General features: G+C 37.4%; 2 protein-coding genes across 6 annotated transcripts; one reads left to right on the top strand and one right to left on the bottom strand.

The window, feature by feature from the left end:
- Positions 1–84,462: 84,462 nt before the first annotated feature.
- Positions 84,463–106,392, bottom strand: LOC149808197 (transmembrane protein 53-like). 3 transcript variants are annotated; one of them, XM_089974586.1, is made up of 2 exons: positions 106,177–106,392; positions 84,463–93,973 (listed from the first exon to the last, which is right to left on the bottom strand). In XM_089974586.1, exons 1-2 carry the CDS (start codon positions 106,362–106,364, stop codon positions 93,286–93,288), a joined length of 876 nt encoding a protein of 291 aa, XP_089830712.1. In that variant the 5' UTR covers positions 106,365–106,392; the 3' UTR covers positions 84,463–93,285. The 3 variants fall into 3 exon arrangements, with proteins under 3 accessions (XP_089830712.1, XP_089830729.1, XP_089830721.1); XM_089974603.1 differs by lacking the exon at positions 106,177–106,392 and adding an exon at positions 99,965–101,017; XM_089974595.1 differs by lacking the exon at positions 106,177–106,392 and adding an exon at positions 98,441–98,547.
- A 148-nt stretch (positions 106,393–106,540) lies between these two features.
- On the top strand, positions 106,541–141,550 carry LOC149808196 (armadillo-like helical domain containing protein 1). Of its 3 annotated transcripts, none has more exons than XM_089974574.1 (13): positions 106,541–107,038; positions 107,523–107,591; positions 108,033–108,199; positions 111,646–111,842; positions 113,620–113,704; positions 118,679–118,798; positions 125,929–126,001; positions 127,321–127,366; positions 129,903–129,986; positions 131,610–131,687; positions 133,107–133,188; positions 139,276–139,307; positions 141,150–141,550. In XM_089974574.1, exons 1-12 carry the CDS (start codon positions 106,779–106,781, stop codon positions 139,278–139,280), a joined length of 1,266 nt encoding a protein of 421 aa, XP_089830700.1. In that variant the 5' UTR covers positions 106,541–106,778; the 3' UTR covers positions 139,281–139,307; positions 141,150–141,550. The 3 variants fall into 3 exon arrangements, with proteins under 3 accessions (XP_089830700.1, XP_089830682.1, XP_089830691.1); XM_089974556.1 differs by lacking the exon at positions 139,276–139,307 and adding an exon at positions 135,027–135,044; XM_089974565.1 differs by lacking the exon at positions 139,276–139,307.
- Positions 141,551–144,179: the final 2,629 nt, after the last annotated feature.

Here is a 144,179-nt window from a genome sequence, read left to right as displayed (position 1 = left end):
TATCATTATTAGAAGGTGCGCGTGTGTACCACCACATCGGTCCTATTTTCAAGGTGAAGGATATGACCTAACATTTGTTTTCAATAATAATTTCTATTCCACTCAATAGCCTTAGAACCATTATGGCTCCGTATTTTAACTGCTCCCTGGTACTTTCCATTCCACTCAATAACTTCATACGTGTTCGAGATTAAGGGAAAAGCAATATCTGTTTAAGATTAAGGGATAAAACAATATCTGTGTGAGATTAAGAGATAAAGCAATCTCTGTTCGAGATTAAGGGATCAAGCAATGCATGATACACATCATTAGAAGGTGTGTTGCCTACCACACTGGAGGATAAAATCCTCAAAGTCAATGTTACGCTTTAATATTTTTTTACTTTTCATCATGCTTTCTATTCCAGTCTACAACTGCAGGGCTGTTAATGATAAGAAGTTAAAATTTGTATAACTGTATGTCCTCATTAGAATGTGTTTCGTGTAGCAAATGTGTTGTCTTATCATCAAGATAATGGTCATTTATAAATATTTTACGTTTACAAACCCACATTTCTTTCCGCTCTATTTACCGTCCTTTTCAGATTAAGAGATGAAACGTTGTATACATCATTACGTCAGTAGTGAATAGGGATAGTATAGGGTCTATGGGACTTATCATTAAAAACACCCCTGGGACAATATAGGGTCTATGTAAATTTAACATGGACAAAAATCGTGGGACAAGATAGGGTCTATGGGAATTAACATGGCCAAAAACCCATGGGACTGTATAGGGTCTATGTAAATTTAACATGGACAAAAACCCCTGGGACTGTATAGGGTCTATGTAAAATTGAAACAGGGAGGGTCTCTATTTTTTTAAAATAAAAAACCAAAATAAAAAAGGGGTAGGCAATTGAAAGGCTATCTCTTTTCGAGAAATATGGCTGGCCCTGAAAAGGGTCTTTGGGTTTCTTCTAACACTTCCACTTCTTCAACCATCTTCTCACTTTTGTCACTATTCCTGTCTTCTTTTTCTTCTTTTCCGGCATCCAGTCAGGATGACCTAGAGCTCTAAACTTTTCCTGAACTTTTATCCAATTCTCATTCAACCTCTCAAACTCTGCCTGTTTCTTCTTGTTTTCCACATCTTTTCTTTCTTCCCTCCATTTCACTTTAATCTTCTCTACTTCTTCCTCCATTACTTTTCTCATCAGATCTTCCCCTTTCTTCACCTTTTCCAATCCCCATTTTACATTTCTCCACTCTGTCCAATACAATATTTTTTCTAGGAAGCACCGGACTTGGATGACATTATCCAGTGCTTCCTTCAAACTTCCCACTCTGAAGTAAGGTGGGTTAATGAAGCCTCTTGACTTATTGACTTCTTCTTCAATCATCCCTGCTATGATATCTCTTGCTGTCTTTAGGCCTTGAACTTGACTCGTTGCAAAGTCTTTCATATCTCCATGCCTCCACTCCTCTTCTATTCTTCCTAAAACATATTCTACATCCATTATCCAGAAATAGATGTCTCTCAGTAGACTGAATAGAACTGATACTTGAGTCAGTTTGTCTCAGTTATTCCGTAGAATGGTTCCAACGACGAACATGGTGGGTTCTTATAGTGAAAGCGCGGACGTGATGGAAAACATCCCCTTAAAACATAGAATTGATCTTACCTAGATCATAACCAAAAACAACAACGCGCGGACGTGAAGGAAAACATCCCCCTACTTTCTCATTTCATATAATAAAAACCCTAACTATACTCTTCACATACGCTAAGAAACAATAAATAAACCCATAATCTACTATTCACACAAACATACCTGAGCTCTTATAAACACTAACACACCAACACATACACTCTCACTATCAATAAAGAGTTAGTGTTTATTTTCACACTACTCTACCTACACACATTGGCAAATTAATAGTTATTTCTTTTCTAGAGTATTGGGTAGCCCTGAAAAGGGCTGTTGATTTTTTTTCAACTCCAGATGCACCTATCTAATGGTTGCACCTTCCTGGCCTGGCACCACACACACATCTTCGACTCCAGTCTCCTTGCCAATTCACCCTTGTTGCTGTAAGCGCAGAGGCGGGTTGAGTGCCTTCACTATTCCAATCTTCTGTCTCTGGAATAGTGAAGACTTCCCTTTCTCTTCTTCTATTTCTTATTCTAGGATGAATAGGCATCCTTGACTCCTGTTGTAAATGTGGTGCAGCTACAGGTTGGCGAGATGTTCTTGCCTTAGGTGTCACCTTGCACACAGGGTTCATCATAGGGTGGCACCTGATCTCTCTCTTTCTTTCCTCCTCTTCTTTCAGTTTTCTCTCTTCCTCCTCCTGTTTTATCCTGGCTTCTTCCACAAGAGCCTCCGCAGCCAGCTCGTTCAGGAGGCATCTGGCATATTCCAGGTGCATCTGGAGTTCAAAAAGTTTTTCAAGTCTGCTACTCATTTTTATTGTTGATCAATCAACAAGGGTAGCTAGACTGCCGAGCGAGTTTCAATTTATACTGAAAGCGCGGACGTGATGGAAAACATCCCCTTAAAACATAAAATTGATCTTACCTAGATCATAACCAAAAACAACAACGCGCGGACCTAAAAGAAACACTCACTCACTTTTTTATGCTACCCATCACTATTTTAAATTTTTTTATAAATCACTTCAATAGACTATCCACATACGCAAAGCAATTCAATCTAACTCCAAATATACACCTCTAACAGCCAAAAAAACAAACATCATTTTAATCTACTATCCATACCAACTTATGTGAGCACTTACAAACACTAACACACAAACACATACCCTCACAATTTTTTATAAAAGAGTTAGTGTTTATTTTCACACTACTCTACCTACTCACATTGGCAAATTGATCGTTATTTCTTTTCTAGAGTATTGGGTAGCCCTGAAAAGGGCTGTTTTTTTTGTTTGCTATGGCATTCTTTTTTTAGTTTCTAAGAATGCGATGTCCTTTGAGGATAGACTTTCTGGCGATAGGTCTGCTTCTTCGGAAAGAGAAGAAGAACTCTTTGGTGTCGATACGGCAATCGACAAAGCCTCTGTCAGCTTCAGGTTGTTGCTGCTGTTGCTGCTGTTGCTGCTGTCTCTGAAGTCTGTACTTCTCTGTCCATTCTTCTTTCTCCCTGTTCATTTCTTCTCTGAAGAGCTCTTCTATCAGGTCTTCAGTGATTTTTAACATTCTCACATTCTCTATTTCTTCTGGCTTCGGTATCAGACTGTGTCTGACCCTATGCAAATTCACGTAGGCTTCGTTGAGCTTAGCTAGTTTGGAGCACATCTTCTTAGGAGGATGAGTCGACAATGTATGGTTAGACTGGAAACAACCCCGGTTCTTAAAGTCAAAGCGCGGACGTGAAGGAAAACATCCCCCACACGGTTTTCTAGTCGCAACGTTCAGTGAGTGTCATGAGAGGGATAGTAAGAAATGAAAGAGCATCAATCCAACATTCTTATAGCTAAACAAACTACAAAGGCATTTTTTCAAAACACAACATTTTTTATTCAAAAATCACTTAACACTAAACAACAACATTTCTAACATATTTTTAACAATAATCCAACACTATAACATCAAACAATTTTTTCAAAACATCAAACATTTTTCTTCAAATACAGTCTACTTTAAACAGGGCTGACAACGTTGTGAATGAAATTGTGATTTCCACTTTTGGAAATCATTAGGCCATTGATGGACACTACGTTTCCTAGCTTGAGACAAAAGATAAGCATAATGGTCACAAAACCATCGATCTACTTTCACATCGTTTCTAGCAGAAGAACGAGGATCAAAATGAGTCACTAAATGTTCTAAGGAATAGCCCAGGCTGCGATGATGCAGAAAATACACACAGTACTGTCCACACACCAAGGAATCTGTGCCTTGTAATTTCACGTTATTGAATCGGGTGGTTTGAGCATTTCTTCTCATAAAGTCGATGATATCGTCTTCCAAAGGGGGCAATCCGTACGAATCGAAATATTCCACACAGCCTTCTTGAGGAAAGTAAACGGCTACCCAGTGGGTTCCTGGGAGATGACTGTCGTCCGTGTTGATCACGTAAGCTTGATGGTCTTTAGGTTTGCGATGAGGAAGTTCATCTTTAGCACAGACGACAGGATTCCAAGAAGCCGTATACGAACTGTGGTTCAAAAGGTAATAAAGTTCCCAGGTATCCATTGTTTTGTGTGTTGTTTTCTTCTTCACAGGTAATAATACGTTGTCAATTCGATCCTGACTTTTTGCTTGAAAATGTCTGACGAATAAACGGTTATTCGTTCTGTTTCCTCACTCTGATTCAGGAGAGCTTCGATACGATGGATCTCTTGAGTGGTTAATGGTGGACAAGAATGTTCACGCAAGTCTTTATACCACTGGTGCAACACGTCTTTGTTCGAGATGAGACTCCAAGCTTCGTCCAGATACTCGTTCAATTTTTCTTCTTGACTCAACATCAGGCATTTATCGTGTTGAATTTGACTGGGATGATCGTTTTGACATCCATAACAATTTTTCTTGATCAATTCCGTCATTTTGTCGACCAAGTGTTTGGCAAAACAGCAGACTAAATGGGCTTCTTGTTCTGGCCATCTTGACTTCATTATGATATCTTCTTCGTCTTTGTCTTGGGATTCTTCTTTTTCCACGGTCTCCTTACATTCCATGTCCAAAGTTTCTCCACTAGGTAAAGAGGGATAACAGTCTTCCATGGTTTCTAGTAGTCTAGAATGACTTCTCTCAAACTGTTGATTTCTATCGTATTGTCAAATTCTGCATACAGGATGACGTTCAACGTTGGATCAGCAGGGTCTCGGTTTGCAAACTGAATTTCCACACGAATCTGGCCTGATTTTATAGGGTGGAAATGTCCCTCGTCGCTGCCTTGGTCTGGAGTGAAATCGAAAGCCCACAAAGCATAACCTCCTGCATAATCGTCGTACGTAATCCCGTGACTGGTGTTGGTCCCTAACTGTCCCGTGGCTTCGTACAGGGACAAGTACGATCTCAAGTAATTGTTCTGGGCAAAGTTAGGCTCAAAGGGTCGGGTACGCAAGGTCTTGCCGTCGCGACTGACTTCGATTTTGGACACGCTAGAGTGTCGAAACTCAAAAGGATTTTCGTTGTGAAGTCCATTGAAAGCTGAATTCCTGACGATACCAACGATCAAACGTTTGGGTAACTGCCCTTGGAACAGATGATCTTCGATCATGGATCGCTGTCCAACAGGAATGGTGAACGTTTTCACTTCTACGCGTCGTATCGCATACTTGGCGGTCGTTCTGCTCAACGTCTGACTGATGTCGTTACCTACTTTAGGTAACACTTCTACGCGACGCACGTAGAGCCTGGCTTCTTGAATGATGGTTTTGTAAGTGGCATCATTAGCCATCAAATGGAAAGCAGCACTACTGCGATTCAGTCTCAGGCGGATATCCACTCTGTTCAGCAAATACTTTTCTTGTAACCACATGTCCAAATGCAAACGATCCATCAGTTCTAAACTTCGCCCTTGCAGAATTTTAGTTCTACGTGTGTTAAACCCCACATTGTGAGGATTGTCATCTTCTGTCAGGGCTGTGTCGTTAAACGTGTTTGCACCGGCCGTGTCAGGTTTCCATACCACGCAAGCATCCAGATGAGTGTTCTTGGCTTCTTTTCCGTACGTCAAGAGATTTTCCAAGTAGGCACGATACGGGTAAGTATCCATGCTGCTGCTGACCAGTTTGTTATTCAAGTACAAGTCCACTTCGCTGAACAAGGAATGCATGAAATTGTTGACGGGCGCTACCCTATCATTGGCTCCAGGATTGGTGTTGTCAGTTTTGATCACTTTGACTTTCAAATACAGGTAACTGCTATTCAGATCGATGTAATCTTCGGGTTGTCCTTTGATTTCGAACTCGATAGGAGCGGAATCCGTCAAAGAGAAGACGGGATGAAATTCCACCCACTGGGATTCTTGCATCGTCATCATGGTGGGGGGCATGGCAAACATATCCAGTTCCGTCTTGGAACAAGCACATGACTCTCGGTGCATCATTTTTTTCTGTGTCTCAATAATCGAAAACGTCTAAGTCTCGAACGGTTCTTCTTTTCTTGGCTTTTCTCGCTTGAAGTCTGGTGAAAGGGTGTTTTCTTCGTCGTCTCTTTCTGCCTTGTCCTTGCTGAATGCCTGACTCGGTAGCGTGCAGGGCATTTATACGTGTGTCTCGTCGGCCCAAAATGTCTTTACCCGTTTGCAGCAAGACATTTTTGCCTGCCCTCATGAAGGCTTCTTTAGGGTTTTGTTTGTCGATGATGACATTTTGGAGAAATTCTTTGCCTTGCGTCAGTCCCGCATCTTTCAAGGCGTGCAATCCGCGTGTCACCATCGGTTTCAACACCGGGGCCACCGAACGAAAGGCCGATTTAATATGTCTCCTAAACCGTGTCCTCGCTGTCGAGCAACCCCTTGGTACACTGGATACATGACTTACTTACGAGTCGTGAGAGAACCGTTTTCGAAAATGGAGTTTCACCGTGACTTTTCCGTTGGTGAATGAAATATTTTGTCCCAAATCTCCTTTTATAGTAATGTTGACCGTGTCCAAATACGACTTGCTGACAGGTAAATAATGAGGATGGACAAATTCGCGGTCGACGTGGTAAGTGTTTCCACCTTCCTCGTCAGCGTTCGCGGCAGAATCCACTTTGAAAGGAATGACACGCAGTAACGGTACGGAGGTGTGTCCCACCACGTTATACTCCACCACATCGGAGTACACGAACATCAAATTCAGTCCTTGGTTCAGTTCTACTGGGGTACGAAATAACTTGCTAAAAGACTCGTTGTCGTAAACGATGGGTAATTCGTTGTTCTTGAGTATGGTCATTCTCATGTTCATGTCTCCGACCAACATGTCAAACAATTCAGGACAAAATAAAATGGACATGATTTTACTCCGCTCAAATTTCATCGAGAAGCGACGAGCTACTTTGTGGTACTCCATGGTGACATTTTTGTTGACATGCTCCAAAACTTTCCCAAACACGCCATTAAACTTGGCAGCTATGGTGTTGACCAAATGTTGACCACTAAAATAATAACCTGGGGGAATGAAAAAGTGGTAGGTCCACTTTTGAGTTTTCTCATTATAGGTTTTATTGTCATATATGACTTTCTTATTCAACTCCTGTTGCAATGGCTCGTCATGAACTTCCACATGAAAAAAATTTTGATTGGGAAGGACATTGAGGACTTGGGTTGGGTGAATGATTTCCACTAAAGCCACTTCCCAATGGGCTTCGTGATCTAAGGGGATGGCTTGAGGTAATTTGGCCGTGTAACAGCACAACGTGTTGTGGGGAAACACCTCCATGGAACTGTCACTGGGTAAGGTTAAGTAAAATTGGTTTTGGTGACTCATAATTCCAGAGTTCTGTGGCTGTCCGAGGGGATATTACTGGACGTCAGAGGCGTGTCTCCGCCCAAAATGGGGTTGTTGTTGTGGTTGGACTGGTGACTGGCACTGGCACTGGACACGAGGTTCCCGTGGTTCCCGTTGGAAGAGAATTTCAGGGAGGGATTAGGAAGCAGGTAACCGATGCAACTGCTCAATAAAATGGTCCACAATTGTTTGTCTCCTTGTTGCAGACTCAAATTGGCAATGGCTGCCCCGATGACACAATACACCACGAAGATTTGGCAGAAAAAGACGATTTGCGTTTTAGGCACACGTTCTCCACACCACACCCACAAGGGTTGTTTTTGTAAATCTTGCACAGAAGAACTGGGTGAAGGAGGAGTGGTCGACGTAGCTGCGTCTGCTGTGTGAAAGGGCATGATGGTCACTTCTTTTTATAGTCGATGACTTGCGAAGCGTCGATCCAAGAATCGAAACTGGGTGGATATCCTTTCCAACGTACTTTGACTTCTTTGACACGTCGTTTGCCCACTTTACGGGTTCTGCGTTCGAGAATGCTTTCGATGTCGTACACGTCGTCTTCTTTTTTGGTGACACGTTGTAACTCGGGTAAATAAAACGTTCCTTTGAGCACTTCTCCGTTCATGTCTTCCAATTTATAGACGGCAGGATGACGACCATGCACTCGTCCAGTGACGCGAAACAATTCGGTCGCCCAGTTAGGTAAGTAACCTTTGTCGAAAGTGCGTTTGGTTTTGCCAATGCGCACCCAATCTCCTACGGTCAACTCTCCACTTTTCTTGGGGACAGCCCTCGTCGGGGACGTACCGAACAGACGCTCAAACACCAGCACTTCGTTGTCGGGAGTCACGTCTTGTGGGGCACGTCCGATGCTTCGATGGTAAGATTGGTTGTACGCTTGCACCAGGTGTGGTAAGATGTCGATGTACTTCAGAGTGTGGTGATGCGTAAAATATTTCCACATGCGTTCTTTCAAAGTACGTCGAAAACGTTCCACGATGCTGGCTTTGGTTTCGGGATTCTCGGTGGTAAAAAAAATGAATGTCACGTTTCTTTAATTCTTTTTGGAAAGCTTGGTTCAGAAATTCGGTGCCTTTGTCCGTTTGCCATCGAAGAGGGTGACGACCGCTTTGTTTCAACACCCGTTGTAAGGCTCGCACTAACTCGCTGCTCGATTTGGAAGTCAAGGGCACGACCCAGGCAAATTTGGAAAAGACGTCGATGACACAAAACAAATATTTGTAGCCACGATTGTAGCTGGCCAAATGAGAGACATCGGCTAAATCGGCTTGCCATTGATGATCGATGCCTTCCACTCGGGTGCGACTTCTGGCAAACTTGCGTCGAATGGGTTTGTGTAAAGTGTAGGTAGCTTGTTCTTGTAACCATCGTTGCACTTGAGGTAAACGGAGACTTTTCAGTCGAGTTTTGGGAGCACGATACAATTTTTGAACTCCTGCGTAACCTGCAGGATGGGAGGGATCGTAGTAAATGCTGGCTAAGACTTTTTCCATTTTTTTTTTTTTTTTGGTGTGTTAATAAGTCACCCACTCTTCGGTGATGCTACTTTGGGTGGGACGAAAGGGTGGTTTGGAAACGGATTTACGTGTCCGATGGGCTACGGGAGTAGAAGTCGAAGGTAGTGGTGGAGGTGGAGGTGGTAATGGAATGGCTTTGGTCTTCTTTTCTTTTTTCACTTCTGGTTTCCCTTCTTTCTTTTTCACTTCTGTCGAAGGAGGCGTGGACATCATCTTTTTAACCCAAGCTTTCATTTCTTCTCGTTGGGGTGTGGGGGACGGGGTCAACAAGGATGCTGCAATCTTACTCGAAATGGGATCTGCTGACGGTGTTTGAAACACTTCTCGCATCTCTTCTTCCTCAGGTCTTCGTGGGGTAGCATCTCTGGTGACCCCTGGGGATGGTAGTAGTGGTGGTGGTGGTAGTGATGATGGAGCTGGACTTTTCATCAAGGTCTTAAAATCTTTCAGAGTGGGTAGAGCTGTTTCGTCTAAAGCTTTCTAGTGAAAGAGTTGCAGTCGTTGCAAGAGTTGACCGTACTTTTGCGATTTTTCTGTTTCGGACAAATCTTGGCGATCCATCAAGGACTGCAATTCGTGTTGTAACTGGGACATCTCGCTCAAATTGGGATTGGGAGGTAAATGCGGGGTGCGTTGTTCTTGCCATCGATGGTATTCCATCCATCGTTTGTAAGGCACTAAAGCTAGTTTTCGTCCTTCCATGGGGTTGTCAGGGGTCGATTCTGAGATCTTGGGACTTTCGAAGGCCTTTTTATCTTGCTCCCACTAGTCCTCCCAACATGGTTCCCAAGACTCCTTTCAGTATGGGGCCTAACAAGAGAGGCAAAATGCCTCCACGTTGGACCAACATCTTCTTTTTTTGACGAATGGGAATTTTCTTTTGAACCATTTTCCGAAGAACGTGACGATGTTTGCCTAAGCATTGTTTCTGGTGTTTGGACAAAGGGATCGTGCCTTTCAGAACGTTCAAACAACATTCGCACACGGTATCGATGACCTCTTTGGAGGCCGTTTGAATGAGTTTTTTTCGTAGGGGTGGAGAAGCTTTGGACAGGACAGATAACAGGTCCCCATGTTTGGCTAAACGTGGTGGCAGTCCTTTCCTTTTCTTTCCTTGGGGTTTTTGGAGGGTGACATCTTTGAGTCTTTAGGAGCACCAAAAAACACTGATACCCTACTCGGTCACAGGCCTTTTTTATACTGGAACGCGTCGCCACTGATTGTCTTTACGGCGTATCAGTTTGAGGACAGGCATGACACGTCGTGCAGGGGTACGTAACGGACTAAATCGAGCCAGTTCTTGCTTGGACAAATCCAGTAAACTTTGTAACATGCCCGATCTTTCATTGACTTTGATTTTGGGAGAAGGTAATTTGTGAGCAGCAGCCACTGCCGCTAAATTGGAAGGTCCTGCCACTGGGGAAGTTCTTTTGGGGGTCATTAACGGAGAAGTTCTTGGTGTGATCAACGTCTCCAAGTACTCTTCAGTTCCTGGTGACATCAACGGAGAAGTGGATAAACGTGAGGCTGCCAGAGACGCAGTCACCGCTGTGGCAGGTCGTGGTTTGCGAGTGTAAGGTTGCGTCCTGGCCGAAGTGCCTCTCTTGCGACTAGTTTTCTTCTGTGGACTTTTCTTTTTCTGAGGACTTTTTCTCTGTTTCTTTTTCTGGGGGCTTCTTTTCTTTTTTCGGGGTGGTGTCTGGTAAGAGGAGGGTCCTGCCACTGGAGAAGTTATTCTTCTTGGGGACCTGGTCTTTTTCTTCTTGGGGCTTCGTTGAACTTTTGTCTTGGGGATAACTTTGGGGGCATTAGGATCCCATCTTAAGAGTGAGCGAATGATGACCCCTCCTAGAGTACCGCTCCCTCCAGGTTTCAAAATGATTTGTTTTTTGGTTTGAGTGTCGATGCGGGGATCGGCCAGTTGGACCAAAGCGACTTTGTTTCGATCGAAAAAGCGTTTGGTTTGATGAGGAATCTGAATGATTCCTTGGAGTAATTGACGTGCTGTCACCGTGAACCATCGTAAGACTTCTTTGAGACTAGCTTCTAAGACACGAGCTCGTGTTTGTGGATCTTTTTCTCGACTGATGCCATACAAGGCACGAATCAATTTGACGGGAAGATGCGACTGAAGGGACGTCATGTTCACACTGTGTGAGAAAGACGAAAAAGGGTCTGAGGTTTTTATAGATTTTTTTCATGGGGAGTGAAATGAAGTCGAGGACGGAGACGTGTACAGGACAGGCCCTCCGTCTTGGCACCAGTGGTGAAACAAGTGAGTACGAAATCGCAAATCCTCGGGGGTCGTAGGTTTCAAATCGACGAGTAAATAGGCGTGTGGCGTTTGAGTGGCATCGTCGTACGCCTGAGTCAGCCAAGGCGTTCCTAACTGTTTGGCTAAGACTTGCACTTGCGATTTATCTCGAGGGCTTTTAAACAAGACCACGTAATGTGCATTGAGACTGATGGTGCGATGGGCTTTACTTTGTTGAAACAAATTTTGGGTGATGTAAACGACACTGGCATTACGGTGATGCCCTTTGCGCGTGAACCACAATTTAATTTCTTCTTTGTCTTCTCCTAACATGTCGTCGAAAATGACCAAATGGGTTTGACGGGAGTCAGAGACGATGCCGTCGTCTTCTTTAGGAATGCCTTCCACAAACACGATGGAATCGCCTTGACTTTCTCGCAAGAGGCTGTACGCCGATTGCCACTCTTTGTAACACCACACGATCCGTTGAGGGGGTCGATCGATCAAATGATGTTTATGTTCGATCAAACGTTTGACGAATTCGGTTTTGCCTGAACCGCTAGGTCCAGCAATGAGCATGTTAAAGGGATGGCGAAGATACAAAGCCTCCCAACTGGCACGATCTAAGTGTTCGTCGATGACTTTGACAGTAGAGGAAGAGGGAGCAGAGACAGTAGAGGTAGCCATGGTGTGAGGAATGTCACTTATGACACGAAAAACAAACAAGACAAGAGTTTATATACTTTTTCAGAACACGTTTATTGAATGTTTTTTTCAAACATGAATACGAAAGACAAAAATACATAAAAGTCAAAGGCTTAAGTACAAGGATAAAATGCACATGATAACGATGAACGTGGAATAAACACAAGTGTCTGTACAACATGTTTTGGGTAATGTTCTAACCAGTTCTATAGTAGGGGGTAAGGTCACACAAGTGTCCTTCCGAAAGGGTCTTTCAGGTCTGTCCACGACAGTCCTGTCCTGAGTGACGGGTTCTTCTGGCACCGTCACTAACACGGGTTGAAAAGTAACTTTTTTCCTTGAACAACTCTCGTGCATACTGGGCCACTTCTTGGGTCCAAGCCTCAAAACCCCATTCTTTCCAGGCACGGACATCTGCCCAATGGGGATGTAAGTCACAAGCTACACACACATCGTCATACACGTCTTGGGTAGCTAAAAGTTGACGAATCTTTTTGTCCTGTTGAGGTCGAGAAGTATCCAGATGAAACCGCAAGGCTTTGAGCAAAAGGAGTTTTTCGTGACCATTTAAGGCCATTGAGGTGGTAAGTATTGATCGTAAAGAGTCCACAAAGAATCGGCTGGTAAACGAAATCCCAGAAAACAAGTCACTAAGACACACACCACTTGTCGTCCCAAATTGAATGGATAAAATTCTTGTAATAATTGATGGTAATGATCCACGGTTTGAATATGGTCATTGAGTACCTTCCACGGAATCTGTTGAATGATATGTGACATAATCCGTGGCATGGCAACTTGATTTTATAGTGTCTTTGTTTCGGAAGCAATACAGCTCTCGGTAAATCCTTTCTCTCAACTCCTCAGGCAAGCCCGAAATGTTCTCTTGTAAAGTATCCATAAGTATATACACTGTTTTTGGAATCGTTGGGTGGTGGCCAATAGCCTCGTTTACCTTTGTGCCTAATGTAATATCCACTCATAATCAGTCTTCTTGTACTTTGGAACATAGCATAATTTAAAAACGGACGAATCGCTTTGAGTTTGCGTTTCACTTGTATTTTGATCAGTTCTCGGTAAATGCGTTCTCTCAACTCCACAGGCAAAGCACGAATGTTCTCTAGCAAAGTATCCATGAATAGGTCATACTAAATCCTCTTTGGTCTGACACAAGAAATGTACTCTTTGCACAAACATGGTTTTACTTCAGTGTCGAATTTAAATCGTTGAGTCACTAATCTACACATTACAATTCGTTCAGAAGTTTCCTCTTTCACTAAGTTGACATTGCGTTCAAGATGTTGGTAATTCGTTAACTCTTCCTCTGGAATTCGATGCAGTACGTTTACAATGATGTAGGTAGAATCGTCCATACCAAACCAATCCTTTTTAAAACTAGAGGATCGTTCATCAATGTCTGTCCAATGGAACACTTTCAATTGAATCAATCCTTGTATAGCCTTCAGGTACCAGTGGTTCAAACACCGGTGACGTAACGGATGCAATTGTTCTTTACGTTTCACTTGTATTTTAACTAGTTCTCGATAAATGCGTTCTCTCAACTCCACAGGCAAAGCACGAATGTTCTCTTGTAAAGTATCCATGAACAGATTATTATGGTAAGAAGTTACTTCAATGTCTCGGTCCCACTAAGGGTAAGTAATGACAATTCGGTGACCATCGAGCATGTTCTACGTAGGCCGAATCTTGCGGTTCCCAGTGGTGAAGTGACACACCGCAACTGAAGCACTTGACTTTATCTCCTTCGCCCAAGTAGAAAAATCCGGCTCTGGCTAATTCTTCGGGGGTCGGTCCTCCCAGATACTTAGGCCATTTTCCTTTGAACGATTGAAGACGATTTTCAAAGTCGCAGTATTCCGACAAACGCACAGGGAACGAATATTCGTCTTTCACAGGTTCGTTTCGATGAGGGTTGAGTGACATGGGTAGGAGTTTGCTCAGGGCTGGATGACATCCGTAGGGGGGTAGACGTGAAGGTGAACATTCCCCTTTAAAACGAAACCCAGTAAAATGTCCAAGAGGACGAGCGGCATCACTTTCGCATCCCACAGGTTTGACACGCACAGCATCACTTTCCATGATAGGGGTAGGGACACTAAAGTTCCCATGATGCTTTACGGCATCGCTCAGGTCACAAGGTACAGCATCGTATCCATCGCAAGGCTCACAATCGCATTCCACTTCTGAAACCTCACACTTGAATTGTGCCTTTCTAAACAACTTGTTTTGTGTTTCTCTGAAAGTATTCATCTTGTTTGCTCGGTCTTGGTAGTCACAATGAACTATCGATCTTGACCATAGCCCCTTTTTATACTAGTCGCAATGCAGTCTCCAGCTTGTACATCTTTCCTTTTTTACGTTTTTTATGTCCTGTTCTGGAAGGTACCGTCTCTAAGGTACCGTCAACATTGTACCGTAGTGTGATGGGTGGAAAGGCCATAGAAAGGTAAGGGCAATGCGGAGACCATCGAGTATGTTCCAGAATAGCTGAATCTTTATAGATACATAGATCCATTCGTAACTTCAGTCCGCAAGCGAAACACTGTACCTCGTATCCCAATCCTGACTCAGGTCCCAAGTAGACAAATCCTGTTCTAGCTAAAACATGCGAAGAAGGTAATCCTTCCCTATCCGTAGGCCATTTTTGAAACGTGTCCAATCGACGGGCACAATCACAATAGTCAGGTAAGAAGACTGGAAAATGGTAGGGTTTGAACTTGGAGTTCTCATCGGGTTTCTCACTCGATTCTTGCTGTGGCGAAGTCATCTTTCTGGTGGGTGACTATCCTCTTACAACCAATGTTTTATACCAACGTGTCCATACGGTAAGGTGAAATGATTGGGAAGTCGAACTCGCTTCTGGTACACGATTTGATAGACTTTTTCCAAGGACCGACTGACGATGTGGTGAGTGGGTAAACGTACAATCTTGTTCGGTTGGTGAGTGGTCACTTTAAAGTTTCCATCCTCTCCCGATTGCAAGGCTTCTTTCAATACCCCAAAGTTGACCACTCGACTGGTACGATAATTCAGAGTCAGTCCTTTCACTTTGCACGTCGTGTGCACTTCTCCTTGTTTGTCCCGGTATTCGTAGCCGTAATTTTTGGGACCGCCACTGACGAAACTTAGAATCTTGTCGTCGGGATGCTCGTCTGTCCAGGCTCCTAAACGGTCTCCTTCGATGTTAGGGTGATGTTGAATCGGGTGATGGATGTAAATGCAACTGTCCGTGTCAAAGTACAGGACGCGTTCTTCTAACAGTTCTAAAGCTTCGTACAATTTTAAACGAGCATGGGCTGTCACGTAAGCCGCATTGATGACATTTCCAAAAGGGTCGTCTTGTACAAAGTCCAGATCTTCTTCGTAATTACCAAGATTAAATTCTCTCGAACGACGTCCACGTGTTTCATGTATTTGGTTTTGTCGTGAATCATCTGGAAGTAGCGGGAAGGTTCTGTCAAATATTCCGTCTTGGGTAAACACGGTCGTTGTGCCATTTTACCCCACAAGCAATTTAACATCACTTTGGCAAACGATCGCCTGCCTTCGTTTTTCTCGATGTGGTCTAAAGTGATGCCTTCTTGTTCGTAGTATTTCTCTTTGAATTTTATTTGGTCTTCGGGAGTGTGACACCAGGAAGGATAGCCGCTGGCTTTTTGCTTCAGTTTCAAAAAGGCATCCACGTAGTCGGCGAAAATGCCTTTCTGAGTAGGGTCACCCTTGCGGTATTGTTGTGTCTTGGGAAAGTGGCAAATTTCGTACACTTCTAACAGTCGGTATCCCATGTCCAGAGCTTTGAACAATTCTACGCTGACCCAAGTTCCCGTCAAGGCCCGTTCTTCCTGGCTGTGATGACAAGGCTGGTCTTGGTTGCACGTTTCGGCACAAGTACGGCACAAGGGAAACATCAGTTTGCCTTGACAATGGTGAGGTAAGACGGGATGGTATAGGTTCGTGGGAGGCAAAACTTTACACTTGATCAAGCCTTCGTATTGTCGAATGTTTTTCAGGTCAATGTGTTCCGTCAGCAATTGCGGGTGCCCTACAGGAAAGCAACAATATTTGCACACGTAGGGATACAGCGAACACACGTCCAAGTATTTGATTTCTTCTCCTTTCTCTTCGTCGGCTTGGTACAGCAAACAGGTGGCATTGGTCCTTCCTCCGTACAAACTATCCCTCGGGTTCAGCGGGTCCATGAACTGGTAACTTTCCATGAGGCGTTTAAACTCGGGATCGGTTTTCATACGGTGATCGTACTCGTGTTCCCACATTTCCACCACTTGGTATCCTTACTGTTCTAACTTTAGGCGTCGCTGACAAGTGTCCTGGTACAAGTCTTCCATGGTTCGTTGCAAAAACTGATTTTTAGTGCTACGATCAGGGTAACAGACGGGACATCCGTGAAATAAGCAACCGTTAAACTCGTACACGATCTTGGGGTTTTCTAAGTCCCAGTCATCGACCGAATACGTTCCGATGGTCTTTTCGCCCCCTCCGTTGCGGGCATGCTGAATCCACTTGTCATCCTTGTCGCACAAGTAATGTAACCAACGTAGGGCTTTGACCGAGTATTGACGTTTGACAAAGTGGGTCGTTTGAGGACTGATGACAGCCACGGTCTTTTCAGGCATGAATCGTTGTCGATACACTAAGGAACACGCTTTGGCAATGGTGCAAGCTTCTTTCAAAGGATCGACCCCTCCGTGTTCCATGAACAGTTCTCGAAATTTTCCACAGCAACGCCGTAAAATGTCCACGTCGGAACGACAATACTTTAGCATTTCTTCCTGAAAGTCGAAAGGGTCCGAGGCGTGAGCCTGGTACCAAGCGTAGAAAGCTTCTCGTTGTTCGGTATGCATGTTGTCGGGGTCGTAATAGTGAGCCTCAGGTAAATGGGGTAGAACGGCGTGTTGATTGGCTTCCGTATTGAAAAAGTGTGGAAAGTACCCTTTAGCCATTTCTGTCATTCCAAACGTTTTAGGCATTCGACTCAAAGGCATGGCTAAATAGCTCATCGAATCTTTAAACTGTACTTGTCCCACTTGCATGAAAATGATTTTGGCTCCGTTCAAAGTCACTTTAGGACGCTCGGTGCCTTGTTCCGTATAGTACCTCAAAAGAAACTGTCCATCGTATCCGGAGAAATTGTGAACCATCACCGTGGCATGACGATGACAATCTCCGTAACGTTCGATGTCCTCTTGGCTCCACGTCTTGTCGACGGGGTCTAAGACCCATTGGGCAAAATCGACTAACGTGTTCGGTCCCCGAAAGATTTTTTCACGCCCTCCAGGAATCTTGCTGCAGTGAGGGCAATGACTGAAGATAGGTTCTTGAATGCACTTCTCACACGCTCGATGAGCCACGCATAAATTAGGAATGTGAATGCCAGTCTCTTGCATGCATTCGAAATCGAAAAAGATGAAATTGCCTTTCTTCTTGTGACCGTCCTCTTTCTCTGGTGGGGGTTGGTATTTTTGCACGTAACATTGGTGTTCCCAGTCCACGATGTGGTGACAAATGTGACATTTTTTCTTTCCTCGACATACGTGTGCCTTGGCAGCATTGGTACATATGACTTGTTCACACGTAGGGCACAATCTCAGGAGTTGACAAGCACATTTCTTCTGTGAACCTTGCGTTTTCAGATGTTGTTGGTAACAGGTAGGGCTGACAAACGTGCGCAGACAAGTTGAACAAGGCACTGGTTCTTCGCTCAGACAGGGTGAAGAGGCCAAACATCCTGTGCATTTCAATCCACAATGCTTGTGTTGCTCTCGATTATTATAACCATGGTCACATTTCTCACAGTAATAACCGTATCCCAGGAATCCGGTGATACTGGTAATGGTATCGAAATGGTCATCGTGATGATAAACATGAATGTATTTTCCATCCTTAAAATCTTGCCCTCGAAACAACAGAGACCCGCGCACTTCTTGAGGGTGCACTTTCAAGGTGTATCGTGGAGCTAGGGCATCTTGCAATTTTTGCATCTCAGGAATGCCACAGGGTGTGTCTTTGGACAAGCCAGCTTGTCGTAACAGGAGTTCTGCTTCACTTCGTTGTTTGGCTCGGTCCGATTGTCGAATGTTCTTCCAGTCTCTTTTCCATTCTACCGTGTCGTTCTTGTTGGCATAGGTTCGTCCCACCACGATGGCACGGGCTAAACACATCTGGTCATGAGGATTGTGAATTTGGACAAGGCTACGCTTAATGCTGCGAAGGTCGTTCACCAATAACATCTTTTTGCGTCCGGTCCCTTGAGGAGGAGAGACGTGGGTCATGTCCAATGTGGCTTTTCCATCGGTGATGTCAAACTGGTCATTAGATTGTTGCACGTGTTGAATCTTGTCCATGACTTTGGAAGCGGTCAATTCTGCAGGGGTGCTAAACTCGATCCAAACAGGGGATTTCAAACCGTCGTGTTGTATGGAAAGTCTCAAGCGATCGTCTTCTTTGGGTTGACATTGTCGCTTGAGTGCAGTGAGCAGAGAATCCCACACTCCGGTGATGAACCCTTCTGCTTTCTCTAACGGTACTTCGGACTTGAAATCTTTAAACTTCACCGTGTATTTGTAAGCCGTGGTTCTAAATTTTCTAGAGGAGCGCTTTTCTGTCTCTCGAATGGAATAGTAATTTTCAGGGTTGACTAAGGGTGGTGAACTTGGTTTAGAGGTTTAAAATTCTGGTTCACTCATGTCCTCTTCAAAATCACTGGCATGAATTTGTGCCAAGACTTCAGCCCTGGTTCGAGGCGATAGATCACGTTTCTGCCTCTTACTTTCTTCTTCTTTCTTCTCGAATGAATTAGATCGTTTCATCTTGAAAGCAAAAAGTCAAATGACTCAAGTTCAAACACCATGAGCTTCTTTATAGTCATAGCAGACCAGCGTATATAAAAGGGTGTGTGTCTTGTCCTTTCACTATTCATTTCACTCTCAAGCCGAGCACAACGATGGAAGAGACTAACCAGATGGAACGTTTCGTCAGAGCTTTGCGAGGGGTCATTAGAAAATTCTCTTCAGACCAGCCTACGGACTACTCTCCTTCCTTTAGAGATAAAAGTCAAGATACTTGCTATATCTGTCAGAAGAAAGGGCATTGGTCTTCAGAGTGTCCAGACCGTCAAAAAAGAACAAAAACAGGGACTAAAAAAGACAAAAGTCAAGATACCTGTTATTATTGTAAAGAAAAAGGACATTGGTCTCCAGATTGCCCAAAAAAGAAACAAGAGGAGTCAGAAGAAAAGAGGGATTCTTCAGAAGAAGAGAGGGATTCTTCGGAAGAAAAGAGGGATTCTTTAGAGGAAGAAGAGGAAGAAAAAAGACAATTCTATTTACAAGAGGCAAAGAAACAGGAGAAGAAGAAAAGAAGAAGGGAAGAAAATGAGGAAAAGACGGTGAAGAAATTCAAAAAACAGAGAGACTAAACAAGGAGAAAGAAGAAGTCAATGAACTTTTTATTAAAGTGTTATGTTGTGAATTGTGAATTGGATTGTAAAAAATGGATAAAAGAATAAATGAATGATATAAGGTAAGTGTCTTTTAGTTTTGATTTTAAAATAAGAACGTACACTCACGCACTCATACACAGACACGTACTATAAGGTAAAATGGGTGGGTTTTTTTGAGTTATTGGCAAATTGAAATTGTATTTCTTTTCGAGAAATGTGGGTGGCCCTGAAAAGGGCCTTTTTCTCTTTATGATGTAGGGGTGAGTTTAAGCAATCAACTTTAACTGCCTTATGCCTTTGCCACGGCCAAGGCCTACTTCTGGACTGCGTAATGTTGATGATGATGATAATGATTGGGTTGAAATCACTAAGGGTGGTACGGTAGGCTTAGTCACAGGGTTGACGTGTTTAGCTCGGGAAGGTCGTATTCTCTTCGGTCGTGATAAAGAAGTCTGATACATTTGTTTCAGACTTCTTAACTCCGCTAAAATGTCCAACAGTACCGTGACCGTTTGATTTTCACCCTCTTGTTTCTTTGCTGCTACTTCTTCTTGCTGTTGTTGCTATTGTTTTTTTCTTACCTCTTCTTCTTGTTGCTGTTGCTGTAGGAGAAAAGCCTGTTCCGCTTCCTTTTGTCGTTGTATAAATTTCTCCAATTCTTCTTTCTGTCTCTGTCTAAAATTCTCCACTTGCGGTAATGAAGAAGGTAACGAAGGTTCCGGAACAAATTCTTGCGAGGAGAGAAAATCCACAAAGTCCCAATTCACCTCTTCTGAAAGTAAGTCCGGGTTCCCTTGGGCGGTCTCCGCTGCTGGTGCACCCCATTGGATCGTTTTCTGAGTTTCCGTCATGTTGAATCACTGTCGCATAGATTGACTGCACACAAGCGCTAGCAAATCTATATTGACTACGTGACGTCACAGACTGCTCTCTTCGGATTGGATGCGGCTGGCTGAATTTTGTAACGCGTGTTCGGATTGGTGAATGAACTCAATCCGTTTCAATCCTACCTCTGCCTATAAATAAGCGCAGTTAACTGCATTGATTCACCTGTTCTCGGAGCCTCAAGATGTGGACCGACGTTCAATCTTCAACCCTTGTGTCAACAATGATGTTCAGGACGGACATGCTCATGTATGTCCGGTCCAAGTGGACTGTTGTTGATAGGACAGATACAAGTCTATGGATGAGGAGAGTTTATATAGAAAGACAAGGATGTCTCAAGAGGGTACTTGTGTATGGACCGGCAGTTAGAAGGAGTTTAAGAAGAAGAAGACGTAACAGATGCCATCTATGTTAATATTAATATTAACATAAACCCAAAGGCCCTTTTCAGGGCCAGCCATATATCTCGAAAAGAGATAGCCTTTCAATTGCCTACCCCTTTTTTATTTTGTTTTTTATTTTTATTTTTTTTTTTTTAAAAATAGAGACTCTCCCTGTTTCAATTTTACATAGACCCTATACAGTCCCAGGGGTTTTTGTCCATGTTAAATTTACATAGACCCTATACAGTCCCATGGGTTTTTGGCCATGTTAATTCCCATAGACCCTATATTGTCCCACGATTTTTGTCCATGTTAAATTTACATAGACCCTATATTGTCCCAGGGGTGTTTTTAATGATAAGTCCCATAGACCCTATACTATCCCTATTCACTACTTACGTCGTATAACATAGTAGGTGTTCTATTTTCAAAGTCAATGCCATGGGTCAATATTTGTATTTTCCGTCATGATTTCCTTTTCATTTAATAACATTAAAATCATTTGCGATTGACGGATGAAACTAGCAACAGAGAGGGTGAACAGAGCACCTGCTGAAAGGTCCATTTTCTACGAAAAATTAAAATAAAATGTCAATAACGTCAAACCGAAGCCTCTAACTGACCAAGAGTTTCTCTAACTGGGTTAGATTATTTTGTTACTTTATCTTTGTCGTTTGTGTTTTTCAAAATTTTTAAAGTTTTGTTTACCCATCGTGATACTTATTTGTGGTCGCACCCTCTCTGCTGCTGTATTGTTTGAGTAATTAAATCATTATTATATTAATAATGGACTCTTATACTGCTAGATTAGCTTGAGAAAGATTAGAAGCAATAAAGAAATTTCTTCAAGTCCGTGATTCTGCCAGACGAAAACTGCTAGAACGTCAAGAATCTCAAGCTGAATTTACAGAAAGTACAGAATAATTATTAAAACCTATTACAAGGGTTACTGAAAGAGTTGCATAGCTACTAGAAGGTCTTCTTCCCGCGTTAAAACAAACAGCTGTGCAAACTGAAACGATAGCAAGAAGACCTAAACAAGCAGAATTTTTTTTTTAAAGATATTTCAGATGGAATAGATGCTGCTCAGCCTATTAACGTAGACCATGCTCATCGTATTGACGTAAAAAAAAGTACTTGAAGATATTGACGTAAAAAAGTACTTGAAGATATTGACCAAAGCTCGTATTAAAAGGATGAAATGGAGGGTGATATATCAAAACAAGAAAGAGTTTATGCAATTGATAAATGTATCGATGATGGTATTCTCCACATAAGGAATATTAAAGAGGTAGATTTACATATGTTTGCCGTGGATAGTTATAATGATAGAAAAGTATTATTGAAACCTGCGTACTTTAATAACGATGGAAAATGTGAACGACTAGAGATTCTGATTCGAGGAAGACGAGCCGGTAAAAATTCAACACAAATAATTAATGAAGCAGCTGATATTTGTCGAAGATTATTTACACGCGGTATTATGGATATTAATGTGTATCGGTCTCTCATTGATGAAATCGTTGTAAATTCGCGATTACCAACATACAAAGGGCTTTACTGAGATGGACTGTATGTTGTTGTTCAGGGTCTATTTAGAAGGATATCCCCAAAAGCAATTGCGATTGCAAAGCAACTGGGAATGAAAGCTATTGACGTTGTTCGTGATAAAGGTATTGGTGCTGCTGGTATTGTTGCTATTAAAGCATTCTCAGCAATCAAGAATAGACAGTACGATTAATACGACGAAAACCTCAGCCAGTAAAATTACCCAGCACCGAAGTTACGCATGCAAATGTTAGTAAAATAATAAATAAAGCTGCAAATCAAAAACTAGCAGAGTTGGCTGGTGAAGCAGAACAAAATATAACTGCTAGTCTGATAGCAGAAAGTGATATTCGTGTTAGACGATGACAATTATAATAAAGATATTCAAACGTTCATCTGATCCAGCATTTGACATAGATGCGCCAGTTCAAGGATGAATCTGTACGCGATTATCAGTATTATTCTTATGAAGCACGACAACCAGATCAGCGTGGACGAATCAAACTTCAAGTTCAGGATACAAGCAGATAGTTCCTACCCGCTGAAGCAATTATTGAAGTAGAAGGAGAAATTCTGAAAAGAGATGTTACAGTATACAGCAATGATGTTAAATTTGGTTTTGTTAATAATGGTGTCATGGCGTTGTTTGGCAGTGCTTTATACATTATCAATGGAAGAAATATTTAATCAATTCCAAACGATGTTGACGTTGCACAACAGTAATTGACCTTACGCAAGAAGGTAGATGGTTCCGCCTACCGAACACGAGACTTGACAACGTCTTCACCTCCGACAAACATTCTGTGAAAATGGCGGGCGTGATAACATTAAAAGATAAACCAGACGATATTGGTGAGCAATATTTGCCATATGAAACAACATTGAGACAAAGACAGAAAGCGAGAGCATTTATCCATCGCTTGAACTTCTCTAAGTTACGTCGGTATGCGGAGAACTCGCCCCCACGTATCTGGAGAAGTCGCCCCAATCGGTTGGAGAAGTCATTCCAAAACTTGTCATCCAAATAACCTTTTTATAACAAAATTAAGTCATCTTTTACGTGATTCATATTTATATTTTATATATACGCGATCACAAAAGAGATATTAACTAAATCAAATCAATATCAGAGTAATATTTAAGGACTAAATTAAGTCTATATATAATCTAATGAATGACGACAGTATAGTGATTAAAAAGGATGATAAGTCAAACACTGTTATTATTGTGAATCAAGATGATTATGTTAAAGAAGTTGAACGTCAATTAGAAATTAAATTAAAAAAATTTAACATGCATTAATGAGATGGCTAAAAATAATGATTCGGTATGCGAGGAATTTGATACTTTCCCTCTTAACATACGTGCACCTCAAAAATAATTCCGTATAGGAGGAATTTGATACTTTCCCTCTTAACATACGTACACCTCAATTCTACATATTACCCAAAACTCATACAAATCCTGACCATAATTTACTTTTAAATTTTCCAGGACGACCCATTATATCATGTCCAAATTTATTGACAGTGTTTTACAACCTTTAATGAAATCACTTCATACATTAAAGGTAGAACTACTTTCATTAAAGGTTCGAGTCTAAGATTCAGCCAATTGGGCATGTGAGAAAGCTTGCCAGTAGCTTCTCGTGGGTCGGCGGTTCTTTCCGGGGTTTTCCGGGTTCTTCCTCCACCATTAATACTGGCCGCCATGTATAGCCTATCGTGCTGAAAAATGGCGTTAAACCCCACAACAACAACAACAACAACAACTTTCATTAAAAAGTCGAAGTCTATTCTATATCTATCTGATAATTTCAATCATGGTATCATTAGATGTAACATCACTATATACCAACATTCCGCATGCAGATTGTATTGAAGCGTGCAAATATTTTCTTGATAACAATCCTAATAATAGCACACTATCTAGCAAAGATATTTGTAAAATAATAAAAACTTATCTTGGAAAATAATTAATTTCAATTTAATAATACGAATTACAGATAATGGGTATTAATATGGCTCCTATATACTCTTCCATTTCATGGGTAAATTAGAAAAGGATTTTATTCAAAACGAAAAGTTTAATCCATCTCTTTGGTTCAGATTTTTAGATGACATATTTATGATCTGGAAGCATTCAACTGAAGAAGTGAACAAAATTATTGATCGCCTAAATCATTTTCACCCGACGATTAAATTTACTTATACTGCATCTAGTACGCATGTTTCATTTTTAGATGTAAATGTAATAAAAAAATATTGAAAACACTATCTATACAAATAATATTAAAATGCTAATGATTTGAAGAGCAGAGCAAAAGGGACAGATAAAACTTATTTTTCGTTAAGTACAGAAGCGGAGTTGATCAAATGGAAAAGTTGAAAAATTACAAATTTTTAGATGACATATTTATGATCTGGAAGCATTCAACTGAAGAAGTGAACAAAATTATTGATCGCCTAAATCATTTTCACCCGACGATTAAATTTACTTATACTGCATCTAGTACGCATGTTTCATTTTTAGATATAAATGTAATAAAAAAATATTGAAAACACTATCTATACAAATAATATTAAAATGCATCTAATGATTTGAAGAGCAGAGCAAAAGGGACAGATAAAACTTATTTTTCGTTAAGTACAGAAGCGGAGTTGATCAAACGGAAAAGTTGAAAAATTACAAATTTTACAAATTTAATAAGTTATTAAGTTGAAGAAAAACAACAATAAATAAAGCCTTAACCATGTGGCTATATCTCAGAATTACTATATATGATCTTTGGGGCGACTTCTCCAGGCGAAGTGGGGCGACTTCTCCGAACCGTTGCGAAATTAGTAAATATACAATAGCCGAGTCGATATCGACAGAAGCAGCATATCGGAGGAAAATGGCGGAGGTAAACAGTGCCTGGAGGTGTGTATAATAGCGCTCGCTGATTGATCAATCGAGCGGAATGATTGACAACTGGCGATAGGTCAATTGGCCTTGCTCGGTATAGTGATGATTACACAAGATCAGCTGGTCCGTCGATGATGTTTGCAAAAGATACCACTCATCATCCCGAGTACGTAGGGAAGTTGTGGGTAATGTAAGAAACGCTGCAGGATGTGCAGAAACACCTGCAATAATATCAGTTAATACAACTTACAATTTAGGATTTGCAATACGTTGATTAATGCTAAAAGATAATCGCAGATTTTCATGTGAAATTCCACTATTCCACATCTTTGGATTTTGCAGAAATACTAGAAAGGTTATCTTTGAGGCGAAACATACAGTTGTATTTGTAATAAAATCAACTGATGATGATAAGATTTGGCATGTTGTAGGAGTTGATGATAATGGAAAAGTAATACTGACAACACTTTCGCTGTGGATGTCAATAATGATTCCAACGATTGCTGAAGTAGAAAACTACTTACTTTTATGAATTCAGGTGGTAAATCATTATTATCATGGCTAACAAGGACTACAGATGGTGTTCGAAGTAATGTAAATGGTTGATTTATATGGCATATAGCATCACAGCAAGGTGTTTCTGAACCACGACATATCTATTGCTTTACAAAGAGCTGGACGACTAAACTCACAAATACATAGTCATATGATATTTGACAAACTCGTTGTCTTTAAAATCTCTTTAAGAATAAATGGACATCAAGAACCATCCGAAGATGTATTATTAAATGTTGATCTAAATCATGAAGCACGTGCTTATCATCGTTAAATGACACTTATGGGACGTGATGAAATTATAGATACTGGTTTAAAAATATCACAATTAGATTTTACAAATTTGTATCTGATTTATTACTTTTCACTAGAACATTTAGATTTAGTTAGACAATATGTCGTTGATATTCATTTTCGAGCTTGTGTGAATAAAGGGACTTATGGGACGTGATGAAATTATAGATCCTGGTTTACAAATATCACAATTAGATTTTACAAATTTATATCTGATTTATTACTTTTCACAGGAACATTTAGATTTAGTTAGACAATATGTCGTTGATATTCATTTTCGAGCTTGTGTGAATAAAGGAGCTATTCCAGAGTATAGAGCAATTGCTGTTATACTTAGCGAAAAAAACAATGTTACTTGTAGGTGTTGGTGGGCGAATTAGTCTGAGCTTCTTCTGGCCCTTGTCACCCCATTTTTCGTATTTGGATATTTATGTTGGGGTGTAGGGTCAGAGTCCATTCCCTTTCGAAAAGATGGAATTTGCATACACCATTTGGTGTCGGCATAGGTTAGCCGCCTACTAGCCGAACGAATGAGACATTGACGCTCCAGTAGAAAACATGTATTTAAATCACTCGTGATATTCTGACATATCATCATGATAGTTTCGGTCTGACTCCTCGTCAGATAAAAAGCTTCAATCGAAATCAGCAAAAAGCTGTGGAACAAAAATATCACTAAAAAAGATCAGCTCACAGGTGTTCAAAATATACATTGTCAGAACGTCAACTCAGACATTAAAATAATGCCAAACAATCAAAAACCGATGTTAGACTTAGTGTTTCTGACAGTGCATTTAAACACTCAATTAAAACGGGTGGTATATTTCCACTTCTTGCAGTTATACCAGCTTTAATAGCCGCTGAAGCCCCAGCTGTTGCAAAAGCAGCTGCACTTGGTGCTGTTGGAACTGCTGCTGCTGGAATGGCATTAAAGCAACAGGACAAGGAATAAAAACTTCTAAAAAAGGGAAGGTGTCTAAGATTACAAGAAACCCCTGATTGGTAAGGTTACGGTCTGAGACTTCCAGGGACACTTTGCTGATTCTTCCTATGTCCAATTTTGATTTACTCTATCCTGCTAAAAAAAACAGATATAAATAATTTTAGAGGTGTTTTTATGCGTGACAAATTACCAAAACAACCAAACAATATTGAAACCGACATCATTGTATAGCCCCTCATCTTTAGAAGCTCTAAGCGCTTTGCAATATTAGACAACAAATATAACATTAAAAAACAATGATATTATTACAAAAAAACAAAAACCACGAAATTTTAATTTAAAAAAACATAAACAACATGCTAAAAATATTTAAGGTGGGGAACTTTATTAGGTCTTAAAGTTTGTTCTTGCCGTCGAAATAAGTGAGTTTTAAGAGCACTCTTGAATGGGATCACTGTTTTTGTGTCTAAGTTCAGTAGGCAATTCATTCCACGTTGCTGGGCCCTGGTATGCAAAAGAACGCTGTTCATATGACTTCATTTTCGTAGTGGGAATAATGAGTATATGATTCTCAGAAGAGGAGCATACTTATCTTGCTGGTGTGAACACATGGGTGAGGTCGGATAGGTATTTTGGACTACAGTCCGACAGTGAAACGTAGCACAGAGAACAAATTCTATGTTTGATTCTGGATCGAATGGATAGCCAGTGTAGGGTACAGAGCAGCGAGGAGGTGTGCTCTGATTGTGGTACTCTAAATATGATCCAAGCAGCTGTGTTTTGAACTTTTTGAACTTTCTGGAGTAGATATTGAGATCAACCAGACAGAATTGAGTTACAATAGCCCAGTCTTGAAAGTACTAATGAACACACAAGTGTTTTAGTGGCATCAACGGAACCGACGGAATACTCTTGAAAATATAAGTAAACAGGTTAGTGATGAAATATCTGAATTATTAAACTTGCAAATGTAGATGCAAACGAAGTGGCTATATTTGAAGATAAGCAAGGAAAATTAAAAACAAGTAATCTTTCAGTAACAGATAGTATCGTTAAAATTAATGGAGTAACTGAAAATAGCATATCTGTGTTTGGTAGTAATGGAAAAATTAAGCCTGGTGTTATTATGTCAACGATATTAGATAACATTCATGGTCGAGTACAAAAATCTGGTGATACAATGACTGGCAATCTCAATATGGCTAGTAATACCATTGCTTATTTGAGAAAACCATTAATAGACGATGAAGCTGCAACGAAAAGATACGTGGACAATAGAAACCTTCAAGTGATGAACTCGTTACTTTCAGTTAATGATATAATAACCACATTTAAATCTGATTATTCTACTCATGTGAATACATTTTTGAATTATCGCAAACTAATAAATGAAACTATTGATGAGTTCTATGAAAACCCATCATTTGTTGGTATTGAACTCTCCGAAATATTAAAAAACCCACTGTCAGTACAGTGTATACAGTAGCGTCTGGACAAGCATTATGGTCACCACTTAATAAATCCATCAAACATCGCGCTGAGGTTACCGGTATATACAGTTCTCAGTACTTGGAGTTACGACAGTTACATTTTTAGATCTCTCTGTTATACAGAAATATATGTATTTTAACCTGACTTAGCCAAAGGCAAAAATATATACAATATATGATTATTTTAATATCACGTGTTTTGGAAAATGGAAAATAAATCCACGCCGTTTTCATTATAATGGCCATTTGTAGGAATCCAGCATAGGTAATTTCATAATTTCTGAACCTTATATCAGTAAGGTTAGAACATAGCGTAGTGCTAGCGTGTTGGATTCTCATATTTGAGGTCCGGCGTTCCAATGCCGTGACTGACAACTGTCGACGGTGGCGATATTTCGCAATGTTTCATTAAACACCGTGGGGTCAATCCCAAGCTCGAACTTCAACAGAAAAAGTAACCCTCCCACCATATCACCACATGTATGCACTCTCCCGGGGTTGATATATAAATAACTACTGCATTACAACAAGCGAAATAACTACTTAATTACTTTACTGGAGAGAGAGCTTGGCATGACATAGTTATTTCCCTTTAACAATACTGAAAAGTTAATTTTTGTTTATCTTTCTTCGAAAAAGCAGATCTGGTAATATTATCTGCGACACATTTTACTGAACGTGAGTTAATATCAAACTATTTTTCAGCTGTATTCATTGACTGAACTATTATATCTTCGCCAGTTTCTGTATTTACATACTTAATATTTTTTTCAATTTTTGAATGTTTTCCGGTTGTTCCAAATTTGCTGTTTTGACTTTATGTAACAGCTCGTAAATTATTTAAAGAATCGTTTTTCTTATCTGAATCAATATGATCGATCATAAGACCCTTCTCGATTAATCCGTTGAAACACTCGTGTACGAATTTATGGCAGGAATAATGTTTATTCCCCGTAGTATTCCACATGATAGAAATCGTTAGTGACATTACCAACTGTGTTTTTTGTTTATTCGACAGTTCCTGATTACACCATCTCGAGATACCTCATAATTCTCAATGATAGGATGTTTTACAAATTATTTTTGCTCCATTTTATATAATAATATTATTTGTCTAAATGATTATTTTGAAAATCTGGCGAGATAATCTTCAGCGCTTTTTATGACTTTGTCATTATTATCAGTGTTTTTTTTTTAAATGATCTTTTCAGCTCTCCGTATTTTTTGCTACCACACTGCACACACAACTGCGTTTTTCCTCTAATCCCAACACCACAATTCAAACAGGGTTTAGGTCCTAAACTCCTTCTCCGTACACTTTGTAAGTTAAGTCCACATCATTCGTTTACGCAAGCTTTGTTACTTTGATTTATAGAACCTATCATAAGTCATTTGCATTTATTCTTTTTTTGAATAATTATATAGATAATTATGTTTCAATTTAAATATATATTTGCCTTAATTATAATATGGAAGAATTTGAGAGATTATCCGCATTTAAGATTAAACTTTGTTAATGTAGATTCAATCTTGATAAAAACAACCCCTGGTCCACGAATAGGAGCTCTGGCTGATCCGACTGAAAGTGTTGAAAGTGTTCGTGACGCCAAGAAAGAATTTCGCGACGATGGTGCATCTCATATGTGGTCAACATTTAGAATCATACGCAATAAAAGTCATCGATGCTACAATGAACGACCAATGAAATAGTTCGACTAGTGGAAATGGTTTAACGGATTAAAGACGACAAATAATAAATGACTGAGCAGAAAATAGTTATTTAAAAATACCGGAGCGTCCATCGAAGACGTTGCTGAGCTAGGAAAGAAATTAAAATTTCAGTAATGGTAAAAACGATAACAAGGGAGATTTTATACGAATTGAAATATAAATTGAAAGGAGATTCGATTGAAATTATTCATCATAATGCGCATGCGTATAGGTCTTGATAAAATCTCTGGCTGAGAGACTGATATAATAATGAATTACATAATACAGCAGCAGAGAGGGTGCGACCACAAATAAGTGTCACGGTGAGTAAACAAAAACACACAATTTGAAAAACACAAACGACAAAGATAAAGTTGTTGTTGTGGGGTTTAACGCCATTTTGCAGCACATGATAGGCTATACATGGCGGCCAGTATTAATGGTGGAGGAAAAACCAGAGAAAACTCCGGAAAGAACCACCGACCCACGAGAAGCTACTGGCAAGCTTTCTCACATACCCACATTGGCTCAATCTTAGACTCGAACCGTCGCAGACAGGTGAGATGGCAGTGATCCGTAACGAAGAGCGCTTTAGACCACTCGGGGCCCCACAAAGATAAAGTAAAAAAAATTAACCAACCAAATTAGAGAGACTAATGGTTTTTGTTAGCGGTTTCGGTTTAACGTTATTGACTTCTTTGTATTTTTCTTAATTTTTCGTAGAAAGCTTTATTTTTTAAAAATGGACCTTCCGGCAAGTTGTCTGTTCACCCTTTCTGCTGCTAAACTTGTTATATATTTTTAAACCACATTTGGGAAACCATTTTCATGGTAAAGGTTACAGTCCAGTAATTTAGGTCTCGGTAGCCTACATTCTATAACTTTTGTGTTGTTAAAAATAAATGGCGAAAGTTAATACATTCTCTCTTGAACATGTACTGGATTCCACGTTCGAGTCCGTATCTTCAGTGTCAGGGTCACTGGCCTACATTTTACGATAGCTTTTGTTTTGTTTTATATACACAAGCTGTTTGAATGAATCATGATACGATACACTTGCATTTTTCTGTTTGACGATATGTCTTGTGGGTTTTTTTCAGGGTCTGAATCTGATACATTTCTTTGTATACTTCTACTCTAATGTCCTTAGAGACAGAGAGATGTAACTTTGTTATTTTCCATGCCAGCCTAGTAATTCTACAGCTGTCACATGTCACGTCCCGACTTCTTCATTGATTAATTATCTCACCACAGTAAGCACGAGACAACTATTTGCTACGTTTGCTTATTTTCATTGGGTGCAGTTAAATGTAGAATTGGGAGAATATTGACTAAATGTTGCTAGCTGGAACGGATTTGGGATGAACGGCTTTAAACCTTGCACAAATAATGCCAACCACCATCAGCAGAGAAAAAGTTTGAATAAATAAAATCTTCTCCAAAACCGCCCAATACGATTTGAATTTTTTTTGGGTGGGGTGGGGAAATAGAAAGCACCCTGAAGTTTACATTGCTAGAACTGTACGTTTAATCAGCACAATAAATTTGCAGCCGTGCATGGGAAATAACCTATGATACAGACTACTCAGAAGCACGGGTTCGGGGTTTTACAGAGTTGCCCCCCCCCCCATTAAGATTTTCGGAAATAAGCTTGAGAATGAACAAAATAATGCATCATAGCAATTAAACAATGCAATTGAAAGCTCAAAAATATTTTAACAACATTAAAACATAACCAGTAACTTGCTTAGAAAACAACCGAGTGTGTAAAGTCTAAAACATAAAAGAAAAGAAAAAGAAAACAACACAGACACATTATACAAAGAAAGCTAAAAAAAAATTCTCGCATGGAAAACAATATCGGCCACGCAGTGCACATAATACTTTTTATGTAAAATTCTATGCATGCAGAGATAAGGCCGTACTCTATTTTTTATATACCATTTTGTTTTTGTCTTTTCACAAACATCAGTAGTAAAGGGGGTCACTCAGTGGGAATCGAACACTGGGTGGTGTCATGGGATTTATAGGGTCAAAACGTTTTATAGGGTGAAATGTACTTGTAGGGACAACGGTTTGGTAAGGGCAAAAAGACATACAGAAACAAACAAATACACATTCAAACACACATAAATGTTCTAAAGAAAGACACACATAGAACAAAGACTCGAAAAAAGAAAAGTCTATTGTATGGGTTCACAACATTTATTTAAGTATATACATGGACTTTCTGGCCCGTGCTTTGGTCTAAGTACTATCTATTTAATACATAAACATCTGAACATGAAACAAACCTATTTACGAGTTATTTAATTCTTGGTTCTGTTAAACTACTGTTTAAAAGGAATTTCACGCCTTTCTAAAATCACTTCATATGCAATGTATTTACATTAAATGTTCATTTATAAGAAAAAGCTAAAACAAAACAAGTAACAACCAATCAAATAAGACAAAGTTCATGTTTCTCTCTGTATCAGTCACACACGTTGTTTAAAATCTGGTCAGCTACCATTTGTGTCCCATCGTAGATGAAATTCCTTTTCTCTCATCGTCTGCACGACTGTATATTCAAATTTTGCAAATTTCTACAAAATCAATACTAAAATTGTTGTGTTTCACAATCTTTTGTATTACGTTGCAAAGAAAAATGATCGCTGTCATACATATAATCTGAATTGAAAATATTTTCCAGAGTACCGTATCATAAAGTTAAGACATTACAATTTCTTCCAAGGACCAAAGCAGTTCCTGAGAAGATGTTTTATTCTTTCCAATTTCTCATTAAATAAATTAATCCCATTTCTTAGGATCATCATAAAATGGCGATCTCTCCAGCGAAATATATACAAATATAGAACAATATGATACTATTTTGCTATTAAATTAGAAGAAATATGCATCACAATACAATCTTGCACATCATTGCATATGCATGACCGTAAACCCTCTTCTGCTATATGTGTCTTGCCAAATAGGGTAACACCTTAAAAGTTCCTGCCGAGATTTTTCCTTGGTATGCACAAAGCTAAAAGCCACGTTATCTCTCCAAAAAATTCGAACAACTGCATCCTACATACCCCATGTTTCGCAAAAATTACAATGTCGAAACGCATTCTGTAAGGAGCAAAGTCAAGGCAATATTTATAATTCTGAAGTCCATCGATTGTCCAGCGCAATAATGAAACGCATTTATTATAGAAAACGTCATTAATTACACTACAGCGGTCTTGACCTGGTCCCTAATTTTGTTACTAACTGGTTACATTAGCTCCATCCATAACTCACCTGGCGTATTGATCAACCATATGCCTAGTGTTCGTGGTAAGATCCTCCGCTCTTATATTAGTACCGTACCTGCTGAACAAACTTCCTCCTTCTCCCATTTATAAAAGTAAACCGATCCTCCGAGAATCAATTTTTATGTCTGAATGTCGCGAATTCATCCCTTTTCTTGTCCTTCGTCATAATCTATATATAAAAAAAAATATTTTATCTCGTCTCGTATGCGCGGAGTGCAATCTTCTGACACGTGTTCGCTCTAGTTACCGAGTGCTTTTCGTGCCGCTTGTAGAACACGGTCTCTGTCTTTATACAAGGTAAACAAGGCTATGTTTGGTGAATAGCCCGTTTTCTGCGTGCTTTGGTATTTAGACGTCAGCCTTCGTGCCCTATTGATTGGGTTAGTTAGCAAATCTTCGATATGAAGGGTGTCCTGTAGGAATGTTTTGACTTTTTCTCATATAATCTTATCCTTCGCTAGGAGAGTCGGATAATTCGTGAAAAATATGATTATTTCTTGTAGATTATTGTCCCACTTTGTCCATCTTTTTTCATTTGCTTTATCTGCGGGAGGTCTCTGGTTCGAAACCCGGCCGAGTCATACCAAAGACATTTAAAAATGGTAATAACAACTGAATCGCTAGGTACTCAGCATTAAGAGTTCAGTGCTGGGACTTGTCGGCCTGGTGACAGGATGTGACATCATGCTACAAGTCTGCGGCGTGATGCCCCAGTGCTAGACATCACTATAAACTGTCACACTGCAGACATCATAGCGATATGACTGAAATTGTTTTAAAGTTACGTTAACAATCCAACACACACACACACACACACACACACAGAGCTTTGCTTTACCCGATTCCCCAATTTCAAAGTTTGCTCAGAGACGTTCTCTATTATTCTGCATTAGATCATGGGAAGCATCATTAAATGTCCTGGTTTTTTCCGTGCAATTTTTGTTCTTAGTTTTCATCTCTGCTAAAATACTTTTTAGAACACAGTTAATATCCATTGAAGAATCTGGATGATGTGTGGTTGTAGGGTTCTCCACCCCGATTATGCTTTGCCCCATGGCCAGGGGTTTGCTCTACCAAGATGCGCACCAATCACAACAAACACACTGCAAGCAAAACTTTTCAAGCAGTCAAATAGCCGTTCCTCCTACCATTAACACTTGAATCTTCATATCTACCTTTCTTGGTTGTACAAACGTGCAAAATCTATCTCGCCACTGTTCATTGTTTACACTCACTCATTTCTCGGTCTTTTTTAGAGAGACCTCTGTTACATCTCAATCAAAATGTATTTATATCCTATGCTGTATTTTTCAAAAGAAAGCATATCAACAATTTCCTTTCTCACTGGTGATCCACGTGACTAGAAAGCTCTTTTAAAGGGAGACATTTTCCTTGCTTGCTTATGTAATAAGTAGGTAGAATGGTCAGTCAGTCATTTATAAATTCATCGTATTTTATTTCCCATTTGTCCGTTTAATTTCCTCTCACAATTGACTGATATTTATGTAATTAACTCGACTTTCAGGATCGCACAAAAGATATCTTAAATGCAGTTTGCTGCCTTGATCTGCCTTGATCTGCATAACATCCGACATCGGTCATTACAAAAGATTTAAGAAATCATCCAGCAAATATTTTATCCTTGATAATTTGTCTTTAAGTGTTTATCAGCCAACAGAACCTTCATCTGCACCAGGTACTGGTATTTTTATAAATGTACAAAGTTTCTTGAAAATCTTTTCAAATGAATAAAGGATTTCAGATTGATGCAAAATTTGCCAATCCTAATGTTGATTCTAAAACACCTTATACACCGAATTACCGTGCGCTTCTTTAAATACAATGTCGTTCTCCTTAAATTATGCCACGGTTTTCATTCATTCGTTGTCTATTATCATTGTTAAGTATACTAGATCTGCAATGACAGAGGTTTGCCATACTACGGGTATACCGCTTTACCACGATATTTGTCCGTTTGTACGTACCACGGCACTGTTTCGCTCTACCTTTACGTCCGTAGTTTCCGTCAGTAAGGAAAGAACGGAAATTCCAGAGGAATCTTGTAACTACTTAAAGGATATTAACATCGTGTTTTCGGTATTTATGACAAAACAATTCAACAAATTCATTTTTTGGACAAAACGGTTGTATCTGTCCAAAATTAATGGTGAATATTATTAATAAAATTGTATTACATCCAATTTAATCTTACATGGCTAGTCTGGCACCTGATACAGATGTTCATTCTGTGATACTGTATTGCACAACTAAAATTTCCGTATCGCACACCCAGCGTGAAACTACTCTTACAACTTGTAATATTTAAAGAATAGTCTACTTATGAACTATCTGGAATGAATTATTACTGTACATTTTAAACTATTCAAAAATGTCAACACACGTTTGTAATTTTGAAAAACAGTCATATTGGATGGAAGTAGCGCTTTTGCCGCAGGGGATAATGGTGGAGTACATAAGTAGAGAATGGTAGTTTATGAGTATTTCAGGGTATCTACGGCAGAGAAATTAGAGTTTGTTGGGGTTGACAACACTATTTTGGACAAAAAGGCTTGCCAATGAGTTCTCTTATAAAGATGGTGTGCAACGTGACACCAAACATGATAGAAAGGGGAAAACAAGTTCTTTGCCGCTTAAATCTTGTATTGAAAGTTTAAAGGTTCTAGACAAGAGGGTCATAATTCAGTACTTCTAAGTTTAAAGAAAATTTTACCCCTATATGATTAGACATTTAAATGGTTTTCGCCAGGTTATTTTAATATAACCGAATGGTTCCTACTTTGAGTCAGATACCCAATAGTTAACCACACAGCTATAGACAGGTGATTAATGAAAACAGCAACTGCGGATGCAGCATTTTGATCTTCAAACGAGTTTGCTAATTGCCACAAAATACTGAATTCTGGGCGCAATGACCTTAACAAAAGGTCTAAGATTTTGGGCACAAAATTTGAACCTTGCAACCACTTGATCTCGTTCCAATCTACAGCACTGATGACACAAATGAATCGACAATCTCAGTAATATAGAAAATCAAAATCACATAAAAATCATTTAAGTTTAAAAAAATATGGTCTGCGGAATTTGTTTATATACACTTCATATTCTTAAAAGTAAATATTAATAAACTGAAAAGAATGTGTGGCTAAAAAGAGGATATGCAATAAATACAAAACCATGTAAGTGCTCTGGGTCTGGGGAAAAGATGCTCTTTTGATACGGCGTAAAGTCAAATGGAATATTGTGCAAAATATTCCAGATGATTCCAACTTTCGGAAAAATATTTTTTTTTATATTTTTTTTTAACCAACACGTGACAAGATTTAGTTAATTACTATCGTATGTGAATGTGTTAAGTATATGTATTCCCTTTTAACCTTCATTCCCAGTTACTTTGCAATCAGTATTGCTTTTGGGGCTATCCTTCTAAATAGACCCTGAACAACATCACTAAAGTCCATCTCAGTAAAGCCCTTTGTATGTTGGTAATCGCGAGTTTACCACCCTGACCATTACAGGTCCACGTTGAGCATTATGTATGATCATCTTATTTTCTTCTCATTGTATCTAATTACATACCCTCAGTCACTGTGATAATCATCAACAATTTCATCAATGAGGGACCGATAAACAATGATGTCCATATCTCCTGTAAATAATCTCTGACAAATAGCGGCTGCTTCATTAATGATTTCTGAGGAATTATTGCCGGCCCGTCTTCCAACGATTAAAATCTCTGGTCGTTCAACGTCGGAGAGAACATTATTTGGATAAAGTTTATCAGACTCATTATGTTTTTCTCCACTGCCAGTGGCAAGACCTTTTCCGGACTTTTTGCCTGGTTGTTGTAATACTGGCTGTCTGTGGTTGTTGTAATACTGTCTGTGGTTGTTGTAATACTGGCTGTGGTAACCGTGGTTGTTGTAATACTGGCTGTTGTTGCTGTAACTGTGCAAGATATTTATTTATTTTATTATCAAATACAATAACTATTATATCATTACTTCGGACCTGTTCAACTCTGTGGTCTATGCAAATTATCCATTTGTAACAGGCTTCACGACTTACAACATCATTAATGTACTTGAGTTTCAAAATCTTTTTTCATCATCAAAACTTTTCACGGCAAACGCAGATTATTCTACGCTGCCAATTTTTTTTCTTTTTAAATGCTGGTAATACTATTTTCGGCAAATTGTTCATTCACTTCAGTTTTCTGTCCTGCTTGTACAGGGTTTGGATCCGGTTTTGTTTCTGGTATAAGATCCCTTATATCGGCTACTTCAGAACGAAGCTGGTCAAAATAGTCAAGTATTTCTTATGTCTGTGGTTGATAAGTAGCACCAGCTATTTCACCTGGACGATCTCTTAGAATCTTTTTTGTTTTCTTAGTTCTTTCTGCTGTTTTTCCAGTTGCTTTAGCGGTTTGCTCCTATATGGGAAGAAGACCCACTGTGGCTTTCGTAACTGGTTTAAATAATTATCCTGCGCCTTCTGTAAATTCCACCGGAGACTCCTGACGCTCTTGTAATTCTTGTTTGACAGAATCACGGACTGGAAGATATTTTTTATTTGCATCTAGTCGCTGTCGAGCTAGTTTATTTGTTTTAGATTTTATGGGTAGCGTATTATTAACAATGATTTAATTACGCCATCTGAGCGTTACCTTTTTTTTTGACACAAAAAATAATCCGGTTAGAGGTCTCGACGCTTGTATTTTTGATCCGTCGTAGGAAGCTTTTTCAGTCTGAATTTCTGGTCTGTTCACCCTCCTTAGTTTAGCGTTATTGATGCTTGTATTTTTTTCAAACGTCGTAGGAAGCTTTATTTCGGTCTTATAGTCTGGTCTGTTCACCCTCCCTACTTTAGCGTTATTGACGCTTGCATTTTTTCACCTGTCGTAGAAAGCTTTATTTCGATCTGAAATTCTGGTCTGTTCACCCTCTCTGCTGCTATTGTTAGTTCATTTTGAGGCTTGTATAAGTGCTGATTAGTGGTCAGAGTATATGGCTGTATGTATATGATATACTCTGTTGAACTATCTGTCGAAATAGAAAAATATGAGGCAAACTAGGTCAAAGGGAAATAACTACATCAAATCTCCTACGGCGATAAAATTTACAAACAAAAACGATAATCTCTGCCAAATAAGTATTAAAAAATGTTCACTTTAATTCCTAACCAAACATTTATTTTACAAAATATCATTGTTAACAGCCTTACTATATTCAATGCCACAAAAATAATGCCCCCCCCCCCGTACCATTACACTAAATCTTTAAAAACAATGTCCAGGTAAAAATTCTCAGCAATAGTTTTTTCTTGACGCTATTGCAATAAAAGTAAATTATAACAAACATCACATATTTATTTATTTATTTCTTATTTCATCCTTAAAATTGGAACATAAAGTGTACTTTGGTTTCAACATCTCGTGGGTCAGAGAAAACGGTAACCCTATTAAGTGTATGACAAGAAAGTTCAAATGAAATAAATAGAACAAGCAACTTATATAAAGTTCTTATCTTTGCAGTGTTATAGCTTACATGGACAGGATAGTTGACGAGTGCCAAGTGTTTACGATATTTAAATACAAAGCGGAAGAGGAAGTGCCTAAATCCGTAAACACCTTCACAAGCTATCTGCTCAGCTCACAGGCATCACGTGTCTGCACAGCTCACAGGTACCACGTGCGTTAATCGGGGTCATATGCTAGATTGTTTCGGTTTCGGTTTCATTTAATATATATATATATATATATATATATATATATATATATATATATATATATATATATATATATATATATATATATATATATATATATATATATATATCAGTGTATCCCCCAGGGGTGTAAAATTGAGGGTACAAAAAAACCCTTTGGTGTCAAAACTGGGGGTCAAATAAAAATTGTGGGAGTCAAAAATGTACTGACACATTTTCATACGACTCATACTTTTTCAGCTTGAAATAGGATATTGCAACTTGCACTACTCTCTCTCTCTCTAAACATACAAATACACCAACATGCACAATTAACAAACACATGCATTGTCCATTCAAAGAATAATTTTATTAGTTCATTTTTCTTTTAAAGTCGCACTTTTAACAGTCTTCTCAACACTATTATAGCCCAACACATTACGTATAAGCCAATACAAAAAGCCAAATAAATCTTTTGAACCAAATGGGCGTTAATTTACTGCCTTTAATCAAATGTGTTCTATCATAGGTTTCATCTTACTTCGTCCAAGAACACATTTATCCAAATATCAAGGAGGATACTAATTCATCTTCTTTCTAATAAGTTACTCTTGAACTTTAAGATCTTTTTTTTATTGCAGTAAAAGTTAAAAACCAACAAAATCTGCAATGACCCGCTGACTTTGTAATCCAAATAACGCATTTGTCTCTGCAAGTTTACTAATTTCTATGTTGTGAAATAATGTCTTAGGTTATAATGTGTTTTCCAGATATCTTACGGCGAACGAGGGCCTATTTTTAAAAATTCTAAAATCCTGTCACGAAAGGATTATTCACTTTGCAATCTTTGCAATCACGCCATCAGAAGTCACACCGGTAATCATAATGAATATTCCAGTCAAGGGAATAATTTTCTCCATTTTTCATTAAAGTTAGATCCACGGTTACTCTTTTGTGTTCTGCTTCTTTCACTTTCTTCGCTAATGCTTTTTAGTGCATGACGTTTTAATCTGGCGATTACTTTCTAGTGCAACGAGCCTGGATGTTAAATATCTAGAACAGCTTGCTGAGCTCGATGAAAATCGCGAGAAGCTCACGAGATTAGGGAAGCTACTCCGTCACAACATTGCCTATGCTAGTCTGGTTCATTGTTTTTTATATTCCCTGCGTTGCACTTTGCTGTACGAATAGAGGAGAGCAAGGCAGGGAGCAAACAAAGCTAGGAACCAGTCAATACCTATACGCGAAGTATATACGTTGCCATCCATCGTCCAATGCATTGGGTATTAAATAAATCATGATCATATTATGAAAATCCTTTGCGTCAAAAAAACGCACGGTAACAAAATGTGTGCGTCAATTTTCTACAGCGTGCGTCCCTGACGCACAAATGTGCGTAAAGGGAAACACTGTCAGTATATATATATATATATGCATGTGCGAAATACAGGTATCTGGTTCAAATACTGATGGAGAAACACGATTAGATCATCAGAACTGTGTTAATCTGTTAGACATTGTGATAATAACAGAACATAAAGCAGGCGCAGTCTGCTTAATATCAGTAAATTGAACTACCTTTGTCAGATGCCTAATAAGAATGTATATAAATGATTCCTGAAAGTCGGCAATTCTCAACCAAGCGTAAGATGCACACGTACTCCAAGCCTACGATGCAATGCACTTGTACTCCATACTGCCTCTCGCCCCCCCCCCGACACACATTTAAATGTATATTGTGTATACCTGACTGATGTAAAGCACTTGTGAAAGAATTTCATAATTACTAAAGTAGTGTTTAACATTTATTGAGTCTTATAATTTAATTATATTTTATTTCGATTAAAATAACAATACCTTCCACATTACATGCTTCTAAAACTATTTTATTAAGCACGTGATACAAAGAGAGAAAAAAATGAATTAGATTGAATTTAAATTAAAGAATTTTCACGAATCGGACCTAGAACCCTTATGATGGAATTCACGTGAAATAATTATACGCAAAGTCTCTGATCTGTAGCACCGTATAGTGACCGTGTAGTCACTGTGTGTGTGAATTATAAAGCGAACCTATGATACGGGACTGGATTTAGGGGTATTCGTAGTGTAGTCACCATATAGTCACTGTGTAGTCACCGTGTAGTCACTGTGTCTGTGAATTATGAAGCGAAACTATGATACGGGACTGGATGTTCGTAGAGTTCAACATAACTCCTTTTCCAGTAAAAGTATTACGCTTTGCATTTAAAATAAAAGAGAAAAGTGGCAATGATAAGCAAAACAAACCACACCAGTTTTAAACTCGAACACATGAGATAAATTCTATTCTGATACAATGACAATAGAATGCGAATGTCGGAAAAAATCGAACACTTCCTGTCTTCTCTCATTCTCTTCCACCCCCACCCCCCGGAAAGTGTACCTGAATGGGATGGGTAATAAGTTAAGTCAGGAAGAAACACAAGAAGTTTAGATTTGAAAATTAATCAACAACATCCGAATGTGTAGCATAATTGATCAACAAATACAGACATTATTTATCTTTCAATTCCGGTTTCTTTCTTTCGTTCTGAGAGAGAGAGAGAGAGAGAGAGAGAGAGAGAGAGTTAAATGTTCTTAAAATATATTCAGAGACTGCTTCTCTTAAAATGATGTTGGAGCTACCTTACGCTTATGGGGGCTCTGTGTGTGTGTGTGTGTGTGTGTGTGTGTGTTCGTCATTGCATTTTTAGAACTTTGCACAAATTTTAGGCATACTCGTTATGAGTAGTGAATGGGGCCACCCTAGCGACCATGGGAATTAGCATTACAGAACCCCTTGGGTCACTCTAGCGACAAGGGAAATTTAACATGGAGAAAAACCCTGGGCCACTCTAGCGACAAGGGGAATTTAACATGGAGAAAACCCCTGGGCCACTTTAGCGACAATGGGAAATTAACATGGGAATATATTTTGGGCCTGTTGAGCGACAAGGGAAATTGAACATGGCAATAAATCGTGGGCCTGTTTAGCGACAAGGGGAATTGAACAAGGGAATAGAGTTTGGGCCTGTCTAGGGACAAGGGAAATTTAACATGGGGAATAGATCGTGGGACTGTCTAGGGACAACGGGAAATTTAACATTACGGAAACCCCTGGGGGATATAGCCTCAAGGGAATTTAACATGGGAAAAAGTCTTGGGCAACTCTAGCCTCAAGGGGAATTTAACATATGGAAATTGAACATGGTGGGTCTGTATAGCGTCAAGGGGAATTGAACATGGTCGGACTGTCTAGGAACAATGGTGGTCGAGGGTCAAACACAACAGAGATAGAGACATACATACACTAGCACAAGCGTGAGATTTATATATAAAGCATTACCAAGACCTGAAATCTTGCTGTGGTGTTCAAAAATTTGCATAATTGTAATGATGCTATAAATAGCTATAATCACGGAAATGCTCAACGACAAAATGGATGTGACTAAAAGTAACGCTAAAATGACGAAATTGTCCCAGAATTTAAAAGAAAATAAACATATCCCCGAAAATTAAGTTACAATGGTTTAGACTAAAATGAATAAAATTAGTAACTACTTACAATAGCAACTTGTGTGACGATCGTGGATAAATACCTATGTATCTATAACCAGCTGAAATTCATATGAAATCCCACTATCTATTTATACCTCCAACTTGTGGGTTATTCCTTTGGAAAATCCCACTATCTTTTTATAGCCTCAGCTTGAGTGACGTTCCTGTTTATGAACTCTAGTACATATGTATAGCTACAACCTGTGGAAATCCCCCAGTCCATATTTATAGTCTTAAAATTTCCGGCGTCAGTGACGTCACTGTACTGGAAATTAGGGGATAAATGGCAACAGTGTTGCAAGTGGCTGACCTGAATACGCGCTACTGTAGGTAGGTAGGTAGAATGTATTTGATAGGGATAAAGGGAGTTTTATAGGGACAAACAGAGACCAATGCACACACACACACACACACACACACACACACACACACACACACACAACAGAGGGAAGAAGAAAAAACAAACCCAAAATATACTATTGACACAGGGAAGAGGAAAAAACCAACAAATATACTATCCAGACGTTCTTACACTAACACACACACACACACACACAGAGATCGAAGAATAAAACCAAAATTAAATTATACTATCCATACAAACGTACGCTAACGCTTACAAATCCCAAATATACTATCCATACAAACGTACGCGAACGCATACAAACCCCAAATATACTATCCATACAAACGTACGCGAACGCATACAAACCCCAAATATGCTATCCACACAACGTCGCTAACTCATACAAATCCCAAATATACTATCCACACAACGTCACTAACGCGTACAAACCCCAAATATACTATCCACACAAACGTACGCTTACGCATAAAAACCCCAAATATACTATCCACACAACGGCGCTAACGCATACAAACCCCAAATATACTATCCACACAATGTCACTAACGCGTACAAACCCCAAATATACTATCCACACAACGTCGCTAACGCATACAAACCCCAAATATACTATCCACACAATGTCACTAACGCGTACAAACCCCAAATATACTATCCACACAAACGTACGCGAACGCATAAAAACACCAAATATACTATCCACACAACGTCGCTAACTCATACAAACCCCAAATATACTATCCACACAACGTCGCTAACGCATAAAAACCCCAAATATACTATCCACACTCGGCACTCGGGAGGAAGAAGAATAAAAACAACCAAATATACGATCTACACAACGTGCGCGAACACACACACACACACACACACGCGCACACCACAGAGAGAAGAAGAAGAAAACCATTATACACTATCCACACGGAGTGAAGAAATAACCCTTTATATATACTATCAACAGAGAGTGAAGAAAATAACCCATTATATTCCATCAACACTGAGTGAAGAAGAAAAAGTTTTTTGAAAGCACCTAAGCCCTCACCTGCAATGACCAACTCTGCCAAACACCTACACCCCACCCCCAACACTACAAAACCCATTTAACTCGTTATTTTATGGCATCAGTGTGTGATTTAGGAAACATCAAGACACAAAATGATGGATGAATAGACTGACTATTGTTTACCGACTTGCATGCCTAAAGAGCGTGCGTGAAGGAAAACATCCTTCCATTTCAATTCTAACTAAAACATAATCCAGAGGGATAGAGAGAGGTGAAAGAGCACAATTTCATAAAGTGTGAGTAAAACAAAACACGCCATCCTTATTATACAATGTCAAGACCAAGAGATACTTACGTTTTCTTTCTGGTATATTCTCTTTAGAAGGTAGTATGAAATTTCACATCAGGGCCAACGCATCGGCTCACATTGTCAATTTTTCCATTTCCATGTCTTCACTGGCACAAGTTCTTCCTCATCTTCAATTTCTTCTTCTTCTGAATCCCTCTTCTCTTTTTCGTCTTGTTTCTGTTTCTTCTCTTTTCTCTTAGGGCACTCTGAATCCCAGTGTCCTTTCTCCTGACAACGATATTAGGTATCTTGACTTTTGTCTCTCTTTCTTAGACGAAGCAGGTATTCTGGAGACAAATACCCATTTACCTTTGCAGATATAGCATACTTCATCAGCACTTACACACTTTCGTATGATTCTCATCAAATCAACGACCAAAAGAGTAAGTTTGTTTGCCACTTTCGCCTGTGAATTATGCTTTCGTATGACTTTTAGCATATATTTGACCAGCAGGTCGATCTGTGCTGACTCTTCCATCTTCTTGATCGTTTGAGAGTGGAATGAATACTCTGACGCTAAGACACTCTCCTTATATACAGGGACCTGCTGCGTATGAAACCTAGTCAAATGTAATTTTGCAATAAGATGAAACGATTTCATTGAGAAATGACGTGGCGTGTCGCCTCACACAAGACCTGAAGTGTTAGCTCAGATCCGTGTCAGCGATTTCGAAGACGACATAACTGAGCTTTAATCAATGCTCTCCATTTATGCCACAAAACCACGAGTCCTGATTCACGGCAAAAGAAATTTCGTTCGGTCAATAAAAAATAGTATCACATCTGAGAAACGCAAAAACGAACTTCCAGAAAACTGAGAACGACGGCTTACACCTACAACGTGAAATGTATGAGTTCAAGTAGTGCGTAAAACTTAGTCAAATTAAATTTTTATAGTCAAGACGAAACGATCTCTTTTCGAAGAAGAAAGCAGACACCAAGCGACAATGGCGATTAGTGTCACACAACACTTTTCAAAATGTGTATTATTAGAGGTTTATTCTAGCGATCTGCACGGCTAAATTAAATGATGATGTATTTTGCAATAAGACGGACACAATTTCCATGGGATCGCCCATGGTACCATTGTTCGTGCATTAGTTTAATTTTTTTAAATATTTTTTTATATAAATCGCCTATAGGATAGACCCAGTAAAGCATGGACATTCTCGTCACTGTGTGAATAGCTACTCAAGTCAATTCGAAGTGAACGCGGTAAGAAAATAAGTATAGCCAATGAAATGGCTTACAACGGGTGATGCATTGTTTTGTTCTAGGACTGTGTGGCATAATAATCCCTACGCTCTTGCATTGTTACCATTACAGTGCAGACAGACTGGAATGTGAACTTACAAGCCCTCTTTGTGTATTGTACCATTTCTTCTTACCACATCAAAATACTGAGCGTCACAGCATTGGTTCGCGTTTTCAAGCTGACCATTTTTTTATATCTTACTTAAACATTTTAACATAAACACTCACACTCACATCGGTAGAGTCAGAACAGACGTGTTACAGTATTGAGGGGCACGTTATCTTTTTTTTCTTCAAACTAATAAATTTGGGGTTTGTATGAAGTAAAGAACCGAAAGTACAGTGAACCTCAAGGATGATGACCCAATCTGTCTATTGATGCGTGTATTTACTTAAGAAGAATTATGACCTCTAAAACACAAAGAGATACGGCAAGCATGATTAGAATGAACACAACGAAGTTTTCCTTCACGCCCGTGTAATTTAGAGTTTCAATCCTCTTTCAAGACAAACTTGGTCTCCTTTTGTAGGGCTTGAAATAAAAAAAAAAACTGAAAAATCTTAAGCACTTTGCTATAGATAATTTCATCAACAGACTAAACAACATAAATACCGTTACAACACTAGAAAGCCTTAAATCTTCTATCAAAAAGAAATGCATCAAAAAATTAAAGATTAACAATAACTAACCAATGAAACCGAATTTAACAAAGGCAATGACATGTGAAGAAATGTCTCTCACTTTGGAAAGGTAGGCGAATGTAATCTGTCATGCGCCATCAACTTGAAAAAAAAAAAACTATAAACAGAGAGAAATCTGAATTCAAAATTCAGTTGTTTTTTTTTTTTTTTTTTCAAAATTGTTTCGTTTCTTTTTTCTTTTTTGGAACAAATCTAAGCACTAATATAGAGTGGAAAAGGGAAAATGCACATAAAAGCTTTGATATTTCTGAAAAAATGAGGGGATATTCCTAATGTTCATAATCACCTATATATGCTTGGACTTGTCTGTGACTTATCCACAAAACAAGATGTACATATTTCTGGTCAAGCTGCAAGTGTGTGCGTGTTTTGGAAAATGGTAAAAATTGAATATACAATTTTCTCGTGACACTTATAAAGTGAAGAGTCTGTGCAAGTGTCAAAAGCCAAAGTCATATAAGTTTTGTATTTTGTACGGCTTGTAAAGATTTCCACTTTAGAAAATGTGAAGTATCACAAGTTATTATCACAAACAGAAGTGGAACATAGGGGCTTGCAAGAAAGAAAATAACCCAGACAGTTGGTGTCATCAAGAGTGCTAGAGACGGTACCCGAACTTGCTTGCTTGCTTACTTGAATTAAAGTGATTTTCGCTCCAGTGGAGCATGTATCACTGGTTCAATCACGCACCGCGTGATTTTTAATTACTCCTGGGGAAGGAAAGAGAGCCTCATCCCCCAGGCTTTTATGTACTCACAGACTACTTTTAAATTTATCCACTCAGGTGTAGGACTAACTAGTCCTTAACAACCTGACGGAAAGGCTTTAAACATGAGTGGGAATAGTCTCACCACACACTCATTTTTCTTAGTTGGTTCGAAATGCCTCAGGTGTCAACCCAAGCAGTATGTAAAGCCCGCTACGATTGGTCGGTAGCGATAACGTCACATTAGGACACATGGGTGTGTGGCAGGTGGAAATCGTTCCACATTCTGCCACGTGTACGATGTCCGAGCGTGGTAAAGGAGGTGTAAAGGTGCTCAGCAAGCCAGCGATGGATGTTAAGTACTCCCCAAAACGCCAGCCCGTACTTATTTCAAATCAAGTAAGCAAGCAAGCAAGTTCGGGTACCGTCTCTAGCACTCTTGATGACACCAACTGTCTGGGTTATTTTCTTTCTTGCAAGCCCCTATGTTCCACTTCTGTTTGTGATAATAACTTGTGATACTTCACATTTTCTAAAGTGGAAATCTTTACAAGCCGTACAAAATACAAAACTAATATGACTTTGGCTTTTGACACTTGCACAGACTCTTCACTTTATAAGTGTCACGAGAAAATTGTATATTCAATTTTTACCATTTTCCAAAACACGCACACACTTGCAGCTTGACCAGAAATATGTACATCTTGTTTTGTGGATAAGTCACAGACAAGTCCAAGCATATATAGGTGATTATGAACATTAGGAATATCCCCTCATTTTTTCAGAAATATCAAAGCTTTTATGTGCATTTTCCCTTTTCCACTCTATATTAGTGCTTAGATTTGTTCCAAAAAAGAAAAAAGAAACGAAACAATTTTGAAAAAAAAAAAAAAAAACAACTGAATTTTGAATTCAGATTTCTCTCTGTTTATAGTTTTTTTTTTCAAGTTGACGGCGCATGACAGATTACATTCGCCTACCTTTCCAAAGTGAGAGACATTTCTTCACATGTCATTGCCTTTGTTAAATTCGGTTTCATTGGTTAGTTATTGTTAATCTTTAATTTTTTGATGCATTTCTTTTTGATAGAAGATTTAAGGCTTTCTAGTGTTGTAACGGTATTTATGTTGTTTAGTCTGTTGATGAAATTATCTATAGCAAAGTGCTTAAGATTTTTCAGTTTTTTTTTTTATTTCAAGCCCTACAAAAGGAGACCAAGTTTGTCTTGAAAGAGGATTGAAACTCTAAATTACACGGGTGTGAAGGAAAACTTCGTTGTGTTCATTCTAATCATGCTTGCCGTATCTCTTTGTGTTTTAGAGGTCATAATTCTTCTTAAGTAAATACACGCATCAATAGACAGATTGGGTCATCATCCTTGAGGTTCACTGTACTTTCGGTTCTTTACTTCATACAAACCCCAAATTTATTAGTTTGAAGAAAAAAAGATAACATGCCCCTCAATACTGTAACACGTCTGTTCTGACTCTACCGATGTGAGTGTGAGTGTTTATGTTAAAATGTTTAAGTAAGATATAAAAAAATGGTCAGCTTGAAAACGCGAACCAATGCTGTGACGCTCAGTATTTTGATGTGGTAAGAAGAAATGGTACAACACACAAAGAGGGCTTGTAAGTTCACATTCCAGTCTGTCTGCACTGTAATGGTAACAATGCAAGAGCGTAGGGATTATTATGCCACACAGTCCTAGAACAAAACAATGCATCACCCGTTGTAAGCCATTTCATTGGCTATACTTATTTTCTTACCGCGTTCACTTCGAATTGACTTGAGTAGCTATTCACACAGTGACGAGAATGTCCATGCTTTACTGGGTCTATCCTATAGGCGATTTATATAAAAAAATATTTAAAAAAATTAAACTAATGCACGAACAATGGTACCATGGGCGATCCCATGGAAATTGTGTCCGTCTTATTGCAAAATACATCATCATTTAATTTAGCCGTGCAGATCGCTAGAATAAACCTCTAATAATACACATTTTGAAAAGTGTTGTGTGACACTAATCGCCATTGTCGCTTGGTGTCTGCTTTCTTCTTCGAAAAGAGATCGTTTCGTCTTGACTATAAAAATTTAATTTGACTAAGTTTTACGCACTACTTGAACTCATACATTTCACGTTGTAGGTGTAAGCCGTCGTTCTCAGTTTTCTGGAAGTTCGTTTTTGCGTTTCTCAGATGTGATACTATTTTTTATTGACCGAACGAAATTTCTTTTGCCGTGAATCAGGACTCGTGGTTTTGTGGCATAAATGGAGAGCATTGATTAAAGCTCAGTTATGTCGTCTTCGAAATCGCTGACACGGATCTGAGCTAACACTTCAGGTCTTGTGTGAGGCGACACGCCACGTCATTTCTCAATGAAATCGTTTCATCTTATTGCAAAATTACATTTGACTAGGTTTCATACGCAGCAGGTCCCTGTATATAAGGAGAGTGTCTTAGCGTCAGAGTATTCATTCCACTCTCAAACGATCAAGAAGATGGAAGAGTCAGCACAGATCAGTAGTGAATGGGGCCAACCTAGCGTCAATGGGAATTAGCATTACAGCCCCCCCCCCCCGGCCACTCTAGCGTCAAGGGAAAATTAACATGGAGAAAAATCGTGGGCCACTCCAGCGTCAAGGGGAATTTAACATGGGAATAAATCGTGGGCCACTCTAGCTTCAAGGGAAATTGAATATGGAGAAAAAAATCGTGGGACTGTCTAGCGTCAAGGGAAATTGAATATGGGATTTTTTTATTTTTTTTTTTTAAAAATAAAAAAAAATTTAAAAAAAGGGGTAGGCAATTGAAAGTCATTCTCTTTTCGAGAAATATGGGTGGCCCTGAAAAGGGCCTTTGGGTTTATGTTAATGTATCCATTAACATAAAGGGCATCTGCGGCATCTTCTTGTCCTCAAGCTGCGTCTTACTCGAGTGGCATAAATCAGTGTCCTCTTGAGGCAACCTTGTCTTTCTACGTACACTCTTCGTATCCACAGACTGGTGTCTGACTTGTCGACAACGGTCCACTTGGACCGGACATACATGAGCATGTCCGTCCTAAACATCACTGAAGACACAAGGGTGGATGATTCGACTGTGGTCCACATCTTGAAGCGACGAGAACAGGTGAATCAATGCAGTGAACTGTGCTTATTTATAGGTAGAGGAAGGATTGAAACGGATTGAGTTCATTCACCAATCCGAACACGCGTTACAAAATTCAGTCAGCCCGCATCCACTCCGAAGAGAGCAGTCTGTGACGTCACGTGGTCTATATAGATTCGCTAGCGCTTGTGTACAGTCAATCTATGGGACAGTGATTCAACATGACGAAAACTCAGAAAACGATCCATTGGGGTTCACCAGCAGGGGAGACTGCCCAAGGGAACCCGGACTTACTTTCAGAAGAGGTGAATTGGGATTTTGTGGATTTTCTTACCTCGCAAGAATTTGTTCCGGAACCTTCGTTACCTTCTTCATTACCGCAAGTGGAGAATTTTAGACAGAGACAGAAAGAAGAATTGGAGAAATTTATACAACGACAAAACGAAGCGGAACAAGCTTTTCTCCTACAACATCAGCAGCAAGAAGAAGAGGTAAGAAAAAAACAACAACAACAGCAAGAAGTAGTAGCAGCAAAGAAACAAGAGGGTGAAAATCAAACGGTTACGGTACTGTTGGACATTTTAGCGGAGTTAAGAAGTCTGAAACAAATGTATCAGACTTCTTTATTACGACCGAAGAGAATACGACCTTCCCGAGCTAAACACGTTAACCCTGTGACTAAGCCAACCATACCACCCTTAGTGATTTCAACCCAATCATCAACATTACGCAGTCCAGAAGTAGGCCTTGGCCGTGGCAAAGGCTTAAGGCAGTTAAAGTTGATTGCTTAAATTCACCCCTACACCAAAAAAGGCCCTTATCAGGGCCACCCACATTTCTCGAAAAGAGATAGCCTTTCAATTTGCCAATAACTAAAAAAAAAAACAACCCATTTTACCCCCATAGTACATGTCTTTGTATGAGTGCGTGAGTGTACGTTCTTATTTTAAAATCAAAACTCAAAGACACTTACCTTATATAATTAATTTATTCTTTTATCCATTGTTACAATCCAATTCACAATTCACAACAGAACACTTTAATATAAAGTTCATTGACTTCTTCTTTCTCCTTTTTAAGTCACTCTGTTTTTTGAATTTCTTCACCGTCTTTTCCTCTTCTTCCTCCTCACTTTCTTCCCTTCTTCTTTTCTTCTCCTGTTTCTTTTTCTTTGCCTCTTGTAAATAAAATTGTCTTCTTTCTTCCTCTGAAGAATCCCTCTCTTCCTCTGAAGAATCCCTCTCTTCTTCTGAAGAATTCCTCTTTTCTTCTGACTCCTCTTGTTTCTTTTTTGGGCAATCTGGAGACCAATGTCCTTTTTCTTGACAATAATAACAGTTATCTTGACTTTTGTCTTTTTTAGCTCCTTTTTTTCTTTTTTGACGGTCTGGACACTCTGAAGACCAATGCCCTTTCTTCTGACAGATATAGCAAGTATCTTGACTTTTATCTCGAAAGGAAGGAGAGTAGTCCGTCGGCTGGTCTGAAGAGAATTTTCTAATGACCCCTCGCAAAGCTCTGACGAAACGTTCGATTTGGCTAGTCTCTTCCATCGTTGTGCTCGGCTTGAGAGTGAAATGAATAGTGAAAGGACAAGACACACACCCTTTTATATACGCTGGTCTGCCATGACTATAAATTAGTCTATGGTGTTTAAACTTGAGTCATTTGACGTTTTGCACTCAAGATGAAACGATCCTATTCATTCGAGAAGAAAGAAGAAGAAGAAGAAAGTAAGAGGCAGAAACGTGATCTATCGCCTCGTACCAGAGCTGAAGTCTTGGCACAAATTCATGCCAGTGATTTTGAAGAGGACATGAGTGAACCAGAATTTGAACCCTCTAAACCAAGTTCACCACCCTTAGTCAACCCTGAAAAATTATATTCCATTCGAGAGACGGAAAAGCGCTCCTCTAGAAAATTTAGAACCGCGGCTTACAAATACACAGTGAAGTTTAAAGATTTCAAGGCTGAAGTACCGTTAGAGAAAGCAGAAGTGTTCATCACTGGGGTGTGGGATTCTTTGCTCACTGCACTCAAGCGACAATGTCAACCCAAAGAAGACGATCGCTTGAGACTTTCCATACAACACGACGGTTTGAAATCCCCTGTTTGGATCGAGTTTAGCACCCCTGCAGAATTGACCGCTTCCAAAGTCATGGACAAGATTCAACACGTGCAACAATCTAATGACCAGTTTGACATCACCGATGGAAAAGCCACACTGGACATGACCCACGTCTCTCCTCCTCAAGGGACTGGACGCAAAAAGATGTTATTGGTGGACGACCTTCGCAACACCAAAACAAGTCTCGTCCGAATTAACAACCCTCAAGACCAAATGTGTTTAGCCCGTGCCATCGTGGTGGGACGAACCTATGCCAACAAGAACGATACGGTAGAATGGAAAAGAGCCTGGAAAACTATTCAACAATCGGACCGAGCCAAACAACGAAACGAAGCAGAACTCTTGTTGCAACAAGCTGGCCTGTCCAAAGATACACCCTGTGGCATTCCTGAAATGCAAAAATTGCAAGATGCCCTAGCTCCACGATACACCTTGAAAGTGCACCCTCAAGACATGTGCGGACCTCTGTTGTTTCGAGGCCAAGATTTTAAGGACGGAAAATACATTCATGTTTATCATCACGATGACCATTTCGATACCATTACCACTATCACCGGATTCGTGGGATACAGATATTACTGTGAGAAATGTGACCGTGGTTATAATAATCGAGAGCAACACAAACATTGTGGATCGAAATGCTCAGGATGTTTGGCCTCTCCACCCTGTCTGAGCGAAGGACCAGTGCCTTGTTCAACTTGTCTGCGCACGTTTGTCAGCCCTACCTGTTACCAACAACATCTGAAGACGCAAGGTTCACAGCAGAAATGTGCTTGTCAACTCCTGAGATTGTGCCCTACGTGTAGACAAGGCATACGTACCAATAGTACCAAGGCACACGTATGTTCAGGAAAAAAAAATGTCACATTTGTCACCACATCGTGGACTTGGAACACCAATGCTACGTGCAAAAATACCAACCCCAACCAGAGAAAGAGGACGGTCACAAGAAGAAAGGCAATTTCATCTTTTTCGATTTCGAATGCATGCAAGAGACCGGCATTCACATTCCTAATTTCTGCGTGGCTCATCGAGCGTGCGAGAAGTGCATTCAAGAACCTATCTTCAGTCATTGCCCTCACTGCAGCAAGATTCCTGGAGGGCGTGAAAAAATCTTTCGGGGACCGAACACGTTAGCCGATTTTGCACAATGGGTCTTAGACCCCATCGACAAGACGTGGAGCCAAGAGGACATCGAACGTTACGGAGATTGTCATCGTCATGCCACGGTGATGGCTCACAATTTCTCCGGATACGATGGACAGTTTCTTTTGAGGTACTATACGGAACAAGGCACCGAACGTCCTAAAGTGACTTTGAACGGAACCAAAATCATTTTCATGCAAGTGGGACAAGTACAGTTTAAAGATTCGATGAGCTACTTGGCCATGCCTTTGAGTCGAATGCCTAAAACGTTTGGAATGACAGAAATGGCTAAAGGGTACTTTCCACACTTTTTCAATACGGAAGCCAATCAACACGCCGTTCTACCCCATTTACCTGAGGCTCACTATTACGACCCCGACAACATGCGTACCGAACAACGAGAAGCTTTCTACGCTTGGTACCAGGCTCACGCCTCGGATCCTTTCGACTTTCAGGAAGAAATGCTAAAGTATTGTCGTTCCGACGTGGACATTTTACGGCGTTGCTGTGGAAAATTTCGAGAACTGTTCATGGAACACGGAGGGATCGATCCTTTGAAAGAAGCTTGCACCATTGCCAAAGCGTGTTCCTTAGTGTATCGACAACGATTCATGCCTGAAAACACCGTGGCTGTCATCAGCCCTCAAACGACCAACTTTGTCAAACGTCAATATTCTGTCAAAGCCCTACGTTGGTTACATTACTTGTGCGACAAGGAAGACAAATGGATTCAGCATGCCCGCAACGGAGGGGGTGAAAAGACCATCGGAACGTATTCGGTCGATGGCTGAGACTTAGAAAACCCCAAGATCGCGTACGAGTTTAACGGTTGCTTATTTCACGGATGTCCCGTCTGCTACCCTGACCGTGGCACTAAAAATCAGTTTTTACCACGAACCATGGAAGACTTGTACCAGGACACTTGTCAGCGGCGCCTAAAGTTGGAACAGGAAGGATACCAGTTGGTGGAAATGTGGGAACACGAGTACCATCACCGTATGAAAACCGATCCCGAGTTTAAACGCCTTGTGGAAAGTTACCAGTTCATGGACCCACTGAACCCGAGGGATAGTTTGTACGGAGGAAGGACCAATGCCACCTGTTTGCTGTACCAAGCCGACGAAGAGAAAGGAGAAGAAATCAAATACTTGGACGTGTGTTCGTTGTATCCCTACGTGTGCAAATATTGTCGCTTTCCTGTAGGGCACCCGCAATTGTTAACGGAACACATCGACCTGAAAAACATTCAACAGTACGAAGGCTTGATCAAGTGTAAAGTTTTGCCGCCCACGGACTTGTACCATCCCGTGTTACCTCACCATTGTCAAGGCAAACTGATGTTTCCATTGTGCCGTACTTGTGCCGAAACGTGCAACCAAGACCAACCTTGTCAGCACACCCACGAAGAACCTGCCTTGACGGGAACCTGGGTCAGCGTAGAATTGTTCAAAGCTCTGGACATGGGATACCAACTGTTAGAAGTGTACGAAATTTGCCACTTTCCCAAGACACAACAATACCACAAGGGTGATCCCAGTCAGAAAGGCATTTTCGCCGACTACGTGGATGCCTTTTTGAAACTGAAACAAGAAGCCAGCGGCTATCCGTCCTGGTGTCACACTCCCGAAGACCAAATATAATTCAAAGAGAAATACTATGAACAAGAAGGCATCACTTTAGACCACATCGAGAAAAACGAAGGCAGGCGATCGTTTGCCAAAGTGATGTTAAATTGCTTGTGGGGTAAAATGGCACAACGTCTGTGTTTACCCAAGACGGAATATTAGACAGAACCTTCCCGCTACTTCCAGATGATTCACGACAAAACCAAATACATGAAACACGTGGACGTCGTTCGCGAGGATTTGATCTTGGTCAATTACGAAGAAAATCTGGACTTTGTACAAGACGACCCTTTTGGAAATGTCATCATTGCGGCTTACGTGACAGCCCATGCTCCCTTAAAATTGTACGAAGCTTTAGAACTGTTAGGGGAACGCGTCCTGTACTTTGACACGGACAGTTGCATTTACATCCATCACCCGAGTCAACAGCACCCTGACATCGAAGGAGACCGTTTAGGAGCCTGGACAGACGAGCATCCCGACGACAAGATTCTAAGTTTCGTCAGTGGCGGTCCCAAAAATTATGGCTACGAATACCGGGACAAACAAGGAGAAGTGTACACGACGTGCAAAGTGAAAGGACTGACTCTGAATCATCGTACCAGTCGAGTGGTGAACTTTGGGGTATTGAAAGAAGCCTTGCAATCGGGAGAGGATGGAAACTTTAAAGTGACCACCTACCAACCGAACAAGATTGTACGTTTACCCACTCACCACATCGTCAGTCGACCCTTGGAAAAAGTCTATCAAATCGTGTACCAGAAGCGAGTTCGACTTCCCAATCATTTCACCTTACCGTATGGACACGTCGGTATTGGTCTCTATATAAAAAGGAACCCTAGGCAAGATCGATAGTTCATTGGGACTACCAAGACCGAGGGAACAAGATGAATACTTTCAGAGAAACACAAAACAAGTTGTTTAGAAAGGCACAATTCAAGTGTGAGGCCTCTGAAGTGGAATGCGATTGTGAGCCTTGCGATGGGTACGATGCTGTACGTTGTGACCTTAGCGATTCCGTAAAGCATCATGGGAACTTTAGTGTCAGTACCCCTATTATGGAAAGGGATGCTGTGCGTGTCAAACCTGAGGGATGCGAAAGTGATGCCGCTCGTCCTCTTGGACATTTTACTGGGTTTCGTTTTAAAGCGGAATGTTCACCTTCACGTCTACCCCCCTACGGATGTCATCCAGCCCTGAGCAAACTCCTGTTCATGTCACCCAACCCTCATCGAAACGAATCTGTGAAAGACGAATATTCGTTTCCTGTGCGTTTGTCGGAATACTGCGACTTTGAAAATCGTCTTCAATCGTTCAAAGGAAAATGGCCTAAGTATCTGGGAGGACCGACCCCCGAAGAATTAGCCAGAGCCGGATTTTTCTACTTGGGCGAAGGAGATAAAGTCAAGTGCTTCAGTTGCGGTGTGTCACTTCATTACTGGGAGCCGCAAGATTCGGCCTACGTAGAACATGCTCGATGGTCACCGAATTGTCATTACTTACCCTTAGTGGGACCGAGACATTGAAGTAACTTACCATAATCTGTTCATGGATACTTTACAAGAGAACATTCGTGCTTTGCCTGTGGAGTTGAGAGAACGCATTTACCGAGAGCTGGTCAAAATACAAGTGAAACGTAAAGAACAACTGCATCCGTTACGTCACCGGTGTTTGAACCACTGGTACCTGAAGGCTATACAAGGACTGTTTCAATTGAAAGTGTTCCATTGGACAGACATTGATCAACGATCCCCTAGTTTTAAAAAGGATTGGTTTGTTATGGACGATTCTATCTACTACATCATTGTAAATTTACTGCATCGAATTCCAGAGGAAGAGTTAACGAATTACCAACATCTTGAACACAATGTCAACTTAGTGAAAGAGGAAACTTCTGAACGAATTGTAATGTGTAAATTAGTGACTAAACGATTTAAATTCGACACTGAAGTAAAACCATGTCTGTGCAAAGAGTACATTTCTTGTGTCAGACCAAAGCGGATTTAGTATGACCTATTCATGGATACTTTGCTAGAGAACATTCGTGCTTTGCCTGTGGAGTTGAGAGAACGCATTTACCGAGAACTGATCAAAATACAAGTGAAACGCAAACGCAAAGTTATTGAACCGTTTTTAAATTATGCTCTGTTCCAAAGTATACGAAGACTGATTATGAGTGGATATTACATTGGGCACAAAGGTAAACGAGGCTATTGGCCACCACCCAAGGATTCCAAAAACAGTGTATATACTTATGGATACTTTACAAGAGAACATTTTGGGCTTGTCTGAGGAGTTGAGAGAAAGGATTTACCGAGAGCTGGTCAAAATACAAGTGAAACGTAAAGAACGATTGCATCCGTTACGTCACTAGATCTTTAACCACTGGTACCTGAATGGTATAAGAGGACTGATTCGTCAGAAATTGTTTCAGTGGTCAGACCTTGTTAGTGAGTTAGTGAATGAACGAAATGTTCATCATTTTGGTTACTTCGAGATTCACCTAGAACAACGCATTGAGGAAGACGAGTTAAAGGATTACCAACATATGTTACATGGAATCTACTTAGTGGAAGAGAAAACTTCTAATCGAAGTTTGAACTGTAGGTTACAGTATTCTAGATTTCCTTCTGGAGAACGAAGAAGTCTGGGTAGAATGTACGTGTATTGCTTCCGAAATAAAGAGAGTACAAAAACAGGAATCCATGCCACGGCTTATGTCACAAGTGATTGAACAGATTCCGTGGAAGTAACTCAATGACCATATTCAAACCGTGGATCATTACCATCGATTATTACAAGAACTGTATCCATTCAATTTGGGTCGACAAGTGGTGTGTGTCTTAGTGACTTGTTTTCTGGGATTTCGTTTACTAGCCGATTCCTTGTGGACTCTTTACGATCAGTACTTACCACCCAATGGCCTTAAATGGTCACGAAAAACTCCTTTTGCTCAAAGCCTTGCGGTTTCATCTGGATACTTCTCGACCTCAACAGGAAAAAAAGATTCGTCAACTTTTAGCTACCGAAGACGTGTATGACGATGTGTGTGTAGCTTGTGACTTACACCCTCATTGGACAGATGTTCGTGACTGGAAAAAGGGGGGTTTTGAGGCTTGGACCCAAGAAGTGGCCCAGTATGCACAAGAGTTGTTCAAGGAAAAAAGTTACTTTTCAACCTGTGTTAGTGACAGTGCCAGAAGAACCCGTCACCGAGAACAACCACTCGCTTCAGGACAGGACTGTCATGGACATTCCTGAAAGGTCATTCCGGGAGGACACTTGTGTGACAATACCTCATGTAGAGACTGTAAGAACATTACACACTGTCCCTAGGACATCTTGGTTACCCAAAACATGTTGTACAGAGACTTGTTTATATTCCACTTTGATCGTTTTGATGTGTTTTTTATTCCTGTACATCACTATTTTGGTTTTATGTATTTTTGTTTTTCGTGTTGTTCATATTTGAAACATTGAATAAATGTGTTCTGAAAAAAGTATATAAACTCTCGTCTTGTTTGTTTTCGTGTCACAAGTGACATTTCTCACACTATGGCTACATCTGTTGTCTCTGCTCCCTCTTCCTCTACTGTCAAAGTCATCGACGAACACTTAGATCGTGCCAGTTGGGAGGCTTTGTATCTTCGCCATCCCTTTAACATGCTCATTGCTGGACCTAGCGGTTCAGGCATAACCGAATTCGTCAAACGTTTGATCGAACATAAACATCATTTGATTGATCGGCCACGTCAACGGATCGTGTGGTGTTACAAAGAGTGGCAATCGGCGTACAGCCTCTTGCGAGAAAGTCAAGGCGATTCCATCGTGTTTGTGGAAGGCATTCCTAAAGAAGACGGCGCATCGTCTCTGACTCCCGTCTAACCCATTTGGTCATTTTTGACGACATGTTAGGAGAAGACGAAGAAGAAATTAAACTGTGGTTCACGCGCAAAGGGCATCACCGTAATGCCAGTGTCGTTTACATCACCCAAAATTTGTTTCAACAAAGTAAAGCCCATCGCACCATCAGTTTTAATGCGCATTACGTGGTCTTGTTTAAAAGCCCTCGAGATAAATCGCAAGTGCAAGTCTTAGCCAAACAGTTAGGAACGCCTTGGCTGACTCAGGCGTACGACGATGCCACTCAAACGCCACACGCCTATTTACTCGTCGATTTGAAACCTACGAACCCCGAGGATTTGCGATTTCGTACCCACTTGTTTCACCACTGGTGCCAAGACGGAGGGCCTGTCCTGTACACGTCTCCGTCCTCGATTTAATTTCACTCCACAAAAAAAATCTATAAAAACCTCAGACCCTTTTCGTCTGTCTCACACACAGTGTGAACATGACGTCCCTTCAGTCGCATCTTCCCGTCAAATTTATTCGTGCCTTGTATGGCATCAGTCGAGAAAAAAATCCACAAATACGAGCTCGTGTCTTAGAAGCTAGTCTCAAAGAAGTCTTACGATGGTTCACGGTGACGGCACGTCAAATACTCCAAGGAATCATTCAGATTCCTCATCAAACCAAACGCTTTTTCGATCGAAACAAAGTCGCTTTGGTCCAACTGGCCGATCGCCGCATCGACACTCAAACCAAAAAACAAATCATTTTGAAACCTGGAGGGAGCGGTACTCTAGGAGGGGTCATCATTCGCTCTTACTTAAGATGGGATCCTAATGCCCCCAAAGTTATCCCCAAGAAAAAAGTCCAACGAAGCCCCAAGAAGAAAAAGAAAAAGACCAGGTCCCCAAGGAGAAAAACTTCTCCAGTGGCGGGACCCTCCTCTGACCAGACACCACCCCGGAAAAAGAAAAGAAGCCCCCCGAAAAAGAAACAGAGAAAAAGTCCCCAGAAAAAGAAAAGCCCACAGAAGAAAACTAGTCGCAAGAGAGGTACTTCTTCTTCGGCCAGGACGCAACCTTGCACTCGCAAACCACGACCTGCCACGGCGGTGACTGCGTCTCCGGCAGCCTCACGTTCATCCACTTCTCCATTAATGACACCAAGAACTGAAGAGTACTTGGAGACGTTGATCACACCAAGAACCTCTCCGTTGATGACCCCAAAAAGAACTTTCCCAGTCGCAGGACCCTCCAATTTAGTGGCAGTGGCTGCTGCTCACAAAGTACCTTCTCCCAAAATCAAAGTCCAAGAAAGATCGGGCATGTTACAAAGTTTACTGGATTTGTCCAAGCAAGAACTGGCTCGATTTAGTTCGTTGCTTACCCCTCCACGACGTGTCATGCCTGTCCTCAAATTGATACGACGTAAAGACAATCAGTGGCGACGCGTTCCAGTATAAAAAAGGTGTGTGACCAAGTAGGGTATCAGTGTTTTTTGGTGCTCCTGAAGACTCAAAGATGTCACCCTCCAGAAACCCCAAGGAAAGAAAAGAAAAGGACTACCACCACGTTTAGTCAAACATGGGGACATGTTATCTGTCCTGTCCAAAGCTTCTCCACCTCTACGAAAAAAACTCATTCAATCGGCCTCCAAAGAGGTCATCAATACCGTGTGCGAATGTTGTTTGAACGTCTTGAAAGGCACGATCCCTTTGTCCAAACACCAGAAACAATGATTAAGCAAGCATCAAGTTCTTCGCCAAATGGTTCAAAAGAAAATTCCCATTTGTCAAAAGAAGAAGATGTTGGTTCAACGTGGAGGCATTTTACCCCTATTGTTAGGTCCCTTACTGAAAGGAGTCTTGGGAACCATGTTGGGAGGACTGGTGGGAGCAAGATAAAAAGGCCCTCTGAAGTCCCAAGATCTCAGAATCGACCCCTGACAACCCCATGGAAGGACGAAAACTAGCTTTAGTGCCTTGCAAACGATGGATGGAATACCATCGGTGGCAAGAACAACGCACCCCGCATTTACCTCCCAATCCCAATTTGAGCGAGATGTCCCAGTTACAACACGAATTGCAGTCCTTGATGGATCGCCAAGATTTGTCCGAAACAGAAAAATCGCAAAAGTACGGTCAACTCTTGCAACGACTGCAACTCTTTCACCAGAAAGCTTTAGACGAAACAGCTCTTCCCACTCTGAAAGATTTTAAGACCTTGATGAAAAGTCCAGCACCATCATCATTACCACCACCACCACCACCACCACCACTACTACCATCTTCAGGGGTCACCAGAGATGCTACCCTGAGGAAGAAGAGATGCGAGAAGTGTTTCAAACACCGTCAGTAGCTCCCATTTCGAGTAAGATTGCAGCATCCTTGTTGACCCTGTCCCCCACACCCCAACGAGAAGAAATGAAAGCTTGGGTTAAAAAGATGATGTCCACTCCTCCTTCGACAGAAGTGAAAAAGAAAGAAGGGAAACCAGAAGTGAAAAAAGAAAAGAAAACCAAAGCCATTCCATTGCCACCTCCACCATCACTACCTTCGACTTCTACTCCCGTAGCCCATCGGACACGTAAATCCGTTTCCAAACCACCCTTTCGACCCACCCAAAGTAGCATCACCGAAGAGTGGGTGACTTATTAACACACCAACCAACACAAAAAAATAAAAATGGAAAAAGTCTTAGCCAGCATTTACTACGATCCTTCGCATCCTGAAGGTTACGCAGGAGTTCAAAAATTGTATCGTGCTGCCAAAACTCGACTGAAAAGTCTCCGTTTACCTCAAGTGCAACGATGGTTACAAGAACAGGCTACCTACACTTTACACAAACCCATTCGACGCAAGTTTGCCAGAAGTCGCACCCGAGTGGAAGGCATCGATCATCAATGGCAAGCCGATTTAGCCGATGTCTCTCATTTGGACAGCTACAATCGTGGCTACAAATATTTGTTTTGTGTCATCGACGTCTTTTCCAAATTTGCCTGGGTCGTGCCCTTGACTTCCAAATCCTGCAGCGAGTTAGTGCGAGCCCTGCAACGGGTGTTGAAACAAAGCGGTCGTCACCCTCTTCGATGGCAAACGGACAAAGGCACCGAATTTCTGAACCAAGCTTTCCAAAAAGAATTAAAGAAACGTGACATTCATTTTTTTACCACCGAGAATCCCGAAACCAAAGCCAGCATCGTGGAATGTTTTCAACGCACTTTGAAAGAACGCATGTGGAAATATTTTACGCATCACCACACTCTGAAGTACATCGACATCTTACCGCACCTGGTGCAAGCGTACAACCAATCTTACCATCGAAGCATCGGACGTGCCCCGCAAGAAGTGACTCCCGAGAACGAAGTGCTGGTGTTTGAGCGTCTGTTTGGTACGTCCCGGACGAGGGCTGTCCCCAAGAAAAGTGGAGTGTTGGCCGTAGGAGATTGGGTGCGCATTGGCAAAATCAAACGCACTTTCGACAAAGGTTACTTACCTAACTGGACGACCGAATTGTTTCGCGTCACCGGACGAGTGCATGGCCGTCATCCTGCCGTCTATAAATTGGAAGACATGAACGGAGAAGTGCTCAAAAGAACGTTTTATTTGCCCGAGTTACAACGTGTCACCAAAAAAGAAGACGACGTGTACGACATCGAAAGCATTCTCGAACGCAGAACCCGTAAAGTGGGCAAACGACGTGTCAAGGAAGTCAAAGTATGTTGGAAAGGATATCCACCCAGTTTTGATTCTTGGATCGACGCTTCGCAAGTCATCGACTATAAAAAGAAGTGACCATCATGCCTTTTCACACAGACGCAGCTACGTCGACCACTGCTTCACCTAGTTCTTCTGTGCAAGATTTACAAAAACAACCTTTGTGGGTGTGGTGTGGAGAACGTGTGCCTAAGACGCAAATCGTCTTTTTCTGCCAAATCTTCGTGGTGTATTGTGTCATCGGGGCATCCATTGCCAATTTGAGTTTGCAACAAGGAGACAAACAATTGTGGACCATTTTATTGAGCAGTTGCATCGGTCACCTGCTTCCCAATCCCTCCCTGAAATTCTCCTCGAACGGGAACCACGGGAACCTTGTGTCCAGAGCCAGTGCCAGTCACCACTCCAATAACAACAACAACAACCCCATTTTGGGCGGAGACACGCCTGTGACGTCCAGTAACCCCTCGGACAGCCACAGAACTCTGGAATTATGAGTCACCAAAACCAATTTTACTTAACCTTACCCAGTGACAGTTCCATGGAGGTGTTTCCCCACAACACGTTGTGCTCTTACACGGCCAAATTACCTCAAGCCATCCCCTTAGATCACGAAGCCCATTGGGAAGTGGCTTTAGTAGAAATAATTTACCCTACACAAATCAAAAACATCACTGAAAAGCAAAACTTTTTTGAGGTGGAAATCCTGAATGCCCAATTGGAGGAAGAAATCAACAAAATCGGGTTTTAAGGGGACACAAGACCAGCCAGCAATCCAGCCTTCAGTATCCACACCTTGAAAATTCCGGCAGGGTTTTATTTTAGTGGCCAACATTTGGTGGACACTATTGCGGACAGGTTCGAGTTAGCCTTTGGCAAAGCCCTGACCAAACAAAGTAAACGTGTCACCCTGGACTACCATAAAGTGGCTCGTCGCTTACTGATGAAATTTCCGGATACTCAAACGTTGTCCTTCAGGTTCAATGGTAGTTTGTTTGAAATTTTGGGTGGACATCCAACAATGGTCGCAAACAATTGGAGCCCCAAGATCAACAATAATATGGATTTTTACAGATCTTTTGGAAAACCGGTAGAACTGAACCAAGGACTGAATTTGATGTTTGTGTACTCCGATGTGGTGGAGTACAACGTGGTGGGACACACCTCCGTACCGTCACTGCGTGTCATTCCTTTCAAAGTGGATAGTACCACAACCAGTGACCAGGAAGGTGGAAACACCTTTCACGTCCACCGGGAATTTGTACATCCTCATTATTTGCCTGTCAGCAAGTCGTATTTGGACACGGTCAACATTGCTATAAAAGGAGATCTGGGGCAAAATATTCCATTCACCAAAGGAAAAGTCACGGTGAAACTCCATTTTCGAAAACGGTTCTCTCACGACTCGTAAGTCATGTATCCAGTGTACCGAGGGGTTGCTCGACAGCGAGGACACGGTTTAGGAGATATGTTAAAATCCGCCTTTCGTTCGGTGGCTCCGGTGTTGAACCGATGGTGACACGCGGATTGCACGCCTTGAAAGATGCGGCACTGACGCAAGGCAAAGAATTTCTCCAAAATGTCATCATCGACAAACAAAACCCTAAAGAAGCCTTCATGAGGGCAGGCAAATATGTCTTGCTGCAAACGGGTAAAGACATTTTGGGCCGACGAGAGACACCTATAAATGCCCTGCACGCTACCGAATCAGGCATTCAGCAAGGACAAGGCAGAAAGAGACGACGAAGAAAACACCCTTTCACCAGACTTCACACGTCTAAACCGAGAAAGGCCAAGAAAAGAAGAACCGTTCGAGACTTAGACGTTTTCGATTATTGAGAAAAAGAAAAAATGATGCAGCGAGAGTCTTGCGCTTGTTCCAAGACGGAACTGGATTTGTTTGCCATGCCCCCCACCATGATGACCATGCAAGAATCCCAGTGGGTGGAATTTCACCCCGTCTCCTCATTGACCGATTCCGCTCCCATCGAGTTTGAAATCAAAGGACAGCCCGAAGATTACATCGATCTGAATAGCAGTTACTTGTACCTGGAAGTCAAAGTTCAAGATAAGGATGGAAATACTATAGACACTGAAGCAGTAGCTCCCGTCAACAATTTCATGCATTCCTTGTTTAGCGGAGTGGACTTGTACTTGAATAACAAACTAGTCAGTAGCAGCATGGATACTTACCATTATCGTGCCTACTCCAAGAAGCCAGACTCTACGTACGCCGTGTGGAAGTGTTACCTAAAGTGGGAAACGACATCAGTCAGACGTTGAGCAGAACGACCGCCAAGTATCCGATCCGACGCGTGGAAGTGAAAACCTTCACCATTCCTAGGGGACAGCGATCCATGATCGAAGATCATCTGTTCCAAGGACAGTTATCCAAACGTTTAATCCTTGGTATGGTCGAGAATGAAGCCTTCAACGGAGCTATCACTAAAAATCCTTTCAACTTTCAACCCTTTGGCGTGTCCAAGATCGAAGTCAGTCGCGATGGCAAGACCTTTTGTACCCGACCTTTCGAACCTGACTTTACCAACAAAAATTACTTGAGATCGTACTTGTCCCTGTACGAAGCCACCGGTCAGTGAGGAACCAACACCAGTCACGGTATTACCTACGACGATTATGCAGAAGGCTACACTTTGTGGGCTTTTGATTTCACTCCAGCCAAGGTAGCGACGAGGGACATTTCCACCCTATAAAATCCGGCCAGATTCGTGTGGAAATTCAGTTTGCTAAACGAGACCCTGATGTAACGGTGAACGTCATCCTGTATGCAGAATTCGATAATACGATAGAAATCAACAGTTTGAGAGAAGTCATTCTAGACTATTAGAAGCCATAGAAGACTGTTATCCCTCTTTACCTAGTGGAGAAACTTTGGAGATGGAATGTGAGGAGACCGTGGAAAAAGAAGAAGTGATCATGATGAAGTCAAGATGGCCAGAACAAGAAGCCCATTTAGTCTCCTGTTTTGCCAAACACTTGGTGGAAAAAATGACGGAATTGATCAAAAAAGAGTGTTATGGATGTCAAAAGATCATCCCAGTCAAATTCAACACGATAAATGCCTGATGCTGAGTCAAGAAGAAAAATTGGACGAGTATCTGGACAAAGCTTGGAGTCTCATCTCGGACGAAGACGTATTACACCAGTGGTATAAAGACTTGCGTGAACATTCTTGTCCACCATTAACCACTCAAGAGATCGATCATATGGAAGCTCTCCTGAATCAGAGTGAGGAGACGAAACGAAGAAACGGTTATTTGTCAGACATTTTCAAGCAAAACGTCAGGATCGAATTGATGACATATTATTACCTGTGAAGAAGAAAAAAACCAACACACAAATGGATACCTGGGAACTTTATTACCTTTTGAACCACAGTTCGTATACGGCTTCTTGGAATCCTGTCGTCTGTGCTAAAGATGAACTCCCTCATCGCAAACCTCAAGACCATCAAGCTTACGTGATCAACACGGACGACAGTCATCTCCCAGGAACCCACTGGGTAGCCGTTTACTTTCATAAGGAGGATGTGTGGAATATTTCGATTCGTATGGATTGCCACCTTTGGAAGACGATATTATCGACTTTATGAGAAGAAATGCTCAGACCACCCGATTCAATAATGTGAAATTACAAGGCACAGATCCCTTGGTGTGTGGACAATATTGTGTGTATTTTCTGCATCATCGCAGCCTAGACTATTCCTTAGAACATTTAGTGACTCATTTTGATCCTCGTTCTTCTTCTAGAAACGATGTGAAAGTAGATTGATGGTTTTGTGACCATTATGCTTATCTTTTGTCTCAAGCTAGGAAACGTAGTGTCCATCAATGGCCTAATGACTTCCAACAGTGGAAATCACAATTTCATTCACAACGTTGTCAGCCCTGTTTAAAGTAGACTTTAAAGTGAAAAAAATGTTTGTCATTTGAAGAAAAAATGTTTGATGTTATAGGGTTGGATTATTGTTAAAAAATGTTAGAGTTGTTGTTGGTTAGTATTAAGTGATTTTTGAATAAAAAATGTTGTGTTTTGAAAAAAAATGGGTTTGTCTTTTGTTTGGCTATAAGAATGTTTGATTGATGCTCTTTGACTTCTTACTATCCCTCTCATGACACTCATTGAACGTTGCGGCTCGAAAACCGTAGAGGGATGTTTTCCTTCACGTCCGCGCTTTGACTTTAAGAACCGGGGTTGTTTCCAGTCTAACCATCCATTGTCGACTCATCCTCCTACGAAGATGTGCTCCAAACTAGCTAAGCTAAACGAAGCCTACGTGAATTTGCATAGGGTCAGACACAGTCTGATACCGAAGCCAGAAGAGATAGAGAATGTGAGAATGCTAAAAGTCACTGAAGACCTGATAGAAGAGCTCTTCAGAGAAGAAGTGAACAGGGAGAAAGAAGAATGGACAGAGAAGTACAGACTTCAGAGACAGCAGCAACAGCAACAACAACAACAACAGCAGCAGCAACAACCTGAATCTGACAGAGGCTTTGTCGATTGTCGTATCGACACCAAAGAGTTCTTCTTCTCTTTCCGAAGAAGCAGACCTATCCCCAGAAAGTCTATCCTCAGAGGACATCGCATTCTTAGAAACTAAAAGATTGCCATAGCAAGCAAAAAAAAAAAAAAAAAAAAAAAAAAAAAAAAAACCAGCCCTTTTCAGGGCTACCCTAATACTCTAGACAAGAAATAACCATCAATTTGCCAATGTGTGTAGGTAGAGTAGTGTGAATATAAACACTGACTCTTTTTTAATAGTGTGAGTGTGTGTGTTTGTGTATAGGATTGTGTGTTTGTAAGTGCTCACGTACGTTGGTGTGGATAGTAGACTAAGATGATGTTTGTTTTTTTTTGGCTGTTTGAGGTGTAGGGAGAGTAGATTTGGGGGCTTTGATTGGATTGCTTTGCGTATGTGAATAGTATATTGAAGCGATTAATGAAAAATTTTTTTAGAATAGGAATGGGTAGTATAAAAAAATGAGTGTTTCTTTTAGGTCCGCGCGTTGTTTGGTCATGATCTAGGTAAGATCAATTTTATGTTTTTAGGGGGATGTTTTCCTTCACGTCCACACGTTTAGTATAAATTGAAACTCGTTCGGCAGTCCAGCTACCCTTGTTGATTGATCAACACCAGAATGAACACCAGACTAGCGAAACTGTTGGAACTTCATGTGCATCTGGATTATGCCAGGCGCCTGTTGAACGAACTGGCCGCGGAAGCCATTGTGGAAGAGGGAAGGATGAAAGAGGAGGAGAGAAGAAACAAAGAAGAGAAGGAGAGAAGATACAAAGAAGAGGCGGAGAGAAGATACAAAGAAGAGGAGGAGGAGAGAAGAAACAAAGAAGAGGAGGAAAAGGAGAGAAGAAGAAATTTCATAATCCCAGAGACCGAAAATTGGGATTCTGAAGCTATTTATCCTCCCTCTGCTCTCTCCCCCAAAAAAGTAAAAAGCAACTGGAGAACAAGATGTGTATGTGGCTCCAGGCCTGGAAGGTGCCACCATTAACCAGGTGTCCATGAAGTTAAAAAAAACCCAGCCCTTTTCAGGGCTACCCAATACTCTAGAAAAGAAATAACCATCAATTTGCCAATGTGTGTGCGCGTGTGTGTGTGTGTGTAGGTAGAGTAGTGTGAATATAAACACTGACTCTTTATTCATAGTGCGAGTGTATGTGTTTGTGTTTGTGTTTGTAACTGCTCACGTAAGTTTGTGTGAATAGTAGATTATGGGTTTCTTTATTGTTTCTTAGCGTATGTGGAGAGTATAGTTTGGGTTTTATTATATGAAATGAGAAAGTAGGGGATGTTTTCCTTCACGTCCGCGCGTTGTTTGGTCATGATCTAGGTAAGATCAATTTTCCCGGCTAGCTATAAATAAATGCAACATACCTTTTAGAACTAAATTATCACAAAACATACCAGCAGGGAAATTAGTCCATCAATTAGTTGAACAACTTCCTATAGACAAACTCCAAGCAGAAATTGCAAATCACTATGACAAAGAACCATGGATAAATATCAACCCCACAGTTAACACCCTCATTACGAAATATGGCAATAAAAACGAACAGGAACTCAAACTAAACACAATCTGTACAGAAGAAATCAACTCAAAATATTGCAACTACATTAAGATTTACACTGATGGATCCAAAATTACAGAACCACCCAGAACAGCAGCAGCTTACGTAATCCCCGAACTTAACATTAAAGTAGGAAGAAGACTACCTAACCTCTGCTCTATATACACAGCTGAATTATGGGCCATACTTGAAGCACTCAAATGGATCAAAGAGAACAAAATACCCCAAGCGGTAATAATAAGTGACTCGCTAAGCGTCATAAACTCAATACTTAATAACAACACCAAATCAAGAGAAAACTATCTTAGGCAAACCAATTTATTGTTAAAAATACTGAACAATAATAACTTACAAGTAGAATTTATGTGGATACCATCCCATATTAACATACCAGGTAACGATATGGCAGATATAACAGCTAAACAAAAACTAAACGAAACCACTCACATCAACCTAGATTATAGCATATGCGAACTCAATAGCATATCTAAAACCCTCATTGATAATAAATGGCAGGAATTATGGAACACAAGCACTCAAGGCAGGAAACTAAAAACCATCATTAAAGAAGTATGTAGAAATAGGAAACCACCCAAAACAAAAGGCAGTGAACAAAAATTCATAAATAGAATACTCACGGGCAAAACCAGGCTGGCTAACAGCTTCGGACAGTACATAGGACCACAACCACATAACCCTAACTGCTACCACTGCAGGGTCCCAGAAGACATAGAGCATATTTTTAACAACTGCCATACACTTGAAAAAGAAAGGGCTAAGTTTAAAGTTAAACAGCATAAAATTGGATCCCCTACAACATACCCAGAATTCTTGATGAACACAAACCCCAATATTAATCTAACATTCAAAAATATCATAAGTTTTATACACGAATCCAATCTACTCAAAAAAATCTAAGAAAGTAAATCAAAGACCAGTTAAAAATATAACAAATCACTGTTTGGGAATTATGACGGCCGGCTCGGTCTCGTGGGTTCACAGACTGACACAGCCGTTCATAGCCCGAATAATAAAAACCAGTTCAGGACGAATATTACAAAATCACTGTTTGGGAATTATGACGGCCTGCTAGGTCTCGTAGGTTCACAAACTGACACAGCCGTTCATACCCCGAATAATAAAAACCAATTAAGGCCACAAAAAATTAAAATAGGAAAATAGGAATTAATTAAAACAGGACTCCATAATAACATACAAACAACCATAAAAACAAGTTTTCATTCCAAACCAATAAGATAGGGAATCAAAATAAATAAGGAATTGATGAATAAAAAAAAAAAAGAAAACAAAAAAAAAAAAAAAAAAAAAAAATACTCCTAACCGTCTCCTTGTCTCTTAAACAACATCTGGCTGAACTTTTAAATCAAGCTTCCACAGCTATTTCTACTAACATACTCAGCCAAATCCAGGCAATGTTGGCAGACGACACTGAAGAATTTGAAACTTCCACGCTGGCAGCGGCCCTGGAAGTATCATCATCCAGCGGCGATGAAGCTGATGAACCTGCACCACCTAAACAGAGTGGAAAAAAGGAAGGCTCTGTCTACCGGAATATCGGACTGGGAAAGGCAATTGATGATATCAAAAAAGCGGGCCACTTCGTCAATGCCACAAGACCGGGTGTCCTAATGTGACCTCATCGCTGCCGACCAATCGTGGCGGGAGTCACATACTGATTGGTTTGACACCTGGGGCATTTCAATCCAACTAAGAAACACGAGTGTGTGGTGTGACTATTCCCACTCATGTCTATTAGCCTTTCAGTCAGGTTGTTAAGGACTAGTTAGTCCTACACCTGAGTGGCTAAATTAAAAAGTACTCTTTGAGTACATAAAAGCCTGGGGGATGAGGCTCCTTTTCCTTCCCCCAGGAGTAATTAAAAATCACGCAGTGCGTGAATAAAAAAGTGGTACATGTTCAAAAGAACGAAAACCACTATAATCCAACTAACTAACTAACAATTTTATGTTTTAGGGGATGTTTTCCTTCACGTCCGCGCTTTTCGTATAAGAATCCACAGTATTCGTCGTTCAAACCATTCTACAAAGAAGATGGCTTCGAACCACCTTGACAAAATGCAAAAATTACAAGACGTTTTGGACAATTTAGGAATGATGGAGCAGATGTTAGTGAGACTCAGTGAAGACCACTATTCCTATAGTCCCCATCGAGTAAAGATGGAGATCAACAATTTAAGAAAAGTAAAGGACATAATAAGTGGTGTCATGAAAGAGATAAAGGAGGAGAAGGAGGATGAAGAGGAAAGGATAAGGATAAGAAAATGGAACGAAAAATTTGAAAAAGAAGAAGAAAATGAGAAGAGGAAGAAAGAAGAGGAGGAAGAGAAGAAGAAAGAAGAGGAGGAGCCGATGCGTTGGCCCTGATGTGAAATTTCATACTACCTTCTGAAGAGAATAGACCAGAAAGAAAACTTAAGTATCTCTTGGTCTTGACATTGTATAATAAGGATGGCGTGTTTTGTTTTTACTCACACTTTATGAAATTGTGCTCTTTCACCTCTCTCTATCCCTCTGGATTATGTTTTAGTTAGAATTGAAATGGAAGGATGTTTTCCTTCACGCACGCTCTTTAGGCATGCAAGTCGGTAAACAATAGTCAGTCTATTCATCCATCATTTTGTGTCTTGATGTTTCCTAAATCACACACTGATGCCATAAAATAACGAGTTAAATGGGTTTTGTAGTGTTGGGGGTGGGGTGTAGGTGTTTGGCAGAGTTGGTCATTGCAGGTGAGGGCTTAGGTGCTTTCAAAAAACTTTTTCTTCTTCACTCTGTGTTGATGGAATATAATGGGTTATTTTCTTCACTCTCTGTTGATAGTATATATAAAGGGTTATTTCTTCACTCCGTGTGGATAGTGTATAATGGTTTTCTTCTTCTTCCCTCTGTGGTGTGCGTGTGTGTGTGTGTGTGTGTATGTGTGTGTGTATGTTCGCGCACGTTGTGTAGATCGTATATTTGGTTGTTTTTATTCTTCTTCCTCCTGAGTGACGAGTGTGGATAGTATATTTGGGGGTTTGTATGCGTTAGCGACGTTGTGTGGATAGTATATTTGGGGTTTTTATGCGTAAGCGTACGTTTGTGTGGATAGTATATTTGGGGTTTGTACGCGTTAGCGACGTTGTGTGGATAGTATATTTGGGGTTTGTATGAGTTAGCGACGTTGTGTGGATAGTGTATTTGGGGTTTTTATGCGTAAGCGACGTTGTGTGGATAGTATATTTGGGGTTTTAATGCGTTCGCGTACGTTTGTGTGGATAGTATATTTGGGGTTTTTATGCGTTAGCGACGTTGTGTGGATAGTATATTTGGGGTTTTTATGCGTTCGCGTACGTTTGTATGGATAGTATATTTGGGGTTTGTACGCGTTAGTGACGTTGTGTGGATAGTATATTTGGGGTTTGTATGCGTTAGCGACGTTGTGTGGATAGTATATTTGGGGATTGTATGAGTTAGCGACGTTGTGTGGATAGTATATTTGGGATTTTTATGCGTTAGCGACGTTGTGTGGATAGTGTATTTGGGGTTTGTATGCGTTAGCGACGTTGTGTGGATAGTATATTTGGGGTTTGTATGAGTTAGCGACGTTGTGTGGATAGTGTATTTGGGGTTTTTATGCGTAAGCGACGTTGTGTGGATAGTATATTTGGGGTTTTTATGCGTTCGCGTACGTTTGTGTGGATAGTATATTTGGGGTTTATATGCGTTAGCGAGGTTGTGTGTATAGTATATTTGGGGTTTTTATGCGTTCGCGTACGTTTGTGTGGATAGTATATTTGGGGTTTGTACGCGTTAGCGACGTTGTGTGGATAGTATATTTGGGGTTTGTACGCGTTAGTGACGTTGTGTGGATAGTATATTTGGGGTTTGTACGCGTTAGTGACGTTGTGTGGATAGTATATTTGGGGTTTGTATGCGTTAGCGACGTTGTGTGGATAGTATATTTGGGGTTTTTATGCGTTCGCGTACGTTTGTGTGGATAGTATATTTGGGGTTTGTACGCGTTAGCGACGTTGTGTGGATAGTATATTTGGGGTTTTTATGCGTTAGCGTACGTTTGTATAGATAGTATATTTGGGGTTTGTATGCGCTAGCGTACGTTTGTATGGATAGTATATTTGGGGTTTGCATGCGTTCGCGTACGTTAGTATTGATAGTATATTTGGGGTTTGTTTGCGTTAGCGTACGTTTGTATGGATAGTATATTTTAATTTTAGTTTTATTCTTCGATCTCTGTGTGTGTGTATGTTAGTGTAAGAACGTCTGGATAGTATATTTGTTGGTTTTTTCCTCTTCCCTGTGTCAATAGTATATTTTGGTTTGTTTTTTCTTCTTCCTTCTGTGGTGTGCGTGTGTGTGTGTGTGTGTGTGTGTGTCTGTGTGTGCATTGGTCTCTGTTTGTCCCTATAAAACTCCCTTTATCCCTATCAAATACATTCTACCTACCTACCTACAGTAGCGCGTATTCAGGTCAGCCACTTGCAACACTGTTGCCATTTATCCCCTAGTTTCCAGTACAGTGACGTCACTGACGCCGGAAATTTTGAGACTATAAATATGGACTGGGGGATTTCCACAGGTTGTAGCTATACATATGTCCTGGAGTTCATAAACAGGAACGTCACTCAAGCTGAGGCTATAAAATAATAGTGGGATTTTCCAAAGGAATAACCCACAAGTTGGAGCTATAAATAGATAGTGGGATTTCATATGAATTTCAGCTGATTATAGATACATAGGTATTTATCCACGATCGTCACACAAGTTGCTATTGTAAGTAGTTACTAATTTTATCCATTTTAGTCTAAACCATTGTAACTTAATTTTCGGGGATATGTTTATTTTCTTTTAAATTCTGGGACAATTTCGTCATTTTAGCGTTACTTTTAGTCACATCCATTTTGTCGTTGAGCATTTCCGTGGTTATAGCTATGTATAGCATCATTACAATTATGCAAATTTTTGAACACCCCAGCAAGATTTCAGGTCTTCGTAATGCTTTATATATAAATCTCACGCTTGTGCTAGTGTATGTATGTCTCTGTCTCTGTTGTGTTTGACCCTCGACCATCATTGTCCCTAGACAGTCCCACCATGTTCAATTCCCCTTGACGCTATACAGACCCACCATGTTCAATTTCCATATGTTAAATTTCCCTTGAGGCTAGAGTTGCCCAAGACTTTTTCTCATGTTAAATTCCCTTGAGGCTATATCCCCCAGGGGTTTCCGTAATGTTAAATTTCCCGTTGTCCCTAGACAGTCCCACGATCTATTCCCCATGTTAAATTTCCCTTGTCCCTGAACAGGCCCAAACTCTATTCCCATGTTCAATTCCCCTTGTCGCTAAACAGGCCCACGATTTATTCCCATATTCAATTTCCCTTGTCGCTCAACAGGCCCAAAATATATTCCCATGTTAATTTCCCATTGTCGCTAAAGTGGCCCAGGGGTTTTCTCCATGTTAAATTCCCTGGTCGCTAGAGTGGCCCAGGGTTTTTCTCCATGCTAAATTTCCCTTGTCGCTAGAGTGGCCCAAAGGGTTCTGTAATGCTAATTCCCATTGTCGCTAGGGTGGCCCCATTCACTACTGTTATATCTCTGTGAAAAGATTAGTCTTAAAAATACTAGTCGACAGGATTATTTCAGTTAATTCGTTAATTATCTTCTTGATCTAGTGGCCACGTTTCGTTATGAATTACTATGGTTACTTAACATGGCACGTTAGTAGTAATGTGGGTCACTTTAGCGACAATGGAAATCCCAATCAAAAAGTTCTTTGGTCACTTTAGCGACAATGGGACTTTAACGTTAAAAAAGGGTACATCCACTTTGGCGACAATGGAACATAGAGAAATTTAGCATGGAGTTAATGAGGAATTGAACATAGCGACAAGGAATTGGGACACTAAATAGTGTCAAAGAGACTTCTATGTAAAAAAAAAAAAAAAAATGGTCCTGGCACTTTGGCGTCAAGGGGAATTGAACATGGGGAATTTTAACATGGGGGGGGGGGGCATCTTAAGCGTCGTGGGAATGGGACTGTATAGCGACCAGGGGAACTGAACATAGCTACAAGGGATTGGGTCACCCTAGCCTTAATGGGACCTTAATGTTAAAAAGGGGTATATCCACTCTGGCGTAAATGGGAATTTAACATGGGAATTTTATATCCATTTTGGCGCCAATTGGAATTTAACATGGGAAATTTAACTTGAAGTGAATGGGGAATTGAACATAGCGATAAGGGATTTGAGCACCCTACCCTTAATTGGTAACTTGAGTGTTAAAAAAAAGAGGGTATATCCACTATAGGGTCAATGGGAATTTAACATGGGGAAATTTATATCCACTCTAGGGAAAATGGGAATTTAACATAGGTTGAGTCTGTGTACGGACAAGGGAAATTTAATGGATTGGGTCTGTATAGGGACAAGGGAAAGTTTAACATAGGTTACGACTGTGTACGGACAAAGGAAATCGAATGGATTGGGTCTGAATTGGGACTCTCTAGCGACAATGGTAATTTGACATGGGGAATACAGGGCAGGCACTTTGGGGACAATGGGACTTTAATAAGAGAATATTGGGCTTGTATAGGGACAAAAAGATATTGGGTTTGCATAGGGTCAATATGAATGTTGACGTCACGGTATTGGGCATTGGCAACACTGTCCGCCAGCGTTATATAAAGTTATATGTCCCGCCCCGCCAAGCGTTATAGCTTTTCACGGCGATTCAAGGACAATGGAAATCCCAGTCAAAAAGGTCGTGGGTAACTTTGGGGATAATGGGAATTTAACATGGGAAATACAGGACCGGCACTTTGGTGACTTTAACATGGAAATATTGGGCCTGTATAGGGACAATAAGAATGGAACAGCTGGGATGACGTATGGTACTGGACATTGGCAACAATGTTGCAAGTGGCTGACCTCAATCGGGCAAAACAGTGAAGCGGGAAAAAATCTATAACGCCTGGCGGGGTGGGACACATAACTTTATAGACATAGAATCACCTACCAAACAATCCAATCTAAAATAAATAAAAATAAAACACTCATACTAACAAAATCAACCTTATTTACTATCAGTACATTGTGGAGAGGGATTATATATATATATATATATATATATATATATATATATATATATATATATATATATATATATATATATATATATATATATATATATATATATATATATATATTTATTTATTTATTTATTTATTTACAAAACACACCATTACCTACAATCACCTCAGCAAAAGAGTTAGTGATTATAGTCACACAAAACACATATTGAGCAGGGACAAGTTTTTTTTTGTTAAGGGAAAAAACAAACATACAAACGTACACGCGCACACAAACAAAATATACACATACGTTCATGTATTTGGTGGATATCGAGGACTCGGGTATGGAACCACGTACCGAGGATATTTGTTCTGGCGATCTTAGAGCGAAAAGAAATACAGTTTGCGGGGGTAAGTTAATAGAAAATCGTGATGTATCAAGCAGGGAACTGTATTATCAGTTCTAAGGAATATGAATTTAGCAATGCAAGCGAGGACGCACATGTTGACACAAATATTCTGCATAATCCTTCTAATGAATATGAAATTTAGAAATGCAAACTAAGGACACACATGACTATTGACCACAATATGTAAACAGTAGACAATGTGACGTCATGGCCAGCTGTGACTCCCATTAAGTTGCGAAATGAAAATGAAGAGAAACATTATTAAGCCGTACATAAACTGTTCAGACTAAGAGGGATGGTGCAATCAGACGTAAATTGTGATTCATTTTTTTCATCTCAGAAATATCTTTAACCGTTTCGAGAATAAAAGGCCGATCACATTATGATTATCCTGTCTCTAACAAAGGCATCAGCCTTAAGTGTTATTTCATGCAACAATGTGGCAGGCTGGTGATTCCATACTCTTCAAAGATGTGTTTAGACGGAAGTACATTACTGGGATTGTTAATATGCTCATGTATGAAAACATGTATTGTTATATTGTACGTGTCCATAAATTGATAATATCAAGAACAATTTATAAATGACATGAACATATTCTACTAAATCTTAAAACATATATAATTCATGAAATCTGCAACTGATTTTCCTTGTTGGTATTATAACCGAATCTGATAGAATTGTTTCACGATAGTTAACATGTATGAAGACATTTTTTGTTAAATTTGACATAAGAATTTAACAAACTAATTTACACTGATCGTCTGTACTATTCTTTAATGAAAGAAAACAATGATTTTCAAAAATCGTGAAGACTATTGACGACGGTGTATCTTGGTCAAAGAAGATATCTTTAAACATGTATAACCAAATATAAATACAAAGGATACACATAATTGTTGACAAAATAGAGACTGCGGATATAATGGACAACGATGACACGTTTAAACAGACAGAAAAAATATCAATACCAACTAAGGACGCAAACAATTATTGAGAAAACATGAAAAATATGGACATTCAGAAATCATGGACAAAGAGAACATATTTACACATCTAGTCTAAACGATTAGTACAAACAAAGGACTCACACTACTAAAAAAATCACGCAGAGTGTGAACATTAGTACATCAAGACCAACGAGGACATATTTACAAATCTTGTCTGAACAATCACTACAAATCAAGGACGCACACTACTTAAAAAATCACGGAGACCGTGGACATTGGTACGTCGTGGACAGCGAGAAGATATTCACATTTCTAGTCTGAACTATCGATACAAACAAAGGACGCACAATATTGACAAAATCACGGAGACCGTGGACACTGGTACATTATGACCAACGAGGACATGTTTGCACATCTAATCCAGTCTTAACAATCAATACCACCGCTCAGGTGGCCTAGTGGTTAGAGCGTCCGCCTCGCATGCGGGAGAACGCGGGTTCGAACTGCGGTCGAGTCAAAACAAGGACATAAAAATGGCACGAACAGCAGCCTCACTAGGAGCTTAGCATTAGGAGGTTAGTGTTAGGACTGGTCGGCCTGGTGTCAGAATAATGTGGCTGAGTGGGATATAATGCTACATGTCTGCGGCATGATGCCCCAGTGCTAGAAATCACTATAAACTGCCACACTGCAGACATCGTAACAATATGGATGAAATTTGTTTAAAGCTACGTTAAAAATCCAAATCACACACACACACACACACACACACACACACACTACTGACAAAGTCAAGGAGACTGTGGACATTGAAGGTCATGGAAAACGAAGACGTGTTTACACATGTAGTCTGAACTGTCAATAAAAAGAAGGGACACACACTATTGACAAAACCACCGAGTCAGTGGACATTGGTAACTCATGAACAATACACATCTTGTCTGAACTAGCAATACAAACTAAGGACGCACACTATTAACAATATACGGTAGACATTGTTACCTCATCAGCAACGAAGACGCATATATATATATATATATATATATATATATATATATATATATATATATATATATATATATATATATATAATTGTGATTAAAAAAAAAACAACACAAACGCCGAAAATTCTGTGCAACTAGTTTCGCATTTAATGTATGCTTCTTCAGGCACGAAATGTTTTGAAAGTAACGGATGACGTCTTTTATTTTAAAACAACAATTACGTCATTACGTAACGTCATAAATGATATGCATCATCATAACAATTATATATGACAGGATCTAAAAGATATACGAGTCTCTAATGAAACTTGAATTAGTAAAATAATAAAATAAACTAAACAAAGCCTTTAATCTTACTCAACATGAGGCTTTAAACACAGCAGAATGTAAAATAGAGAGAGATGCAATTCCTTTCACAATACAATATAATCCTTCATTACCTAATATAGGTCGTATAATTAATAAATATTATAGTCTCCTAAATTTATCCAATAAAACTAGCGTCAAATCACTTTTCAAAATTAAACCAGTTCTCGCTTATAGAAGACCCAAGAATTTGCAAGAGTTTTTAATCAGAACTAAACAGACAGAAAATAAAAAAAATACACTTTTCGTCATCTAAATGTAACAGACACTGGTGTTCTCAATGTGCAAACATAAGAGAAAGTACTTCTTTCAGTAGTGCTAATACAAAAGAGGTATTTTCTCTACACGATAACACTAAATGCATATCAACTGATGTGATTTATTTGATAACCTGTAAAAAATGTAGCATGCAATATGTTGGACAAACACTACAACAAGTTTCTAAGAGAATGAATAATCATCGCCTTCATATAAAAAATTATAGAGATCCTCAGTTTTCCTCTAATGTTTCAATACACTTTAACACCAATAATCACTCTCTACTTGATTTTTCTTTCATGCCAATAGATATTGTGCAGACCGCTCCGGTGGCCTAGTGGTTAGAGCGTCCGCCTCGGATACGGGAGGTCGTGGGTTCGATCCCCGGCCGAGTCATACCAAAGACTTACAAAAACGGTACTAACAGCTGCCTCGCTTGGCGCTCAGCATTAAGAGGTTAGTGTTAGGACTGGTCGGCCTGGTGTCAGGATAATGTGACTGGGTGGGACATCATGCTACATGTCTGCGGCATGATGCCCCAGTGCTAGACATCACTATAAACTGCCACATTGCAGACATCGTAGCGATATGACTGAAAAATTGTTAAAGCTACATTAAAATCAAAATCACAAATCACAAACTAAGGATGCACACTAATGACAGAATCACGGAGACCGTGGACCTTGGTACGTCATGGACAACGAAGACTAACTTACACTTCTAGTCTGAACTATCCATACAAACTAAGGATGCACACTAATGACAAAATCACGGAGACCGTGGACCTTGGTACGTCATGGACAACGAAGACTAACTTACACTTCTAGTCTGAATTATCCATACAAACTAAGGATGCACACTACTGATCAAATCACGGAGACGGTGAACATGGTACTTTATGGACAACGAAGACGTATTTACACATTTAGTCTGAACTATCAATGCAATATAGGAACCAGAGGCGTAGCGGGGTGGGGGTGGGGGGCAGGGGGGTACATGTGTCCCCGGGCGCCAAGGTACAGGGGCGCCAAAATGTGGCTTACAACGTTACATTATAATAAGTAAACAAGGGTAATATTCAAAAACGTGATTAAACGGGGAGGGGGCTGGGGCGCCAATTTTATAGTTCGTCCCCGGGCGCAAAATATCATAACTACGCCTCCGATAGGAACCCACGCTATTGATAAAATCACGGTGACCGTGAACATTGGTACCTCACGAACAACGATGTCGCATCTAGTCTGAACTATCTAGTCTAGTCGCATCTAGTCTGAACTATCTAGTCTAGTCGCATCTAGTCTGAACTATAGAAACTAAGGAAGCACACATCGGTTATGTACTATGCATTATAATATCAAAGAAAACATGGTAAAAGGTTTATTTCAAAGGTGAAAGGTTTTTCCAGTAATTAACTAAAGTCCTTAAGTGTAAAACTTAATAGTTAGCAATGTATTGTATTGATAAGACATAGACAAGATCTGATATATTGTTTCTCTCTCTCTCTCTCTCTCTCTATATATATATATATGTTTTTAAATCTTAATAAATTGTTATCAAAATAAAACAATTTCAATATCAATTACTATTTTGAATTGATATTCCTGACTGTTCAGTTTTACACTGAACAACAACTTTAATTACTTTTGCTCTGATGTAATGAAAATTTGAATACTTTCTTCTCATTCTTTTCCATTAAATCTTATTGTAAATTGTCACATTTATGAATTACAGTGAGAGGCAGATGTGCTTTCTGTTATACTTAAATATTATTCGAGTGTAGAAACAGTTGTTTGGATTGTTCAGTGGAAATACAAAGTGCTTATTAATTGGACCATAGCATTATTCTGGAACTGTTGTAAATTATTCTAAGGAGTTCTGGACAAGGCCATCTTGATGTCACGATTCTTGGTGGACCATTACATTTCTGGTTTATAAATTTATACTGAACTTTTCATTCATTTTGGACTTTCATAGCACTTTTATCAGGATTATTTTGGATTCACTTTATAATGCTGAAGTTACTTTCACATTTTCTTTCATTTTTGATAGATATTGTTAATTTTTACAAAACTTGTTGTTTTGCTTCTTTCTGTTACAGTACTTAGTTTATGACCATAGAGTTGGAACAATATATGATACTTCTAGACCAATTCTATACCATCCTTTCTTTTGGATGCACACATGGCATAATGTATTAGGATATTAGTCTATCAGAACTAAGCAATAGATCCTGTTAAAGGCCGTCTATTTATTATGTACGAATGGAGAGAGGATAACCCAAATGCATATGCTTGCGTATGGGTGTGTGTGTGTCTACTGATAATGTACGTACGCATAAGAAACGGGAGCGGGAGCGGGGTGGGGTGAAACCGCGATAATAATTTGTCTTATACGCAACCTGTTCGACTGGGTTCAGTTGGCGTTTGAATTTTAGCGGACACTACACAAGCTGTTTAAAGTTACGCAGCTTATTTCTTTCATGCAGCCAGACAATCAACATCAGTGGACCATCTGTTTTATTAAACACGTTAATATTGGTATTCCTTTATGGTTTCTGCATGAATTAAATATAGGCCGTTCTATAGAATTCGCGGGGTGGGGGGCGTCAACCGTATATATACAGGTGGGGGTGGATGTAAAAAGGTATGTATGTGTACAGGGAGGAGGGAGGGACAAGCTTTGCCAGATTTTTGCATACATACTGAATGGGGTGAAATAATACACCTGTGCCTCATATCGATATGATTCATGATGCACAGCCTGTGATATGATACATATCGATACACATATGAACTTGATGGTCTTACCATCGTTGTTAGGTAGGTGGTGCCCCTTTATGTACATTGACATACTGGTTTTATTTCCAGTATGCAGATTACAGGTAGAGATATAGATATCATATATTTAGATGCAATTCTCATCGATGACAACAAAACAAAAAATACTTTCAAAAGACTACATGTATGTACCTTTTGATTGTCAGTGAGTTTTCTTCAACGTTTTAGGCCATTTAATGGCAGCTCCATTTAACTCATTTTAGCCACCAGGCCCTTTGTTTTGCATGGCATGAATGCTTTGAAAGCATCTTATGACCAATTTCCTGTCTCACTTAAGCACGGAAGATACATGAATTACAATGTTATCTTCAAAACAGAAGCAACAAAGCTATTTCCTCATGCAATTAAAATCTCATCTATAACAAATCTAGGCATGTGAATGAGGTTGAATACCAACAAAATCTATCACATTGTACTTCCTGCAGATGCAAAAGACTGTTGCAGCCAGAGGTACTTGTATTTGCCAGTGATGATGGAAAACTATTGAAAACACACAGTCCTATTCAAGAATTTGTGTAAAAGTTGTACACAACGTGATAAATCTGAGCAGTTTGAAATCTGCCCCCTTACTGATTCTCATTTCTGTGCTAATTTTATTTATTCCATCAGCACCTTCATTCACTGGTTAAATATCTCTGCATAAAAAGAGAAATTCCAAATTGTTACCCATGTACAATTTAAGAAGAGATGCTGCCAAGATTTTATCTTAAGGGGACTTCACCCTTTGTCACCAAAAGAAGGGGAGTGAAGAAAAGGAGGGGGAGGAGGAAACAGTCATAGTTCAATAAATACCTAACAATTCAATATCTGTCTCTCATTCTTTCTGCTCCACTTGTTTAGAGCTCTACTGAAATCAAAATCTTTAAAAGATGTCACCTCAAGTTGAACAAGTATTAATCTGTTAATTATTTATAAGCATACTCTGTTCCTTAACTGTATATGAATATATTTCTATGCTTCCTTCTGAATGGGAATATGCATAGCTAGCCTTGTCAGCTCGTTGGGGAACTGATCTTTGTGGCTGTCATTTAAAATTTTTCAGAGTTCACAGATATTATCTTGTAGTATCATCTGTTCTAAAAACGGATTTTTCACTAGCATAAACTTACTTTCTTGAATCAGTAGTTTACTGACTACTATGCCAGGTTTCTCGTCTGTTCCATAATGCTGTATTAGGGCTTTTAGTCAACCCATGCTGTAGTCTGTTTGTGCAAATAAATATCTTTACTGCTTAATTCCCCTTTTTTTCATCCTTATTATTCAGTTTATCTTAACTCTGATATACGGTTCTCTAGCATATGATCCGCAGGGCTAAACTGGTTGATAAAATAAATGAAATTTGCATTCAACTTTTAAACTGTCTGTACTGTATTTTAATTAGGCTCAGTATTCTGCCCTTTGTACATTTAAATTCGAAATATCGCTGAAAGAGAGATTGACCTTCATGCTGTTTATTTTTGTGCATCCAACAGGTACATCTGACTCATAATTTAACACCATTTTTGGGCTCAAAATCACTCACTGAAATCTCCATTAACAATTTCCCAACTCCAACAATCAATATACTTCATAACTTTAAAAATGATTGTCATCATCACTATCACCAGCCAGTATTTGCCGAACAAAAACGTAATGAATCACGCCGGGAATCAGACATTTTGGGTTTTCTAGGTAGCCCGTATTTTAAACACGCATTTGTTTAACGCCCTTTATGGATGGTTCACACTACAACACAATGTGTATTCCAGGGAACAATGTGCCAATCAAATTTAGTTTAACAACCATTCATGTCATGCTTGACGAACCCAGATGTGTTAACAATTGCCTACCCAGAAAAAAGATGTTGCGACAAGATTGGTTAAATAAAAATTGTATACTTCCCCGAGCACACTTTCAAATGTGGGACTTTCAACTAATTTGCGTGAGTTCTCATGCATCACTATTCTCAGAGTGTGCACATTCGTACAAATTTTACCCGATTCATGCAATCGCACACCCTGACAGCATCTATGTGTAAGTACTTTACATATCAATGACTTATGAGAGAAATTTCTCGGTTGCTTTGCTAGTACTGCCTGTTTGTCACACAAACCTACACTAAATTTCTGATTGGTAGTTATTATTTAACCTGGACCGGAACAAGCAGTAACCACCAATGAGATTTCAGTGTAACACATTTGACAGTGTGACACACCGGTAGTGGAGCATTCAAATCGACCAAAGTAGACATAAAATTCAACGTAGAAACTTCACATAAAAGTGGTTATAAAATGACGAGTAAAGTACTTTATTATACACGTGGAACACTTTTGGAATGTATCGTATATGGTGAATATGCTGCTGGGTTAAGATAATTAACATGGAAGGGGGGCAGGGGCACAGATTACGAACCATGTCACTGTTTTAATCTGCAGAGAGCGGGAGAGTGTTCTCAATACTTTTTTCATTTTTAATAGTAAAAATGAGTGTCCAGGACTGCAAATGATGTTTCAGATGAATTCTATATTTAAAGAATAACAAGGCAAACTAATAATAATTGGTCATGACTGCTGAAGTATCGTTTTGCATCGATACACCATCTCTTTTATCAATATGTGTATCGTTACAGCAAAAGTATCGATGAATCATTTCAAAAGTTATCTCAAAAAGATTCCCCCACTTATCTTTGAAGTATTGTATAAAAAGCACAAGATTAATGATAACGCTGCACTGAAGTGAAAAAAGCTCTTTATTAAAGCTGTTCTTATTAACCTCAGAGGGTTGAACTATTAACAAAGAAACCAATATTTCAAAGTCTATTCACAAGTACAAGTATGCACAAGTTTTAAAGCAAAATAAATAAAATAGTAATATTTACAACTGCTACAAAAATACTATAATCTGAAAATATATCTAATTAGTCTAATACTGGTGCTGAATAAACTTAGTTATAATCTGTAAATTGACTAGCATTATTCAAGCACGAAAGATCAAAATAAAATGCTTTTAAAATGTTGATATGGTAGAGATCATGGACTGTTCTGGCACATGAAACTGTGTTTTAAAAATTGGCAAGAAAACCAAATAACTTGAAATTTTGTCATACATGTACAATCAAGAAAAGGATGCTAAAGTGACCGATCTCTGAAATGTAATAAAGATTGTATTTATTTAATAATGTCTAGTATTTAATAATGGCTTTAGCTATAAAGTGAAAAAGGGTGAGTTACTGAAACTAGAAATTGGATCACAAATTAGTTGTCACAATTAACTTATACTGTTGAAAAAGAAACTAACATTTAATTCAAGGAAAATGAACCCAGCCCTAAATGTTTGTATGACAAGAATGGAATATATGCCATAATTTTATTTCAATCCACTTAACATTTTTAAAGATATGTCAGATTCATTTCAAACATTTGTGTTGAAGGTCTAGTCTACAAAGTAACCATAAGAGATATATATGTGGCTTCACTACATCTGTTTTGGTCTAGTGCTGATACACTGGTGTACTAATGCACTGATTTGAATAAATTTAGTTAAGGACTGGTGAAATAATAAGTCACACAATGCTATAATGTACAGTAAAAATAATCAAAATTAGTTCTGATACACGTGAGTTTATAATAGGTTATCAAACGTGTACAGTCTACACTGAAAATGCACCACCTATTATTACAAGGAAATAAACTACTTTAACTGATTTGTTATGTAAACTTTAAAAAAGTCAAAATACTCAAAAACACTACAAAGATATTTACTCATTAATATGAAATTAGACCACTGTGAATGATAATTTTTCATGGAGTACCAATATTTATGGATTTTATATTCACTTAAAAATTAAGTTTTTTTTTTAGTTGGAGGTGGTGGTAAAACTTACTTTGATTATGTAATGCTGTATTTACCAATCACTACTGTTTAGCTTTACCCTTTTCCAACATGAAAAAACCTTGTCCATGCAAGATGTACCAATCTACAAAAATTTTCAGGGTGTGTACATCACAAACCCAGTCTGACTCCATATCAAAGGCCCATGCACAGTAGCGCTTTAGAACCTTGACTAATGAAGGACATCAGAGCAGTCTGGGTGGAGGGCATCCTATAATGACAGGTAAGTATTACATAATTCAAGTAAGTTTTACACACCCTCCTCAAAAAAATACATTTGAATATCAGTAATATCTTACTTGTCACTACCATTTAGCTGAATTTGTCAGTAAGGATGAAGGCTGGTGGTCTCCAAAGGAATATCAGCTAAGTCATTTATAGTAAAGACTCCTTACCCTTCCTTCTCTGTTGTCATGATGCCCAAAAAGACATAAATGAACAGTGGAACCCCGCTATAACGCGCCCCGCCATAACGCGAATTCGGATATAACGCGGTCGTAGCATGGCTCCCGAAATTTCGTATATTCATTCACTCATGGAGAAAAAAAATTTGAAGAAAAGTATAAAAAAAACAAAACAAGAAATTAACTTCATTTTGGGCATGAGATTAGTTGTGACTTTTAAAATAATATGATCGTGGCATGGTTCCTGAAATTTGAAATTCATTTACGTGTATTTGTATCGGACCGTGAAAATATTTGTTTAACGTACGAGAAATAGTGTGTAAAACGTTTATTATAATTTGGTGGAAAAATTCGCATATGACTTTTAATAATAAACGATCGGAACTTAACAATTTATCCAGGTTCTTTAAGTGATTTTGGAGAAGTGATCGTGTATGAATTCTAAAATAATACGATATATATAACGTACGAGAAATAGTGTGTACAACACTTGGCTTCTGAAATTTATCAATTTGAACAGGTTGTGGTGAAGCTCCGTATTCTACTCTAGAAGAGAAAACTGGTTTCATTAGGTTTTTGAATTGTTAAGCCGAAGTAAACATTATCGGAAGTGTTACTTATTACGGATCCATGAGTAAAGCCAGTAAATCGTCTTTGTGATTGTCTTCCATGAATTCTGTATACAGTCGTTGCTCAAACAATAGCCGACATGGGCTTCTTATTTAACTGCAATCACAGCCAAGCAGCAGACAAAGCTGTGGTTGATACAAGAGTCGCACAATTTAATAAACATCAAAGGACGAAAGCTGCCAACATGTATGCTGTGCTTGGCGGTGTGATCAAACAACAAACAGTTGAAAGTAAATAATATCCACTTTATTATCTGTAAATTAAAAGGGTATGAAATTGTACATCCGTTCAGCTTAATTTTGTTTTATATAAAAAGTGATTCGTAACCATTGCAGGCCTTCATTACTCCCCCCACAAAAAGTGTCTGAAGCAGTAGTACATTTAGAAGCAAGTTTAAGGTGGCTGGAAACACAAGATGTTGACAGCGTCAAAGTCCTTCAATTAAGAAACATTCTTGAGTTTGCTAGAACCCAACAGTTCGCGGCAAAGAAGCAAACGTCATTGGATATATTTTTCAAGAAATGATGAAATTTAAATTTGGAACCACACTGACTTTGCACTTTGCGCAACGATTAATTTAGCAGTTTTCACATGTTTCTTTTGATGTTCACAAAATCTGAAATAAAAGTTATTTGCACGCTGAAATCATGCGTTGATTGTTAATTATTTTTGCAGTTGTCGCATATGATAAAATTTTAGTGGTATGAAATTTGTACAGACACCGTATGTAGACCCGGGAATAGCTGCATGCAATGACCGTACAATATCAGACGGCAAGTAAATGGTTTCAATATTTTGTTCATCCTATATTTTACACGACGAATTCAGACTATTACAAAATTATTGAATATTTTAAATCTGTACGATTTTCAATGAAATTACTTCCATTATGGATGAACTGCATGCCACGACGGCACGGTAGCATACGGTGTTGATACACTTTTCATGATATAGCGATAGTCTGGTATTATCGGTCAATCTGTATTATCGTTCAAACAAACAAAAATTAGTAAATGTTTTTAATGCACAGTAATAACTTATAAATATATCAGCCATCGATTATTTTGAATATATCTTAATTAATGCATTCCAGTTAATATTCATCTGATGATAAGCCGACTTTTGATCATTGTACATGTATACACGTATATCTTCTCGGAAAAAAAGTTAAATATTGTAAAACCCCGCATTAACGCGACCCCGCTTTTAACGCGATCCGATTTTATGGACCCCGATCATCGCGTTATAGCGGGGTTCCACTGTACTAATTGGGCAATCGAGTATCATCCCCAGTATAGATATGACCATGACTTGGGATCTCTATTCAAGATGGCAGTACTAAGAGAAGTTGGTTTCCTCACAAAATTATACATTTCAAAGTACATACTAGTGTAAAACAAAATGATGAAATAGTACACAGACTAGTGTAAAACAAAATGATGATGTAATGTACTATTAAATGCATGGAATGCTGTTTAATTTGACAGCATAAAAACATGTGCATAGCTTTCTGAAAAACATTATAACATCAATTAAGTCCTTTTTGAACTGAAATTAACAATATCAAGTCCATTACTATGATTATGCAATTAAAAAACTGTACATTTTACTCTTTAATAATCAATTATTTATAAAATATCAAAATCATAACAATGTAGGAAATAACTAGGACTGGAAAGCATCTGTACTGAATAACCAAACCTTGCATACAGTAACTTGCAACTAAGTCTGGCTATAATTAGTGAATTTCAAACTTTTGATTTTTCCTTCTTATGTTATCCCCTGTGATTTGTGAAGAAAAAGGGGATTATGTTATCATGCACATACAGACATGTGCACAAGTTATGTTGTACAAGACCTCCTACGGCAATCAAGATGGAGACTTAAGGCTGTGAGATATGATTGTGGGTGGTCTGATAAATGACACAATAGTTTGAAAATTTTAAATTGCCCCTAGGGTGGGCTAGAAGTGGTGTGAGGAATGTTTTACAAATTTTTTTAACAAAACTCCCAACTCACAAAACTACCTTGTCTCAGAACTGGCGTACCATTATCAACCCGAGTGTCAACATATGTCAAACAGTTTCTGGATGGGTCCACTTGTTTATGCCCCTAGTGCATACAGTTATAGCCCCTGGGTCACAATTTAAAATATATTAAGACCCCAAATCCAGTGAAACAGCAAATTCAAATATGCAACAGTTTTGACCCAGGGGTCTATTCTTATGCCCCTTGGTTGAAACAAAGGTTATTTAGATTCCTGCCCTATAACTGTATTTACACTAACTGAGCATGACATGACAAATTTATACATTCAACCAATACTGACTTTGGGGTTCATCCCTACCCTTCATGAACTTATCCCATGGACTTGGAAGATTAAAGACTCCACCCTATACCCATAAAGTCTCCACCCTATACCCATAAAGACTCCACCCTATAACTATAAAGTCTCCACCCTATAACCATAAAGACTCCACCCTATAACCATAAAGTCTCCACCATTATAACCATAAAGTCTCCACCATTATAACTATAAAGTCTCCACCCTATAATCATAAAGTCTCCACCCTATAACCATAAAGTCTCCACCCTATAACCATAAAGACTCCACCCTATAACCATAAAGTCTCCACCCTATAACCATAAAGACTCCACCCTATAACTATAAAGTCTCCACCCTATAACCATAAAGACTCCACCCTATAACCATAAAGTCTCCACCCTATAACCATAAATACACTTGACGATCATTAAAAGACACTGGCCCTGGGTTCGTCCTGACTGCCAGATTCTGGGTTATAACTTGATAACTACTGAGATGACTACATTTTCAGCATTAGAAAAAAAAAACAAAAACAAATTGTGATTAAAACTGACTCCTGTGCCTTTTCTTACTCCAATGGGACTAGAACCTCAGGTCAAGAAGTCTGCTTGTGGAGAGGGGTACAAAGTGGGGGGAGGGGTACAAAGTGGAACATTTGGAATGTGTCATACAAATATTATCTTAGAATTGCAAATTATTACTGACATCAAACTTCACAAAAATATTTGTACACAGCTATACTTCATAAATACACCCTTAACTTCTATTTTAAGAAAGGTAGTTATAAATAATCTAAGAGCATTGCAATTGTTTCTTTGATGCATCTACATCATTGTCTGCCAATGTTCTCTCAATCTAATATTTGTTGTTTGATTACTGAAATATCACACTTGATACAAACTTATAATTTCATTTACATTTTAATCCATAACAAAGTAGAGTATTTTACTGAATATTATTATGTAGTGGCAAATTTTTATACCTAGGGAAAAGTGCACTATTTGGAATATTTCAACAAAATCAAATCTCATATTTATGAGTGTGTAATACTAATGACAAAGTGTAATTAATGAAAGCAAATAGATTAGTAGAATATTTTGTGTGTATTTCCTGAAATATGCAGTCTGCAAGTGAAATTTCTGTCATAAAATAACCCAACCTAATTCTCACTCTATGTCATTTTTTGCTAGACATTCTCTATGATGCTGACCAAAATAATGAAAATGGGTCAAGCTCTTGTTCATGTCAGGAAATTGTTTCCATTACATTGTCCTGTTAGTTCACATCGTGATATTACTATATCAAGACAAAGTGAATCAAATTACTCTTAAAAGAACATCAACAAAAACATCAAAGGACACACAAACTTTCATGACTGATTCAGCACAAAATTACTTGCTGTCTTTCTCACCTATAGGTTTCACGATACTGTACTTGTGCAAACTGGAAAAACAAATTAAAAAACAAGTCCAGGGGATGCAGTATTTTTGTCAGAAACAGTTTTACTTACAGATGAAAAAGTTCTTACATCACCATGTGTACTATTTATAAACAATGTAAGTTTTCTGTTTGGTAAATAAGTAGTTTCATGATGCTAGTACAGTTCCCCAACAAGAACTGAAACAAATATTTAAAAAAAACGAATCCATACCAGACTGTTGCTCACAAGCAAACATGTCAAAACAAATCCATACCAGACTGTTGCTCACAAGCAAACATGTAAGAACAAATCCATACCAGACTGTTGCTCACAAGCAAACATGTAAAAAACAAATCCATACCAGACTATTGCTCACAAGCAAACATGTAAGAACAAATCCATACCAGACTGTTGCTCACAAGCAAACATGTAAGAACAAATCCATACCAGACTGTTGCTCACAAGCAAACATGTAAGAACAAATCCATACCAGACTGTTGCTCACAAGCAAACATGTCAAAAACAAATCCATACCAGACTGTTGCTCACAAGCAAACATGTAAGAACAAATAAGTACCATACTGTTGTTCAAATTTTGTGGTCCCAGCAATATAGTGTCAATGATAACTCTACAGCAACATTTTAGTTTTGTAAATGTAGAAAAATCTTTGTGTGAGCATATGACAGACATGCAATGTTATAGCATACACATTTGGAAAAAAAATACAGTTATACTGACAAGACCAGACTGAAACAGTTGTACTGATAAGAGGAGACATACTACGTTAGTACTGGTGAAACCAGACTGTACATAAAATGCAGCTGTACAGACAATACACATAACACAGCAGTACTGATGAGACTTGACTGTACAGACAATACAAATAATACAGTTGTAATGAGACCAGACTGTACACACAATACATAAAATACAGTTGTATTTATGAGACCAAACTGTACAGACAATACATATAATACAGTTGTAACGATGAGACCTGACTGTACAGACAATATAGTTGTATAATGCATATTGTATGAACAACTATACAAATTACATTTCAGGGAATGACATGCCATAAGAAAGCAACAAATGTAAATAAAATGAATGTGTAGTAAAAATAAAAAGATCATGAGTAGAAAACATTTTATAATCTTAACTTTTCTTGTGGTAAAGTTAAATTACAGACTAATATCAGATGTAAGTCAGCAGTACATGAGGACATGTTACGGTTATCATTTCACCAATCTTGTAGGATTCTTGCTGCACTATCTACAACTTTACAAATTAATATAATTTTCTTCAGGTAAAGTGGGAAGAATTTTTGAAGCTTTAAATCTTTAAACACTTGTTAAAATTGAAGTAAATAAAATGGATAATCCTTTCTCTTATTATAAATATTTGGCTGAATATTATTTATAAGAATGGAGATTTCCCCTTCTACGACGGTCGCATTTCAGCAATACAGTCTCAGAAAGAAGTTATTAAAGGCAAGGCATGCATGGGTACACGATAAAGCAAGAAATTAGTAGGAATAGTCGAACTAATGGACAACTGCACATATCAAGGTTAGTGAAAAAGAGGAAAACTTAAATCCCCTAGAAGTGTTACCTTTTGACAGTTAAACTGCTGTTAACTATCTTACTGAATTTCTTATTTATATATGTATATATTAAATAGAGTTGAAGTTGAACAAAAGTGAAGTGTTGGAAAAAAATTAATTTCTGACCTCTCAACTGAGATTCTTAATATCAACTGTTGTAATCGAGTTATATGTGATAGCATAATAGAAGACCTCCCAACACAAAGTATTTACAAAATTTACAATAAACTTGTATTTAAAAAAATGTCATATTGATAACAAGAAAGGGTAAAGCAAGCATAAGCCAATTATAACATCCAACTAAAATCAATAATTTGTAAGAATAATAAGGGTCAAAATACAAATATGTTCAATGGAATGTTTGTTCCTTGGAATGAGTACATCACTTTTTGAAACTTCATATAAGACTAAGCAAATTCAATGAATTGACAAAAACAGCTTTTTATTGGGCCCATTAATATCAGGATACTCATAAAATATGGTTGAAATCCAACAGTAATTAAGGGAGCAGAAAATGAAAGTAGGAGGGTCTGAAAATCAAGGGACATAATTCAGCCAAACAGTGAAGAATATTGACAATCAAACTCTGCTAAGCTCTCATGAAAGATCAAGCTGCATATCAAGTTTGGTTGAAATCCAATTACAACTAAAGGAGTTACTGTGCAGAAACAAAACTGGGAGGGTCTGACAATCAAGGGCTACAACTCCACTCATTTAAGATACAGAATATTAACAATAAAAATCAGATAAAGTCTAATCAACATCAAGCAGCATACCAAATATAGCCGAAATCCAATAATAATCACAGAATTTATTACGGGAAAGAGGATGAGTCTGACAATCAACTCTGCTAAACAAAAATACTAAATGTCAGTAATCAAACTCAACCTAAATCTCATTAATATCAAGCTGTATAACAACAAATCAGTTATTGTGCTAGTCAACAATGCTGAGATCTTACAATCAAAATCACCATGGAAACCTCAATATCTATCTGCAAACCGATTTGGTTCCAACATTACAAATATGACAAGTTACTGATCACAATCTAAATGGTTGTGTCCAACAATCAGGAGATGTAACTCAGCTACATGCTGATATAAGATACTGATAATCCAACTCTGTCAAGGTCTCATTAATATCAAGCAACTTGTCAATTTGTTTCGAAATGTGAGGTGGAAGCATGTAATAATGGAAAGAAGGATGAACAGACAAGTGAATTTAATGTTTCACATTCTCTATGGTATACGGAGTATAAAAAATTTATATCAGTTATTTATATTTAGTTCTTTACTTCCTCCTTGTTGGAGTCATTTAGACAGAACTTGAGAAACTCAATGCAGGCCTGCATGTAGGCTTCACGATGCACCATAAGGTGGCTGACATGAGCTGTATCATTCCACCTAACGCTGTCAACGTGTACCCCCAAGCTCCGGCGATGCTCTATCATTTTATCAATATCCTGGTATGGAATAATCTTATCTGCTTCAGAATATAGGTACAACTGTGGCCAGTGATAGCTATCATGTAACATGTTCTCATATACATAGTGTGGACTGTACTCGAGGGACTTGGGATTGTACAGTTTTATAAACATACACTTCAAACCTGTCCAAAACAAGTACATGTAAATACCAATTACCATGAGGATTCTCATCATGAAATTACTGGGTGTGGAAACTACAAAGGCTCTAGCTGCCTGATGCAGTCGCCGTTGTCCAGGGGCGCTGTCGATTATAACACCCTTCACCTGAAGCTTGAAGAGTTTCTTCTCTTTATCTTCATGAAGAACTTTTAAAATATTTGTGTAGACGTAACTTCCATTATTGCTGAAGATGTGGAAAAAGATGGGGTTGTCCTCTAGGCTGTAGTCTTGAAGGAGATCCAACAGTTTACTGGCCACGGTTGGAAGCAGTTCTGTCTTGAAGAAGGCGATTTCCTTGGGAGCTATGTAACGTATGGTGATGCAGCTGAAATAGACATGTAAATATTACAAAATGTACATATTATCACTTCTACAGCAAAATGTGCTCAGAATGCTAGGAAATGCTTGAGAACACTGAAAATTTTGTCTCATAACACAAGCATTCTCTGCATACATGACCATAATGAAAATCTTTCATAAAGTCCTTATTATTTAATTTCATTTAAAACAAAGTATACAAGCTAAAAGCTTTTAAGTCAAGGTCAAAGAAGAGTCAATAGTCAAACTTCTATGCAGCAGCAATATTGTCTATTTTCATAGATTAACAAACAAACTTGCACAAACATTTCAGTTAAACCATAGACTTTTAAAATGGTTGGCAAAATTTCAATAGTCTAGGTCATCAAGATCAACTGGTCAATACTGTATGTATTCAACAGTCTAGGTCAACAAGATCAACTGGTCCATACTGTATGTATTCAACAGTCTAGGTCATCAAGATCAACTGGTCCATACTGTATGTACTCAACAGTCTAGGTCAACAAGATCAACTGGTCCATACTGTATGTACTCAACAGTCTAGGTCAACAAGATCAACTGGTCCATACTGTATGTACTCAACAGTCTAGGTCATCAAGATCAACTGGTCCATATTGTATGTATTCAACAGTCTAGGTCATCAAGATCAACTGGTCCATACTGTATGTATTCAACAGTCTAGGTCATCAAGATCAACTGGTCCATACTGTATGTACTCAACAGTCTAGGTCATCAAGATCAACTGGTCCATACTGTATGTACTCAACAGTCTAGGTCATCAAGATCAACTGGTCCATACTGTATGTATTCAACAGTCTAGGTCAACAAGATCAACTGGTCCATACTGTACGTATTCAACAGTCTCGGTCAACAAGATCAACTGGTCCATACTGTATGTACTCAACAGTCTAGGTCAACAAGATCAACTGGTCCATACTGTATGTACTCAACAGTCTAGGTCATCAAGAACAACTGGTCCATACTGTATGTACTCAACAGTCTAGGTCATCAAGATCAACTGGTCCATACTGTATGTATTCAACAGTCTAGGTCAACAAGATCAACTGGTCCATACTGTATGTATTCAACAGTCTAGGTCAACAAGATCAACTGGTCCATACTGTATGTATTCAACAGTCTAGGTCAACAAGATCAACTGGTCCATACTGTATGTACTCAATAGTCTAGGTCAACAAGATCAACTGGTCCATACTGTATGTTCTCAACAGTCTAGGTCAGCAAGATCAACTGGTCCATACTGTATGTACTCAACAGACTAGGTCATCAAGATCAACTGGTCCATACTGTATGTACTCGATAGTCTAGGTCATCAAGATCAACTGGTCCATACTGTATGTACTCAACAGTCTAGGTCATCAAGATCAACTGGTCCATACTGTATGTACTCAACAGTCTAGGTCATCAAGATCAACTGGTCCATACTGTATATACTCAATAGTCAAGGTCATCAAGATCAACTGGTCCATACTGTATGTACTCTTGTACAAATCAGATCCAGATCCGCCAATGCATAATGGAGCAGATCTGAGTTTGTGCAGCTTGCTAGTAGTAATAACATTCTTCTTACTCAGTGGATCAATAGTATTTACTCTCATTGGCCTCTGAAGCGTGTCTTGATGTATACAGTTTATCTCTGTACTTTTAATGTTCTTATTATGTGCTGCTTAATATGTTTAACTAGTGTTTAATTACACTAGTGTACATGTGAATAAGGGACAACTTTATTATTATTCATCAAACTTTAACATCTACCATCTTGAACAACACAACAGCATAGCAATTAAACAAGGCCACTAAAAAAAATAAAAGTACTTACTCAAGTGTTTTTGCCAAAATAATTCTTAGTCTGTCTTTCCATTTTATCTCAAATCCACCAAAGGATGGATGATTGTTAATCAGGTACTCAAAAGCCAACATTAAAGCATTTGATTCCTTTATTATTTATACTGTCTCAAAAAAATCCAGCAAATGGCCTAAACTGTCCAGATCACAGCAAGTGGCTGAGTGGTCTAAAGCACTCTCCATTACGGATCACTGCCATCTCACCTCTGTCTGCACCGGTTCGAGTCTCAGATTCAGCTAGTGTGGGTATGTGAGAAAGCTTGCCAGTAGCTTCTCGTGGGTCGGTGGTTCTATTCGGGTCTTCCCGGGTTCTTCCTCCACCAATAATACTGGCCGCCATGTATAGCCTATCGTGTGCTGAAAAATGGCGTTAAATCCCACAACAACAACAACAACCAGATCACAGCAAACAAGTAATCAATTAATAGCTTGTCATGTATGTGGCCACACATCATAGCACCAGCTGCAATGCTTACCGTTACCCACTAGACAGGTTCTGGCTGGTTTTTGTACTGCACATAAATATCCAAAATGGTATTTTAGAATCACCCGAATGCTAAAACCATGTGAGCACCAGTCTGAGCAACCTAGGCAATCTGTTCCCCATTCACAGATCACATGCTTCGCTTTGTATTGTACTCTAAATAGTCTGAGTAACCTAGGCAATCTGTTCCCCATTCACAGATCACATGCTTTGCTTTTTACTCTAAATAGATTTCAACAAAAATATGATAAGTAGACAATCTTCATAAGCGTGAGGGGCATGCATGGGGATAAATAGCATGGGGATAAATATTAAAAATTACAAACCTTTCAACATTTTGAAAATAAATTTCTGCATTTGATCAGTGCGATTGAAATTTTCTCAGTTAAATTTGATACAGTAGGGCCAGATCTAAAAAAAGCAGAGGTGTCCAGGACTTCAGACTATTGGATTTGTTTAAGCACTGTAGACATCTGGCATCTTAAGACTGGTACATATTTAAAGAATGGACCAAAATCATAGCTCTAATTCAATTAGTCAAAGTTATTTTAGGTGACTTCATCTCCTAATTTTATGAATATATTGCCATTTCATTTTCACCTTTAATTTTTTTATATTAAAACTGTATTGAGAGAAAAGTGTGTGTGTGTGTGTCTTGGATTTTTGACACAGGTGTAACAATATTTCAGTCATATCACTATGATGTCTGCAGTGTGGCAGTTTATAGTGATGGCTAACACAAGGGCATCATGCCAAGGACATACAGCATGTTATCCCACCCAGTCAAATTATCCTGACACCAGACTGACCAGTCCTAACACTAACCTCTTAATGCTGAGTGGCAAGTGATACAGCTGCTAGTACCATTATTATAAGTCTTTGGTATGACTCGGCCAGGGTTTGAACCCTTGACCTCCCGCAATAGTGGTGGCTGCTCTAACCACTAGGTCACTGAAACGGTTTTACTGAGGGAAGAAATTAGAAAATCACTATAGCTGACTTCACTTCTGAGTTATAAATCATGACTTATTGCAAATTTTTACCAATCAGGGTTGTATCCAGATGGATCAAGTTTTTAAAGAAAATTAATATACTATCATAAAGGGCATTTATTAGAGACAGAAGAAAAAGGGACAAATAAAGTTTTGCTAAGAAAAATAATAGGAATGGTGATCAATTTGCTCATATAAATACACCCCTGCTTTTCCTGCATCCCACCCACATTCCCATGATGGTGATGAGTCTAGTCAAAGAAGTACAATAACTCTAACGAAATTAGTAAGGACAATGATTAATCAGCATCTTCTGACAATGACATTTGATATGTACCATGTTTTACAGCAATGAACTAAAAAACTGGGGGCAGTTCCATCATATATTCTGTTTTATATTTATAAAGCTGCAAGTCCAAATGGCCAATAACGCCACCTAAAATCAAGAAAACATTGCATCTTCTTGTGTTGACCATACAGTATACAGTGTTTCCACAGATCTTCATTAAAAACAACAACAATAAAAAACAATCAGAACAAGATGCATATACAAGATTCTGTCATATATTGCATTCAGATCTATGCAAGATAAGCTAGTCAATAACTCTTACAAAAATTATGCAAGATACAATGGCCAATAACAAAAATTAAGGAAGTTGTTGTTTTTGTTGTTGTTGTAGGGTTTAACGCCATTTTAGAGCACAAGATAAGCTATACATGGCAGCAAGTATAAATGGTGAAGGAAGAACCCGGAGAGAACCATGAGAAGCTGCTTTCAAGCTTTCTCACATACTCACACTGGCCGAACCCGAGACTGAAACCCAAGCATACAGAGGTGAGATGGCAGTAAACCATAACGGTAATTTTTTAGACCACACAGTCACTCGGGGCCCCCAAAATTAAGGGAGGAAAATGATTCATTGATATATGCAGCTTGAATTTGATGATAAAAATGCCAAAAACTAAAATAGAAAATAGTGGGTTCAGAATAATTTGTACATCTTAAGATAAAGAACATAACATTTATCAAGTTTAAGGCAATATAGAACTCTATAAGACTAGTTGCATTCACAAAATTCTACCATACACAACATCCACCTCCAAGTAAAAAAGGGCAATAGCTCAAGTAAATTACATAAGCACTGTTGTCAAATTATGGCTGCAGCATATGCCACAGCAATCCACCAAAATCTGCAAGACTTGAGTCCAAAAGATTCTGAAATACATATAAATACACTATAGTCCATCATGCTGGGGGGCAATTTAGGCTAAACAGTTGCACTAAAAAGCAAGAAAAACTTGCAGAAAAAGAAATGTATTCACCAGCCCTCCCATTTTGGGGCCACTGAATGGTCTGGCATTGTGTGTTAACTCTTTTGTCTTTTTTTTTCTGTTAAGAGAGCAGCGTAAAACTGTTGAAGCATATTCATGCTTTTTGACTAACTTTTTAATGATTCTTTATGTCTTAAATTACATATCAATCTACAAATTTTCTGCAAATAGATTCACCCATGAGACATTAATTTATTAAAATTTCATGCATTTGCAGCCCAACTACAAAGTGAATATTTACTACAATGAAGTTTAAAGATTGATAGGAAGTAATGGTAAACAAGTTTATTTTATATTTCTTCCTGCCAAAGTACAAAGGGAGGATTTGTACTTGAATACCTGTAACCCATTTTCGATAGTAACCTATTTACAATGTCAGTGTCTTTTGCAAAATAATTTTGCCAAGTCAAAGCAATGAAAAAGGTTAATATTTTCATAAAGTTCAATGAGTATTTTTAATATTTTAAAATTATTTGGCTCAAAGGTTTAGTAAAATGCTAATTTATTTTAATCCAGTGTGGACCATAGCAACTAGCTGCAAGACCAAAATGGGTAATAACTCCAACAAAACTTACAGAAGCAATGTGATTTGTTCATATGCACATTTTCTAATGGCGACCAGCTGAAAGTCAAAATGGGGCACACATTCTTAAAAAACTGTGGGAGTGTTGTGGTTTTCCTATATGTGCAAATAAAAATAATACAGATATTCCCATAATAAAGCCTTATTTTTTCAACAGATATATGGTCATTTTGAATCCACCCCATTTACATGTCACGTAAGGAGAAAGAAATCAAGATGTGAATGTTCCCATATAAGTGAACAATGTAGCCTCAGATCTGCCAGTACATAATGTTCCAATATATCAGCTATACCATCACACAATATTCCGCAAGATCATATCTGCCAACAGATAATATTCCCACAGATCAGGTCTGTCATCTGTTATGTATATTTAATTGTGTGCCTTTTTCCCATTCTTTTAAGTTGTACACTAGATAATGTGAATGTTTACACTGCTAACTATTGTCCATGATTGTATATTGTAAATATAATGTTTACTTAGCATTTGAGTTGGGAACATTCTAGGCCCAGGCTTGTTTACAATTAGACTGGAATTTTCAATTGAAGTGATTCACATCAAGGTCAAGTAAAAATTGGTATAAATAAGGATTTGATAAACAATAATTCATTCCAGGTGCAGTTAAGTCTGTGGGAGTCAATTCTGATCAGAATTCTGAGAGTTTAAAAAAAAAATATTTGAGAAGAATTATTTAAAACATGCATTGGAACTACTAAAGTGATCATTATCTTTTATATTAATACCTTAATTTGGATTCTGTGAATTCATTCAAAAACATTCTGGACTGCATCATTGTGTTAAGTCATTACATCAAAAGTATTGGAATTCATCTGAAACATTATAAATTTTTGCACTTGTGACATGTAGGCTTATTTGGGATTCAGTTCACAATACTGTAAGTGTTTCCTGAATTTTCACATTGTATTTGGGAGATGTTACTTAAATTGTTGGTTTTAATTCTTTCTCTTACAAAGTTTTATGACCTAGCATCAAAACATATCACATAATATTCCAACAGATAAGATCTGCCATCACATAATATTCCGCCAGATAAGTTCTGCCATCACATAATATTCCGCCAGATAAGTTCTGACTTCGTAAATTGTTCCAGCAGATAAGAACTGCCATCACATAATATTCCAACAGATAAGTTCTGCCTTCAAAATTTGTTCCGCCAGATAAGATCTGCCATCATATAATGTTCCAACATATAAGATCTGCCATCACATAATGTTCCAAGAGATAAGATCTGCAATCACATAATGTTCCAACAGATAAGATATGCCATCAGATAACATTCCAGCAGATAAGATCTTCCATCACATAATTTTCCAACAGATAAGATCTGTAATCACATAATGTTCCAACATATAAGATCTGCCATCACATAATTTTCCAACAGATAAGATCTGCAATCACATAATGTTCCAACAGATAAGATCTGCCATCACATAATACTCCAACAGATAAGATTTTCCATCACATAATATACCAACATATAAGCTCTGCCATCACATAATTTTCCAACAGATAAGATCTGCAATCACATAATATTCGAACATATAAGATCTGCCATCACATAATATTCCAACAGATATGATCTGCCATCACATAATGTTCCAAGAGATAAGATCTGCCATCACATAATACTCCAACAGATCAGATCTTCCATCACATAATATACCAACATATAAGCTCTGCAATCACATAATGTTCCAACAGATAAGATCTGCCATCACATAATGTTCCAACAGATAAGATCTTCCATCACATAATATACCAACATATAAGCTCTGCAATCACATAATGTTCCAACAGGTAAGATCTGCCATCACATAATGTTCCAACAGATAAGGTCTGCCATCACGTTTCAACAGATAAGATCTGCCATCACATAATATTCCAACAGATAAGATCTGCCATCACATAATACTCCAACAGATAAGATCTGCCATCACATAATGTTCCAACAGATAAGATCTGCCATCACATAATGTTCCAACAGATAAGATCTGCCATCACATAATGTTCCAACAGATAAGATCTGCAATCACATAATGTTCCAACAGGTAAGATCTGCCATCACATAATGTTCCATCAGATAAGATCTGCCATCACATGTTTCAACAGATAAGATCTGCCATTACATAATGTTCTGACAGATAAGATCTGCAATCACATGTTTCAACAGATAAGATTTGCCATCTCATAATGTTCCATCAGATAAGATCTGCCATCACATAATGTTCCAACACGTAAGATCTGCCATCACATAATGTTCCATCAGATAAGATCTGCAATCACATGTTTCAACAGATAAGATCTGCCATCACATAATGTTCCATCAGATAAGATCTACCATCATATAATATTCCAACAGATAAGATCTGCAATCACATAATGTTCCAACACGTAAGATCTGCCATCACATAATGTTCCATCAGATAAGATCTGCAATCACATGTTTCAACAGATAAGATCTGCCATCACATAATGTTCTGACAGATAAGATCTGCAATCACATAATGTTCCAACACATAAGATCTGCCTTCACATAATATTCCAACAGATAAGATCTGCCATCACATGTTTCAACAGATAAGATCTACCATCACATAATATTCCAACAGATAAGTTCTGCCTTCAAAAATTGTTCCACCAGACAAGATCTGCCATCACATAATGTTCCATCAGATAAGATCTGCCATCACATGTTTCAACAGATAAGATCTGCAATCACATAATGTTCCAACACATAAGATCTGCCTTCACATAATATTCCAACAGATAAGATCTGCCTTCACATAATATTCCAACAGATAATATCTGCAATCACATAATGTTCCAAGAGATAAGATCTACCATAACATAATGTTCCAACAGATAAGAACTGCCTTCACGTAATGTTCCGACAGATAAGAACTGACTTCACGTAATGTTCCAAGAGATAAGATCTGCAATCACATAATGTTCCAACAGATAAGATCTGCCATCACATAATACTCCAACAGAAAAGATCTGCCATCACAAAATATTCCAACAGATAAGATCTGCCATCATATAATATATCAACAGATAAGATCTTCCATCACATAATGTTCCAACAGATAAGATCTACCATAACATAATGTTCTGACATAAGATCTTCCATCACATAATATTCCAACAGATAAGATCTGCCATCACATAATGTTGAGACAGATAAGATCTGCCATCACATAATGTTGAGACAGATAAGATCTGCCATCACATAATGTTGAGACAGATAAGATCTGCCATCACATAATGTTCCAACAGATAAGATCTGCCATCACATAATGTTCCAACAGATAAGATCTGCCATCACATAATGTTGAGACAGATAAGATCTGCCATCACATAATGTTGAGACAGATAAGATCTGCCGTCACATATTATTCCAACAGATAAGATCTGAGATGATATAATATTCCAACAGATCAGATCTGTAATCATATATTTGAATATATAAGATCTGCCATTATATAAACTTCTAACAGATCAGGTTTAATGTGATTTGTCTGAAATCATTAATAGATGGAATAGCTTAGTCTCGTTATGTGCTGCCAGATCCAGATCTTTGCCTATTTGCAGTTGTGTACATGTTACAAAGAAAGTGTATATAGTAAGTATGTAGGTGGAAGAGTGTTACTGACACTTAAATTTCATTCTCCTTCAACAGTTGAGTTTAATTAAGGATGTTAAAGCTTATCTCCTGCCTCCCCAACTTCCTCTTCCTGATCATGTTTACACCAGTTGTCAATTTCAAAGTATTTGAAAATCCCTTTGCTTTTTATGAGTGTAAATCAAAGTGCACATAATGGACATACTGTATTGAATTGGTAAAAAAATAAATTTTGAAAAATGCAGTCAACCTTATTAATGCATCTTCTATCTGAACTATCTGACTACAACCAGAATAAGAAATCAAGAATGGGTTGATGTATTGAAGATAATCTGAAGTTACATGCTAATCCAGCAGTTTAAGGAGCCCCAAGTGGCTGAGTGGTCTAAAGCACTCACCTGTATGGATCATTGCCATCTCACCTCTGTCTGCGTGGGTTCAAGTCTCGGGTTTGGCCAATGTGGGCATGTGAGAAAGCTTGTCAGTAGCTTCTCATACGTTGGTGGTACTTTCAGGGGTTTTCCCCTGGTTCTTCCTCCACTATTTATACTGTCCACCATGTATAGCCTATCATGTGCTGAAAAATGGCGTTAAACCCTACAACAACAACCAGCAGTTTTTAAAAAATTGTGATTTACTTAAGATTTTAATGAATGTTTGTGAATGTATCACTGTTTATAAGTTTGTTTCTTTTAAAAAAGAAAATATAAATATTTCAGTTTAAAAGGCCATTGCTCATAAAATGTCATGAGTAATTGGCTGTTCTTATAGGTTAATGTGACCATGAATATCTGGCACATAAAAATATTTTCCGTTTGTCTTGTAATGTTTCTAACAATAGCAAATTCCAGAGTTTCTATTGGTAGTGATCTCTGTAGGATTCTGAAAATTCGAAGTTCAGAGACACATCTCCAAATGTTAGTGTCCAAAACAAAGGATTTAATTTTGAAACTGAGAGTCCAGGAACAGAAATTTAGGATCATGAGAGGGAAAGCTCTCACTACAAAAAGTTTTGGCAAGGATTTAAAGATTGCACATTCTGGACTAAAATCATGAGTCCCAGTCTAAAATCATAAGCACCAGTCTAAAATCATTAGTCTCAGTCTAAAATCATGAATCCCAGTCTAAAATCATAAGTCCCAGTCTATAAGCTAAAGTCGTTTCAAGAAAACTACCCAGATGTAACTCTACAACCTCTCAATATCTGCCATTACTTTTCAATGATGCAGTTCTTTAAAATCTTTAAGCTGGATACATATTTCTGAGTACATTCTACATGACATTATCATATTCACAAAAATAACAATAAAATTTCCAGAAAATAATTATATAAAAAACCTATTCAACAAGGCTTTTCAAATAAAATATCTAAACATTTTCTTTCTCTTACAATCATTATCTGCATATTTTTTGTTGCAACAATCTACAGCAATGTAAGTCTGTTACTCTGTAACCCATACAAACATATAACATTTAAAAAACTTTAAATGTTTTAAGAAATCATAACCAAAATAACCCAATTACACATTAGCCACTGTGATAAATACTCTCCATAGAAAAATAATATATAGATCATACATGCACTTACTAACTAAAGTCTAATGCTGTTTATCAGAAAGTCTTTTGCACAGAAAATCCTTGAACAAATGTGAGATAAACAAACTTTACATAAAGACAGAGTTCAAAGTAACAAAATAACAGTTTCATAAAATTTTGTTGTATAAACATGAAGTTGACTAAATGCAGACTGGATAAAGTTGACTGCATAGGTATTTCAATCTGTTGTGCTTATGGAATGGTGGAAGTTTAACTTCATAGAAAGAACACAATGGTAGTTACATGTATGAAATAAAACATGTTAACAAATGGGATTTGTTGTTTATGAGTATTTTATGTGTTAATACATATCGAGTCTCATCAGTCATATACTTTATGATTAATGTGTGAATCGCATATGAGGTATTATCACGGTGAACTTGATTTCTACTGATTGTTAAATTTCATCCGAAAATGGCCAAATAGGTCATATACACAAACACAGACACACAGAGGAGTGACACTGACTTCTTTAATCTTTATAGCTGATGAATATCAACACTGATTATGGTCAGTCTTATAGACACTTCAAGATGATATTATATCAGAGAGGCTCCCAGGATTTTATCTTAAGTGGGGATTTCCCCTCTCATCATAAAAAATAGTGGGGGGGGGGGAAACAAAAATGAGGAGAGGAGGAAACCTGCCATAAATCAGTACTTACAAAACACTTCAATATCATTCTCTCTTTCTTCCTAATCCCAGCTTTTATAATCTGATGGACTTCCGAATTTTAAAAATAACTTGCCTTCTTTACTAGTATCTGTTGAACTAAATCATCATCTAAAGATGAACAATGCAGCAAATTGGCCATTTTGGGTCTACAAGATAGCCTCTATTAGAAATACACATTTGTAAAACTTCCTTGACGCAAGGTTCAAACTTCAACACAACACTTGTTACAGGACCCAATGTGCCCATAAAATTTAGTTTAACAAGTATTCATGTCAAGCTAAAGAGCTTGTGTTATCTAAAATGTGACAATGTGTCATTCGATCTGATAATATATGTATTTTTCAATGAGATGTCCTCATAGGCAGAAAAGTTGGGACACCACCCTCCCCACCCTTGTATATATGCTGGAACACTTTGCTTTGCTTGGTGTTTCAGTAGCACTCAGAACTGAATTTAAGGTGTATATTTTGGTGTGGATATTGATATTAGCAAAATATAAAATCTTAACTTAAAATAGAAAAAAGTTTTAAAAAATATAAATTGCTTTCTAAAGCAATAACATTACTGAACTGCTATCTACGAACTATCACCTGAATAACCACAACTAGGTTTCTAACTTCACAACAAATATGACAGCATTTTACTTAAAAAATTCCATTTTTTTAAAATATGTATGTTAAGACACTGGAAGAATATGAAATTCCTTTGTATGCAACTCAGTATACTACATTCACTTTTTTCTTCAAGAAACTTTGACTCCAATGCAGGTTTCATATCAAAATGGCAAATAAATTAATAATAACACAATTCCAATGTTGTTGAAGGAAAACAAATCAAACATATAAATAAAATTCATATAATGTTGATCAAAAAAATGAAAAAATACAAACTTCTAACATTTCGATTGGCAATCGACTCTGACTCTACACCCCAACATAAATATCCAAATCTCAAAAATGGGGTGGGAACGGTCAGAGGAAACTCGGTTTAAAAAGAGATTGTTTTCAGATCAACCAAGATGACATAACTTCAATATCATACCCTCTCTTTTCGTAAATATCGCTGTATTTTGCTAGATGTTTTTCTTCGCAACCAAGCCATCCAAGAAGTAGTACAACTGGTTCTTTCTTTATCTGTCCTTCAGATTCTTCATCTTGCGACCCTTCCTCTTCATCAAGAGACGTGGGGGATGGAAAACGAATATTATAGTCTACATCTATTTCCGCCATCTTGTCTGTGAATGGGATAACCTTGAAATTTATCGTAGGAACAATCAGTACATAGGAAAAAGGCAAAAGCTACTTGAATAAATAAGCTGTCCAAAATTTTGTTACGTTGCTCTTCATTGGGTTATTTCTCCGAGAAAAGCCAATGAAATGTTCTTAAACTTAGTTTCATAATGAATGCATTCAGTATAGCAACGACGACGCTAAAGATGAAATATGGTGCGCGTTGTTTGGGTTTTATGTTTTTGATAGCATTATTGTGCAGTTTAAAGTCTTGACAAATTATAAATCTAATGGTATCAATGAATAAGGCAATTTATATGGTCTGAAGAAAACAATTCGATCAGGTTTTACCAACGATACATTACTGTAGAGCCTACTTGAATATGACAGACAATTCAACTTGTTTCTCTGTACATGAAAATATGGTTTTGTTCTCGAATACTCATTGTATTGACATTCTCTAGAACAATGGGTTCAGCCAAACAACAATCTGCTATTTCGAATATCCAGGCACTCTTGCAGGAATGGGACAAAGGAAACAAGGTTGTAAGGAAGAAAATTTTAGAGGATTTCATAACACAGAACCAAAATAAAACTGGGCCAGAACTGGAACAAGAATTTGCTCAAGCAGCAAGTCTTTTCCTGACCCGATTAACAGCATGGCTGAGACTAACGTATCCTTGACGTAAGCTAAACACAAGATGAATATTTGCAATCAAGGGTATTTTCTGTCATTTTATTTAAACGGTGTTTCTTATAATTGTCATACCACTTTTGTCACTCTTGATTTGCACAGATATCATCTTATTTGGCACAAGCATCTCTAACTTGACGGAAATGACAAATAAAGTTTACATATATATATATATATATATATATATATATATATATATATATATATATATATATATAACAAACACAATGATATGATTGGTGGTTTGATGGAATAAATCTTGAAATTCTGAACTTTATAATTAACAAGCCTCACATCAATTTTGAAATTTTTCTGTATGTTTGTAAATATGTTTCAAGTGAGCTAAGACATAATATAATAGCACATTACATAATAGATAATACACTTTAGAATAAAGTCACTTAAAATTTACACTAACAAAAATCAAAACATGCTTTATATAGTTTTCCTTTACCTTTTCCAAGTTATATGATTGGTACATGTCTGAATGAACAGCTGCGAGCTATAGCTATATTTCTGTCAGCTTCAAGTGGGTAAGTATATTCTTTATTCTGGGTCTGATATTTCCTTAATAACAAGATCCTGGCCCAATTTTTTTTACATTTAGACCTAGCCTGATATTACCCATAATTGAATCACAAGAGGTATATTGAACTATATAGGCAGAAATGTAAAAACAGTGTGATCTGACAGGAAAATATATTTACTACTGCAACCATGTGCTTTAAGAATAATATGTATCATATTACATGCTTGGTACAAACAAAGTAAAATAATGGGACCCAAGGGCCATAAAACCATTCCAAGCATAAATTTGATTCAAAAGTCTGAGACTAGTGATCAAGAAAAAAATGTTGGATTCAGTTACTTTAAGGTTCCATAATGTTTAAAATATTATTATTGTCTTTGAGCTTTAAATAAGAATGTGAATACTTTTACAAACTTTCATAATACATATTTTATCTTTCCAAAAGTCACAAGTTTATGGCAGAGTTTCTGGAGGTGGGAGGTGTGCTGACCCTGTTGGAGGTAATAGGACTGAAGCAGGCAAAGGAACAGGACAAACTAGAGGCTTTGAAGAACATTCAGTATATTGCAAATGCTGGGCGCAAATACAAAGAACTTATCTGTGAAAGCTATGGTAAATTTGAAGTGCTGAGTTAGAAATAATTGCATAGACTTAAATGAAGGTAAAGCTTTGGTTCTTATGAAATCCATTCACCACAGAATGGACATGTATACCTCTTTTCTGACATGTTTATGTCAGATTTCAGTTTCACATTGTTTCCTGCATCAGCAATCAGATTCACAGCAGAGACACAGAAGTTCTCATCAGTGGCAAACCTTATTTGTGATATTATACAACAGAACAAAATTAACAAATGTTAAAAATGTTTATGTCTTTCTATGCATTTCATTGTACAATTTTTTTTCAAGAAAAGACTAGGAGGACAAGCTAGGTCTTTGAAGTCAGTTATGTATGCTGGACATGTCCAGTAGTACTGACCACTGACATCTTTTTATGAATTATAAAATTCTCAAGCTGAACACTTGAGCTTTTGCTAAGAAATTCACATTCAGATTTGATAAATAAGTTATTGACGTTAAGTTATGGCTCTCCCTGATTATAACTGACCTCATTATGCACAAGACTGTGGTATAGCAAGAATTATCATAAAATGTGTGATTACATGTATATTTATTGGGTTGGGTGTGAGTGTACACAAAATGCCAGTTTAACATATAGTAATAATACAGTAGCTGAGGTCCTAGCTACAGACAGCATTATGTACTGAACTGCAGTATGGTGAGAATTATTGAACATTTGATGATTATATACAGGTGTATTGTGTGGGAGATAAACAAACACAATAATTGTAAGTAATGTAATGTGAAACTATTTGTTGACTTTATGGTATATGTGCATTAAATTCTACAAACAATATATAATGTTTGAAAAGTCAAAACAAAGATACAGTATTAAACTTCATGTTGTTTTCTTTAAGCCTTCCTTGTAATATATTTAATAGACCAATTCACGTACATTGGTTCAGTTTTAGTTATGGGATCCATAGCAGCATCATGTTCTATCCAAAATTACATTATATAGAATGGCATTATAAAGATTTATAGCTGTAACTACCAACCAGATTCAACATTGCCATTGACTGCGCACATAAGGAAGAAGCTGAATGTAGGCCATTTTAACCTACAAACCCAATCAAATGTAATGTTACCTTTGATGGACAGAGAAGGCAAGAGAAATGGATGACAAACTTTCAAATAATAATAATAATAATAATAATATACAACTTTATTGAAGATGGTAACTCACTTAGTTACAGTATACTACAAGATACTTTTCTTCCAAGATACCTTGACAAAATGAACAAACTCGTGTGAAAAGAAATGTTTAACTAAACATGCCTAACTACTTATGGCATAACATGTACATGTATAAATGATATACAGTGCCAGGTCAAAAGAGAGTAATACCTAAATAAGAAAAGTCAATGTCATTGAGCAAAATGTAACTTAAAATGGCATGGATATGAATTTCTTTAGACCTGACTTGATCTGTCTGCACTAATGAACATGTTGATTGTAATTTGAAATGTTTTATTTGTAGAGATTGCTATTTTTAGACCCTCCTGATGATATTAGCAAACTGACAGTTAAGAATTCTGAAACAAGCAGAAACAGATGATAATTTGATAGCTGAGAAAGATTTGAATGAGAGAAAACATATCTGAAATAACTGGAATATCATGTTCTAGAATTCAGAAAGTTCTAAAAATGTTACACAAATAGGAGTCTAAAGAAAGAAAAATAAACATGGGAAAGCAATCATGAGCTAAAATGGTGATCATATAAATTGTTGTCTTCATCACAATTTTTGACAATCAGAGACAATCTTTGCAGGATCTGAATGTAGTTTTAAATTAGTTGTCAGTGTTCGTGTTTCTGAAAGCACAGTCAATAGAACGTTCCAGAGTTTAGTTTTCAGGAGATGCACTCTGAGGAAGTTAACTATGATTTCTCATTGGAATTGTGCACCATGTATTTCATCGTTTAAAGAGAGACAACAGGACAGTTGAAAACCAGTAGTCAAGAGTAATTTTTAACAACGACACTTGGGTTGTTTTGGCTAAAGATCAAATGTTTAGATTTGGGGAACACACAATGAAAAATAATGGCCAAAGTGATAAGGTCTGTAGGATGCCATTCAAGAACATTTCAGCATTGTTTTAGCAGGTGTATTACCTATAGTGATGTTGCAATCCTGATCCCAGTGGAGGGTAACATTGACACTGACAAGTGTTGGAAATCTGACCATAGTGGAGGGTGACATTGACACTGACAAGTGTTGGAAATCTGACCATAGTGGAGGGTAACATTGACACTGACAAGTGTTGGAAATCTGACCCTAGTGGAGGGTAACATTGACACTGACAAGTGTTGGAAATCTGACTCTAGTGGAGGGTAACATTGACACTGACAAGTGTTGGAAATCTGATCATAGTGGAGGGTAACATTGACATGGACAAATGCACAGGCATCTTTGATGGAAATTTGTGGAAAAACATTTCCACAATGGGAAAGAAGCTTCCTGGATAATAATCATCTGGTCCAATATGTTTCTAGGAGGATCCAGCAGTGGAAAAATTATAAAACACTGAATCCATAACCAGGCCATCAATCACTCCTGCACCTTAATATTATTGAGAATATATGGCAAACAATCAAATCCAAGCTTTTGAAAAGACTACATGAAATAAAATCTAGGTCTGATTGCATTCATGGACTTTATGACTCTATACCTAAGTAATTAGTGTCAAGATGGCAGTTACTTTGTATTAGATGTTTAATTATTATTTTGTTTCATTTTTTGCTAGAATAGTTTTTAGATATAGTAATGACATTAATTTTTGTTCTCCAATGATGTCAATGTGAGTGGTTACTCACTGTTTACCCATTACTGTACATGATCAGAATAACTGGAGTACATAATTACAATGAAGATTATTCATAGATAATGGTTCATCAAATTTGTTTTGAAAAAAATAAGATTTGTTTCTAAATACAATGTTTTGGACAGTTCATTCTAAAAATAATAGCACCATGGTAAACAAGTGATTTTCTTTTTCAAAATGCCTTTTTTAATCATAGATTTTCTGTAATATTAAAGTAAACAGTAAGAATGTATTTGATGCAGACATAATATTGGTGTTTTAAACAAATGAAACATTTGATCTGATTCAGCAAGCCAATCATGTGTTAAAAGCAACCAAAATAAATGCTATAAACAAAAAAGAGTGAAACTAAAACAAAATATAGGTGACTGTGACCAACATGAATTTTCAGACAATTACTATACTGTAAGTCAAAAAATTTGTGAAACTTTTTTTCTAAAGCATAAAATCTGCTGTAACAAAGTATATATCTGATTAATGATTAGTTTGCATACAAATTATTTTAAAAATATGCTGCTGATACTAACATTTGTAAAAATGTAAAGTTACTACAAAATGAATAATACACGGTATTGCAGAGATACAATTAATAAGTCTTGTTTTCTCCACTTAGGAATCCGTGCTGTGGCAGAATGTCTGGCCAAGTCCAAGTCAGAGGAGGCACAGGATGCATGTAGAAACTTATTGCTGATGCTGGCCAAGGGGAATCCCAAATTTGAGGTCCAAGTTTATAAGGGGCTCATTGCCCTCCTACCCTGTAGTTCACCCAAAGCCCAGCAGATGGCAGCACAGTCATTACGTGTGGTGCAGGTTTGTATACACCATACAGTAAACTGTTTTATAATCATTTAATTGTAACTTGTGAATCTAAAACATTATAACTAACTGACAGAAGATTTCTGTGTTTAATGATCACAAACTAAATTTGCACTATCGTATATATTCACCTATTAGTCAAGTCCAACTTTAAACACCATAAACCCTGATCTACATATGCATAATGTGATGGCTGATCAAAGTATTTGTTGTTTGCTCAGCTGATTACTCCTAACAAACTGCATAGAACCAGATTTTCTGGTGCTTTATGCAATGACAGATCTGGGACTGTGCAGTTAACAGTTGGACTTGACTTATAAATGAGTATAAGTTGTGTCAGTCCTGTCTATGAATCATATTTTTCCTTATTCACTTCACTTGCCAAATTAGCAAACATTGTTTGTATTTTATGTATTGGATACTCAGATGGTTCATGACCGAGGAAGCAGTTAGGGACAAATAATATATGACTTACTAATTTTCAAGTTGTAACAAAATGCTCATTAAGAACCAAAATTGATTTTTATTTTATTTGTTTAAAAACAATTTAAGAGCCCTTGCAAGAACTTTATTGCACAAATGAGTTTTCATGTTTGCTATAGGAATAATTTTAATTTCTGTATCTGAATATTAATTTAAATTTCATGCCAACTAGTATGCTCACAGACATGAAATTTATGCTCAGCATTGTTTGCATATCTTGCAAAATGTTTATATAGGTCTGAAATATACCTACAAAAAGAAGTTTGTTTGAAATTGCACATGTCAAACTGTAAGATAAAACTGCCTATCTTGTAAGAAATATAGTTCAGAGGAAATGACCCAGAGAAGTTGGCAAGTTCATCAAAATAAAATATTTTGTGATCTGCTGCTATATTCACAAAACTTGAGTGCATTACATATTGAAATTTAATCACTGAGCTCTTGATAAATCATGTATTTTACACTCTGGTTTGGAATGAATTGTGTTTTATTAAAACATTCAATGGGATACTTTGTGAACAACGTCAAGCTTACAATTTGATACTGATTCTTAATCATCTAGATGTTAGTCATACATTATATTAATATATCAGCAGCATCATGACCAAGACCAGTTTAGGGGTGTTTGATTATAACTGACTGTACTTGAATTTGACTGAGTGTTCCATCAGTGATCAAATGCTATCATTTCAAATCTGTACATATCATGTGGAACTTGAACCATTAGCATGGGTTATATTGCTTGAACATGCCATCATGCAACATGGATTCTTAAAATTAAATTGTTTTGCATAATTGAATGCAATCAGAAATTTCTTTATGCAGTTTAAGATGAACTGTTTTTAGTAAAAATATACCAATTTGTCAATTTCTTAGAGCTCTGTAATTGTTTATATTAAATTTTTAATAAACTGGTTGGGCTATGAGAGATTTTAAAATTGCAGCTTAAGTTTATTCAAGCAAAGTATATGTTACAATTAGAAAAGTTGTTTCAGGAAAATGTTAAATATATAAAATAATCCAATAAAAGCATTTTTTTGAATTGTTAGAATTAATGGAGGCACTGAATGTCCAAAAAGGTATTGACTGATTTATAGGTCATATAAGCTTGAGAGAGGTAGAAAAGATGTTATTCTGAAATGTTAAAATATTTTCCATTTCCTTCAGCTTTTATGTTGCTTCGCAGCTTTGCTGTATTATAATGATTTTAAACATTCTAAATAATGTTTATCAGAACGTTTTAATATTTATTTAACAATTTTGACTTGTTTTTGGCCTTGTCTTACAGACAGTTGTAAAGGTTACCAACCCCAGTATCGTGGAACCACTTCTAAACCTATTGAGGACACTTCATCTAGAGGTTCAGTTTGAAGGTTAGAGTAATATGTAAAATTTAGCTTATTTATCTTGATATTTCTTGTTTATTATTTAATTTCTTTATAATTTTCATTTGTTTAGCCCCAAAATTGTATGTACAATGTTGCAGTACCTTTTAACCCTTAAACAGTTTTCTTTTCTGTTGGGAAAGTGTTTTTTGCATAAATGTGTCACTAATTTTCAGAAGTGAGGCTATTATAAATACATTATAAGAATATCTTAATTATGGTTTAACTTATCTATAGTCATATAATGGAGTATGTGTGCCCAAAGTCAGGCTACAGTAAATACCTCATAAGAATATAGTATTTACGGTATAACTTGTAATTAAGTTGTATCCAGTGACTTATCTAAATTACTTTTTAGTTTCCCCCTTTTCCCCAGAAGCTTAGAAATTACATGTGTGAAATTTAGTATTGCACTTTGCATGATAATACAGGAACACATGCAATAGTTACAAATCAGGTTTAATGGCAAAAGATTAATTAGATGTAATATTGTTATATTTATTGGTGAATATTTTAGCATTCTATATGTGCAACAATATTTCAAAACCCTTATACTGGTACATGTGGCTTGACACACTTGCATTTAACAAGTCATATAGTTGTATTGCTCTTTGTGACCAAGAACAGTCAAACCTGAGTATTATGACCACTTAGGGGAACTTACTAGAAATGGTTTTTATGAGCAGATGGTTTTTATTTACAGGCAAACATGTGTTTCATAAACAAATGGGATGTAAGGAGCTTATTTGTTTTAGATACAAGCGATCTGTATATGCATGTTGTAACTATAGTAGGTATGACTGTTTATTGTTTCCTACATCTATTAAGCATGAGCACAAAATAGCATGAAAACTGTCAATATGAGGAAAGAGTCCTCAATAGTTGCTATTGTATGTTTTACTGCTTATTGTTCTTTACATCGGTGTTTAAAATATCAGTGTTTGGTTGGAATCCTCAGTATATGTTTTACTGCTTATTGTTCTTTACATCGATGTTTAAAATATCAGTGTTTGGTTGGAATCCTCAGTGTAGGTTTTACTGCTTATTGTTCTTTACATCGATGTTTAAAATATCAGTGTTTGGTTGGAATCCTCAGTGTAGGTTTTACTGCTTATTGTTCTTTACATCAATGTTTAAAATATCAGTGTTTGGTTGGAATCCTCAGTGTAGGTTTTTACTGCTTATTGTTCTTTACATCAATGTTTAAAATGTCAGTGTTTGGTTGGAATCCTCAGTGTAGGTTTTACTGTTTATTGTTCTTTACAGCGATGTTTAAAATATCAGTGTTTGGTTGGAATCCTCAGTGTGGGTTTTACTGCTTATTGTTCTTTACATCAATTTTAAAATGTCAGTGTTTGGTTGGAATCCTCAGTGTAGGTTTTTACTGCTTATTGTTCTTTACATCTATGTTTAAAATGTCAGTGTTTGGTTGGAATCCTCAGTGTAGGTTTTACTGTTTATTGTTCTTTACATCGATGTTTAAAATGTCAGTGTTTGGTTGGAATCCTCAGTGTAGGTTTTACTGCTTATTGTTCTTTACATCAATGTTTAAAATGTCAGTGTTTGGTTGGAATCCTCAGTGTAGGTTTTTACTGCTTATTGTTCTTTACATCTATGTTTAAAATGTCAGTGTTTGGTTGGAATGCTCAGTGTAGGTTTTTACTGCTTATTGTTCTTTACATCTATGTTTAAAATGTCAGTGTTTGGTTGGAATCCTCAGTGTAGGTTTTACTGCTTATTGTTCTTTACATCTATGTTTAAAATGTCAGTGTTTGGTTGGAATCCTCAGTGTAGGTTTTACTGCTTATTTTTCTTTACATCGATGTTTAAAATGTCAGTGTTTGGTTGGAATCCTCAGTGTAGGTTTTACTGCTTATTGTTCTTCACATCAATTTTAAAATGTCAGTGTTTGGTTGGAATCCTCAGTGTAGGTTTTTACTGCTTATTGTTCTTTACATCGATGTTTAAAATGTCAGTGTTTGGTTGGAATGCTCGGTGTAGGTTTTTACTGCTTATTGTTCTTTACATCTATGTTTAAAATGTCAGTGTTTGGTTGGAATCCTCAGTGTAGGTTTTACTGTTTATTGTTCTTTACATCGATGTTTAAAATGTCAGTGTTTGGTTGGAATCCTCAGTGTAGGTTTTACTGCTTATTGTTCTTTACATCAATGTTTAAAATGTCAGTGTTTGGTTGGAATCCTCAGTGTAGGTTTTTACTGCTTATTGTTCTTTACATCTATGTTTAAAATGTCAGTGTTTGGTTGGAATGCTCAGTGTAGGTTTTTACTGCTTATTGTTCTTTACATCTATGTTTAAAATGTCAGTGTTTGGTTGGAATCCTCAGTGTAGGTTTTACTGCTTATTGTTCTTTACATCTATGTTTAAAATGTCAGTGTTTGGTTGGAATCCTCAGTGTAGGTTTTACTGCTTATTTTTCTTTACATCGATGTTTAAAATGTCAGTGTTTGGTTGGAATCCTCAGTGTAGGTTTTACTGCTTATTGTTCTTCACATCAATTTTAAAATGTCAGTGTTTGGTTGGAATCCTCAGTGTAGGTTTTTACTGCTTATTGTTCTTTACATCGATGTTTAAAATGTCAGTGTTTGGTTGGAATGCTCAGTGTAGGTTTTTACTGCTTATTGTTCTTTACATCTATGTTTAAAATGTCAGTGTTTGGTTGGAATCCTCAGTGTAGGTTTTACTGCTTATTGTTCTTTACATCTATGTTTAAAATGTCAGTGTTTGGTTGGAATCCTCAGTGTAGGTTTTACTGCTTATTTTTCTTTACATCGATGTTTAAAATGTCAGTGTTTGGTTGGAATCCTCAGTGTAGGTTTTACTGCTTATTGTTCTTTACATCAATTTTAAAATGTCAGTGTTTGGTTGGAATCCTCAGTGTAGGTTTATACTGCTTATTGTTCTTTACATCGATGTTTAAAATGTCAGTGTTTGGTTGGAATCCTCAGTGTAGGTTTTACTGCTTATTGTGCTTTACATCAATGTTTAAAATATCAGTGTTTGGTTGGAATCCTCAGTGTAGGTTTCACTGCTTATGGTTTTTTACATCGATGTTTAAAATATCAGTGTTTGGTTGGAATCCTCAGTGTAGGTTTTACTGCTTATTGTTCTTTACATCAATGCTTAAAATGTCAGTGTTTGGTTGGAATCCTCAGTGTAGGTTTTACTGCTTATTGTTCTTTACATCGATGTTTAAAATATCAGTGTTTGGTTGGAATCCTCAGTGATTACAGTTGTAGTTTCTACTGAGTATTGTTGTTTCCAACAATCATGAAAAAAACATTTGAAATGTCAGTTTGAGGGAGGAGTCCTCAGTACTTACTATAGTAGGTTTTACTGATTATTGTTCCTTACATCTATCAAGCATGGACAAAAAAAATATGTTTAAAATTCAATGTTGGGTAGGATTCCTCAGTGATTACTAATGATAGATTTAACTGATTATTAATCTTGACATCTAACAAAATGTCAGCATCAGTTGGGAGTCCTCAATGAAATGGACTTGGTGAATGTCAAAGTCCTCAGTGAAGAGGAATTTTTGTGCCATAGGAGGGGGCATATACTGTTATCCGTGGCCACACATCTTCCTATCCTATTTGTTACAAATTTTGTTTTCAATAAATGACTTTTGAAGGACTTCATGCATTGAAACTAAATTTAGTATGAGGTCTTTCAATAACATGCCTGAGATCAAGTTTGGTTGTGCCATTTTTTGTCTTATAATTAAATGATTTATGACCCCTTTTTGACTTAGAAGTATGCCATTTGTATCATATTGGTGTAGTATCAATGTTATATGGATGTATTTCCAGTTTAAGAATCATCATTGTGCCTGACTGACTAAAATATGCTCTTTGGCTTTTTTCCTAGGAAGCTAAATGTCATATTAGACAGGTTTCAGTCAATTTCAATTTGAGTACTAGGAAGCTAAATGTCATATTAGACAGGTTTCAGTCAATTTCAATTTGAGTACTAGGAAGCTAAATGTCATATTAGACAGGTTTCAGTCAATTTCAATTTGAGTACTAGGAAGCTAAATGTCATATGTTTCAGTCAATTTCAATTTGAGTACTAGGAAGCTGAGTACCTACATAATTACAAATTTTTAAGAAGAAAGAAGTTCTCTGTATGTAAAATTAGAGGACAAAAATATAGACCATACAATACTGCATTGCTATTTTTGAGTGAATAATATTTTTAAAAGTATTTTTCTTGCTAAATTGGTAAGAAGAGCCATGTGGATAATATATGATTTTCAGAATATTATAATTTCTACATTGACTGTGTATGCTTTGTACTTTATGATACTGTCATTTCAATTTCCATATTGAGTGAAATTCAATCTCTGTATAATTAATGGGAGCTGGGGCATACCAGTAATCATTTACTTTGTTAATTTGTTGTTGTTGTAGGGTTTAATGCCATTTTTCAGCACACGATAGGCTATACATGGCGGCCAGTATTAATAGTGGAGGAAGAACCCGGGAAAACCCCGGAAAGAACCACTGACCCACGGGAAGCTACTGGCAAGCTTTCTGACATACCCACATTGGCTGAATCCTAGACTCGAACCCATGCAGACAGAGGTGAGATGGCAGTGATCCATAATGGAGAGCGCTTAAGACCACATGACCACTCGGGGCCCCTGTTATTTTTGTAATGTGAAAAGAACATAGAACAATGATAGATCATGCTTATGCAACTATGCTACCTGTTGGAGGTTGAATATCTTGACAAGAAACTTTATGCCTGAAAGTGTTATTTGTTAACTTGAGAGTTGTACATGTTATGTGTCAGAGCAAACATTTGATGACAAAGCTTATGGTTTGCTTGAAATAAAAATAAAATTAAAACATCCATCAAACAAGATCATTTAGATCTTTGTTATGACAGAATTAAAATATTATACTAAAATTAATATTGACCATTTATCTCTATTTCCAGCAATTGAGCTAATCAAGGAGTTGATGGAATATGATGTCAAGGATTCCTTGCTCAGTGGCTTGGTGGCTCTCCTCAGACCAGCCAAGGAAGATACCATTGTCAAACATGACGTCCTGGAGGGTAAGGCATTATTTCTGACTTCTTTATCTCACTATGCTACACATTGGTCCCTAACTATAATGGTATCCATTTGAGCCATGAACATTGAAAGAGCTATAAGTAGCCACTTTATGCTGAGGTAGGTTCAATATCAGGTATGCATTATATATAGAATGTGGTCATCTCCATACCTATGTTGTACAAGGGACCATGCCATACTAAGATAGGTTCAATATCAGGTCTGCATTGTATAGAGAATGGGGTCATGACCATACCTATGTTGTATGAGGGACCATGTCATACTGAGGTAGGTTCAATATCAGGTCTGCATTATATAGAGAATGGGGTCATGACCATACCTATGTTGTATGAGGGACCATGCCATACTAAGATAGGTTCAATATCAGGTCTACATTATATTGAGAATGGGGTCATGACCATACCTATGTTGTATGAGGGACCATGTCATACTGAGGTAGGTTCAATATCAGGTCTGCATTATATAGAGAATGGGGTCATGACCATACCTATGTTGTACAAGGGACCATGCCATACTAAGATAGGTTCAATATCAGGTCTGCATTATATAGAGAATGGGGTCATGACCATACCTATGTTGTATGAGGGACCATGTCATACTGAGGTAGGTTCAATATCAGGTCTGCATTATATAGAGAATGGGGTCATGACCATACCTATGTTGTATGAGGGACCATGCCATACTAAGATAGGTACAATTTCTGGTCTACATTATATTGAGAATGGGGTCATGACCATACATTTGTTGTATGAGGGACCATGTCATACTGAGGTAGGTTCAATATCAGGTCTGCATTATATAGAGAATGGGGTCATGACCATACCTATGTTGTATGAGGGACCATGCCATACTAAGATAGGTTCAATATCAGGTCTACATTATATTGAGAATGGGGTCATGACCATACCTATGTTGTATGAGGGACCATGTCATACTGAGGTAGGTTCAATATCAGGTCTGCATTATATAGAGAATGGGGTCATGACCATACCTATGTTGTATGAGGGACCATGCCATACTAAGATAGGTACAATTTCTGGTCTACATTATATTGAGAATGGGGTCATGACCATACATATGTTGTATGAGGGACCATGTCATACTGAGGTAGGTTCAATATCAGGTCTGCATTATATAGAGAATGGGGTCATGACCATACCTATGTTGTATGAGGGACCATGCCATACTAAGATAGGTTCAATATCAGGTCTACATTATATTGAGAATGGGGTCATGACCATACCTATGTTGTATGAGGGACCATGTCATACTGAGGTAGGTTCAATATCAGGTCTGCATTATATAGAGAATGGGGTCATGACCATACCTATGTTGTATGAGGGACCATGTCATACTGAGGTAGGTTCAATATCAGGTCTGCATTATATAGAGAATGGGGTCATGACCATACCTATGTTGTATGAGGGACCATGTCATACTGAGGTAGGTTCAATATCAGGTCTGCATTATATAGAGAATGGGGTCATGACCATACCTATGTTGTATGAGGGACCATGCCATACTAAGATAGGTACAATTTCTGGTCTACATTATATTGAGAATGGGGTCATGACCATACATATGTTGTATGAGGGACCATGTCATACTGAGGTAGGTTCAATATCAGGTCTGCATTATATAGAGAATGGGGTCATGACCATACCTATGTTGTATGAGGGACCATGCCATACTAAGATAGGTTCAATATCAGGTCTACATTATATTGAGAATGGGGTCATGACCATACCTATGTTGTATGAGGGACCATGTCATACTGAGGTAGGTTCAATATCAGGTCTGCATTATATAGAGAATGGGGTCATGACCATACCTATGTTGTATGAGGGACCATGTCATACTGAATTAGGTTCAGTATCAGGTCTACATTCATACAGAAAATGGTTTCATGACCATACCTGTGTTGTATAAGCGATAATGTCATACTGAGGTAGGTTCGATATCAGGTTTACATTCATTTCGAAAAATGGGTCATAACCATATCTGGGTTATATGATGGACAATTTTATACTGATGTACGTTTAATATCAGGTCTACATTGATACAGAGAATGGGATCATGACTAGTCCTATGTTGTATGAGGGACCACTGTCATACTGAGGTAGATTCAATATCATTTCTTATGCCCCATGGTGGCCAAGTCATCTAAGGTGCTTGCCTTTACAAATCAACAACATCTCACCTTTATCCACATAGGTTTGAGTCTCAGATCAGTAAATGTTGGTATGTGATAAAGCTTGCTAGTAAATGCCAACTATAAAATGGTATTGGGGTAGACAGCCTTATAAAATGCAAATTTTGTCATACCACCAGTACAGTCACATGTGTAATATTTAGTCAGGTTCAATACCAGATCAACATTTATACAGAAAATGGTGTCATGACCATACCTGTGCTTTATGAGGGACCATGTTTTACTGATGGTAGGTTCATTATCAAATCTGTATTCATACAAAAACTGGGGTCATGACCATACCAGTGCTTTATGAGGGACCATGTTTTACTGATGGTAGGTTCATTATCAAGTCTGTATTGATACAGAAAATGGGGTCATGACCATACCATTTGCTGTTCATGGGACCATGTTATTCTTAGGTAAGTTGAATATCAGATCCATATTTATAAAATAAATTAGGTCATGACCATACCTGTGTTGTATGAGGGACCCTGTTATACTGAAATAGGTTCATTTCATTATTATCAAGTCTGTATTCCTACAGAAACTGGGGTCATGACCATACCATTGCTATTTATGGGACCATGTTATTCTTAGGTAGGTTCAATATCAGATCAACATTTACTGGTATACAGAAAATAAGGTGACCAAACCTGTGTTGTTTGAGGGACAGTATTATACTGAGTTAGGCTCTTTATCAAATCTGTATTCCTACAGAAACTGGGGTCATGACCATACCAGTTCTTTATGAGGGACAGTGTTATACTGAGTTAGGCTCTTTATCAAATCTGTATTCCTACAGAAACTGGGGTCATGACCATACCAGTGCTTTATGAGGGACAGTGTTATACTGAGTTAGGCTCTTTAGCAAATCTGTATTCCTACAGAAACTGGGGTCATGACCATACCAGTGCTTTATGAGGGACAGTGTTATACTGAGTTAGGCTCTTTAGCAAATCTGTATTCCTACAGAAACTGGGGTCATGACCATACCAGTGCTTTATGAGGGACAGTGTTATACTGAGTTAGGCTCTTTATCAAATGTGTATTCCTACAGAAACTGGGGTCATGACCATACCAGTGCTTTATGAGGGACTATGTTATAACTGAGGTAGATGCAATATCGTTACCTATGACAAAGATAATTTTTTTCTCCAGTGTGCAATTAGATCTCTCTGGCCAGTTGTCAACCTGACTCTGCCAGATAGATTCCAGAATCCTCCCATTTGTGCACAAAGAATTGGTTTTTAAGTTTATCTGTAATTTAATAAGAGCTAAACACCTGTGTTTCATGGGTAAATTGTTCACAAAATAAAATACTAGATTGCAAATTCCAAGTGAAAATAAAAGAACACATTAGGGATATCCAAAATAATAGGAAATCCCAATGTTTAAACACTTTAAGAAACATGACCACAACATATAATTGTGTTCAGTATCAGATAATAGAAATCAACACCGAATCTGATTCAGAGGTCTCTAGTAGCAACATTAAATGGAGAGACAGAGAACTTTATTGGGCACCACAAGTACATACTCTGCAACTGTAGGGATCTAAATCTCTCTGTTTAACTGATAACTGAGATGTTTAGAAAAAAAATGTCTTTTAGCTGGAATTATATTCACTCTCTTTGAGGAATAACATTCCTCTTATTACTGTCCTCACTTTATGATGCTTATATCATGTACCATGACAAGATCCCTTTGCATCATGACTGCTCAACGTAAAAAAAAAAAGACCCATCAGTGTGTCTTTTGTGCAGCAGCATATAAATATCACAAATCTCAACAGCAACATACAAATTATACATACAGATTTAAAAGTGTCTAACAGTAATGCTGGTGTGTTAAGATTAATGTCAGAAGTCATACAAAAAGAAAGAAGATCTCAACAAGTATTACAATAGGGATAACAAGTCAATGGATGCTTCTTCACTTGGACCCCAAGATGAAGTCATCAAGAGCATGGAAACTATTTTAGATCCATTCCTACTTCTTCTGAGTATGTCTGAGATTTTAGATTAGGTGAGGAGAATCAAACAATCTGATCAAGTATTTTCTTTTGAGGACATCAGTTTATTAATGAGTTGGGATTTGATGCCAGTTGTGATAGCTTTATCTGATTTGGCTTGTGTCACTCCATATGAGCTTCAGGAAACAGAATCCTGTCAAGACTAATTATGATCTGACCATTTATTAATCCTGTGGACAATTTAATGCCCGGCCCTAGGAGTGCTGCTTTATCAAGAGTTTGACATGCATGCCTGTGGATGCTGAAGCAACAAGAACTTTATATAATATTATGACGATTTCATGTTTTGCAATTCAAATATTAACTAAGTTTGTTTACACAAGACAGTCAATGTAATTATTAAACAAATAATGCAAAAGAGATTTCTGTCCACCTTGTTGTTTATCTGTTTAAAACAAATATTTTCTTTTACAGATATTTTACATGCCTTGTAACTTGCAATTAATAATCTTATTAATATAATTAAATAATTAGTTTTACAACATTTAAGTTTGAAAAACACTCTTTTCACTATGTTGAAACTTGATGCACTTATCATACCTACCAATATGATTTCTTTCTCTTGTCATCTCATGGCATTATTGAGATTCCATGATTTGCAAGTCATGCAGCCCTTATTTGATGAATTAGCTTTGTTACCTTGATACTTCAATGATTTGTTACCTTGATACTTCAATGATTTGTTACCTTGATACTTCATTGATTTGTTACCTTGATACTACAATGATTTGTTACCTTTATATATCATTGAATTGTTACCTTGATACTTCAATGATTTGTTACCTTGATGCTTCAGTGATTTGTTACCTTGATACTTCAGTGATTTGTTACCTTGATACTTCAGTGATTTGTTACCTTTATATATCATTGAATTGTTACCTTGATACTTCAATGATTTGTTACCTTGATGCTTCAGTGATTTGTTACCTTGATACTTCATTGATTTGTTACCTTGATACTTCAGTGATTTGTTACCTTTATATATCATTGAATTGTTACCTTGATACTTCAGTGATTTGTTACCTTGATACTTCAATGATTTGTTACCTTGATACTTCATTGATTTGTTACCTTGATACTTCAGTGATTTGTTACCTTGATGCTTCAGTGATTTGTTACCTTGATGCTTCATTGATTTGTTACCTTGATACTTCAGTGATTTGTTACCTTGATACTTCAGTGATTTGTTACCTTGATACTTCATTGATTTGTTACCTTGATACTGCATTGATTTGTTACCTTGATACTTCAGTGATTTGTTACCTTGATACTTCATGGATTTGTTACCATGATACTTCAATTTGTTACCTTGATACTTCATTGATTTGTTACCTTGATACTTCATTGAATTGTTACCTTGATACTTCATTGATTTGTTACCATGATACTTCAATTTGTTACCTTGATACTTCATTGATTTGTTACCTTGATACTTCATTGAATTGTTACCTTGATACTTCATTGATTTGTTACCTTGATACTTCAGTGATTTTTTACCTTGATACTTCATTGATTTGTTACCTTGATACTTCATTGATTTGTTACCTTCGTACATCGTTGATTTGTTACCTTGATACTTCATTGATTTGTTACCTTGATACGTCATTGAATTGTTACCTTGATACGTCATTGAATTGTTACCTTGATACGTCATTGAATTGTTACCTTGATACGTCATTGATTTGTTACCTTGATACTGCAATGATTTGTTGCCTTGATGCTTCATTGAATTGTTACCTTGAACCTTCAATGATGTCATCATTAAGATGATGCTATAAATTCTGGTCAATTTCATTTAATGACTAAGGCCTTATTACACCTAAAAATGATGCATACTATATGTCAGATATTTATAATGTAATTTTCATGATAATAAACACAAAGATAAACTAGAAGTCTGCAACACAGCAGCAGTATATAAGAAATACAGTTTCTTCCATTGACCTCTACACTGAGTCAGGTAAAATCAAAACTGAACTTGAAAATATCTTACAAGATGTTCTTAACAGTCCCAGAGTCTTGAAAATCTCATGATAAAGTTCCTGGTGTGTTTGTAGATAATGTGGTATAATGTACTTAATACTTCACATTAAGCTTGTTTCAAAAAAGATTCATTCTTGTCTTTGGTTACTTAAGAAAATCAAAACATTCATTCTTTTTCAGTATTGGGTCATCTTTTATAAAAGTCACTTCAGTCAAGTTTGGACTATTGTAATGTAATTTGAGGTAATGCCTCCAATTCAAACACAACAAAACTTTTAACACTTCAAGAGATGGCATGCCATTTAATTCAAGATCAGTGTATTGACAATTTTCATGATGCAATGAATTATAATTAAAAATTACCAATATATGAAGGAATATTCTTTAGAAAGGCCAAATTGCTGTACAAAGTGTCCAGAAAAGATATTCCTGTCTACATCTGTAACATCTTTCACCAAAGCCAGGCTGACAGCACTCCAAATTTAAGGTCTGTTAGAAGTAACGATTACATTATATCAAAGTAAAAAAGCAAGGAATTGTTTAAAAAGAGCTTTCATTATACTGGTCTACTGGTATGGGAAAATCATTCCCAGAGACATAAGGCAGGCTCCTAGTAATTCTTCTTTCAATAATCAGTGTCTTAAATGGATGAAATCGTAAGATAGCTAAGCTGTTCTATATACCACCTGCTTTTCTCTGCATATACATCTTTTTTATATGAATATTTCAATATGTTATATTTTATATATTTTTATGTGCTCACTGGTGCTTCCCTTCCAGTCTATGTACAAATTACCTTTGATACTGTGCTATCATATTTCAGATCCTTTAGTTCAGCCAATGAATGCTCCACTTCCAGTCTATGTACAAATTACCTCTGATACTGTGCTATCATATTTCAGATCCTGAAGTTCAGCCAATGAATGCTCCCCTTCCAGTCTATGTACAACAAGCAGCTGCAGCTAAGACAATAGGGCAAGTAAATAATTACTTACAGTGGAGGGATCGAACAATGTTTGGATGTTTATGAGAGATAACTTTTAAAAAGAAGTGTCCTGTAAAATAAAAATGATTGTAGAAACAAAAGAAGACTGCCTGAATACCCGATATTAGAGATGGCTGTTGATTACTGGTAATGCTATGGGTGTTGAATAATACATTTTGCTTAGGTCAGGATTAAATTGTTTATACTTGTGCAAACTTGATGTAAAAGCACTCTTTGAAGTGTCTGAAATAGCAGTCTGTGCATTTTAGTCATGTGACCAAATGAGTTAGTTCTGACCTGGAGGATTATGTGACCAAAAATATGTTCTTGGAAGTACATTTTCATTAAAAAAATTAAAATGTTAAATGCTTTACATTTTACATCCAAAATAAAAAAGTTATATTCTCGTTATTTATTTCTTTCTTTAGTGGGAACATTTTATTTTAGCAAGATGCTTTAAGTGTGCTTGCATCCAAGAAGTCATTTTATTATTCACCATCTTGCAATATTTTCTAACCAATCGTAACTGATCTAGTTACACTTTAGTCAGACCAATTACATCATACTACTGTAACTAAGGACTCCAGATAGGTTACATTATTAAAAGACCAAAAGTTAACTATGTTCCTGGTCAAATCCATTTCTTGTGGACACATATTTTTTTTATAGCAAGTATATATACTGCCCACACATCTTAATAATTATTTTTAAGATTTCGTTTAACTCAGTACTACTTCTTTTTACAACATTGTTATCATGCAATCACCTATAATGTTTTACACGTGTTTGCTGCTACTATTTGTATGAATCCTATATGTCCCAGTTTTTAAAGCCTTGTGCATAGTTCAAAAGCATCTCATCATGTAAAAAGTAATATAAATATATATATATATATATATATATATATATATATATATATATATATATATATATATATATATATATATATATATATATATATATATATATATATATATATATATATATATATTACTTTTTTTGGTACAAATGTCATTGTTGAAGGCCTCATGGAAGATTGGTCAGTTGACCAAATGTGATTCTTATTTAAATAAAGTCATTAGTATTATTGTTATCATTAATATTATTATCATTATTATTATTATTATTATTATTATTATGTTCAAACAATAAATTTGGTAGCAATTACTTGCCTCCCAATGTAAATCTATAAATATGGGATGTATTATATATTTATAGATTTTTACCCCAGAGTGCAGATAATCATAACTCTTTTGTTTCTATATTATAGTAAAAATACAAAGCATTTAAAAAGATGTAATATTTTCAGGATTCTGTGCCGAGAATCCAATGAACTGGCTGAAAAACTGATACAGGTAATATCTGAACTTAAAACTTTAAACTTGTTAAAATCATTGGGAATTAGAAAATTAAAGTTGATGAAAATTATTTAGAATAGTACATGCTCTTAGTAATTTCCTTTAAGTTCACTTATAATGGGCTTCTATGCAATGACTGCATGTTGTCAACTTGGGTATAAAAATGTGTCTATTAAGTAACATAAGGCAAATCCAGTCTGATATATTGTTTTTAAATGATCCATATTAAACCAGTGTTGATTAGAACCTAATCAACAGTTTCTATTAAGATACCAATAGTATGCACAGTAAACTTTAAAAAGTTACCCATGTGTCTTTAGGATCAATTATTTAGCAGTGATGAATGTTTCATTAGTAACTATATTGCCTAATTGACTTCCTTTTCTCTGCTAAGTATGATGGATCTATGGGTAACACTGTAGACTAGTTACTTCCCCTTTCCATCTGTGTGTGTGATTTTATATATATATATATATATATATATATATATATATATATATATATATATATATATATATATATATACACAATGTCAATTTTAGCAGTGATGAGTATTTCGTACATAACAATACATAAAGTAAAACTCGACTGACTTCTGCTATGATTTTTGGCCAGAATCATTGTTCACAGATTGGCTTTTTAAAATATGAATGTACTGTTGTTAGGGACCACCTGCTGAACATAACCAGTTGTCAAGATGCTTTGGTAAAATATGTATTTCAGCACTGCTATGAACAAATGAATAGCAGATGTGACAGGTAGCTTTTACGCTACTATCTATAAACCAGACTAAATTTAAATACATGCCACCTAACCACCATTGCAATGAAGAAATAGTGTAAACCCCAATTAAGATTAACTATTTCTTATCTAAAGGAAGTGGTCATATGGACATACATAATGTTAGAATGAAAGCTCTTCTCTCTTAGCTTTTACTGTACCTTGAGGAGTACATTGACGGTGTATGGAGTTAATATGTAGTGCCTGTGCTGAATGAGGAGTACATTGACGGTGTATGGAGTTAATATGTAGTGCCTGTGGTGAATGAGGAGTACATTGACGGTGTATGGAGTTAATATGTAGTGCCTGTGGTGAATGAGGAGTACATTGACGGTGTATGGAGTTAATATGTAGTGCCTGTGGTGAATGAGGAGTACATTGACGGTGTATGGAGTTAATATGTAGTGCCTGTGGTGAATGAGGAGTACATTGACGGTGTATGGAGTTAATATGTAGTGCCTGTGGTGAATGAGGAGTACATTGACGGTGTATGGAGTTAATATGTAGTGCCTGTGGTGAATGAGGAGTACATTGACGGTGTATGGAGTTAATATGTAGTGCCTGTGTTGAATGAGGAGTACATTGACGGTGTATGGAGTTAATATGTAGTGCCTGTGGTGAATGAGGAGTACATTGACGGTGTATGGAGTTAATATGTAGTGCCTGTGGTGAATGTGATGCAAGTCTATTAATAAGTTACTACTAGCAATGACTGAATGAATTAATTCTACTGTCATTGTGAATGTTCCTATTGTTGGTTGCTTTATTGATACCGGTATTACAGTTATTCAAACATAGACACCAGACTAAAAGTGCCACTGTTAGAGATCTCATCAGCTGTTATTATAGGACATTAATATGTTCTTTGTCTGTTGAATTAGTCCATTTATGTGGTCCATGAATTTAGGATTTGGATTAGTGTATTCTGTTTTGTTGATGAGCTGATTTTGGCTTTTAATTCAGTTAGTACATATATATTCCATATTTTCTCATGGTCTGATCAGAACCAGTACAGTTATTGTTACAAATATAATGGATGTTTTCATTTTCACAAATATAAATCTGAATGTTTCATGATTGGCATGTATATTTATTACTACATACAATTATATTGAGATAAATGCATGTAATACTTTAAAAATAACTATGAATAAAGAATGAAATATATTTATCAGTTTAATTTCAACCTTGAAAAGTGCTTCTCCCACACAGACCAATTATGAGATACCACCTGTCTTGATAAACTTTTTGTTGTTGACAGAAGGGCTGGTCTCTCAAGACGGTTTTTTTTGTAAACATTGAATCATCTTTATCTGCTAAGGATGATGGAGGTATATATTGATGCAGGCCTAAAGGTTTTTATTTTTTAAGCAAGTTGAACTTTTCATACGTAACAGCATATACTAGTTACTTCCCCTTGCTCTGCTAGGGCTGATGGATGGATATATTAATAAAACCTAAAAGTTTATCAGTAATCAGGAGTTTATATATAACAGTGCAGATTAGTTACTTCCCCTTGCTGTGCTAAGGATGATGGATGTTTTTATTAACGCAAGCCGAAATTAAAGATCAAGAACAAATGCATACATAATATAAATTAACTTCCATTATAAATTTAGAAAGATGGACTGTATTTTTAATGACATTTTAAAAAAAAGAGAGTCTCAGTAAATTACATGAAAATAAGTTTTTGTCATTTATGTCAGAAAAAGTTGATCTTGAAAGATGCTGTTGGACTGTTTTGTTCTTTTAGCTTAGAGTGACACATAACCTACTATATGCTATGGGAAATATGGACTATGCAGACAGTCAGAGGCAGGCTAGTATTTCCCTTGAGGTAGGTTACTTTTCTCAGAGAGGAATTGCATCTTGCTACTATTACATCTATTACATCTTGCTACTATTACATCTTGCTACTACTACATCTTGTTGCATTTACCACCATCCACCTAAGATGTATACATGCATAAACAGGTATTGATCATGCAGTTTTGGCATTGCCATGGAAACATGTTGCAAGTTGGCCTATGTATACATACATAGCACACAAATTGTTGAACGTATTGAAAATAATCTAATCGGGTTAATACATCAGCTGTTAAAGGTCTAGCTTCTGCATAAATCGGTTTACATCCCAGGTGCTAAAGAACTGGCTTTAGACTATATGGGTTTACTTTGGTAGTTAAAAGTCTTTCCAAAGTTCAGGGTTTACATCACTTGTTAAAAGTCTAGCTTTAGCATATATGGGTTTACATCAGCAGTTAAAAGTCTTGCCAAAGTTTATACGGGTTTAAATCAGATGTTAAAGGTGTAGCTTCATTATATAATTGTTTCCAATTAAGGTAAAACAAAGTTCAAATGTAATATATTTCTTTTGACATGATTTAGACACAACATGAAACCAAATTTGTTATAAAGATTCAAAAGTGCTGAAAGATTTGGCTATACTTATTGCATTATTTCTCCTGTGATAAGGCCCAAGAGAACACATGATAATATTTCGTAAAGTGAGATGGGGTAGGATTGTCTTATATATGGATAGATATTTGTTATAACACTATGGTCTAAAACTAAATAACAGAAAAGAGAAAAAACCCAAAAAGTTTTGTAAATTTTTTTTAAATTCAACAAATAATTCATTTCCCTGAATACAATGTGAAAAGTTAAAAACAACTTACAGTATTGTGAACTAAATCCCAAATATCTCTAAAGTTCAACCACAAGTCCAAATATATTAAGTTCCAATTGAATTTCAGTGGTATTCCAAATAAATTTCAGTATTGAATGTGTTGATGTGCCTGTAGCCTCAATGTGTACTAATGTGCCAATGGCCTGGAATGCAATTCTGTGTTAAATCTTTTGATGTATCACAGTAATGTAATCCAAAATGTCCTCGTCTGAATTCACTAGAATTCCAAATTAATCTTTAAGTCCAAGAATATTATTGAGCACTTTGTAATTCAAGTGAATAATATTTTGAAGAAGAATAATTCCACTCAAATTAAAAACTGAACACAGCAATAAGACTAATTCTGCTTCAGATGTTAAAGCAAAAAAGAATGAATAATTCCTAATATAAACAAGATTATATACCCCTCTACTTGACCTATGTTGCAGTTACCATTTTTTTTAAATACGGTCAACCTAATGAGAAATTTCCATTCTAGAACATTCTTAGGTCAGAATCAAGACTGTATCTTTACGTCATTTACAAGTAATAATGATCTGAATATTTAATCTGTATTCATAGAGAAATATTAGCTATGTATTATGTTCTTTACAAAATAAATGTCATTTGTCAGGTACACCATTAACTTGATTTTGAACAAAGGTCAAGTATTAGTATAATAAATCTTTTTCATTTTTGACATTATGAGATGTACACAATACATATATAGTCAGAAATTCATTGTTTTTCTATAAATAAAAGACTTGTTTACACAATTTCTTTTCTTGCCAGTATTTGTGCCGCACTTTTCCAATTGTGGATGACCATGTGAAGGATGCCATGGGTGACAACCTATATGAACTCTTCATGGTGAGATTCTGTAAATCAGCAACAACTGTCTTGAGCCAATTGGTCATGAAAAATAGTAACCTATTGCAAGGGTTTAATACAATGAAAATTTATTTCCTTGTTATAAGGTGACTGAAAAGCCAGATTTACACACCCCTTAATAATACCCCAGTTCATCACAGACTAACCCACTGATAGCTTGGTGAGCTGGGTTAGTCACGGCCAAGTACCTTATTGACAAGAGCTACAGCAATGCCACACGGATTTAAACCCATAACCTTCTGATCCTTAAGTCTACATAGCTAATGATTACAGACAATGCTGCACTCAATTTATATGAACATTGGTTTTATCATATTCAGTTTAATTTTGTCAAAGAAGGAACAAAATAAAAGGTCAGCTAAATTTAATGTATATTCTGAGAATATATGGTTTTGGTATTAACTCACCTAGCATATTATCAGTCATTTAGTTATTGATGTCTTACTAAATGAACAGGCCCAGAGGTGTAATCCAATACACTTAAAGCCATAGGAGACTCAGTAATTTGTCCCCCTCCCAATAGCTGCTGGGAATGTAAATATGGGCTCCATTTTACCTTCACATTTTTATTTCCAGAAAGTAACTCAAACACCATGTGGTCATGAAACTTACTACACATACCAAATTAATTTCTTTGCCTTTGCTATAAAGAATGTTTGGGCTTACATATTTTGACATTACTATGGAAACAAGTTACAAATAGGACTAAATTGTTCCCGATTTCAAACGTGTTACACAAAACCCATTTGACATATCAGAACAAAAAAAAATTTGCTAAACACAGCAACCAGTAATTTTTCCATTTCAATTGCCATGGCATTGTCATTTCCAAAATTGAACTTAGAACCATTTGAAGTGTCCATGAAACTTTATATAATACTGCATCACTGTTGAAACATTTTGACATGTATACTAGTTCATTATTTTATAATAGTGTGCCACTATTTAAAACATTTTATTGTGTATACTAGTTAATTATTGCACCACTATTTAAATAGTATTACTAATTATTATATATTACATCACTATTAAATATTTTGACATATAAGCTATTTTGAGGAACTCAGCTTTTTATAAACAGTTAATTTGTACACAATTCAGTTCTGTGTTTGAGCTAAATTCCTGATTTTCAGTAAATTTCTATAAAGAATTATTGCACAAAGAAACAAAGATGGAACTTAAAGCTCACTATAATATTCCTACATTTTTAAGATATGTAAACAGTCTCTGTATAGGTGCATTGACATGTGTGTTTAAATGGTCTCACAGGACAAGAGCATTTTGCCTGGAGTTCCTGAGACATCTGCGAAAATATTGCTTTTTGTGACAAATTAGCTAACGAAATGGCAACATCACATTTTGCAGAAAAATCATCCTGCCTTTATTGTGTTATTTCAGAGCAATCCAGAGACACTGTACATGAACATGAACCATGTACAAGCAGACATACTGGTTTCCAACAAAGTCAACATACCTAAACGTATGTATTCCTTATAGTTATTTCCCCTTGTATTTGGAACTTAATGGGAAATATCAGTGGTGATATTACATAATGAATCCTTTCAAGTTCTAATTCTCCCCCCAAAATAAATAAATATTGGTTTTAGTTAATTTGCAATGATATCTGTTATGCAATTCTGCAGCAGCATCTTTGACTCATTCATAGATACATGTATGTATATATATATATATATATATATATATATATATATATATATATATATATATATATATATATATATATATATATCATATAGGTTTTAGCTCTAATTTATGTTGTACATTAACTTACAGTATGAACTTATTTGCTGTTTGAGTTAGAATAAGTTTCCATAGCAACTAGAGGTAAAATAAAATTAATGAACAATTTATCCATGAATTTTTTTGCACTTTTCATTAGGAGACCTTTTAAAAGTTTTGATTACTTTGAAGCTATTGATATCTCATTAGAGCTGGATCTAATTATTTTAGTCATTTCTTATGGAATTTGACAATAATATCAAAAACTGGTCAATATATGTCTGTGTTTGTCCAACAAATGACTAAAATTTCTTAAGATACACCTGATTTTGTTGATAAAAATGCCTAAAATTGGTCAAGACTGATCTGTAAATAGGAATGTCTAAAATTGATCAGAATTGATCTGTAAATAGGAATGTCTAAAAATTGATCAGAATTGATCTGTAAATAGGAATGTCTAAAATTGATCAAGATTGATCTGTAAATAGGAATGTCTAAAATTGATCAGAATTGATCTGTAAATAGGAATGTCTAAAATTGATCAAGATTGATCTGTAAATAGGAATGTCTCAAATTGATCAAGATACATCTATGTTAGCATCTTATGTTGACAATTACTTTCACACCTTTTGATGGGTTTGTATTTTAAATCATAACCTACAAATTATTTACTTTTTGTTAGAATACAATGATTGTTGAGGTGTTTTCTCCAGTGTTATGCCTCTTTTGACTTAAAGATATAGTTTATGTCTAAAAACTCTTTTGACTTAAAGATATATTTTATGTATGAAAACTCTTTTGTGTGCTGTAGTGCGAAAGTTTTCAATATTGATGGATTGACCTGAACATTGGTAAACATTTTCATCATGAACTTAATATTTATATTTCTTGCAGTTATTTCGAATGATTTTTTCAGTTATGCCCACTTTCAACAAAGTGATTGTATTGTTTTTATTTTATATACATTTTACAAAATTTAACATTTTTGCATTGTATATTTGTAAGATGTTAATGTTACATTTATTTGGGAGGGTTTATCTTGTTACTTTTTTGTTCAATCGAATTTTTAAACATTACCTTTAGTTATCAAAATATAGCCACTTTGTGCTGAGGTGCCATAAATTGCCACACACACCATATTGTTGTGCTATATTAACCATCTGGATACTATATTAAAATAATTAAAGAATTTATTTTACTGTGAATTCTGTATTTTTGGAGTAACAATTTTTGTGGATTTATGGTTGCTACAAAATACAAAATTTAAACACCCAAACAACAATTATGTTTCCACGGAAACAGTAAGACCTCATTCCCAATCCATGAAGTATTGTCTGAACAAAAACGTCAGTTTTTGAAAAACCACAATAATTGATACCCACAAAAGTAAATGAATATACAGTACTGTATTTTGCTTTTTCAACCTGCCAAACTAAATACAGCCAAAATAAAACGACAGCTTAAAAAATCAAATTTGCATGAACTCTCTGTGAAAAAAAACCAGCAATGCAAGATCCACAAAATGAGCACGCTGTATATATATATTTCATCCTGTACAATACATGTATTTTCATCTAGGTATGAAAAGTAAACAAGGTAAACAAAGTCTCACTTATTAAAATATATTGCACTGAATGACCCCAGAGCTGCGATCTGCACATGTAACATTCACTGCTATTTCACAGTTGACCTTTAAACAAAGAGCTTGAATATTTAATGTGATGTTTTACTTATTTTCTTCTGAATTTAAAATAATTTCAAGGATATCTGATCTAAATTATAATAAAACTACAACAAGCAGGTTCTAGCACTTGTGAAGGTAGAATCAGTTGTAAACTTGTGCTTGGCAAGAAAGGAGAATTATTTATTTTAATGAAATTATTCAATACAAAAAAGTTTACTGAATTGATTCAGTGTCCTTATTGGTGAAGTCTCTTATTGATCAAGTTTGAGTGAACAGGACACAAAAGATATAAACTTTTGTGCAGTAAGATAGTCTTTAATACTTTGTTAAACCACTTCCAATTATTCTGCAACCACAATGTCAAACCATTGCTAATTACCCTGCAGCTGCTTTTATTAAACCATTGCTAAATATCCAGTAACCATTTCTTAAAACCACTGTCAATTAACCAGCAACTGATTTGTAAAACCATTGACAATTACCCTGTAACTGGTTTCTAATGCCATTTCCAATTACCCTGTCATCAATTGTCAGACAGCTGCCAATTACCCTGTCATCAATTGTCAGACAGCTGCCAATTGCCCTGCAACTGATTTGTAAAACCATTGGCAGTTACCCTGTAACTGATTTCTATAGCCATTTCCAATTACCCTGTCATCAATTGTTGGCCAGCTGCCAATTACCCTGTCATCAATTGTCAGACAGCTGCCAATTACCCTGTCATCAATTGTTAGGCAGCTGCCAATTACCCTGCAACTGACTGTCTTTATAATACATGTATCATCCTTACCTTTGAATACCAGTCAATTTAACTAGCACTTTCATGAATTTGTTTTGTTTTCTAAAGGTAGCTATGCAACATCAGTATGCAGAATTTGCAAGAGCTAATAGTTTTCCCCCTCCCAGAATGACACCATACTGCTTTCATACCATTATTCATATCCCATTAATGAAAAAAAAAACATACATCAATATGTTTACCCACAGCTACTGCAAAAAAACCTCTTTACCAAGCTAATCTTTGAGCTTATTTCTAGCTTACTGCAAAGGTAATTTCACCAATCCTCACCATTTCATATATAACTATTTGTGTTTCTTTGCAAATACACAAACCTATATTATACAAACCTATTTTCCTACCTGATAAAATAAATGTTGTACATATATAGGTTTTCAACTATATTTATGATACTTCAGTTGAAATTGTACTTAATGAAGGAAAGTTTTCTTCATCTTCCTAACAAATTTACCACCTTCAGTTAATTTCAATCGTTATTTGAGTATATCTCTATGCTCAGCAATTATACCGTATATACTCACCTATAAGTCAGGTACAGACTGCATGGACCCAGATTTGCTATTGCATAAATGCACTGACAGACCTTGATTCATGCAGATGTTATGAGTAATTGGTACAACAAACAACATAGACCCTTATATGCTAACACATTATATCATGGCAGATCAGGGTCTGTGGTGTTTGAAGTTGGATCTGAACCGAAATTTCTTTCTTCAGATATTTAGAACACACATTCTATTCATCTCTCATTTAACAGAACTAAATTATTTCACTATTTAACTAAGTGAAACATTGTCAGTATATTAAAATAAATTACTGGTATATCATATGTATGGTATTGATAAATGAATCCAGTCTAAAATCAATAAGTAATTTTAATTAAGGCTTTTTGGATAGCGATTCAATATATCACCCTTTTCTATTATTCTTTATGCATGATGTCACATTACATTGGCTTTTTTAGACAAACTTGGATCAGGTAGCAACATGTATCAGGCTTTATACAAGTTTGTCATTATGTAATAAATACGGGAAAGTCCTGGACTGCTTGTTGCTATTTCCTTTCTAAAGAGCTCAAAGACCGTGTCTATATGATGTCACATATGTAAACAAATCCTGTAGGCACACTGCATGATCGATTTGAATGGGGTGGGGTGGGACAATAAAATATCCCTATCCAGGTATCATTAGTTGTATCAATGAGCAATAATATATTACATAAAGCGACAGATATCTGACAGTATTTACATAAAGCAACAGATATCTGACAGTATTTACATAAAGCAACAGATATCTGACAGTATTTACATAAAGCGACAGATATCTGACAGTATTTACATAAAGCGACAGATATCTGACAGTATTTACATGCTATTAAACAAATAAAAAACTGCAGCTCATAATTTTCCCTGCTTAAAAGCACTGCCATTGGGAAGTTGTTCTACACTTCATAAATGATACAAAAATATTAAAATGTTATCCTATTATGGTAACACAACTCTCAAAAGCGAAAAACTAAACATAATACTTATGAGAATCCAATCTGGTACAGGCACAATGTACAACCAGTTTTTGGCAAGTTTTTAATAAACTACATGGGTCCATTTTGATAAAGATATTTAATATATGGCATTGCAAACAAAAATCAAGATAATCATTGGCATGAAACTGAATATGTCTTATTTACAGACATCTACTCAGTATTGCCACTATTGTGAACGGTCATTGCTGTCAACCTACCCTCTTATGTTTACATTGGTGACATCATTATGCAGTTAGGTTATTGACATCACCATTCTCTGTTGCTTGAATTGGCATTATAGATTAATACAGTTTACTTGCGTATATTGTGTGTATCCAACTTCATAAAGAGTAAACCTAGATCTGCCATTGGATGATGAAGTGGCAAGTCAAGGTCTATATCCTTTACTTGCATCATTACAAGAATGAGTTGCATCACCTCTTTTCTGCTGACTTCTTATGTGATGGAAGATTTGAGTGTTTCAGTCTAAGTTTCCTCTTACCTTTTCCACCAATTGTTAAATATCCATACACAAACGACAGTATTTAGCATGGGGTGGGAAATATTAGAAGAAACTCGTCGATTTAAAACCATGCAATTCGAAGTTGGTTACATGCTGTAGATTAGACAAATTGATATATAATCTAGAACCCTTCAAACAGGTTGTTGACACTGAAAATCTTTTACTTGTACTAATATAAAATATATAATCCAACTGCAAACAGTAAAGACCCTCATTTGCCATCGCATAATGTGCCAGCAGATCAGGGTCTTTGTTGTTTGTTCTAATGATTACTCTTGACAAACTGCATAGCCTCAAATCTGCCAGTGCATTATACAATGACTGATCTGGGTCTGTGCAATTTGCAGTTGGAATCAACTTATAAGGATGTCTAGTACTTAATCTATATATATATATATGTGAAATCTGGCATTCATTGTTTTAAGTACATGCTCACCTGTCTTCAGTATACATAAAGGACTTAAAGGGAGAATACCATATTTCAAAACACTGAATGAATATGACAATATTAATCTGATCCTGATACTCATTTTGATAATGTTTGATAAAATAGTGTGATGGTATGAATATCTTGGGTTTTCACTGACCTAGATATAAATGTGAAAGTTTTGGTATTTCACTGACATAGATATAAATATTAAAACCGCTAAGCCATGTATTTTTAAAACAACTATTTAATCCAAGTGTAACATACATTACAGTTTCACATTTATGTTAAACAGTAGTGTAAATAGCTATGACCATCGTAGCTATTGTCAATACTTAATGAAAATCAGTATTAATGTATATTATATTAAACACAGTGTATATGAAGACTATATTTCATTGTGATACAAATCAATGTGTGTAGACAATAAGGTACATGTATGATTCCTTGGTACAGTTTTCCCTCATTACAATGAAGTACCACTATAGATTCCTGTAAACAAAATTATAAAACTATACTTGCATTGGTTTGTCATATGTATGACAATATGGATTGAAAGAAAACAACATTAGGCACTTAGTATCGGATCTTCAAATTCCTTATCTTACAACTTTAAATGCACAAATATCGTAAAATGAAAAAATGTATTTAATTTACATAAACTAAAATTACGCTGCATGTTTAACTGGGTTTTGTTATTTCCTCCATCCTCAATTTTGGTGCACAACAATTGGCAGTTATGGACCAAATATATCAATATCATGACGTAGAACTGTATAGACATTCTAATTTACAGTCATTTGTACACATTGTGTCACAGTACTGATTATATTAACAGTATTGATATTCTCTTCATTAATCATATTCTTCAGTCTGAACAGGAGACAAAGTAAGGCAAGACAAGGTGAACTTATGACTGGCTACAGCCAGGCACAATTTAAACGTGTTATTGCCGTAGTTATGGTTATGGAATAATTGGCATATCAGATGGTCTACAAAGTACAACATTTGTGTATGATACATGCATAATTGCAGACAACACAAGTGAGTAACCTAGTACCTTTTCTGCAGGCCTGAACACATGAGCTTGAGTTTTAACATAAGCCAATCAAGAAAGGTTTTACAAAAGTTAAGTCTTTTGTGATTGGTTGTTTACAAATCTCACTCTCAATCTCAAGGTCAAGTGTTTTATGATCTCTAGACTGGTAAAAAAAAATTCATCCATCTCATACTCATTTTTCATTAATCATATAAACATTTTGGTATAAAATGTGTACAAGTAGTTTGATTAAATTTAGAATCTAGTATATTTTGTTTATTTTAATTGCCAACACTTTATTGTAGACAAAATCTGATATGTCAAGAACTTTATAATCTGTAACTTGGGACAAGGAATTTGAATTTCAGTAGATGACTAGTTGTTACATTTTGTACTTACATAATAATTTAAACTTATGATCAAAGTGTTTGCATAAATTTTGATTACACAGATAATTTAGAATTATGCAAAATGGTTAAAGGTGGACATTTTATATTTTAAAACTTTGTTAAAGTAAGGAATTGGTAATCATTTTCATCAGTTTATTCAACAAGTCATTTTTAAAAAGAAATATTCTTTCTTACTTCCATAACATGTGCTTGTAGCTGTCATTATATATTCACAATTTCTATTGTAAGTCTATTATTTTATACATGCAATCTTGTTTTTTTTCTGAATGAAATTCTTCAGTTAGAAAACAAAATATCTCTCATTATGACAGGCTCTTTTGATCACTTTGCTTTAATTTGCTTGATACTTCACAAATTTTTGCAGTATGTTTTTGCTTTAAATTAACATGGAAAGGGGAAACTGGTGATTGGACAGTAATTGTTTCACAAATATTGTTACATTTTTCATCATTAAACTTATCGTAACAGCTATAATTAGTGCATTATTATTCCCTGCCTGATGTGGTTTATTTCAAAATACACGTACCACTGCCATTATGTTTTGACAATTTTAGCTTAATGTATTTGCGTACAATGCAAACCTGTGAACAGTATAGACTCCTGTCTGCTATCCCATAATGTGAGGGCAGATGGGTTTACAAGATTTACTTAAAGTCATGTGAAAAAAGAGCATAGACCTTTAAAAATCTGCCAGCATGTGATGCAGTGACATAGATCTGTCCTGTATAAATACAGTATTTTTGTTTCTTCACAATTTATACAACTGTATTGAAGGTTATTAAGCATTCATGCAAGTACAATTAGTATTTTTTTATAAATTACTTTATCTCATTTTTATGATTGGGTACCAGTTAAACACCAGAAATGAAAAGAGCAAATCCTTTGTTGTAAGATTCATCCAAGTTTTTTCAACAAATATACCATGGAGAATGAATTATAATTTTAACTTTGCAAGGAGTAATTAATAATGGTAAAAGCCAATTTCTTCATCTCAACAGCCCGTCAGAAACGTAGCTTCATCAGACATACATATTTTTCAACTGCTTTTCCATCATGGCTTAAATTGTTTCATGCAGGTCATTCTTTTAAGTTTAAATCTTGGAACTCCAACAAATACATATAATATTTGCCCATGTTCATGTTCACCATTCTACACTTTCTAGTGGGTATTGGATCAAATCAGTTTTGCATTCAGTTTTGTTCTGTGTTCCATCTCCATTAAAAGACTGTTTTTAGTTCTGTCTTTATAATTTTTGTTAAAAAGTAGCTTCAGCATACTTTTGTCTTATCATTTCAGTCATGGAGAGAGTGGACTGACGCTTTTCAGTTTGGAGGACAGTGGAAACTCACATATAGTTGACTCGTTATTTCAGATCTTCTTACCTCAACTGTGTCCAAAATATTCTTGCATTTCTTTCTTTTACAGTCACTAGACCTTAACAAAAACAACAAATTAACTAAATGAATCCCAAAAAGATTTTGAAAAAAGAAATAGTTTAAGCTTTCTGGATAGTTATAGTAAAATGTTGTGCTTTATGAAGGACTTGAACACTTTACTGGTATCATTCATCTCAGTTCATGAGTGAAATGTTCACCTTTATACACACTTTTAAACATAAAAAAAATATATTTTCATTAAGAAATAATTAAAAGCATCCAAGAAATGTTTGTAAATAGGAAATAAAGATGTTTGCTGAATTCTTTGTTGGATGTGTAATTTTATCTTCCATCCATCCATTTATATATGGTGAAATGTCTTTTTGTCCCTGCCTGTTGAGTTACTGCATTAAATACACAAACATGACACTGATAATGTCAGTACTCTAAAATATACCCATTATATCTTTCATGATTGACCTGGCATTTTATATAGCTGTTCAATCCATATTTTCATATCACCCACTCAGAATGGAATTATTTAAGTGTTTGAACTGACTTCTTTCCATCTGTATTCTTAGATGCACAAAAAAGAACTTCCATAAATCTCAGCTGGGCTTGAATTCCATTCACATGTATATTGTATAAATTTCAGCTGGTTTTAAATTCCATTTCCAAATGTATAAATCTCAGATGGTTTTGAATTCCATTCACACAGTATATTCTAAAGACAGAGGGGACATGTAAAGAATACAAAGCTGCATTCATGATATTTTCTGTGTTGGGTTAAAGAATTTGTTTTATATTGTGTATGAATGTCTCGTTGGTACACAATTTAAAACTTGTTTCTGCTCACTCTGAACAAACCACATATGCAGTTTTGTAAATTTGCTTGTGTTATCTCTTATGGAATGGTAGAAAGCATAGACTCAGACCTGTGAACACAATGACCTGGCAGATCTGTGTATATGCTGTACTAGTGATTTCAGGTAAACCATACAGACTGTCTACTATGTCAGGACATACTTTGGTTTTCTAGTAAAGAGTGTGGACTGATCTGTAGTTGCAGTGTTCTGGCAGATTTGGGCCAGTGCTTATTTAGTAACGGTGTAGACTGATCTATCATGACATATTGTCCTGGCAGATTTGGGCCACTGCTTATCTAGTAAAAGTGTAGACTGATCTGTAGTTGCAGTGTTCTGGCAGATTTGGGCCAGTGCTTATCTATTAACGGTGAAGACTGAACTGTCATGACATATTGTCCTGGCAGATTTAGGCCAGTGCTTATCTAGTAACAGTGTAGATTGATCTGTAGTTGCAGTGTTCTGGCAGATTTGGGCCAGTGCTTATCTATTAACGGTGTAGACTGAACTGTCATGACATATTGTCCTGGCAGATTTGCGCCAGTGCTTATCTAGTAACGGTGTAGACTGAACTGTCATGACATATTGTCCTGGCAGATTTGGGACAGTGCTTATCTAGTAACGGTGTAGACTGAACTGTCATGACATATTGTCCTGGCAGATGATCTAATAGTTCATCCTGGTAATGATTTTGAGTAAACTGTAAAGACTGCTATCTATAAAAATAATGCCCTGATATATCATATCTGGGTCTATCCTTTTCAAGGAAGCAGTGTACACTGATATGTTGTTGTTGTTGGGTTTAACGCCATTTTTCAGCACACGATAGGCTTTGCATGGCGGCCAGTATTAATGGTGGAGGAAGAGCCCATGACAACCCTGGGAAGAACCACCGACCCACAAGAAGCTACTGGCAAGCTTTCTCACATACCCACATTGGCCAAATCCTAGACTCGAACCCACGCAGACAGAGGTGAGATGGCAGTGATCCGTAACGAAGAGCGCTTTAGACCACTCGACTGATATGTGATCACATAGTGTACTGATATATCTGCGTCCACACTGTTCATTTCTTGTTGTTGTTGTTGTTGTAGTGTTTAACGCCATTTTTCAGCACACGATAGGCTATACATGGCGGCCAGTATTAATGGTGGAGGAAGAACCCAGGAAAACCCGGAAAGAACCACCGACCCACGAGAAGCTACTGGCAAGCTTTCTCACATACCGACATTGGCTGAATCCGAGACTCGAACCCACGCAGGCAGAGGTGAGATGGCAGTGATCCGTAACGGAGAGCACTTTAGACCACTCGGCCACTCGGGGCCCCCACTGTTCATTCTACTTTCTTCGGTAAACAATATCAATTGTGATCTGTTTTTACACTGTCCTGGCAGATTGCTGTTTATTCCACCAACCATTGTAGTAGATTTGGGTCAACACTGCTGATTCTCATGATTTCAGGTAAACATTGTTCTGGTAGATCAGTGTCTACACTGTTCATTCGACTAATTTCAAGTAACAGTGTGGACTGATCTGTCCCCACACAATGTCCTAGCAGATTTAGGTCTACCCTATTCATTCTGATATCTATTTCAGTCAAACAGTGTAGACTGTGATCTGTGATTACATAATCTCCTGGCAGAGCAGTGTCAGTTTTGTTCAATGCCTGCAATCTTTCAGGAACAAAGTCGGGTACATACAGTGAAAAGTCTTCAGACCTTCCACTCTACAACTTTAAAGCCATTTGAGATTAATCTTGGTATACTTGCACACCATCTGTGTTACCAAACGTTGTGGAACACTTAGAAAGAACCACTCCTTCATGCTCTGATGCCTGACATATCCATCTACTCCATGACAATACACCAGAGCAAAAGTCTACTTCATTAAGAAGCACATCCTACAAACTGCCATATCCCTGATTTAGCTCCGTGTGATTTTTGGCTGAATCCCAATATCAAAGAATCACTGAGGCGGATGATCTGAAAACTACCATGCAGTTGGAAGTGCAGTTTTCCACTGTATCAGCATACCAAAAAAACAGAATACAAAATAGCATCAACAGCAGGGAGGGCAGGAAGAGCAGG

The sequence above is a fragment of the Sinohyriopsis cumingii genome, chromosome 1 (genome assembly GCF_028554795.1).
Source record: "Sinohyriopsis cumingii isolate HCF-2022 chromosome 1, ASM2855479v2, whole genome shotgun sequence".
Taxonomy (NCBI): Eukaryota; Metazoa; Mollusca; class Bivalvia; order Unionida; family Unionidae; genus Sinohyriopsis; species Sinohyriopsis cumingii.
The sequence above is the reverse complement of the archived record's forward strand: the minus strand, read 5'-3'. Positions and strand labels throughout refer to the sequence as shown.

Bases quoted from the DNA above. Each gene is read 5' to 3' on its own strand.
- LOC149808197 (XM_089974586.1), bottom strand. From the start codon at position 106,364: ATGGCGGAAATAGATGTAGACTATAATATTCGTTTTCCATCCCCCACG. The intron at 93,974-106,176 runs GTATGATATTGA...TGTCTATTTCAG, and splicing joins GATATTTACGAAAAGAGAGG to CTGCATCACCATACGTTACA.
- LOC149808196 (XM_089974556.1), top strand. From the start codon at position 106,779: ATGAAAATATGGTTTTGTTCTCGAATACTCATTGTATTGACATTCTCT. The intron at 126,002-127,320 runs GCAAGTAAATAA...TAATATTTTCAG, and splicing joins GCTGCAGCTAAGACAATAGG to GATTCTGTGCCGAGAATCCA. The intron at 131,688-133,106 runs GTGAGATTCTGT...GTGTTATTTCAG, and splicing joins ACCTATATGAACTCTTCATG to AGCAATCCAGAGACACTGTA.